The sequence below is a fragment of the Heteronotia binoei genome, chromosome 8 (assembly GCF_032191835.1).
Source record: "Heteronotia binoei isolate CCM8104 ecotype False Entrance Well chromosome 8, APGP_CSIRO_Hbin_v1, whole genome shotgun sequence".
Lineage (NCBI taxonomy): Eukaryota > Metazoa > Chordata > Lepidosauria > Squamata > Gekkonidae > Heteronotia > Heteronotia binoei.
The window spans coordinates 79,476,756-79,606,759 of NC_083230.1; the positions used below are offsets into that span (position 1 = coordinate 79,476,756).

Here is a 130,004-nt window from a genome sequence, read left to right on the forward strand (position 1 = left end):
CACATAATGAAATAAAGAAGAGCACTCTTCCTTCAAAGATTCTTTATGTTGCTTGAACTCTGAGTGCACACATTCTGGGGGATATTCCCAGCATAAGAGGGACTACTGTTTAGCAGAAAGCTCCCCTCCCATAGTCAATGGGTCAGAGGGAAGAAAGGCACTAGTGAGCCATGTTGTGTTTTTGCTGTTGTCAGTGGATGCAGCAACCCAAAGGGGATTGCTGCAATCATGGGTCTGTTAAAACATTTTGAATGCAGCTCTGAGAATGCAGAATAGCAAGGAGAATTGATACATCTTGGAAGTATAACAGCAACTTAAGCGTGGCATTTATACGTGTGACAAAAATTATTTGCATCACAATTTGAGACTCCTTTCTTTAAAATGCTGTCCCCCATATAAAGAAATCTACTACTGAATCAATTCTCAATTTTACTTTTCTCTCAACAAATGGAAACCAGATAACCCAAGCTTGTCCATCTTCCCCATACTGACACCTTGATCCTAAATGCATAATAAATCTCTCTCACTGATTTCACTGGAACTTATTTCCAAATGTCATTTTTTCCTGCTTTCACACTGAGAAGTAATTGTATAGAATAAGCCACCCAACACAACTGCATTGCAACCCAATCTCTTCCAGCCCTATGAAGCTCACATCCAAAGTATGGCTCTGTAGTTCCCGTAGTACGTTCAACATCTTTACACCAGTCTCATTTTTCCCTGGCAGACATTCCAAGTGATCCCAGAGATCAAATCACTTCCCTTCAATATTTCCCACAATCACGATGCCTAGTTGAGAGTCTTGGAATATGTGTCAACGGAAGGCTAGTGTCTGCTGTGCAAAATACAAAATTCATATAATAAAAAAGAACCAGATTGGGGGAAAGAACCATTTGGGGAAAGCTGGGAGCTGTGCCCCTGGTTCTTTCCTCATATGCACACACAAAGGATATTCCACATGCTTCAAAGAGAGGCCTGAATTCAAATCAAGGGTAAGGGTGGTGTGATGGTTATAATTCAGAGACAGCAGGTGATAGCAGACCAGATAGGTCATTCACAGGTTGCTTTCATGATTTTCTTCTATCTCTACGGTCACCGGCGGAAGCCCCCCATTGTCATTCAGTCGTTTAGCCCTGTAAGTTTCATAGTGGATGTTGTGTGTTACCTCCTTTAGGTCTTGAAGGTGGGTCCTGAATAAAACGTAAGAAAAAGAAGATGTGAAAAGAGAAAGAAGAAGGTTCACTAGGTAAGTCATGTAATGTTCAAGTAGTTTTTTGTACTAAAGGACAAGTATTAACAGAGTTTCAGCAGTGGTAGTTTGCCATTTTACAGCACTGTCATTTATTCAAATGAAGAAGAAGAAGATATTGGATTTATATCCCGCCCTCCACTCCGAAGAGTCTCAGAGCGGCTCACAATCTCCTTTATCTCCCTCCCCCACAACAGACACCCTGTGAGGTGGGTGGGGCTGGAGAGGGCTCTCACAGCAGCTGCCCTTTCAAGGACAACCTCTGCCAGAGCTATGGCTGACCCAAGGCCATGCTAGCAGGTGCAAGTGGAGGAGTGGGGAATCAAACCCGGTTCTCCCAGATAAGAGTCTGTACACTTAACCACTACACCAAACTGTATTTCTCTGAAATGTATTTCTCTGAGGGCTGCAGGTCCCCCCCCCTTTTTTTGTATCCCAACAACTGGTATTTTGAACATGGAGGTTTCATTTAGATAGCATGGCATCACCTAGCCTCCATAAATTTAACCATCTTTTAAATTTACCCAGGGCTTTCTTCATAGAAAAAGCCCAGCAGGAACTCATTTACATATTAGGCCACACCCCCTGTCATCACCATTGTTTCACGCAAGGCTTTTTTGCAGGAACTTATTTGCATATTAGGCAACAACCCCTGATGTCAAGCCAGCCAGAATTGCGTCCCTGTGCATTCTTGCTAAAAAAAAAAAAGCCCTGAATTTACCTTTTATTGTCTGTGACCATCACCGTATCATATGCTGGTGGGTTCCAGAAGCATATGCCCCAAGTAAACTCTTGCAAATGGTAAAATCAGTTTCACTGATGGACTAGCAGTGCAATCCTTAACAGATGTTATAACCTTCTAAACCCATTTACTTTATTGGATTTAGAAGGATGTAACTCTGTCTTGGAGATCACTGTAAGTTCTAATGTTACAAGGCAGGGAGAAACATCTCTCCATCCAGTTTCTCTACATGATTTATAATGTAATCAACTTTTTATGTCCCTCCCTTTAAGCTATCTTTTTTTCTAAAACTAAAGATTGTTGAATGTTTTATCCTTTCCTGATCAGGATAGTGCTCAGACTCCTTAATCATTTTAGCTGCTATTTTTAGAAACCTTTACAGCTCTATGGTATCTTTTTTTTTTTTTTTTGCTGTGCCAAATCTATACACAATATTTATGCAACTATACCATAGACTGCTGTAATAGCATAATTATACTGGTTGCTTTATTTTCAATTCTTTTTCTAATTATTAGTATGGACCTTGCCCTTTTCACTGCCATTGCACCAACAAGTTGACCATCTGCATCACAACTAATTATTACACTTATTTACCATTTCTGCCCCAATTTTTACCAAGTTTGGACAGATTGTTCACATTGAAATATGTTTGTGTTATTTACATTCTTTATTCCAAATTATTTATTAATATTAAATAGCACTAGTCCTACTAAAGATCCTTTGGGGGGGCTCACTTACTTCACTCAACAGGAAGTTCTTTTTAAAGGTAACTTTATATACATTTGTAGCAAAGTAAGCACAAAAAAGTTCTTGTTCTAATGATTTCTAGTCATTTCAGTTCTGATATTCTGATCTGTGATATTCTATTCTTGATATTCATTGTCCATAAAAGTGTTGTCTTTTGTAAATAATGATGGTTGCAACAGACTGTCTTTTGTTAGAAAGGTCACCAATTCTTTCAGTTGGATAAATGATTTCTGCAAATGTATGCTATCTGCTAAATTTACTTCTGAGGCAAATGGAAAAACAAATGTAGGATGTTGGAATTTAATTTGTATTAATATATTTTTACTGTTATTAGTAGCAGTTGTTATGGTCCATGGTCTGTCAAATGGTATGGAACTGAATAAACAGACAACCCTGGATGAAAACTACTATCACTGTAGAGTACTTGCTATCCAGTAAAACTGAGAGTAGCTTTAAATGACTTCAAAGTGCTTAAAATTCCACTTAGAGAGCAACTGTAAACAGTACTACTCAGAAATCTACTTGGTTATATTCAGTGAGGCTTACTCCCAGGAAAGTGTTCTTGGGACTGTACTGCAACTTTACTGGACCCATAGTGCAGCAGGCACTTACAATGCCATCGACTTACATCCTTCCAGGGTTTTCTTTGTAGAAAAAGCCCAGCAGGAACTCATTTGCATATTAAGCCACACCCCCTGATGTCACCATTGTTTCACACAGGGCTTTTTCGTAGAAAAAGCCCAGCAGGGACAAATCTGCACATTAGGCCACACCCTCTGACTCCAAGCCAGCCAGAACTACGTTCCTGCTAAAAAAAAAAAAGCCCTGCATCCTTCTATCTTGTTGACTTCATTTGAGTTATAAGGATGTAACTCTCTTAGGATTGTTGTAACATTAGATTGGAACACACCTCTGATGACTATCCTTAGATCTTGTCATCAGTTTTTCTTCATTTCAATAGGCAATATTCTTTACCTAGGAACAAACAGACTTACCTAATGACAAAATCACGGAGTAGGGCAAATTCACAGTGATTGAGATTTTCCACTATAAATAAAGCAAAATACATCAATCATGTTTTAATGTGGAATCAGAAGTGGAAGGAATCCATCAAGCCCAGCCCTTGTCTCAGTCAGCACTGATGAAAATAAGTAGGATATTTTTCTAGAACTCCTATATTGTCTGATTGGTATTCTCTGGTGGTTGAAATTAGGCATTGGGCAAGAAATGAATCATGATTTGTGCTCAAAATGGCTGATTTGTGGTTCGTTTCATTGCATTGTGAACGAACTGGAAAGCAAACCAGCCATTTTCCTAGGCAGTTCATTTGGTTTGTTATTGGTTCATTTTTACAGACTTCTGGCACTGATGCAATCAGTTCCTTGGCAATGCTGGAGGTGGACTTCTGGGAGCCCTAGAAACACCCATAGCAGTTGTCTATATCTTGATTGGCACTTTGGCAGTTCTGAGAACCCATCACTGAGCTTCTACTCTGCTCCGTGGGAGCAGATGTATTTATTGCCACACCCTTTTGAAACTGCTTTCACTTTACAAGCAGCTTCTGCAGGAGTTCACATTGTGTGCTTGTTGATTTGGCTGTTGCTGCATGCTAGAGTTTAGGGACTCCTTTTGTCCTTCAGCCCCACATTGTGAGACAGTTGTTCCTCTGTGGTTTAAGGGACTTTAGTTCCAAGGGGAAGCTGTTTGTGTTGGGGGGTGGTTGTTTGTTTCCCCTAAACTTATTTGTTATTTCTTGGGTTTGGTTATTCACAGAACGCTTATTGGTTTCAGGGATTGCCTCCCCCCCCTCTACTCCTTGCCCTACAGTTTTTACTTCAAATCCTAATTTGTTATTTTGGTGGACTTTGATTTCTTTTAATCACAAACAACAACTAACTTTCTTGTGCCTCTGTTGTTTTCAGGGACCTCAGCTACAGAGGTTCATCTGTGTTGCCTTCTTTTCTCCTGCTTTTTTCAAAATTTTAGTGATTCTGCTGGGGGTTGTTATTCTGCTCATACCAGTGTGGCTGTTTTGTTTGTTTGTTTGTTTGTTTTTGCTTTCAAAACCAACTTGCTGAGCCATTTTGGAAAATGTTTTCATTGACTGGGCTGTATCACCTTTATTATTAAATCATAAGCTTTTGTTTTAATGTTTGATTTCTATCAGTTTACCAAAATCAACTGGACTTGGGGCACCTGCTTTGGGAGGCTTTTACTCCCCCCCCCAAAAAAAATCCAATTCTAACCAAACTTGTACAACTGGTAGAGGAAAGTCTGCTGAAGAGTTTGCTACCAGTTTGGTGTCTCTAGCCCATTTGGGGGACATTCTACCATTTGCAAACTAACAAACCACCTAGATACACCTGCTTTGGGGGCTGTAACTTGGCCCCCTGAAATCCAATTCTCACCAAACTCGGAGACTAGGTATAAGACAGTCCGCTGAAGAGTTTTTCACAAGTTTGGCATCTCTAGCCCATACAGGGATCATTCTACCCCTTCCCAAACCAAATGAACCAACAAACCATGAATCGGTATGGCAAATCGAAAAAAACACAAATCAGCATGAACCAATGAATCAGGCAAATGAATGAACCATGAAACAAAACAAACCACCATTTTCCCAGTTCATGCCCATATCTAGTTGAATTACTTTTTTCAGAACTCCATTATGTTTTGCTTATACTTTTTAGAAATTCTGAAGTATTACCAATCTCCACATTTTTAAAGTCCCCCCTCTTGCATTTTTACCTTTCTTTACTTTAAACTGCTATTTTGCTTAACCTCAACATTTAATGTAAATTGTCCTTCTAGAACATGTAAAAACTGTCAACACATTTTTCATTTACTTTTGTGATTTGCCTTATAAATTCTTTTTTTAAACCACCAACACTCTTCTCTGTCTCTTTCCCAATTTGTGAACTGTGGTCTCCAGAAGAAAACAGCATTCCAGCCAAGATTTTGCCAGACCAGAGTAGTACTATTACTTAACAAATCTGGAAATAACAAGTCTTCTGATTATAACAGCAAACAGTATGATCTTGCTTTGCCACAAGATCTAGGAAGTCTTACTTCCTAGAATTTGTTAATTACTAAAATCCCCAAATCCTTTCAGAAGTTGTACAACCTAGCAAGGTACCATATGCCTACTGACCAAATATATGCAATTCATTCTTTCTTTTTTTGTAACATGTTATATTTCTTCAGATGATTTTCCATGTTGTAATAGAACTTACTGACAATATTTTGCCTGGGCCCTAGAGTATAAGCAATCCATTCCAACTTTGTACCATTAGTAACTCTGATAAACACATTTCTTGCTTCATTTAAGAAAGTCTTAGGAAGAAAGGGACAACAGGAAAGACTGCTTCCCAGGTATCTTACTGGTACAATTGTAACATTTGCTGCTGGCATAAATGATTTTGCCACTTTGCTATCTGCCTCTTTCTGGTATTTATAAATGGACTCAAAAATAAATGGACCATCATTTGTTTACCTTCAATGACTCCCCAGGGTGTTTTCCTGCCCAGGACCCTTTTTCCATTCACTTGATATTCTTTGTCACTGCCCACCACTGCAAATGGCATACTTTCCTGCTGAGATCAGATAAATTGAGTTTAAATTGCGTTTGCTCTTTTGTTCAACAGGAACAGACATCTGGAAAGCTTCTTTCTGTCCTATCACCACCACTCTCTCCTAGTGTATATTTCTTTGCAGAACATGCCATACAACCTGTAATAGCTGACCAAAATATGCTCGTGTTCTCTTAAGTTTTAATTATTGAGGCCTTTCATATTCCTTTAACTCATTATTGACGTATTTTCATACTCTTTCATGTGCATTATGTAGCTATCTGAAGGAACTCCCTTTGTTACAGTAATATTTATTTTATTTGGTTGGTTGCTTTCCAACTACGCACAAAATTCTCACATAAGGATTGAGTGATAAGCAAAAAGAGATCAGCTGTTTTTAACACAGAAAACTTGTTTACTTTATAGGTCTAATATGGGCTAGTTCCAAATGAAGTTGATTTTATAATGTGCAACTGGCCAAGAGTTTCCATGCTGAAAACATCTGGAAATCCATTTACAAGGCAACTGGAATTCAGTTAAAGCTGTAAAACTTTCAAAAGAGATAAATTTCCCCACAAGATGCTGTAAAATGCAAACATGTGTAGACAGAAAGTCATAAACTCTTGATTCAGCTACCAAAACATAAATGAAGTCTCATTTTCAGTTGAAGAACTACCAAAAAACCAAATGCTTAGAAGCTATGTTACTTCACCTCAGTGGCTGCAGTTTATGCAATCCATGTCCAGAACAAGCAAGGTGAAGTATGCACTTAATAGTAAAGCTTCCACCTTCTGCGGAAATGAACTCTATTCAACAGTCAATCACAATCATGAGCATCCTACCCTAATTTTGTCATTCTCTGTCTTGTCCTCAAGGTCTTCATCAAACTCTTTCTGGGGATAAAATTCAATTCCATGGACTTCTAGTTCTTTGCGGACCTGGATAGGAAAATATTTCAAAATAAAAAGATATATGCAGAGAGAATATTCCTGTTACAACACTAAAGGGTGTTTTTCCCCAAATAAGGAGACACTTACCCTCTGTTTGAACTCAATCTTCTCCTCCATAGTCATGGTGTCTGCTTTGGCAATAACTGGGATGATGTTTACTACTTTGCTCAAGTGCTTCATAAACTCTAGATCCAAGGGTCGCAAGCTATAGCCCAGGAGGAAGAATACTATCACTTCTTTAATAAAGAAGAACATATCTTCCAATCCCTAGCCTCCATAAAATCAAACCCCACCCTTAGTTTCTAGGCTGGAAAAAGGGGGGGGAATGAACAGGAATCATTCCCATCAGGGCTGTAAGACTTTTCTTATTAACTTCCTTCCACATAGCTGTTGCTCTCTCAGGCAATCAACTGGACCCCCACAATGGATAGGGGGAAAAATAAAGAAATAGGGAGACTGTAAAGTCTATTAAGTATAAGAAATAGTGTGGGAACACTGGTTTACATACTACAATACAGGAAGATCACACAAGTGTACACTTTTTGGAAATCTATATCCAGTGGCAGGTTCCCACAACGTGTACACCTAGATAAAACAGATTGTCTCTCATGACAAGGTACACAAGTCCACATGAACTCTTTCTTCCCTGAAAAAGTGTACAGTAGGGTTGCCAGGCTCAGCCAGCAACAGCTGGGAGGAACTGGAGGCATCTCACTGCTGAGGCACTGGCAGGAGGAAATGGGGGGATGGATCAAATGTTGGCATCATGCTGATGAGCTAACATCTTTTCCCATAACAACCAGAAGTGACATCATTAGACACTGTAGAATTTTTTTTTAAGTTCTATGGTTTTACCACAAAATTACTCCCAGTTTTTTACTGGAAGTGGTGTCAGCATGATGACAGCATGTATCCCACCATCACCACCCATTTTCTCCTGGCAGTGCCTCAACAGCTGAATGCAAGGAGGTCTCCTGCTATAATGGGTGGCTTTCCATCCCTAGTGTATACCCATATATGAAGAACATCATGTGTGAAATGGCCTGAACGATATGCCACCATGGCAGCTTCTTTCCATTGATGAAAGTGGGCAGGAATGAGCAGGCACTGAATACTGCCAAAAAACAACTCCAGAACACAAATTTCCCCATATTCCTCACTAAACTTAGAAGGTTTTTAGCAAGGCATGCAGTTTATTATGCTTCCCATACTTACACTGGGTCATTTTTATACTTTTTCCCCTGGCAGGCTTTGCCAGCTCTGCTGGTGCTTAGGTCCCCTGGTCTGCCATGCCAATTAATGGGCAATTTGTGTGCACTGCACATGGGTACCAAGCAGCTGGTGGGTATCATAGATGCTCAACTAGCACAGCAGAGCTACCCCCATCATATTGACATACTCTAGAACTAATGAGAGATACATACGAGTGACCTGTGGGAGAGATAAAGTAGATGCAACAGTGGACTCTCGTATCCGGGATTCGTTTCTTCCTTGCAATATTAACTTCCTCCTTCAGAAATTTCTCATATTGTTCATTGATGTATTTCTCAATGGGCTCCCAGCTAAGAGGCCAAGGAAGAAAGAAAGAGAGGAGAAAAAGAGGCAGATAAAATCTCTTTGTCTCCCACTAGGAGATCTTGCAGGGACAGTTGCACTAGTGCTGGTGTGACACTTAGGGCTGCCAGCCTCCAGGTGGGGCCTGGAGATCTCCCAGAATTACAACTGATCTCCAGACAACATAGATCAGTGTCCCTGAGGAAAACGGCTGCTTTGGTGGGTGGACTCTATGGCACTATATACCCCACTCTCCCCAGGCTCTTCCTCTCAAATCTCCAGAAATTCTCCAACCTGGAGCTGGCATCCCTAGCAGCAGAGTACGTCACTTTCAATACAAAAGCAGAAGTGATGCTATCATGCCATGCCAATACTCTAAGATTCTGCCCAATATTCCACAATATTTCCTCCAATAGTGAGGAACAATTCCAGCAGTAGTGAGGAACAATTCCAGAAACTCTCCCACTATAACCTCCCCCCACCGCACCAATTTGAGTAGTGAAGAAGAGGGAGGAGGAGGAGACTGGATTTATACCCCACCCTTCACTTGGAGTCTCAGAGTGGTTTACAATCTCCTTCCCTTCCTCTCTCTGCAACAGACAGTGAGAGCTCTTTTGAGAACTGCTCTTGAGAGAACAGCTCTGAGAGAACTTGTGACTGACCCAAGGTCACCCAGCTGGCTGCATTTGGAGGAGTGGGGAATCAAACCTGATTCTCCCAGATTAGAGTCTGCACTCTAAACCACTACACCAAACTGGCTCTACTATCTACATTTAATTTGTTCTGTTTTATAAAAAGGTAAAGGTAGTCCCCTGTGCAAGCACCAGTAGTTTCCAACTTGGGTGATGTCGCATCATGACATTTTCACGGCAGAGTTTTCACAGGGTGGTTTGCCATTGCCTTCCCCAGTCATGTACACTTTCCCCCTCCCAACAAGCTGGGTACTCATTTTACCGACCTTGGAAGGATGGAAGACTGAGTCAGCCTGGAGCCAGCTACCTGAACCCACTGCGATTGAACTCAGGTCATGAGCAGAGAGCCTGGACTGCAGTACTGCAGCCTTACCACTCTGTGCCACAGGACTCCCTGTTCTGTCCTATAGAACATGGATAATCACTCCACAGTTCATGGAGAGCCAGATTTCACAGTTACCATCAATTCAAAGAGCCATGTTTACATTCATCCCTGGCATGAGACCTTCTCTGCTTCTTTAGCAGCAGATATTTCAAGGTGAGAACCATCTGCCAAACACTGTCCCCACAATGCAAGGACCTTGACCAGTTTCCTGAAATCCAGGATGGGTGCCACATAGGGCTGTCAACCTTCAGGTGATGGCTGAAGATTTCCTGGGGTTACAACTGATCCCCAGGCAACAGAGATCAGGTCACTTGAAGAAAATGGCCACTTGAGAAGGTGGATTCTGTGTTATTTATACTCCACTGAAGTCCCTCTCCTCCCCAAATCCTGTTCTTCTCAGGCTGGAGTTGGCAATCCTATTGAAGGACTGTGTTCAGAAGTAGGATTGCCAACTCTGGGTTGGGAAATTCTTGGAGATTTGGGAGCAGAATCTGGGATTTGTGGAAAGAAGGGACCTCAGCAGGATATAATGCCGTACTGATGCAATGCTTGGTCACTCCTACGGTTCAAGTAGCCTCAACAACTGGACAGTCCCATATAGATACCGACAGTTCATTCAACAGTTAAAGTCCCTTCCACGTACACTCATGAGGTCTGAAATTAGCATCAAAGACATGAAGAAACAGACATGCCTTCCAGTTCTAGACAGGCAGTTAGTGTAGATCCATGTGCAATTTATTCCTGTGGCTCTAAATAAGAGTTCTGTGCAATGTAATATGTTGAGGAAGTAGCATTGAAACCGCCTGTTTATAACTGGAAAGCATGTCCATTTCATGCCTACCACCCCCAGCCCACACTCAAGGTGTGGATCCTCCACTAGAGGATTTGACCTATGGGGACTACTGGACTACAAGAACCCTTACTATCTACATGTGATCAAAACTCTATTTTTATATCTCACATTAACCCTTATGCACCAAACATCCTTGACCAGCTCTCAAGTTAACTGGTAATTAATGCTGCACTAACATCAACCCTGGAATGTTAAATAATTCGATTTATGGGGCATATCATGTCCTTAAATATCTTTCAACAGTGGAACCTTACAGTAAGACAATTGTAATCCCTGACTATGTTAAGCACATGCACACACATTTCTGGCAGTTGTGTTGATCATTCAGGAGACGAGGGGAAAGGACAGGTGGAACTGAGAATCAGTGAAAGAAACAAAACACTTACCAGTTTTCATTGTTGATCTGGTCACCAAATCCAGGGGTATCAATAACTGTCAACTTCATTTTGACACCCCCTTCTTCAATAACTAGGGGAGAAATGTTGCTGTTACCATTCTTTGAAACTCTCTATTTTGTAATAGTGGCATGAAGTCCTTTCCTATCATTGAACAAAACTATAAGTCCCTGTGGCTCTTCTAGAAATAATTATCTGTGTTCAGGGCAAAAATCACTTGTGTTTTATAAAGCACAGGAACTTTGAAATGCAAGTGTAAATAAAGCTTCCTGCATGACTGTCAGTCAATTTTAAAGAAACCTGATACAAGCATAGATAAAACTCTCTGTTTTTTACATGTATATACCATCTGCAGAAGGATGGCTGGAAAACACTTTAAATGGCATATGTAAACTTGGTCTAAGACTTTGTAGAATGGTAGGAGAGCACTGCAATGTCTAGATCCTTTGCAAATGTTTAGGAGCATGAAACAATTTTCATCCGTACCAAGCCCTATAAATTTATGGCACATCATTATCGCTAGATAAGTAGGCCTTTGATTTTTGGCAAATATATTATGTACTGCTTTGTATCCCCAGGTCCAGATTAATCACACTGTCCTCAAACTGGTCCACTTATTCTCAGCACTAGGAGCACACAAAGATGTAGAGTGGTGTAATATCACCTGATCTCATCAGATCTCAGAAACTGAGCAAGGTTGATACTTGGATGGAAGACCACCAGAGAAGACTTCGCAAAGGAAGGCAGTTGACTAATCACTTGCCTTGAAAACCCTAGGGGGCAGGATTGCCAGCTGTGGGTTGTGAAATACCTGGAGATTTTGGGGGTGGAGCCTGGAGAGGATTGGGTTTGGGGAGGGACCTCAGCAGGGTATAATGTCGTAGAGTTTACTCTCCAAAGGAGCCATTTTCTCCTGGGAACTGATCTTGGTCATCTGGAGTTCAACTGTAATAGCAGAAAGTCTCCAGGTGCTGCCTGGCAGTTGGCAGCCCTATGGGGTCACCATAAATCAGTTACAACTTGACACCACTTTACACAGGAGCATATTATCTCAATTTTGATCCTTACTAACCTAAGCATTACTTCCTATCATGCCCTGCATCTTTCCTTCCCTGAGAGCTTTCTGACGAGTAACTCGAGTAGATTAATTCTCTTTTTCATGGCACAGAATGACCATACAACATATAGTAAGGAAGTGGAAAATAGAATAGGAAGAAATGAAACAATTGCATAATGAAATTAAAGCCACCGTCTATAGCTTACACTTGATTATTACCTTAACAAAGCAAGAGTTGCCTTCTGGAACACAGCTATGCTGATGTGCACAATCAGAGTATTTGCCTACCACCTATCCAACGATACATGAAGTGGGAAAAGGGCCTCCAAACCAGGGGATCCCCTGCCCCCAACTGGGGATTGGCAACCCTAATCCTGACTCATGGATTCTTTATCCTTTACTTTGGCCCTAAGAAATTCCACTGCTGAAACCATCATGATCCCTCTAAAGTCTGCATACCCTAGCCTTTCTTGATACTTCTACATTTATAAAGTCATGGTGGGTTGTATGACCACTGAACAAGTGAAGGAGCCAGAAGGGAGTAGTTCAGAGAGAGAGAGATGACTGGTCCTGAGACTTGGAAGGAGAGAGAGGACACAGCTAACTCCTTCACTGTTGTCACTGCTGTGATTATAGAAAATGTGCAAGGGCAAGTATGTCAGGAGATGGCTCCAAACCCAGGACAAGATCGTTCACTGCTGCTGTGGGTAGGGTCATCTGAACTCTCCCGTTGATTTCCAGATGACCACGATCAGTTCCCCTAGATAAAATGGCTGCTTTTGGAGGGTGGGTGCTATGGCATTATACTCCAATGAGGTCCCTCCCCAAATCCCACTCTCCCCAGACTCCATCCCCAAAATCTCCAGGTGTTTTCCAATCCAAAACTGGCAATCCTTGCCATGGGAGATGCAGCTACTAGTGGTCGCACCCTCAATGACAGGGAGCCTGGGCGCCTGCCAAGCAACGGCACAGGGCCCTTACCCACACTCAGTTCCCGATGCAGTTGGAAGAACCAGCTGGGGCCTGACACTGGTGTGGCCCAGAGAAGTTGGCAGCCTCCACAGTATCAGCAGAAGCCAGGGTGGGGCTAGAGTAACCTGCATAAGAGCAAGCAAGCTCAACAGTAGCCCTGGGCTTGGGAAAGCAGGGTCAGGGACTGAGGCCTATCCCACTCAAGCCCTAGCATAATAAATAGGGCAAAATAGAGGACAGCTAGGGGGAAGGAGCCATCCAGCAGCCCAGTAAGAGGACAAGGAAGGCACAAACCATCTCCCTCTCTCAGAGAGAGGCTGGGCAAGATGAACCTTTAAAAACATGCTCCTGGGAAAGGCCAAGGAGGAGAGTGCAGCAGAGATCTAATGTGGCAAGAGGTGTGATTTTGGGGGAAAGAAGGAATAAGGTGGTGTGGCCCCCTTCCCTTCCCTAGTCTGAGGCCTGCCAGAGACACCTAGCAAGACAGCTGAGGACAAGTGAGTGGAGCTGGAGAGGGAGGAACCTCATAAAGTAGTCCACTACAAACTGCTTTCTGGAGGCATGGTATGCAGTGCTCTTTCAGGCAATTCTGGTTACCTCCTTGCCGTGAGAGTCACACCATACAGACCTCACTGCTACCCATGGACTCTGGTTAAAGTGACTAATATCATGCCCATAGGCATCGGTACACTATTTGAGGACCTAGAAGGAGATACAAAAATATGGTTTGAGAATTACTATCATAACACATACCATGTCCAATTGCCTTGATTTCTACTGTTTTGGGGATCTTCTCTTCACGGTTCCAACCTGAAGACTTGCGGCTCACTTGAGATTTGAACAGGGTGTTCACAAGTGTTGATTTTCCTAGTCCACTTTGGCCTGAAAGAGAATTGTATAGAATCTGCCACAGTCTTTCTGTGGTGAGGCAGGAGAATCATTTATACCCTGACAGCTGGAAAGACACTGAGCTCTTCAAGATTATGGCTTTCTGCATTCCTACACCAACAGCACACCTCTAGGAGTGCAAGGGGAAGAAATTTCCCTGGGATACCCTTGTCAAGTATTTCTGATAATCCAAAATGATAAAGTCCTGAGGCAGACTTGTGGGACATTGGTTTTTTTGCTTTTTTTAAAGGACAAGCTTTGGGCCAAATTTTTACTGAAATGGTAAACCAATCACTGGACTGAACTGCTTCAGACTGCAGGTGGGAGTTGATGTGACTGAACATTCCTGCACACACAACACACACAAAAATATTCCCTGTACACAAAAACACTATCCTTGTAGGGCAATGGAGAAGACAGAACCTTCCTTCCTGTCATCTAGCTTTCTGTGTGGAAGGGACATTCAGTCACATGCCTTTATTTATATGCAGACTGAAGTGATACAGCCCATACAGTTTCATCACCTCTGTGAGAATTAAGCATTTGAGTCTCAGAGCGTTTTCGCACTGACCTTATTCGGGAGCGACGTCCCTCTTCACCGCGCAGCGTCTGCACGGATTTCACACTAATTGCTCTGCAGAACCCAGAAGAGCCGCAAAGTCCCACGGCTTTTGCGTCGCAAATGTAAACTGGCCAAAAACCAGTTTACATTTGCGACACAAAATCTGAGGGACTTTGCAGCTCTTCCGGGTTCTGTGGAGCAATTAGTGCAAAATCCATGCAGACGCTGTGCAGTGAAGAGGGACGTCGCTCCCGAGTAAGGTCAGTGCGAAAACGCCCACACACAAACACATAAACCTGAAACAGAAATCTTTATATTGGTCCAGTTTCTACTCTCTACCCAGTCCTGGTATTCTGACCTTGTCAAGTATCCTGGCCAGTTTGGTGTAATGGTTAAGTGTGTGGACTCTTATCTATGAGAACTGGGTTTGATTCCCCACTCCTCCACTTGCAGCTGCTGGAATGGCCTTGTGTCAGCCACAGCTCTCACAGAGTTGTCCTTGAAAGGGCAGCTTCTGTGTAAGCTCTCTTAGCCCCACCTACCTCACAGGGTGTCTGTTGTGGGGGAGAAAGGTAAAGACGATTGTGAGCCCCTCTGAGATTTGGAGTGGAGGGCAGGATATAAATCTACTATTATTGTTATTATTCCCACACATACACACAACTCTGAAAATGGCACCAGTGTCTGACTCTGGTTTCATAGCTAAGCCTTGCTGCACAAGTCCCCTGGCCCTAACTCCTTCCTACCTACAACCATGATGTTGAAGTCAAATCCAGTTTTCATAGTCTTCTTGCGCATTTGCTCTATGATGGTATCGATCCCAATGTAGCCCAGCAGGTTAGAGTTAATACCAACAGGTTTCATTGGCACTACTGGTTTGGGCCGGGGCTCTGGCACCAGCTCAGACATGGCTGTTTCAGGCTTAATATCTGCTGGACCTGCAAGAGTAGGAGAGAAATAAACAGTTCACACCAACAGTTGAACCACAACTCTGAGCTGAAATCCTAAATCACTCTACTCCACTCAACACAATCTCTTGAAAGCTACTGGGTGCAGAACTTTCAAGAGATTGCATTGATCCATGCATAAGGTGTTATCTGTGGCTCCATTAGAAATTATTTGTATGAGAGACTGAGCAGAAGAAGAGCACCAAAGCTGCCTTAAGTTCTGGAAGAGACCAGTTCTCTTTCTCTCTTCATGTGGATCTTTGTTGACATTCCTCAAGGTGCATGGCTCCAGATCAACATTGATTAAGACGCTACTTTAGACATTGTCACTGAAATTTACAAAGGAGTAGAGCAAGAGGTCTTAAGTAGATGTTGCCTTATGAACCTTGTAATGTGGCTATTGTAATTGTTATGCAGTCATATGTGTGATACATTGTAAAAGGACTTGATACATATACATTTTTAGTGCTTTAAGATAGATTTTTTTCAGTGCATGGTCTGTTTCTGTATTACTTACACCGAAGCCTGTTTGTATTGTTTAACCTCCAGGTGGTAGCTGGAGAGCTTCTGGGATTACAACTGATCTCTAGGCAACAGCGATCAGTTCACTTGCAGAAAATGTTCTCCAGGGGAACTGATCTCAGTAGTCTCCGGAGTCCGTATGCCAGACATCATTTGACTTTAATTTACTATTGACAGTGGATGAAAGAAAAATATCAATCCCTTTTCCCCAATTCAAATGTTATTCCCATGAACTGCTTATAGGGGACTATAAGAGACAAACATTGCTTTACAGTCTTATGGCAAACCCCATCTTTCTTTACTGGAAGAAAGAATTGGCAAGCAAAGCTGAGCTCCCCTCAGTTGAGAGACTGTCTTAAACATTTCCTAAGCAGTTTGTGGTTTTGATTTTGACAGGATGTCCCATCTGTTGTCTTTTCACAGATTTCTCAATGTTGCTACTAGCCAAGAAAACTCAGCTATCTGACAAAACATGCCTAGCAACCAGCTCTTTAGTACCTCTTACTCATGCTTCCTTGTTTTCCTTTTTCAACTGTATTCTCCCCACTCCTCCACTTGCACCTGCTGGCATGGCCTTGGGTCAGCCATAGCTCTGGCAGAGGTTGTCCTTGAAAGGGAAGCTGCTGTGAGAGTCCTCTCAGCCCCACCCACCTCACAGGGTGTCTGTTGTGAGGGAGGAAGATAAAGGAGATTGTGAGCCACTCTGAGACTCTTGAGTGGAGGGCGGAATATAAATCCAATGTCGTCGTTGTCTTCTTCTTCTCCTCAGTAGCTCAATTGGGTTCTGCTTAGAAAAGCCCTGACACACAGTCATTTGCATTAAAAAATTCAGTATATGGTGATTGTGAACCATTCCTTACAAAGCATTGTGAGTGAGTTTCATCCTTCAACATACCAGTGGCCAGCATTTACTTTGTTCTCAATCTGTAATATACCTTGGATGAGTACATAACCTTTAAGCCATAGCAAGTCTTATTTGGCATAGCCATCTACAATTCTAGTTATTTTATTTCAGCCATGATTTTTAACTTTGTCTCAAGGAAACCCTGGTCAAACATCTTCCCCTTCCATAGATTCCTTCTCTTCTTATTTACACTTATTATGTAGACTCTGGTGGTTTTTTTCTAACCACTATATATAAACATTGGGACAGAAGTTATGGTGTCAGACCCCTATCAGATCGGCTTCCTGGTTCTTGGGCTGCCAAACTAGAGGCGATTCTCACAACCATTTTTTTTTAAGTGGCTCAGATTACCTGTTTCCTTCATTTCTGTGCAATGCAGCTGAGCTGTCCAGGTGTTGACCAAGTAAGCAGCCCATCATGAACCCAAGGGTTAATCTGAATGGCTTCAGAATCAGCCCCAAATCTGCAAGTAAAAGCCTTTCAGTGGCAGCTGTATTGGTGCTGCCATATGTTCAAGATCCCATATACATCATATGAGCATCAAGGACCATGGCTCAGTGGTAGAGCATTTGTTTGGTATGCAGAAGGTCTCAAGTTCAATCCCTGGCATCTCCAATTCAAGGATCATGTAGTAGGTGATGTGAATTACCTTCACTTGAGACCCTGGAGAGCCACTGCCATTCTGAATAGACAATATTGACTTTGATGGCCCAATGATCTGATTCAGTACAAGGCAGCTTCATGTATGACCCCTGTGTGAAGTCCACAGCCCTAGCACAAATATACAGGAATTCATCTCGCTCTGATTCCACACTAACCATGCTCCGTGCCAGGCTCCCATTTCTCTCTGGAGCAAACTAGCGATTTTGCACCAGCTGCTCCATGCCGCCATTTTGTGTGGGGAAAACCCACGATTTGCAGCGCCACAGTGTAAACCTGAAATAAGAGGTTTATGCTGCGGCACAGCAATTTGTGGGTTTTCCTCACGCAAAATGACAGCGTGGAACAGCTGCTGCAAAATTGCTAGCTTGCTCCAGAGAGAAACGGAAGCCTGGCATGGATGAATGGTAGTGTGGAATCAGCCTGATTCAGCACTGATGAGTAGAACAGCAGCAGGGAAGAAGAAAAACAGCTGTTTCAAGCTTGGCCATGAACGTCATGAATGTGTGGCTGGTAAAGAGTAACTAGTAACTGGTAGGCATCCTATTTTTCTGCCCTTAAGGGGTAAACCTCTACCCTCAGCCCCGATTCCCTATCCTTGAAAAATGGAGGCAAAAGAAAGGGGAAATGGCAGAAAAATGGCCTCTATATTGATACTCTAAGATTTTCCCCAGGTATCCATGGTATTTACCATAGAGATCAGGGGAAAGTATTATAGCAGGGGTGTCAAATTTATGGCCCGTGGGCCACAATCAACCTAGTCAGGTCTTTAATAAGACCTGCAGCTCTTTTCTCCCCCCTCCTCCCCCTCCTGTCCTCACACTTTGAAGTTCCAAAGTTCCCAGCTCCTTCTGCCTTGTCTTTGCCTGCTTCAGGATCAGCAGGAAGCTCTTCTGGGCTTGCAAAGCTGCAAAGAAAATGTGGGATGGATTTTCCATTAAAATCTCTGTGCCCAGATAGGCTACTCTGGGGCTGTTTCTAGTAATAGAAGCAGCATTCTGGGACTGGGATGACAGCCTTCAGAGTAGAATGAGGGCCCCTAGCAATAGAATCTTTGTCCTAGGATTGAAATGACAAGGTGCAGAATGGAATGACAGCCCCTGGGAGTAAGCAGCAGTGTTCTGGAAATGGAATTCCACTCTGGTGGCCCTCATTCCAATCCCAGAATGCTTCTGCTACTCCCAGGGACTGTCATTTCACTCTTAGGGCTGTCATTCTAGGCCCAGAGTAGTCTGCCTGGACCCAGAGACCTTAATGGAAAATCCATTCCACATTTTCTGTGCTGCAATGGATTTCAATGGATTGCTTCTTGGCCTTTTGGATAAGATCCTGGGTAGTATTTCAACGGAGTGAAGCTCAAGTACTTTCACTTTCCAGTATTTGTATTGCCTGTTGAAGCTGTTGCTTGCTGGAGTTGTCTCCTTGCAAATAAAGGGTTGATGCTTTGAGCCAGCTTGTCTATGCTGAATGGACCTGAGAACTGGTGTCTAGTGACTACTCTAACCTGGAAACCCACAGCCAAAGAGGGATATTATACATGAGAGCCATGCCAAACTGAGTAGACTGGGGGAGGGGGAGAAAAGGTTGTAATGCCAAGCCATTTTATGTTTTCCTAGGTTCAGAGCATTTTATATTTTTAGTTTCTGCTGTGATTCTTATGCTTTTTCTTGATGTTTTATTTTTAAAATTGCACTGCCAAATCCCACTATTCCCCCACTTTTCCATTTTAAACAAAACATTGCAAGAGTTTTAAGCATATTTGCATTTTAAGTAAAAAATAATATATTTAATTGTGTTTTTCTGTGTCCTTTATAAAGTTTATATCTCCACTACCTGGCATTACATTTTATGGTATGCCCGGCCTGGCCCCACATTTCTGTCAGATCTGGCCCTCATAACAAATGAGTTTGATGCCCCTGTCCTAGAGCATCGCCCATCAGTATTATCACCTCCTCCCCAAACTCCACTCTCTCCTGGCCCCACACGCTCAAAATCTCATGGCATTTGCCAAGGCAGTGCTGGCAGACCTAGTAATTGAAGTTTTTAATTGAAGGTTTTCTCTGCTCAGCTGCTTTTGCTTCAGCTAGGGTAGTTGGCAGTAATTCTAGTTGGATCTCTATTGTTGTAACAGAAGTACAGTGAGGAATTGTTAGAGTTTTCTTTCCGGCTCAGTTTGGCACAGGGATTTTTCCCAACATGGAATGCAGGCATTTCCAGGGCTTTCTCCTTTAATCCCATCCCCCCCCCCCCAAGTTTAAAGAGGGGACTTCGGGGTGGCTGGAGTTGGATTTCCATCTAGATCAGGGGTGGCCAGACTTGCTTAATATAAAAACCACATAGAATAAATGTTAGATGTTTAGGAAGGAAGGAAGACAAATGGAGGGAGAGGTGGAAAGGAATCAACTTTAACTTTAAATGCATTCTCCAAGCCACTGGTTGGCTTGGAGAAGTGACTTAAAGAGAGAAAAACCATTTCCAAGTTGGCCAACAGGGTGGAGGGGGCTTCAAGAGCCAACCAATATGTGTAAAAGACCATGTGTGGCTCCCAAGCCACAGTTTGGCCACCCCTGATCTAGACTCTTCACTCATAACCACGAGAACAGAGCTAATCTCTACTTGCAAAAGGGTGTATGGCAGCTCACTGCCACATTCCATGCCTTCTTCCTTTTCAGCCTGTTAAAGAGCAATTTCCCCACCGCCCTGTCAAGCTACTGTAGCATTACAGTATGACTTGGTAGATAAAGAAAAAGTGAGGGGAGTAGGGGAGTTCAGGGCTGGGGAAATGTGTGTGGCAAGACTGCCTTCACCACTGCTTTTGTACAGATGTCATGTAGAAAGGTGAGGAATGGCGATCGGAGTGGTGGATTGGGCTGTGTAAGAATAGGGGCTGAAGAGGCCATGCCTGCCTGCTTGTTTGGTGCCAGTTTGGTGTAGTGGTTAAGTGTGCGGACTCTTATCTGGGAGAACCGGGTTTGATTCCCCACTCCTCCACTTGCACCTGCTAGAATGGCCTTGGGTCAGCCATAGCTCTGGCAGAGGTTGTCCTTGAAAGGGCAGCTGCTGTGAGAGCCCTCTCCAGCCCCACCCACCTCACAGGGTGTCTGTTGTGGGGGAGGAAGGTAAAGGAGATTGTGAGCCGCTCTGAGACTCTTCAGAGTGGAGGGCGGGATATAAATCCAATATCTTCTTCTTCTTCTTCTTCTTCTTCTTCTTGTTGCTGCTACCACTGTGGGTCACATTTTCAACACCCTTCTGGAAGCAGACTTTAGCAAAGCTTAGTATGAGATGCAGGAGGAGGCTACAGTGACTTTCCTCCAAGAAAACCTAAAGTAGGGCCTGCCAAGGAGGCCAACTCAACCATCTGGCAACAAATGACTGAGTTGAAAGTTTTATGAACTGTATTTGTGCCTTGGCATAATTCCAAATATAAATCAGGGGAATGCTGGCCCTACTATTAGACAGAGTGAAGCCTCCTGCCTCAAGGGGTATATTTGAGGTAAAAAGTCAATTTGATTACATTTCCAAGAACTAAACAAGAGGAGTCTTCAGATATTGCCAAATGTTAGAGAGGTTAGGAAAAACTAGGGAGTGAATCTTCACTCCTGCTGTTGTAAATGGTCCCTGTGAATGGTCCCTGTTGATTACATTTGAATTTTAGATAATTAATGCTTACCTGTATTTCTTGTGCTACATGCCTCTTTGACCCACACTATTTACGTTTTTTCTTTCATAACCACGTGTGTGTGTGTGTGTGCACCAAGAAAAGACCTACCTCACACATCTGACAAAGTGAGCTCTAGTCTACAGCAACATATGCTAGAATAAAAATGTGTAAGCCTTTAAGATGCCACAAGATTCCTGTTTATTTTTTGCTGCAACAGAGTTGCACAGGTACCCCTGAGGAATCATCAGGCATTTCATTTACTATTATGCCTTTGCCTGCCATCACCTGAACATGTCAAGCTGTCTTCTACTGAGTCACGCCATCAGTCAGTCAAGGTCAGTATTGTTTACTGTGACTGGCAGTAGCTGTCCAGTGTCTCAGGTGGATGTTTCAGTGAATGGCTATGTTGGTCTGCAGTAGAACAGCTAGATTCAAGCCTGGAGCAGCTTAGAGCTCAACAAGATTTGGGGGGTATAAGCTTTTGAGAGTCAAAGATCTCTTCATCAGATACCATCAACAACTGACTGGAGTGGACACCACCCCAGATAATTTGGCTGTGGGATTGGAGGCAGTGGTTAGATGGTTGAAACAAAACAGTCTGAAATGGAGCCCATTGAAGATGGAGGTCCTGTGGCTAGGTCGAGGGGATGCTGAAGTGGGAGGCCAACTCCCAGCACTTGGCAGCTTGCCTTCAACAACAAAGCCAAGCTGTCAAGAGCTTGTGCATTATCTTAGATGCCAAGCTGGCATTTTCTTACCTACTCCAGACTAGGTTACTAGCTCCTTACCTGTCTTGCCAAGACCTAGGTACAACGATCCATGCAACAGTCACCTCCAGGCTAGATTACTGTAACTCATTTACTGTAATGCTTTACATGTGGCTTCCCTTAAGGCTAACTGGGAAATTGCAGCTGGTCCAGAATCCAACAGCATGGGTCCTCACAGGTCCTCTGTTGAGGGCACACATTCAAGCAGTGTTCCACCAGCTGCACTGGCTCCAAGTTGAGTACCAGATCAGGTTTAAGGTCTTGACCTTTAAAACCCTAAACAGTGTGGGGCTAGCATATCTGTGGGACCGCCTCTCCAAGCATGTCCCCCAAATAGCTCTACATTCAGCCAATAACCAGTTGTTAATCCCCAGTCCAAAAGTGATCTGGCTATCCTTGACCAGGGCCAGAGCCAAAAAGGCCCCACCTGGTGAAACTCTCTGTCTCGTGATACCAGAGCCCTGCAAGACCTGAAACAATTTCATAGAACCTGCAAGACAGAGATGTTCCACCAGGCATATGGTCGAGAGTAGCAACAGTTAGATCAGGAATAGCCAAACTGCAGCTTGGGAGCCACATGTTGCTCTTTCACACATATTGTGTGACTCTCAAAGACTCCATTGTCCTGTCAGCTGGCTTGGAGAAAGGCATTTCTCTCTTAAATCACTTCTCCAAGCCAAGCCAGCCAGAGGCTTGGCAAATACAGCTAAAGTTGCTTTCTTTCTACCTCTTCCACTCCTCCATCTATTTTCCTTCCTTCCTTTCCTCCCTCCCTCGCTCCCTCTCTCTGTCTTGTATCTCTCAAATATCTGATGTTCATATCTTGTGGCTCTCAATCCTCTGATGTTTATTCTATGTGGCTCTTACATTAAGCAAGTTTGGCCACCCCTGAGTTAGATGAATACTGACCCCAACCTAGAGTTTTAGTCCCCTCTCAGATATCCCTTACTGATAGTCACCAATCATAATGCATTGATTTTATCATGTGCCATTGTTAATTAAATGTGATAGTTTTTTATTACTGCAAAGCTATAATTTTAGCTATTTTATTATGCTGTAACCTGCCCTGACCACTGCTATGCAAGAAGGGCAAAATAGAAGTAAAAACTATAAACAAACAAACAAAGAGACATTTGACTCTCAAAAGCTTATATCCCCAAAATCTTGTTGATCTTTAAGGTGATTCTGGACTTGAGTCTAGCTGTTCAGGAAGATGCCTTTCATATCACTACTACCTGTTCCTTTTAAACTGGAGACACTGAGGACTGAACCTGGTGCCTCCAGTATACAAAGCATATTATCTAGGAGCTGAGCCACAGTCCTCTCCCAGCCTGGGAGAAGGTCACCATTTGGATTTTCTGACATATATATAGCAGTCAGCACCCAAATAATCTTTTTCTGAAATAGTCACCTTCTTTTATGAACCAAGCTGCAGCCTGTGGATGAAAATTGCCCTCTGAATGCTAAATTAGTTGTTATAATTGCATTTGATAGATGAGATTTATTTTCCTTCTGCTTTGCCACAATGTGTTTTTAGCACACCCAGCCATATTATATATATTTGCTGCAGCTTCTTAAACCTTCAGCCAGAAACCAACCTAGAGCCAGATTAAATTCAGTATTCCATCTTATTTACCTGTTTGTTTTCACATTTATAGATTGACATAAAGGGCTCTTTTTCTCCTTGCCTTCCATTTCTTTGTCTGAATAGCATCATGGAGCGGGGGGGGGGGGGGGGATGAATGAGTGAGGCTGAAACATTTAACCATGCAGACGCCTCCCTTTGTTCACAAACTAATAATCATAATGTAATAGGTAAGCAGGCAATTCTCATTCAATATTTCTGTAGTCTTGCTGGATGCTTTCTGCCATTCAGTCAAATACGATCCCATTTTAAACTTGAACTCATGCTCTCATGAAGCTAGTATCTCAAAATAAAATACATTGAACATAAAACCACAAGAGTCATGCTGTTGTTATTAAAATAGTTTCCAGGTATTTTTTAAACCATCATTTTAGGAAAACAAAGTACAGGTGCCACTTCTAAAGCTGGGAGCTGGGGATCACCTTTGCTCCAGTACAGACTTATAATGTAACACTGCATTACACAGAAGTTAGGTGTTTCACAAACAGCATATATATCTTTATTTATTCAAGTTTTACTTTAATTTGAGCCAAAACTCCCCAGGCCCCAGCCTGCAAATTAGACTTGAATACTAAGCCTCCATTTTGCAATTTGTGGAGACATAATAAAGAAATGCTTCTGAGCATGTGCAGTGTCTTGCCTTCAGGGAAAAATCACAGTCAGCAACCACATTTCTGGGATTTGATATTAGAATATGACTTCCAAGCAAATTTAAATCCAAACTCCAAGGAAGGATGGACAGATGGTTGGACTTATGGGGTTATTGCAGGCCACCCCTAGCCCAATTTGGGGCAACTTGCTGGGGGGGAAAGGTGTAGATGACTGGGGAAGGCAATGGCAAACCACCCCATAAAAAGTCTGCCGTGAAAACGTTGTGAAAGCAACGTCACCCCAGAGTCGGAAACGACTAGTGCTTGCACAGGGGACTACCTTTACCCTTATATAGCAGACAGATCTATTTCAACATCTTCCCCAACCCTGGTGAAATTAATCTCCCCTAGGGTGCATTCACATTCAAAGCGAAATTGGAATGCTTCATCTGAGAAGTGGGATGATGAATGTGGTTTAACTTCCTATAACCAATGAAGAAACCAATGTGGTTTCTTGCAATTTTTCTTTCAAATAACAATCCAGCAAAAATACTGGCATTTAACATATATCAGTTGTATGCCCTATTCCAACAGTTCTCCCCCACCCCAATAACACATCTCCCTTGTACTGCATCCATTCATTCCATCCACCCATTCTGCCCCCTTTTCAGTTCATTGCCCTTCTGTGCCTGCTACCCATCCCCCCCCCATCACACCCCTTCTTCTCCTTTAACCTACATGAAACCAGACAAAAAGTCTGTACACCATCACAATAAAACCTCCCATTGTCTGAGGCCCACCGACAATGGCAACTACTCCTGCCTGTTCAGGATTCCCTATCACTGCCCCACGATCCCTATCTCCAGTGCTCATGGATTCCAATGTGACACATTCATGTCACCAAAAGAGAGCAGCCTCCGGTCAGCGGCGGCCGAGCCAGTTGCAAAGCAGCTCACGCCCCTGGGCCAAGCAGCTGGGATTCATTCTCTCCTTTCACAAAAGCCTTAGTGTTCAGCAGCAGCCCCACAACTGCCTGGCTGCCTCCTTGACACCAGATGGGGAAGAGGGGAGGGAAACGCCTCTTCCCTCGACAGTCAGCAGGCTTTCTCTGCAAGGCTCAAGCAGCTACCGGTCTCCATTCCAGATGTTCATGTCAATGAATGGGGTGCCGAGCCCAGAATGCGCGCTTTATCTCGGCTTCCTCCTTGCGTCGCTGAGCCCAGTGCAGCCCCTAAGGGTGTGCAACCATCCGCATGGACCACTTACCTTTGAACATGAATATTTCTTTGTCTCTGGGTGTGATTTTTCGAGGTGGGGTTCCTCCTTACTCTGCTCTGCCCAAAAGGTTGTCTAACGAGATTCTAATTCTCTCTGCCTCTCTCTCTCTCTCTCTCTGTCTTCTTTTTCTTCTTCAATGGATATTTCAGATAAGCAGGGATGCTGCTGCTACTGCCGCTGCCATGGTCACATGACCTGAATATTAAACATCCCTGCAAAATCTCCCCCACTCTGCTTCTCTCTTTCTCTCTTCCTAGGATTCAGGGCTATACCATTCGAGCATCTGGGAGACCTTGGTAGGATTGGTGGGTGTGAAAATGTACCCTGCCTACTGGAGGGAGGTGTTGTGATAAATAGGATAGATAAGATGGAGCCAGGAAATGTCCCCTCCCCACCATACAGACACAGTCTTTCCCCCTTGTCTCTCTGTCCTCCTTTCCTCGCTGTTCCCAGGCAGCTTTCATATGCTACTGTCTGCTGAGCATCTCTAGAGACAGCAGCCACTCATTAATGCAAAAGTAATTTTAACCCTTTCATCAGCCACATTTACTAATACAGAAGGAAAGCCTGTGTCTGCAGGTAGCTGTTCTAGAATTTGGCCTTGATACCTCCTTTCAATCTTATTTGCACTGGTGAATCTGAGGTCCTGATCTATTAAAACCCATATAAACTTTGTGTATGTGACAGTGGCTTCAACAAATTTCCACTCCATTTAAAATCTTCATTCTGACTTTTTAAAAACAGCAGGAAGCAGTAAAGCATTGTATGGAAAAGCCTCAGAGAGTCTGCAAGCAGTGGTGTGCATGGAGGCCCAGGCAAAGAGAAATCTGCCTTTGTGTCAGTGTGCATAGTGTATGGGGTTTCCTCCATGTGCCTGTAGGCATCTACATCTGTATGTGTCTTTCCACATTTGTCAAGGCAAGTGCACATGCCTTGAAGAAGTGGAGAACTAGAGGTGTGTCTCCTTTGGAAGAGTTTGCCTTAACTAATGTGCAGAGACAGACTGGGGCCAAGATGTAAGTTGAAAGCTAAAGCATAAAAACCACGTATAGACTGCAAATGCATCAGTCACATACAAGTGAATTGCTCTATAAGTACGCTTGTGCAGTCTTCACATGTGATGAGTTACACATGAGCTGTATCAGGGCTTTTTTTGAGCAGGAATGCAGTTCCGGCTGGCTTGGCATCAGGGGGTGTGGCCTAATATGCAAATGAGTTTCCACTGTGCCTTTTCTATTAAAAAGCCCTATATGAAACAATGGTGATGTCAGGTGTAGCCTAATAATTCAAATGAGATCCTGCTGGGCTTTTTCTACAAAAAACACCTTGAGCTGTACAATATATGCTTAAGAGTACTGCTTTCCAAATGCAAAATGGATATCATTTGAAGGACTAGGGCTACAATAAAGATCCCCAAAGCAGTCTTACTCTAACATTGAACAGACTGTGTACAATTAATTGTGGCAGTAGAGCACCACAAACTTTGTGCATAGAATCTCTGTATGCAAGCGGCATGCACATAGACTGTTCATAAGGAGAGAGCTTCAGTGTCTACATGTGGAGGCAATGTGAACAGGTGCAAAGAGCTCAAGGGCAAGGCTGGCAGGCCTGCTCCCCTCCCCGAGACAAACATACATATCGATAGTACCCAGGAGTCATTGGCACCACCCTAAAGAAGAGGTTGCACAGGACTGTTGTACAATGACCCATAGTTTGGACTATGCCATGAAAGTTGAACCTATTATTCCCTGGTTTGTCTTTTGGACAGCAGACAATACTGGGCTAGAAGGGCCAAATGTCTGACTCTATCTTGATATAGTTCACTAGACTTTTTCTATGTAGTCCTGTTTACATGATAGGTTGCAGGTAAATAAACAAGTATGAATAGACTTTAACTGACTTTAAATTTTGGCAGCGATTTGGACAGAGTTACATTTACTAAGTGAAAGAACATGCAAATTAATTAATTATCATATGGCAGTGTGGGTAGACTGTATAGTCAGGAGATCCTGACAACCAGAAGTTCTAGCTCTTTTAGCATTATGCATCACTAGGTGGTGAGCTAGCTTTGTTTTCAAGGCAAGAGATGTTTCAGAGATGATTAGCAATTGTCTGCCTTTGAATCAACACCTCTGGTATTCCTTGGAGGTCGCCCATCCAAATACCAGCCAGGGACAACCCTACTTAGCTTCCAAGATCTGCTGAGATTGGGTTAGCCTGCTCTATCTAAGCCAGGGCAAAAAACATGCAGTCAGAGTGTTACCTCATGAAGCATGAAATCTCAGGCCATCTCCTGCATGTTGCTCCACATTATTCAAAAGAGAACCCCAACCCTGCACACAAAACCCACAGCAAATACTTTCGTTTTTGAACTTACTTTCAAACCTAGTTGTATTTTTCACAGGCGACATCATGGAATCTGGCTTGAAAGAATGGCCCAGGTCAAGACACTCCTGTGGAAAGTAAAGTAACAGCTTCCTAGCTTCAGCCAAGTCCTCCTCAGGTATGTGAATGGCTTTTGGAATGCTGCATCTGTCATTGGAAGCTGGGTCCTCCTTAACAGCAGTCTTCATGGATGAATTCATGGGATCTTTTTCTATAATTAGGGAATGTGGATGAGGAGGTGGTGATGGAGAACTAGCAGGGGCCAAATTTTTCTTAGAATCTGGCATATCTGTATCTGAGATATGATTTTCACCCTCGTGGCAGGAAATGGCTGGTGTACCTATGCAACTCTCAGCTACATTTTGAGACAAGGTTTGTAATCCAGATGGTGATAGAGTGCTTGGTAAAAGCCTGTATCCTCCCCTCCCCTGCACTTCTTTTTTTAGGGGCACTTTCTGGAATTCTCTCCTTGTCATAGAGTATGAGAGGAGCTGCCGACCAGATGCAGAGCTATTATTGTTCCGGCGGAGAGTAAACGAGAGTGAGCTTAGGTTCCGTGGTGCCAGGCCATTGACTGTTGTCCACTGAAGAGACTGAGATGTAGAAGGGAGAGGACATGATGTGAGAAGTTCATGTCTATGTGTCTCTTTAGGGGGCCCAAGTCTGGAATTAGGTCTGGGAATTCCTCTGGTCCTTGACAAAGGTTTGGTTGAGTCCTGCATGAAAGAGTCAAGACAGGCTTCTTTTTTCAAGATGGGGCTGAGAGCCGCCAGCCCACCAGCTCCAAGAGAGTGAGCTGAGAGTCCTGGGATTCGGCTAGAGTTAGAAGAGGCCCCCAAGGTTGGAATGCATCTTCTGCTCCTGTTTGGAGAAGGAGCAGAACCCTTATCCATCATGGACTCTTGGTGACTCAGAGTTTCTCCTAAAATAACAAAACCAATGGGAAATTAATGCAAGCTAGTAACTATCACTCAGTTCCGATGATATTGGTTCCAGATATTCTGTCCACACAGTCCTAGTTTCCATTTCTTATGAGGAACAGCACACAAAAGGACACTATATTTCCTCCATATATTATGAAGGCCAATAATGGTACTTTAAAATGATGAAATACACCAAATCCCATCTATAAAATAGCCAGTACTCTTCATGAGCTTAGGCTGGCCAAAGATGCTATAACAACAAAAAGGGGTTCTTTTCTTATGTTCAGAGTAAGAAAAAGAGCAAGGACATGGTAGGCCCATTGTGAGGGCAAGAAAGTGAAATTCTAACAGGTAATAAAGAGAGGGCAGAACTGCTCAATTCCTACTTTTCCTCAGTCTTCTCTTATGAGGGAAATGGTGCTCAACATGGCAAAAACAGAACATATAAGGAGGGTATGAAGTTCCAACCTAGGATCAGCATAGGGGTAGTACATAAACACCTAGTTTCTTTAAATGAAACTAAGTCCTCAAGGTCAGATGAATTGCATCCAAGGGTTCTAAAAGAGCTTGTGGATGTAATTTCTGAGCCTCTGGCTAAAATTTTTGAGAATACTTGGAGTACAGGAGAGTTGCCGGAAGACTGGAGGTGGGTGAATGTTGTCCCCATCTTCAAGAAGGGGAAAAAAGACAATCCGGGTAACTACCGACCTGTCAGTTTGATGTTTATACCTGGAAAAGTTTTAGAACAAATCATCAAACAGTCAGTCCTGCAACATTTAGAAAGGATGGATGTGATTACTAAGAGCCAGCATGGGTTTCTCAAGAACAAGTAATGTCAGACTAACCTTTCTTTTTTTGAGAAAGTGACTATCTTGCTGGATCAAGGGAATGCTGTAGACATCGTTTATCTTGATAAGGCTTTTGATAAGGTTCCACATACTGTCCTTGTTGACAAGTTGGTAAAATGTGGTTTGGATCCTGTTACCATTAGGTGGATCTGTAACTGGTTGACAGATCGCACCCAAAGAGTGCTTGTGAATGGTTCCTCATCCTCTTGAAGAGGAGTGACAAGTGGAGTGCCTCAAGGATCTGTCCTGGGACCTGTTTTGTTCAACATCTTTATCAATGATTTGGAGAAGGAATAGAGGGAATGCTTATTAAATTTGCCAATGATACTAAATTGGGAGGGGTTGCAAATATAGTAGAAGACAGAAACAGGATACAGGATGACCTTGACAGGCTGGAAAACTGGGCTAAACCCAATAAAATTAATTTTAACAGGGATAAATGTAAAGTTCTCCATTTAGGTGGAAAAATCCAATGCATGGTTATAGGATGGGGGAGACTTGTCTTAGCGAAAAGGATCTAGGGGTCTTAGTGGATCATATGCCAAACATAAGTCAACAGTGTGATGCAGTGACTAAAAAGGCAAATGCAATTTTGGGCTGTAGTAACAGAAGTATAGTGTCCAGATCACGTGATGTGATGGTATCGCTTTGCTCTGCTCTGGTAAGACCTCACTTGGAGTATTGTGCTCAGTTTTGGGCACCACATTTTAAGAAGAATATAGACAAGCTGGAATGGGTCCAGAGGAGCGCAACAAAGATGGTGAGGGGTCTGGAGACCAAATCCTATGAGGAAAGGTTGAAGGAGCTGGGGACGTTTAGCCTGGAGAGGAGGCGGCTGAGAGGTGATATGATCACCATCTTGAAGGGCTGTCATATAGAGGATGGTGTGGAATTGTTTTCTGTGGCCCCAGAAGGTAGGACCAGAACCAATGAGTTGAAATTAAATTAAAAGAGTTTCCAGTTCAACATGAGGAAGAACTTTCTGACCATTAGAGCGATTCCTCAGTGGAACAGGTTTCCTCGGGAGGTGGTGGGCTCTCCTTCCTTGGAGGTTTTTAAACAGAGGCTAGATGGCCATCTGACAGCAATTAAGATCTTGTGGATTTAGGGGGAGGTATTTGTGAGTTTCCTGCATTGTGCAGGGGGTTGGACTAGATGACCCTGGAGGTCCCTTCCAACTGTATGATTCTATCCTAATGGAAAGACACACACGTGCTCCTGAGGACATGTATATTTTAAAAAAATGAATTACAAGCTAGAAATTCCCCCATGCTGGTCTGAACCATTTAAAGAACTGTACAGGCTGAGAAGGAATACTATATTCACATTGTTGGATATAATATATTAAACTCGCTGTTTATTTGAAGGAGAGAATGTGTGTGTATTGCCAGAGACCAACAATAGGTTATTTTTAAAAGCTGAAAATGGTTTGAAAGAGGAATAATTTATTTGTGTACACTAATCCTACTTTTACTTCTAGTTAAAAGATTGGGAGGTTATTTGTAGAGCTTCAAAAATCTGCAAAGACTATTTTGCCAAAGGCAACTGTGGGACTCCGTGAGGACACCATAAGAAGGAAATACTTCTTTACTCAGAGAGTGATTAAAATATGGAATCTGCTGACAGAGGATGTAGTGACAGCCACAGGAACAGATCACTTTGAATGGGGTTAGATTGATTCATGGAGGATCAGTCTATTAGTGGCTGCTAGGCATGGTGACTGAGGGGAACCTCCACATTCAGAGGCACTGAATCCCAGAGTCAGAAAGCAACATCAGGGGAAGATCTCGGCTTCTATATGCCTTGTTGTTGTCCCTCCAGAGGAACTAGTAGGCCCCTGTGTGAGACAGGATGCTGAACTAGATGGGCCACTGCAAGATCTGATCCAACAGGGCTCTTCTAATGTTTTTATATTCCTAAGAAATTTCTCTCTCAAACCATTTTTACCTTTCCTTACAAAACTATTGTCTGTCTCTGGCTGACAGTGCTTCAAGGAAGAATTTGTTAATCAAGGCTTTGCTTTTTCTGATTGTTTGACTTTTCCTTTTTTACAGCAAATTGCAAGAGAGAATTAAGCGCTTACCTGGAAGAATTCAAGCATGGAGTAGTCAAGTGTCTGCTGTGAACAAGCCTTTGAAGACCCAAAGCCTGTGGCTGCTGAACATTCCAGATCTTTCCAAGGGCAGCCAGACCCCACCACCACCACTCTCCTAGACTGCAGTGTATCAAGCCAAAAGTTTCATCTCCACTTAGGAAGAATATCAACCATCAGATGACATCCAGACCTCTCAGAGCTCATGGTGAATGGGTCAGATCCCTTAATCCTCTACCCATTCTCTTTAGGTCCATGATGTTTCCCCATCCTGCTCAAGAGATGAAGTGGGAGAGAGTGTTTGGGAGAACTTGAAACTGAACACAGCTGGATGAAGACACAAAGAAGGAGTGGGTAGAGATTGAATAGGAGCACTCATACAGTGCTCTGATCAGGAAATGGAAAACAAGGGCAAGTGGATCCAAATTCCAAAAGTTCTCAGTGCATAAGTGAATAGCAACAACTGAAACATTGTACAACATTTTCCCTTCCTAAGCACTTTACAGATGGCAAATACCAAGGGCTGTAGAGCAACCTTATTATGGGTGAAGAGTGCTCAGGACACAGACACAGGCAGAAAGAGAAATGGTTATGATAAGAACCATCCCTAAGCCTATCAGACAGAGCAGCTGTTAACAGGATCAAGCTATAGTCCAATATGCCACTTCCTTCCTATGTCATTAAGTCTGCTTGGTGCCACTGGACAAGTTCCAAGAATGATTATTCTGTTCCCAAAGGAAATCATCACAATCAGCCCTTATGATGGGATTTAATGATTTATAATGAGCCAGAACACATAAATAAAACTTGAAATACAATTTGAGAGCAATCTCAAGCTTTTTATTCAAACAAATAAAAAGTTTATTGTGTTGTATGAGGTTTGCTTCTGAGCTGCCTCTCAGCACTGGGACTGGAGGGCACTATGCTACACTGGTCTGAACTGGGGGGTGGTCTCAGAAGGTGGTGCAGGGGGATTCCTGCTCTTCCCCATGACTACTCACCTGTAGAGTTCCTCTGAGTTCAGTCTTATCCCCCATGCTTTTAAATATCTACATGAAGCTGATGGGGGAGAGCATCAGAAGGTATGGGTTGTGGTGTCACCAATATGTAGATGATACCCAGCTCTAACTTTCTTTCCCATCTAATTTCAAAGATACTGTTGGTGTTCTGAACTGGAGTCAGTAATGTGCTGGATGAGACTGACCAAGCTGAAACTTAGTTCTGACAAGACAGAGGTTGTCTGGGTTAGCAGACAGGCAGACCAAGGAACTGAGATCTCTCCAGTCTTGAATGTGCTACACTCCCCTTGAAAAACCAGGTTTACTGTTTGGGAGTGGTTCAAAACCCATGTAGCTGTGGTGGTTTGGAGTGCTTTTGCCCAGCTTCAGCTGGTGCAATTGCACCCATTCCTGGGTCAGTCATTTCTAGCCACAGTGATCCATGTCATAGTTACATCTAGACTAGACTATTGCAAGGTGATTTACTTGGGGCTACCCATGAAGAGTGTTCAGAGGCTACAAGTATTCCAGAACTCTGCAGGTAGGCTACTAGTCAAGGCCAGCTATAAGGGGCATGTGACCCCAATACTATAGCAATTACACTAGCTATTGATCAACTCCTGAGCCCAATTCAAGGAGTTCCTCTTGACATTTAAAGCCCTACATGACTTGGGACTAGCATATCTGAAGGACCATCTTCTCTCTTATGTTCCTGCTCAGGAATTAACATCACAGGGAGGCCCCCCTGACTGTTCCATCAATCAAAAAAGCTCATTTGATGGGGGCACGAGAGAGGGTCTCTTTGGTGCGAGTAGGGTTGCCAATCCCCAGTTGAGGGCAGGGGATCCCCTGGTTTAAAGGCCCTCCTCCCACTTCAGGGTTAGCAGAAAGTGGGGAGAGGGAAAGGCACTCCATTATACCCTATGGAGACTAATTCCCATAGGGTATAATAGAGAATTGATCGGGGGGGGGGCTATTTTTGGAGGTAGAGGCACCAAATTTTCAGCATAGCATTAGGTGCCTCTCCTCAAAACACACACCCCAAATTCAAAAAGATTGGACCAGGGGGTCCAATTCTATGAGCCCTTAAAGAAGGTGCCCTTATCCTTCATTATTTTCAAAAGGGGAAAGGCATTTAAAAGGCATGTTGTCCCTTTAAATGTGATTGCCAGAACTCCCTTTGGAGTTCAATTGTGCTTGTCACATCCTTGATCCACCCCCAAAGTCTCAAGATATTTCTTGAGCAACCCTACTTCAGATCTTGGAAGCTAAGCACAGTCAGTACATGGAAGCATAGTCAGTACATGAACCAGCAAAAAAGACTGTGCAGAGGAAAGCAACAACAAACCACCTCTGCTTCTCCCTTGCCTTGGAACCCCTCGCAGGGGTCATCATAAGTTGGCTGTGACTTGAAGGCACTTTACTCACCAAACACACGCACACACATTTTATGTGTTTTATCTATGTTGTAAGCCACACTGAGTTCTGTAAGGAAAAAGGGCCACTAATAAATGGTTTAAATCAGGGGTGTCAAACATGTGGCCCATGGGACAGATCAGGCCCTCTGGGGGCTCCTATCAGGCCCACAAGCAACTCACTGCTGCCTGCTTCCTTCTGCCAGGCTTGCTCAATCAAGCTACAGAGCAAAGCCTCTATTTTCTCAAATGGCTGACCAGCACATGAAGCAACTTATGTACAAAAACTCACAATGCCCAGCCATTTCATATTTTCCTCTGGGTCTTAGGCTTAAAGCATGGACCATGAAGTTTCTGTAATGAATGTCAGTAAATCAAAAGTCAGTTTACCACTTACAGATACACACCTGAACAGCATACTCAAGACTGCAACAGCATGGACATTGTCTCCAGATTTTGATGCAAAATTCACAGCAAGAGGTGTCAGTTATCAGAGATAAATAAACAAATGAGTTTGACATCCCTGGTTTAAATAAATAAGAATGGAAGAAAGGTCTGAAACAGCTGTTCTAAGAGAAAGAAAAGTCCATTTAGTAAGGCCATGCCTGCTTCCTGGCCAGTCCAGTAAGAGAGACCACAAACAGGATGTCCTAACAAGACTTTTCTGGGACTGAACCTCAATGAACAAAATGGGAATTATTTCTGAGCTGGCCTGCCTCAAATTGCTCCTTTTGTCATTGGAATAGCTCTTTATTTTTTTTTAAGTATGCAGATGATCTAGAAGAAGGTCAGCTACCTCCATCTTGGCACTTCTATTTGCCAGCCTCTTTCTGAATTAATTTATACCTCCCCAAAAAATTGCTCTCATGCAAATGTTAAAACTACTGATATACTAGTGTTGTAGTGTAATTCGGACATTGAAGTTTCTGGAATTTGCTGTTGGCTTGTGCAGGAAATCATATTGAACTTAATATATTTTCAAAAATCTTAAGTGAACCACTTAAGTAGTACAGGCTCTTTCTATCAGTTCTGGTGGCATGCCTGACTGATGAACTGGATGAGTTATCATTAGAAAAATACACCTTTCCCTACATCGAGGAAATCATATTGTTACTTCAACATAATTTCTCACTTCCAAATAACTACAGTTGGATAAACATAATGTTAACAGCATATCCAATACATGCTACAAAAACAGAGATCTCTCTGTTAACAGTCAAATAGATTCTGTTCTACCAGTCCATTAGCTAAGTATTAGTATTCATTAAAAGTTCAATTCACCCCAATATCTAGTATCAAGTAAAAACAAATAGGGACTATGCTTATCAAAAATTATGTGAAGTGTTAAGAAGAGCAGATTAGATTGGTCATAGACATGATAGAATATGTCTGATGTTTCCAAATGCATTTATGTATATGTGTATATAATAACGGGGGTGGGGGGTGGGCTCCCTCCGGGTGTCCTGTCCCCCCAGGGAAAGTGCACATGCAATACATCGCCTCTCCTTTCCCGGTGTAGTGAACGCTGCGTGATCACTGTCTGGCTATGCCTGGCAGATGGTCACTGCAATGGCCTCTCCTACATTACTGCATCCGTGGCAACACCTTCTCGCTGGTCCCCCCCCCCCCCCCGTTTTCACAGAGTTTGCCACGTCGTGGTGCGACCGTATGTCCGGCGGTATAACTGGATGGGCTGGATGGGCTCACCAACCTCGCCAGCCAAGAGAAGGAAAACTCTAACATCAAGCCCGGGCAGACAGAGCTCGTTAATGTAACACCTACCACCTGGAGGACTCGCTGCCGGCGTCCCGGCTTACTGGGCCATGGCAGATGACCCCATGGTGAAAGGGTGGAGCCAGTACTGCGCACACTGCGCTTCACCTAAAAATTCCTCTGCGCAGGCCTGAAGGGTATCCACATCCACAACCCACAACATACCAAGTCCTGCAGCGATGGGCAAGGGGCGAAACGGCAGGTGGAAGATGCCACTGGAAGCCGCAGTCCCGATTAATGTTTATGTATATAATAATTGTTTAGATTTTTAACTATAAATTATGAAATGTTAATTTAATGTTTAATTTTATATTTTATGTTAGTTTTACATTTTGTAAGTCGCCCTGAGCCACCTAGTGGGAAGGGCGGGATATAAATCTCAGATAAATAAATAAATAAAAATAAAAAGATCCTGCATGTAGGCGGTTCAGGGTATTGGTCGCCTGATGCTGACCCGGAGACGAAAGCATTTTTCGGCAGCACCCTGAATGACCAAGCAGCCTTATTTAGGGATAGCACTGCTTGCTCCGTATGGAGAGGGGCCTAGAAAAGGTGGCCTAAATAAAGCTCATCTCCTCCCTCCCCCCCCCCCCCCCCCACAGTTGGCTAGCCGCGGTCAAGGGGCATCCTTACTTGCGGTCGAAAAATAACAAAAGGAGATTGAGGAAGAATCGTACTGCTACAGCACCAACCCCAAATCAGACTTTTCCCTGCAGCCACTGTGGCCGGACCTGCCTGTCCCGCATTGGTCTTGTCAGCCACCAGCGAGCCTGCAGCAGACATGGACTATTGCACCTTTCTTAAATCTTCGTTCGCGAAGTCAAGCCGAGATATAGTAACATGCAGTTACTCAGAGGAGCAGACTGTACAAGTCAACTAACCACTAGCACAATAGGAAAAACAGTATCAATCTCCCCTCTGATATTCTCAGAACTCAAAGTACCTACTTCCTGTTGTGGACCTCGGCTTTAATATTTTAGTTCCTTTCTTGATATTTTTAATGCAGTTTCTCATTTTAAGTACACATCTAGTTTTGAAGCATCATTGGAATGCTTTGGATTATCCAAAGTCTCTGACCTACTTAAACTTATAGAGAGAGAGAACAGAACCATCCAGTCATCATGCTTTCCCCCACCCTCATGTAGTGTTTGTTTACAGGGCACAAGAGCGGAAGGGGGTGGAACAATAGGCTTTCTGTCAAAGCTCTGAGGGGACTGGAATCCTAACATTATATCCATTCCAGCCCTTTGACCATACCACATTCTTGCCAGTCTAACCCTGTCTGTCCTGGACAATACTGAGCTAACTCAACATCCATAGAGCAATCCATGAGATATTCTGCCTCTTGTGGATTGCATTAGCAATCCGTGAGATATTTTGCACAGACAACTCCTTGGCTGACCTCAGCACAGGAGGTCTCAGCAAGCTGGGCCGAGGTTGCCCCTCCATTGCCACACAGATCCAGGCTGACACAGATTTCCAGTGGGCCTTTATCCAGTGACCAAGTAGCATAGTTTACGATACAAGGAATCCAGCCCCTCCTCCACCGGTAACACCCACATGTACCTAATCACAGTTTTTAAGCCACAGCCTAACAATTGCCCCCCACACCTCATTCCCATTCCCTGGCCAGTTCAATTTGGCCTACATGTCCAACAGCACCCCTCACCTGCCAGGGATGACAAGGATGTGATCTACCCCCACTTCACAGTATGCATGTTAGACCAGATTCAGCCTCTGGTCCCCACCAACCCTGACTCCTGTTGGGCCAGTCTGTTGCCAGCCAGCCAAATTCTACTGGGATCCAACCTGTCCCACCGTCACATATATAGAATCATAGAGTTGGAAGGGAGCTCCAGGGCCATCCAGTCCAACCCCTTGCACAATGCAGGAAACTCACAATTACCTGCCCATTAAGTTCATACCTCCCCCCTAAATTCTGCCTAAGTTCATAGAATCAGTATTGCTGTCAGATGGCTATCTAGCCTCTGTTTAAAAACCTCCAAGGAAGGAAAGCCCACCACTTCCCAAGGAAGCCTGTTCCACCAAGGAACCACTCTCAAGTGTCAGGAAGTTCTTCCTAACATTTAGTTTTTTTTTAAAAAAACACCTCTTTGGATTTAATTTCAGCCAGTTGGTTCTTGTCCAACCTTTTGGGGCCATAGAAAACAACTCTGCAGTGCACCATCCTCTATATGACAGCCCTTCAAGTACTTGAAGATGGTGATCATATCACCTCTCAGTCTTCTTTTCTTGAGACTAAACATTATTATAGGTGAAATTTCAGAAGCATCTTTATATCCATCTACTGTAACAATGGCGAGAATGCAAAGCAATACTGAAATTTGTTTACTTACACAGCATTACTCAGCATTACAAAAATAACTTTATCTTAAACATATAATACAAAGCTTAAGACAAGGATCACAAAATATCTTTTGCTTGCAGGAAAGAACAAATGGTTTTAAAGTAGCATTACTGAAGATTTGCATGCCCTCCAATTTTTTTACAATGGAACATGGGTGTGTTTAAGATAAGCGAGCAAAGAGGGTTGGTACAGTAATGAACAAGTCATCTCCTAAACATCATTTCTTTGGGCCTGGAATAAGCCTGGAGCAAGATTGCCTCCCTTTCTGATGTAAATATAATCTCACAAATATAAAAGAAATATTCCTATATCATTTTGAAATGTCATAACTAGATCCTGCTACAGCAATGGTACAGTGATGGGAACTTCTCTACAGTCCTGAATGGTAAGTGTATTCATTCTTCTCACCCCTCTCGCTAGGGCTCTCATCATATTCCATGGGGCAATTACTGTCACAGATCATTTCCAATAATAATAATTTCAAAATGTACATTTTCATACACCAAAACAAAACATTTTTACATGCAGGCATCATATCTGTGTATATTTTTATGCAGGGGTTGTTTTGTAGAAAAATAGGTGGTGGAGCTCATTAGCATATGCTACTCTCTCCCAGCCAAAAGCAACCCAATACAAGAAAGGAGAGCCCGAGTGAGCGAGGCCTGCTTGGGCTGGCTTGATCTCTAGCCAGCCCAAGCAGGCCTTACTCACCTGGGGTTCTCCTTCGCTGCCCCTCCCCAATCAAAAGGCCAGCAAGCCACCTGTTGCACGAAATCACATAAGAAGTGGAGAAAGGGTGACATGGGCTTCTCCAGGGGTTAATGAGGGCTGCTGGGGGCATGGCAAAGCCCCTGGTGGCTGGGTGGCTGCCTGCTCTCCTAATCCAGGGATTGTTATTGTCAAGCATGGAAGTTTCAAAAGAACCAAGCGATGATTTGGATACAAAGTCTTAGTTTATTGATAATCCATTGTGCTCATGGAACAGGTTGAAAGTGATACAGTTTAACGTATAGCAGCTGGCTTTAAGAGATACATCAAAGAGACAGTGAAGATAACTAGGAATTCTAACACAGGTGTGTGAAAGACTACAATTATGTGTTTGGCTATCTTTTGCGGTTAGCAACATCCTGAGTCCCAGGCTTAGACTTGGGAACTGTCCCGGGAGGCACTATCTTCAAAGCAGGCATTCCTGCATTTGTTACAAGAGCTGAGAACTAAGGAATGGGTTACATAGCTTTGATATGCACCAGCGAAATAACAGACTAAATAATACAACTTTATATTGGGAATAACTTGTATACTTGACAGTTATGCAGCTGCACCTACTATTCAATGGACAAGGTAGGTGGAGAGGAGGAGGGGGAACCCTCAGAAAGGTTCAAGAGCTGTGCTCCTGTGAGCTCCTGCTGAATCTGAGGCCTGTTTTTATGTATTATGTATTTTATGTATTAACTTTTTTAGATTTTCAAAATGTGCATTAGAAAAAATAAGAAAATAAGAGAAGCCATGTTAGATCAGGCCAATGGCCCATTCAGTCCAACACTCTGTGTCACACAGTGGCAAAAATTTATATATATACACACATATATATATATATACACACACACACACACACACACACACACACACACTGTGGTTAATAGCCACTGATGGACCTCTGCTCCATATTTTTATCTAAACCCCTCTTGAAGCTGGCTATGCTTGTGGCCGCCACCACCTCCTGTGGCAGTGAATTCCATATGTTAATCACCCTTTGGGTGAAGAAGTACTTCCTTTTATCCATTTTAACCTGTTTGCTCAGCAATTTCATCGAATGCCCACGAGTTCTTGTATTGTATTAGAGATTGGATTTTTTAAAAGTTCTGCTGGCTTGGTTTCCACATGTCGTATAGATTCTGAGATCTCCTTTCCACACTAATATGTAAGCACTCAGAAAAGTCATGGAGCCCTGTGGAACAGACTTCAGTGCAACAGCCCTGGTAAGAAGAGGAAATCTAGAAGTATGTGGCTATCTGCATAACAATGTCTTTGGTTGGTTGTCTTAAGTAAAGCATTTCAAAACCACTCCCTGAAAACTAAAGCCAAATCATTCCGCGTATCATGCTCTTGCTATGTAAGAAACAGCAGGACAAAATTAATTGGCCAAAATTCACAATATAGAAAATAAAACTAAATATTTTGTAGCAGATTTAGTACTTCTGGGTGATTTTTTCAGTATCCAAGATGCATATTTTCATATCACAAACAGTTCTGAACATCGGAAATTGCAGTTGATTAGTTAAATCACATGTCAAAAATAACCAGGCTGGGTTTCTTTCTTGGGATCCTAAAATGATGAGCTCAGAAAGCCCTATTAGATAATCTTCATCAGTACTTCCAGAGTTTTGGCTGAAATGTAAATTATAACTCTCATATATAAACAATCTATCCCCCCTTTTCCATAATTTAATTTAATTTAGGATAATTATAGCACTACAAGAGATATAGGGGATATAGTCATCATTTCAGAGCTTACTGAATAAATTGGATTAGTGGCAGCTACAACAAAAATACAAGACATACCCTCATTCCCCTCTCATTGCTATGCTGAACAACTTTGCAGATCTCCTGCATGCTGTGCAGTGGGTGACAGATGTGTGGGTCATCCAGTTTATCGTACTATAGTAATTTCCCTAGATTGCCATAATGTACTGAATGACTTGCAGTAGCGTTTTAATACTGGTCAAGAAATCAGTCATTGGTCTCCCACATTATATAATTTTGTCACCAGCAAATTAATAAGTGACAAATGTGTACGTAGCAGCAGTGCCATCCTTATCTCATTTTAGGTCTTTCTTAGTCCACTGAACTCATAGAATATCTCTATAGAATTTGTCATGAGTGGCTTTTGTGGGCACATGAATGTGGGGCAAACCAAATGGAGAAGTTTATCTTTCTATTGTGAAAAGCAATAGTATCAGGCAGGCATTTAGGTTTTGTCATACACCACTAATTTGTAAAGTCTTGAATGTTCTTCATGGTGTATTAGGGAGTTGTCCCTGCTCCATCAGTTTCTTAGCCTCATAACAGCGTAGCAGGTTATGGAAGCCAGCTCATAGCACTGGCAGAAATCTCCCAGATCAGCACATGATGTCTGTGCAGTGTTGCAGGTTTTAAAGACTAGCTGCACCCATATCAACCATCAGAGGTTGTGTTTTACATTTCCTTATCATCAGAGGTAGACTGGACCTTCTCAACAATGACGCTAAAACAATGAAATTCCCTTTCAAGGGGCTTGGTTTGGCCCCAAACCTGTTTAAGTTAGGCATCAAATAAATGTGTTACTCTTTCGAAGAGCATTTGAGGCCATTGATACCTAGTGTCATGAGCCCTGACGAGGAGGAGCTGGAAGGGTTAACAGACCTGGAAAAGTTGCCAGCCAGTTCCTCAGCTGAACAAACAGCAGCTGGCCCATCAATCACTCTCCAGGCACCAGTGTCAGCTGTTGACAATCAATCTCCTCCAAGCTCTCCTCCTCCCATCTCAAGAGTTCGAAGCAGGCTCCAGAAAGAACTTTCAGAGCAAAGACATGAGGCACACCAATGCTTCAGATCTCTCAGCTCTGAGTTTTAGCAGAGTCACTGCCACTCAGGGAGCATGCTGATTGAGATTCCCATATAGCTCCCACCCAGGACCTGGTAACCTTGTGGAAGCAACAAGTCTATTCTCTGGCTTGCATCCACGCTCCTTCCTGATCCTGACCTGCTTGATTTCCTTGGCACCCTGACCTTTTGATTTTTGGACATTGACTTCTGATTCCGGTTTGTGATTCTGCATTGGTGACCTGACTCCTGCTGGACTTCCTGGACTTTGACCTTGGACTGGCTTTGGACTCCTGCCTGCCTGCACCCTGAGAACGTGACACCTAGTTACTATACTGTACTATGTTGCTGGGGGAGGGTTATTTTAAACAAATAAATATTGCATTGTAATATTATTTATTATTTTAAATAAGAACATAAGAGAAGCCATGTTGGATCAGGCCAATGGCCCATCCAGTCCAACACTGTGTCACACAGTGGTCAAAAAGACCAGACGACATCAGGAGGTCCATCAGTGAGGCCAGGACACTAGAAGCCCTCCCACTGTGCCCCTTCAAGCACCAAGAATAAATAAATTTTGCATTGTTGTAATCAGTCATGTCAAATGGGCCCACCTCATATTTCAATATTTATATGTATTATTACAAATTTTGTCAATTCAGGAAAATATTTTATATAACATTTAAATGTGTGTGTGTGGTTGTGAGTTTTTATGCCATCTTGTCACCTGTCCTTATTCTTATGAATATATTACCATGTGGGTTTGAACACTTTCCCTCTTGACAGATTCCTATTGGAATTTTTAATGATTTGTATATGTTTGTATTAAATTGTGCATTTGTTTATACTGTCTGAAGCTAATCAATGCAACATATTGGCAACTGGGAGCCTTCTATTAATTAACTCTGTCATTTGTTTCATGTATGTGATTTGTGCAACACAGACCACATGGACAAACCAGTTATGTGGAAAAAAAATTAACCTAGCTGAGTTTGCCATTCTACTTGTGACCAGTCATGCAATGGAAATTCATGCCATTCATTCAGGACATGAAAATCCCACACAAACATAGACAAAACAAAACCCCAACAGCAATTACATGAATTACCTCTTAGAAACATAATCTCCAGCACAATAACACACAAGGAAACTTAGTTTGCACTAATATTTTTATCAATTTTGGATCTATTTATGAGAAAGCAGTAAATAACAATAGACATGGATTTTTTTTTAAAAAAAATCAGGAACAGTAGCATCTACGACTGATCAGAGCAAAATATATGCCAACAACATACTCTGAAAAACATCACATGAGGTTGGGGTTACTATTCATTTTTCCTTAGCTCCTAGGACAGATAAGTTAAATGCACCACACTAGACTGGCAGACAAATGGCAGAAAGAGGGAGCCATTTGTGAAGGAAACTAAGGTCACAGCTTATTCACCCCTCTGTCTATGTAAATATGTCCCCTACAACATATACTACAATGTTTTGTCCAGTCTAATACCTTAGTTGCTCAATATCAAAAGAGTTCTGAGTAGATCCTTTCAAGAAGGTGATGTGCCACTAAAGTGACAGAGGAGAGAGAAGGCATTCCATTTGGGATGAAGAACACATACACATTGTTTTCAAAAATGAGGTGAGCATTTACCCCCAAGCCACTAACAGCAGTCTGTATGGATATATTTCCCATTCTAGCAAAGTCCAACAGCCTGCTCTCCCTTTCCCCTGCCTTGATTTATCCTAGAGCTATGAAAGACTTTGCTTTGCAGAAAGCCCCAACTGGTTATGCAGCTCTCCGTGGTGCTGCAGTTTTCTGGACTAGGGTGGGGGAGGACCAGTATGTGCATATAAGCCTTACAAGCAGCCTCATGGACCCTAGCAGAATTGATCTGGTTTCAGGTTTCTTGAATCTGCCAGAGAATAAGATTGGTGTTCTACAAAATCACAGAATAAATGTATTCAGAATGAGGAAAATGTAATGGCCCCAATGCAAAGGATTGTGAGCAAAAGTCAAGTCACACCTAGCCTTCTGTGGTATTCACAGGTTTCACACATCCATCAAGTCTGAAGTGTAAGCCCTGTTCACAGCTTCACAAACACAAAGTGGCTGTTGGGGAAAAAGGCGCCAGGTTTCACTGAGCATTCCACTCTCACCATCAGCATTGTGTGGTCTCTTGGTTTCAAAGTCTTCTCCAAAAATGAAAAAGCAAGAGTTAGAATATGCAACTTCCACCAACTTCAAAACTGAGTAGCTCAAAAATTTCACAATATCAGATACTAAAAGACACTTTTGACTGTTACATTTGAAATATCAACAGTTTACATTTCTAAATTTTGAGCAGATTTAAGATTTTGACATTTGTTTCATATTAGTCATATTCTAAGTCAACTGTAAAAGAAACATTGTCTTGCAAAAGCCTGATGACATAAAGTAAGCAGCCTGAGATTTCGGTCAGCTCCATGTGGGTGAAAAGCTACAACTGGAGCCTAACATTCTGATGTGAGATTCTCGTGACAATTGCATCATAATGATTTCAGAAGCAATCCACAACAAACTGTAAAATGACACAGTTCTGTTATGAGGTTATCTTGTATGCAAATCACGCACACATAAAAAATTTTTGTCAGTTGCAGGTAATAAGGACTGAGATACATAGGATGGGGTAGATAAAAATGTCTGAGAGCACACACAACAGCATCAGCAAGGAAAAGGGACCAGGCTAGTGTTAACATTAATCCCTATGTGTAGATGAATTAATCTCAATATTTAATTCTTTTTTAAAAACTCCAGCTAACCACTGAAGAATGGGATTCATGTGATTTCTGTCAGAGCAAAGTCAAACTCAAATACAGGATTAGCTTCTTTTCATTATATGCCTCTCCACTATAAAACAGTTTTGGCACACAAGTCACTTATTTATTGTTTTGTCTTATTTGTTTCATAAAACTGCTTTATGCTGGTGATATAGAAAATAATGTGCCATTTCATGCTGATGGTATGTGCAGAGATTAGATTCTCCTTTCCCTCATGATAGAAACAGAAAAGTGCAAGCTTCCTTAACAGAACTATTACGCAAGGCTTTTTTTGTAGCAGGAACTCCTTCGCATATTAGGCCACATGCCCCTAATGTAGCCAATCCTCCAAGAGCTTACAGTAGGCCCTGTAAGAAGAGTCCTGTAAGCTCTTGAAGGATTGGCTACATAAGAGGGGTGTGGCCTAATATGCAAATGAGTTCTTGCTACAAAAAAGCCCTGCCTTACTGAGTAATTGCCAATATCAATCAATTCTAGACTGAAAAAAACCATGAGATGCCTTTGTGGGTGGACCTAATTTTGAATGTTCCTCTCAAAATTATTAGACATATGAATTTGGATGGCTGATCTCACTGCCAATCATTTTTAGACAGCAAGTTAAGAACAGTATTTCTTTATCGTGTATACCAGTATTAAGGATGTTACTCAGTGACAGATCATATCCATTTAAATCAATGCACCTACAGAAAGCAAAAGTGGCCACTGAATCATTCCCCAGTAGTCTCTCTTAATTCAGAGCACTTTGTAAAAAGGACATGTGCAGCATGCTCACAAAAAGGACACATGGTGGAATACTACAAATGCATATTTTTGTGTGTCCATGAAGCAGCCTGAGAATAGAAGAAGAAGAAGAAGATATTGGATTTATATCCCGCCCTCCACTCCAAAGAGTCTCAGAGCGGCTCACAATCTCCTTTACCTTCCTCCCCCACAACAGACACCCTGTGAGGTGGGTGGGGCTGGAGAGGGCTCTCACAGCAGCTGCCCTTTCAAGGACAACTTCTGCCAGAGCTATGGCTGACCCAAGGCCATGCTAGCAGGTGCAAGTGGAGGAGTGGGGAATCAAACCCGGTTCTCCCAGATAAGAGTCCGCACACTTAACCACTACACCAAACTGAATAGAGAGCTGGGCCAGGACAAAGTTCATGTGAGTTTGTGCAAAATAAATTTTATAAGGATACACACACACACAACACGCCCCCCCCCCCAACATAGTGCATTAGCAGTAAGGAAATAATGTAGGCTGTGCCTAGAGCTCCTGACTTATAACAGGATTTTTATTGCTGCCCCATTGCTCAGCCTGGGGTCCATTCATTTGCATTGGTAACCTAGCCTTCACAAAGAGAATCAAGACCCAGAAAACAGGTCTCCAAAGGACTATAGCTTGGAGACTATGGCTATACTAGTAGCAATAACTCATTGGTCATGGATATAAGAAGGTGGCCATTTCTTTACATTCATGTTGAAGATCAGAATGGTATCTTAGGAACTCATGGCACTGCCTTTTGACAGCCCCATTTCCACAAACCAACAGCTCATTGCTCTGATCCAGCAAAAGCTATCTATCTACAGTAGTATGCTTGTATGTGCAGATTTTTCTTCTGGAATAGTCCATGTATCCCCAAAAAGGATACTACAAAGAATTTAAAAAAACAAACAAATCCTGCAGTACTACTCAAGGCTGCATGCACTGATATATTACTGGATCAGAACCATATAAACATGGTTAAATTGATCAGCTCCACTTGTTTGGCGAGATGGTTCTGCCCACAGAAGCCTACTACTCAAAGCCACCCAAGACATTTTGATGCCTGAGAAGAAATCCAACATGCATACTCAGACAGTATATCTAATTTGCCATCCTTTAATGGCATCCAAAATATGCTAACTCAGCTAGCTCATTCTGCCTCATGCAGTCTGTTGTAGCACGTAAGGATTTCTACAATTGAGTGGAGCCACTCAGTAGACTGGCTAATTGTAAGCATAAAGTAGTGAAAGTCTTTGTTTGCTCAGCAAGATATTCAGTAGTACTATTCCTACACAGAGAAAGAATCACAGAATTCACAAATGTGAGCAACCCTTGAGATGCCTAAAACTAGATATTCCATCAGTCAAAATCCTTGGTGGAATATGCATGACTCCACACCAGGATGCCATTTTGCTATTTTTTTCAACCTCAAAAAATGGACAGTGTCTTACTGATTTTGCATATTTCAAGTAAGACAAGTTCCACAGAAATTTTTGTGCAGGTGATGAGAATTGTTATGTCTTTACATCTGCATGGCTGAAGGACTTGATAAGAGTTCCAGACATTTGTACAAAACTCATTTTACGCCCTCTGCGCTAAAAACTATCATCACTAGCATTAAGAGTGTCCTCAGACAGCAGCCGATTTAAAAAAAAAACCCAAAACCCCACAACCATTCATTTTCAGATGTGATTCAACACTGAGTATGTGTTTTCATGCCAGAGACAATTTGCTAAGAACCTCTTCAAAAGCCACGATGTACCATGGTCCAGGTTCCTGCTATGCTAGACAGTTGTCATGCATCATGGTACTGTATAATACAATGGAAGCCATGGAATGTATTGAAATATGTATGAAAAGGCATATGAGGCATGGAATGGAGAGAACTATGCATCGTAAACTGACAGAAAATGTGTTCTAATGAAGCATGGAATGTATAGGCATGTTGTAGAAGACTGCTTGGGGCATGGTATGACATGGAAAGCAGAGAACTGTATGATAACAATAAGAAGAGGAGTTAGTTTTTATACCCTGCTTTCACTATCCAAAGAGGTCTCAGAGTGGCTTACAATCACCTTCCCTTCCTCTCCCCACAACAGACACCCTGTGAGGTAGGTGAAGCTGAGAAGGATCTGAGAAAGCTGTGACTAAACTAAGGTCACCCAGCTGGCATCATGTAAAGGAGCGGGGAATCAAATCCAGTTCTCCAGATTAGATTCCACCACTCTTAACCACTACACCACACTGCAGAAAACAGTGGCTGAGCAACCTTAATGTGGAATGTACACATATGACCACAGTGCAGAAGTAGCATCATATGTCCCTAGCATGGAATGTAAAAATGTGGAACTGATGGATCATAAGACGGGAGCTTCACAATTGCATAACAATAGCAATATGCTTGCACAGAACGTGAGAAATAACACTGTGCAAACAAAGGTATAAAACCACCTCTGCCCCAATGAAATGTAGAGAAGATGAAGCACGAAGTATGGGAATTGTCATTATACCATTAGTGCTAGATCCTGCTAATATTATTCATGTGCAATCAGCACACTACTAGCATTGAAGCAGAGATTGCTAAAAATCCCATGTTCCCATGCAGTAACATTTTCATTCAGTACTTTGGTAACAAATCAGCCCTAGGGGAAGCACAGACCAAAGTGCAAACCATTCTTTATGTATAGAGAGTATCTCTATTGCACACCCACATGCAGTGGAGTGCCTGAAGAAAGCCCAGTCATTGGATCTGCAGGATCATAGTCTGTTCAGCTCAGTGGCTTTTACTAAGGATGCAGGAAAGTAGAACTGTGAAGGGATTTCACAGTTTGACCAGCATCACTAGATAGGGCAGTCTGAATAGGCCCACTTCAAAGGACAGCAGCAGCACACAACTGAAAATGTGTGATTCCTCTTATCACAAGGGATTTGGAATCCCAGATGTGCTGAAAATCCTACCCCTAGTGACAAATTCTCCAATCCTGGAAAAGCAAAAGACATTATTTCTCAGCAATTAATCTGCATGGACTTTTAAAAATGAAATTCTGTTGAGTACATTTACGGTTAGACAGATGCTTATCAGTATTGAATCCATTTGAAGTCCCATTTGTGCTACTTGGGGATCTCAAAATATGTCCTTCAGTGTATGTAAGCTTGGCATTGGATGTAAGAAGGAACTCAGTCTGTGCAATCCATTTGATTTTCTGCCTCAGCAGAGACTCTAAACAAAGTAACTCAATGATCTCATCAGAAAACTTTTCAAGAAGGTCACTTGTCCAAGAGGTCCAAGAGGACCAGATTTTCAGATCACGTTTGTAGTCAAAAATTTTATGTCATTAAGAATCCGAACTCTACAGTCATACTCTTGTAAAAGCCTAAAGCTCGTGTACAGGTATAGATTCTCAGAAGGCTATTGAAGATCTCAGTGAATCTCAGCTGCCAAACGATGAAGAGATGCCTAGGTCTTAGAATCAGGAGCTCTGAGCTGACAGCCTTGCACAAACTTTAGAAACAGAGAGGACAACAGAGACCCTTCTTCTCAAAGATGAAATTATGGATCAATCATGTTACTTGCAGCCAGAAACTGATCTAGGCAAATCACAGAGTATTTTGTTACTTCAACCAGAAAAATGACTTTGTTGTAGGTACTTTCACAGGTCTGAGTGAGCAGAGCACTAGACTTCAGGGACCCCAAATGCAAGGTTATCTCGTATCATCAAGGTTTTCCGAAGATCTCGATCCATGATTGGCCTCTGGGTCCGCCATTTGTGTGCCTCCTGTAGCCCTGGCTCAAAGTAGTATATGCAAGCTCCAAAGCCCACCAAGATGAGAATGGAGATCATCAGATACACTGGTACAAACCAGTCCAAGAAATGAGGCATGTCTGCTGTGCAAAGAAAAAGAAAAACAAAGAGTTTGTATGGATTGAAAAGAAAAATCACAAACAAGCTTCTAAAATTACTAAAATTAGCTACAGGCAGTTAAGAATCAAGTTGGAAATCTTAGGGTTGGATCCAATTGGCTTTTTCACTGTCTCGCCCAATTCCCCTCCTTATTAGAGTTTTCATTCCACATGGTTTTCGTACATACAGGTTCCATAATCCCCATAATAGACAGTAGAAGTTGTAAGAGAGGACCTTCTTTTTTCTTTCACAATAACAGAAAAGTTGGTCTGATCTAACCCCTAAGTTTTTTCTAGTTTATAACCAAATCTTGCTAAATTATAGTCACTTAGTGCTGCACCCCTCTTTACGTTTATTTATTAACTTCGTTTGTAACCTGTCTTTCTTCCCAATGGGGTCCCAATAGTCTAGCCCACACCAACCCTGTGAGGTGGGCTAGACTAAGGCTGGCATTTTCCAGACTGCATCTGCCTTACATCTTTTCTTTGTTTTTTTCTTTTCCCCATTGGTGTTCCATCTGTTCACATTCATATTGTGAATTGTTTTTTTTAAAAAAGGGGGCGGGGTGTTTCACTTGTGCTGAAGTGTTGCAGCACTTCAGCAGCCTCAAGGGGCTGAAAAAAACCCTTATGCATTCATTCCACCATACCACACTTGAGAGTTGTACTTGGTGTACATATCTCACTCCCTTTTTGTTGCCTCCCCCCCCCCGCATTTGAGTGTTCTCTCTCATTAGTTCAACCCCCCCCCCCCCCCAAATTTTTAATTCCTTTCCCTGACTTGGATCAGTACACAATTCACAGTATCTTATTTCCTTTGACTGTATGTTTTCAGGTAGCTGCACACACTGCAAAATGTATTTGAAAATGGTGCCCAGGGATGTGCTACAATCTGCTCTTGAGTGTGAGTGAAGGAATGGTAAGGAAGGCAATGATTGCATGCAGGTGCTGGGCCTCCCAATGGGACTGAACTTTTATGTCTATGCAGGTGCCCTGCAGTGCTGAAACACTGGCATGCAAATTTTAAATAAATCACAACCCAAACCCACCTTTTCTGGATAGGTTTGGGCAGCAGTCCCCAAAGCAGAAAAAACCTGTTCACATTTTGATCAAGAGGCTATATTGCAAATTCATTTTGCAATGGGGGAAAAAGTACAGGAAAAACTAGGTTAGGAAAGAATGAGGGGTGGGGAATGAGGAAAAATCAAGATAGCATAGGAATATTAATGAAGTTGTCTGGACACACACACACAGAAAAGACAGTAACATAAGAGAATTAAAATGGAACATTAGGGCAACCTGGATTTAAATATCTCTTTACATATCTGGGAAACCTGTTTGAGCCAGGTCCTCTAGGGGAAGGAGGCAAGGCAAGCCACCTGGGGGACAATCCTATCCCTCTAACAGAAGCTTAAAGAGATGCTATTTACCATGTGATGCCATTTGCCTCCATGCCACAAAAACCTTCACCTGCTGATTTCTACATATTCAGCCTCTATTAAAAGGACAGGACATTTTTTCCAGTTCTATTGGCAACTCTACCTCAGACACAGGTAGATGTATGTTTAATGATGTGAATATATGGCCCATACTTTGTTATTTGCTGCAGGGAACACTGGTGTATGCACACAGCAGACATATTTGTTGTGCTAAGGGTGAAGCTGTCCATATTTGGAAGATCTCTTGTGCCTTTAATTATCATGCTGTGATAACCCTATGCATCCATTATTATAGTGGTTAAAATAAATGTGCATAGAAGAAGGAATTACAGAATTTACAAACTAGAGACATTCCTTTAATTTAATAATGTTAAGGCGTATACAGTTTGTAGACCGACCTTGCTTGAGTTTAGTTTGTTAGAGCAAAACATAGAAACCATTGTAGAAGATGTGCTAGTCAGTGTTCATATGAAACTGTAGTCATTTCTCATTCTATTAGTCTGTCTGTGGACCTAATCTAATAAAACAGTGTCCGAAATAGATATGGGGGACTGCACTAGATTAATCTGTAAGCAAACTGTTCGCTAGAATCAGAAGATGAGGAAGGTGTGTGAGCCACACCCAAAGAAAGGTTGTGTAAGTACTAGCGGTGAACAGAAGGAACATAAGTAAACCTTTTCGCACTCACCTTAATCAGCAGCGACGACCCTCTTCACCGCGCAGGATCTGCGCGGATTTCGCACTAATTGCCGCGGAGCACCCAGAAGAGCCGGAAAGTCCCGGCGCTTTTGCGGCGCAAACGGAAACTGGTTTTTGGCGGTTTCCATTTGCGCCGCAAAAGTGCCGGGACTTTCCGGCTCTTCTGGGTGCTCCGCGGCAATTAGTGCGAAATCCGCGCAGATCCTGCGCGGTGAAGAGGGTCGTCACTGCTGATTAAGGTGAGTGCGAAAACGACCCTGGATATGTTATATAAGAAAACCTCAAGCCTGTAGTTATCAGGTGATATTGCAGATATGTGGAGGGAAATAAGCAGAGCTTTGAACTCTACTTGGCAGTTATAAGGATCAGAGTGTTAAGGAATTGGTAATTTGTAAACTTTGTGCCATAAGATCATATTATCTTAGTTTGCTATAGAACATCTTACAACATATTAGTTGCTTGTTATATCAAAATTATTTTAGCCCCTTCCTCATCAAGTTAGTCTTTGTCTGTGGACCCAGAAAGGGGCTCCGATTATGTCTGCTGGCACTCTTTGTGCTCTAGAAGCTGACTGAATTTTCAGTGTGCATACAATGATGCTACATCTGTACATTTCTCATATATTATAGTTTGTATATGTGCAGGCTCTATGCAAAGTCCTCTATCCCATTCATTCATTTGTAACCACTTGTTAACAGCCTACACAGAGTTTTTGCATTTAACGTTTCTTAGTTTTGTTTATCACCAGTTTCTTTCCTCTTTATCTTGGCCTTTCTGATCTTCCAGCAATCAAAGATAACAGCTGTCTGAAGAAAGGAACAAAGAATTACATTTATGGTTGACGGCTTTGCTGTTGAATTGTTCTTATTGATTTATTCATAGCTGTAACTTCTGATTTTGACTCTTTCCCTTCCCACTTTAATCTATATGTTTCTATTTTAAGAGCTTTTATCCATTGAAATATATGTATTTTTAATTGTGCTAAGGCTATCAAAAATAATCTCTAGCTATTACTTTCTAGCAATGGCTTACCTTTAACAATTGATCTTTTTGTCTCTTGGACTGTGTATTACAGACTTCTTTTTCAAGTTACTATATATTCCTAGAAGGAAAAATATTTTTAAAAGTCAGACTTTACAGCAGAATAAATAGAACAAATGTGCATATTTTCCCTTTATCTAATTTGAAGATTGTTTTATTTTGAATATTATGCCAGCTCAGACTTTCAGCAGTTCCTCATTTCTTCTTTTCTCTGGAGAGCCAGTTTGGTGTAGTGGTTAAGAGTGCGGACTCTTATCTGGGAGAACCGGGTTTGATTCCCCACTCCTCCACTTGCAGCTGCTGGAATGGCCTTGGGTCAGCCATAGCTCTGGCCGAGGTTGTCCCTGAAAGGGCAGCTACTGTGAGAGCCCTCTCCAGCCCCACCCACCTCACAGGGTGTCTGTTGTGGGGGAGGAAGGTAAAGGAGATTGTGATCCGCTCTGAGACTCTTTGGAGTGGAGAGCGGGATATAAATCCAATATCATCATCTTCTTCTTTTCCTCTCCCCCCAAACTCCTGCCGTGTCTCTGGAATTATAGAATAAAGTTTCATAGTACTTTGGTTGTAGGGATGACAGACTCCATGTGGAACCTGGCATTCCCACGGAATTACACCTCATCTTCAGACTTCAGGGATCACTTCCCTTGGAGAAAATGGATGCTTTGGAGGGTGGACTCTACAGCACTATGCCCCACTGTGATCCCTGTCCTCCCCAGACTCCACATCCAACTCTTCAGGTGTTTCCCATTCGGAATCTGGCCACTCTACCACCCCATTCCCCACTGGTGGCCGTGGGGACCTGGCAACCCTACAAGGTCAGGAAATTCCTGGGGTTTTGAAGTGCAACCTGATTTTTGGAAGGGACCTTAGCAGGATACAATGCCACCCTCCAAAGCAGCCATTCCCTCCAAGCGAACTGATCTCTGTAATCCGGAGATCAAGTGTAATTCCAGGAGCTCTTCAGGCCCACCCTGGAGATTGGCAAGTCTACATTAGACCCACTGAAAATAAATATGTTTCCTTTCCTTGTTCTATTTTTCAGTTCCAGATCTGACTCAGGCTGCTTCCACACAGAAGATTTGCTCAGCCTTAGTTCTCAAACTGGAATGGTGGGGTGGTTGTTGGTTTTTTAGTAGCCACATAATGTCATATCTCAGTTATTCACCTTACATTATTTCCCCTTTTCTACCATGAAGTTTCCCAAATCTGCTTTGTCCCTATCTTTCTGGGAAGTTCAAAGACAAAATGGGTTTGCCCCCTATGTGAACAGGAAGGTGCAGATTTCCAAAATTCCCTGCCGGCATCTGGCACATTTTTCATCCATATCCCCTTGCATCTACCACACTCCCCTGTCCTACTGGTGATCTTTCAAAACAAATCAGTAGTAATATACCTGCTGTCATTTTTTTAAAGCTAGTGGTAGTGGGGAGAAGAGAGAACAGCAGGCATGGAGAACACCCCTATGTTGACATCTACTGCCACTGTGAATTCCTCTGCATCTTCCATACACAACCAAAAATGATTCCCATAAGCAGCAGCCTTAACTGTATTCAGACAGTTGCATCCTTCATGAGTGAGGGACTAATGCTGTTGTGCTACACAATACCCACAAAGACAGAGTACTCCTTCTGCAGTCACTCTTTTAGACTATGCCAACCATGCAGCTCTTGTTAGAATCTTCCATCTAGACTAGAAGCAACCAAGAAGTCCATGTGTGGCTTGAGAATGATGGATATGCCACATCAGCACTTCTAGTACTCAAAAACTCCAGAAGCACTCTGAAGGCTCTTTGAAGAATCTTTTAGTCTAGTATCAATGAGAAACTGGAGATAATGGGAAATGGGCATACTTTATGGATGTATTTATTGATCTCATTTCTGATTGTGTTCTTTCTTACCTTAACCTCAGAGCCAATGGCAACAAGCCCTAAAATATAGCCCTTTGTTAAGCTAGCAGTTCACAATGTTTCATCAATGGGAACTAATGGCTAAGTAATAGTTGCCTAATAGGTGCAGAATTTCTGGGTAATTTACACATCACAGCTGTGGAAGGTGACACTCCAGCTGGAAGAAGGGGACAGATAGATAGGGGTGTGTGTTTGTGCATGTGTGACTGACACACACACAGACAGAGAGTGTAGAAATTTGGAAGGAACAAAAAAAAGGTTTAAAGAGTTCAGAGAGAGATACTAAAATGTCCTCAAGTGCAGAAATTTACTTTTCCTTGTAAGAAAGAAAGATCATTAGAAGGGCTTGCAAGGAATCCACAGGGAAACAATTTGGTACTCCATTAACTTCAGCCCCCAAATTCTCTAAGCTCTTACAGTCTTGAGAAGCCTGGGTTAAGTCACATTATTCTGCATATCTGGGGAGTTTCTTGAATATGTAGAGCAAGTTGCCCCATTGTGTGGTTTTTGTCATCACCACAGAGGCCAGCTAACTGACTGTTAAACACAGCAATGATAACAACGCAATTATATAGGGAAAAGAAAAGGCATATCTTCAAGGATATCACTAGAGTAGGAGCAAAATTCCAGCCTGGAGAAATAAACAGATTTTCCACCCCTCAACTGATTCCATACTGCAGCCTATTTAATTTGTCCCAGTTTGCACAATGGGAGTGTGACGGAATCAAAGGGTTAATGGAGAAGCTGAGGACTCAGAGAGCCCTGAGTAATGTGACCCGAAGGTGGGGGCCAGGGGTGCTCAGAACTCTCAAGTCCTGAGTGACAGCTAATGGCTCAGAGGTTAACTGTCAGAGAAAACAACGGTCAGAAAGAGGGAGTTGGACTCAGAGTGTGGTGAGAGAGGCTTGGTGTGAAGTGGAAGCTCTATCTACACTCTGTGAAATCAGTCAGGTGGCTGAGCGTGAGGCATATCTCTAGGTCACGAGTGCCCTTTAAGGAAGAGGAAGGTGACAGAGAGTGTCTAAGTGGAAGACCTTAGTGGTCACAGACATATCATACACTGCTCCTAGGAGTTTATAAGGTGGCTGAGGGAGAGCCATGGGTCTGAGGGAGTCAGGGGAGCTGGGGCTTGTCAAACCAGACGACTCGAGGGACCAGGCACTCAAAGTCCAAGAGGCCAGCCTGATTAAAGTCTAGGAGAGTGGATTAAAAGAACAACTGTGTACGCTGAAATACCTCAGAGCCTTGCTAGAGGGTCTAGCCAACATACTGTATAGGAAATGTTATTCCGACAAGATACAAACTAGCCTCTGTATATACATCCCATCCCCCAGTTAAAACCTATTTTGTAAATAAAGAACTATAGTTTGCTGTTCGGTTCTCTGGTGGTGCCTGTGTGATTAGGAAAGACTTCAAATCTGAAGTGGTCCCCTGCTCATCTACCATATCAGACCCCCAAAGAGACTACCGTATATTTAGCTGCCCTCACTGAGGCAGGAGGCAATAGGCTGGCGTCGCCATAGCAGAGGGTGTGATAGGGAGCTTCTCAAAACTGAACTGATTTTTGTTATTTGGCTGCATTGCCCCACCTTTTGGGGGGTTTGGTCACTCTAGTACCACAGAATGTTGGGAACTGACCAGACAACCACCAGGGTTACTATCTCCAGGTAGGGAAATTCCTGGAAATTTGGGGTTGGGTCCTGGGAAGGGAAGAGTTTGGAGAGTGGAGGGACCCTAGTGGAGTACAATGCCATAAAGTCCACTCTCCAAAGCAGCCATTTCCTCCAGGGGAACTGATCTCTATCATCTGGAGATCAACTGTAATTCTGCGAGATCTCCAGATCCCACCTGGAGGCTGGTATCCTTGAGGCATAAAAATATGATGCCAAAATTACATGCTAGTTTATAATCTAAAATAAAGATTATTTCACAATTTTCTTAGTTAAAAGGTAAACCAGAGGTAATCCTGGCATTATTTTTTCAGATGTTCCTCCACAACAAAGTGATCTGTTTCTGAACTCTGTATTTAAAAACTGCTTCTAAAAATTAGCTGACAGCCAGTATATTTGTGGGTCATATGGAAATTTAATCTTTTGACCTTGAACAAAAATAAAGCCAAGGTATGCAGGAAAGAAAGAAGGCATCCCATGTAAGAGGAAGCGAAGCTCAGTCTGAAATCTGAAGGATGGCACAGTACCACTCTTGCTGAGGATTTTGTCACATGGTCTGTGAGGACTGCCATGTCAAGAGTACCCTGAGTTTTTCAAAGTCAGTTTCCAAGTTCTTCAGATGAAGTAATAACTCCCCATGGCTGTCTTAGATCAGGCAAATCTCAAACATTCCCTGCCTTTGTACTATGGCCCTGATCCAAACTAGGACTCTGCATTGCTTGGTTAAGTGACTTTAAAACATAAAGCCTCTGACATAAAAATCCCAGGGTATTCTTTGTTTAACACCTCAGATTCACTCAGTGTCCAGCTGTATCACACCTCTTTGTTTAGTAAGGTTAACCACAAAAGTGGAATTCCTTACCCAACTGGGGCACCAAAAAGGTCCTCTATATTCCAGCCAGTTACTGAGATTGCAGAGGCCACTGCCTTCAATCAACAGCTTAAGTCTCAAGGGATATCACAGAAATACTGGCAAAGGATATACAAGAAGCTACAAAAACTGGGACCGATTTCCCACTCACCTTACGCCCTTCTCACGTTCGTGGGGCTTCCTTCCGATTTCACACTATCTGCCCCGGAGCTGCAGCAATTTTCGCTCAGCAAACAAAAACCACTAAAAACCAGTTTCTGTTTGCTGTGTGAAAACACTTGCTGCAGCCCCAGGACAGATAGTGTGAAATTGGAAGGAAGCCCCGCTGAGAAGATGAACGTGAGAGTGGCATAAAATGAGCGGGAAATCCGTTAGGTATTCCAAACAGACCAGACATAGAAGGAAACGTCCAAATTCCTTCAGCTGACACACCCAGGACTAGTAGAGAAGAGATGTTGCATATCTAGAACTGCCCCTCCCCCCTCATCCTTCATTGTCACTGGTGTCTTGCATTCTATTTTATCTGGCCTTCCCTTTGTGCCTGCAGGAAGTACAAACAGCAGCTTTGTTTCTCTCTCCTGCAGACACATCAGGGTTGCCAACAGCCCCAAAGAATAATGTCCTGTCCCTTTAATCAATGTTTAATGTGTGGAAATTAGCTGCTGATGGGGTTCCCAGGAACTGGCAGGAGATGGGCAGAATTTCCTGGAGAAAGAGAAAGGCCCAGGTGTCATTGCTGGTGTCACATATGAAGAAGAAGAGCTGGATTTATACCCTGCCCTTTGCTCAAAGTCTCGTTGTGATTTACAGTCTCCTTTCCCTTTCTCTCCCCACCACAATAGAGGTGAGGTTGGTAGGGCTGAGAGAGCTCTGAGAGAACTGCTCTTGAGAGAACAGCTCTCACAGAACTGTGACTGACCCAAGGTCACCCCGTTGGCTGAATGTGGAGGAGTGGGGAATCAAACCTGGTTCTCCAGATTAGAGTCTGCCACTCTTAACCACTACACCAAACTGGTTCTCTGATATCAATCACACCAGTTACATCCATGTGACGCTCTGGTACTTGGGCAAAATCTTTATGGTAAAACCAAATTTTACCATAGCATTTTTGCCCAAATACCAGAGCATTGCCTTGACATTCCTGATGTGATGATGTCACTTCCTGTGTGATGCAGGCCATGAAGCCTGGGCCTTTCTCTTTCTCCAGGTAAATCCCCCTGCTGGCCAGCTTATCAGTGGTTGTGGGGACAGAGACTGCTTAAGGGGCAGTTCCATCTCTACTGGGGAGGTCTGGCAACACTAGCAGCGGAAGTATTTTGTGGCATAACATTCCCATTAAACCTCTATTCAAGTGAGAGAGAGAGGGGGGGATGCTAAGTGCTGTCAAATTGTTTCTGACTTATGGCGACCCTATGAATTAATGACCTTCAAAATATCCTATTATTGACAGCTTTGCTCAACTTTTGAAAACTGATGGCCATGATTCCTTGATTGAGTCAAGCCATCTCATGGTGGGACTTCCTCTTTTCTTGCTGTCTTCAACTTTTTCCACCATTATGGTCTTTTCCAATGACTCTTGTCTTCTCATAATGTGACTAAAAGAATAATAACCTTAGTTTTCATTTTGATTTCTAGGGAGAGTTCAGGCATGATTTGATCTAGAACCCATTTGTTTGTCTTTTTGGTAGTCTGAGGTACCCATAAAACTCTCCTCCCACCGCATTTCAAATGAATCAACTTGCTTCCCAGCTTTCCTCATTGTCCAGCTTTCACACCCCTGCATAGATCCAAGTAGTCAGCCATGTGGGTCTGAAGTAGTAGAACGAAATAGGAGTCAAGTTGCACCTTTAAGACCAACTTAGTTTTATTCAGAACGTAAGCTTTCGTGTGCTCTCTAAGCACACTTCGGCAGATGAGGAACCCCTGCATAGTAAAGGAGAATACTACAGTAAGAAATATCTTGATCACTAGCGACATATCCTTACACTTAAGGATCTTGCACTTTACATACCAGAAGTAGCAGCTGAAATGTATCAAAAAGAATATTTGCCACCTGTGCACATTCCAGAGTCTCAGAGCGGCTTACAAATCTCCTTTCCCTTCCCCTCCCCATAGTCCAGAAGCCCTTTAAGCTGCAAAACTGCAATATTAGATAAACTCAGGGGTGGTCTGGCCATTTAATTTACAGGGAAATTTCCCACTGGATTGCTACCCTGGAGGGCCATGGGCTGCAAGAAGAAGACAGAGCCAAGCTTCAGCTACCTGGATCCTTCAGCAGCAGCAACTATCATCACCAAGGCTTTTTTGTTAGAAAAAGCCCAGCAGGAACTCATCTGCATCTTAGGTCATACCCCCTGATGTCACCATTGTTTTGCACAAGGGGTTTTTTTTTGTAGAAAAGTCTTGGATGAGCTCATTTGCATATTAGGCCACATACTCTGACACCAAGCCAGCAGGAACTGTTCCTGTGCATTCCTGCTCAAAAAAAGCCCTGATCATCACCATCAGCTCACCTACTACCTCCTGCACTGCTGACAGTTTGCAGAAGGAGGCAATGGATGAGCCAATGCCTACCATTGGTGCTGCAGCACTGGCTTGTATTGCCACAGAGGCCACTTCACTTGTCTTTCTCCAAGGCTATTTTCACTTCTCTGTCCACCCCAGGATGAACTGGTATATCATAAAAAACAGAAACTAATTTCCCTAAGATTTCTCATCAGCAGGGCTTTTTTTGAGCATAAGAACATAAGAGAAGCCATGTTGGATCAGGCCAATGGCCCATCTAGTCCAACACTCTGTGTCACACAGTGGCCAAAATACATACACACACACACACACACACTGTGGCTAATAGCCACTGATGGACCTCTGCTCCATATTTTTATCCAATCCCCTCTTGAGGCTGGCTATGCTTGTAGCCGCCACCACCTCCTGTGGCAGTGAATTCCACATGTTAATCACCCTTTGGGTGAAGAAGTACTTCCTTTTATCCATTCTAACCTGACTGCTCAGCAATTTCATTGAATGCCCATGAGTTCTTGTATTGTGAGAAAGGGAGAAAGGGACTTCTTTCTCTACTTTCTCCATCCCATGCATTATCTTGTAAACCTCTATCATGTCACCCTGCAGTCGACATTTCTCCAAGCTAAAGAGCCTCAAGCGCTTTAACCTTTCTTCATAGGGAAATTGTTCCAAACCTTTAATCATTCTAGTTACCCTTCTCTGCACTTTTTCCCATGTTATAATATCCTTTTTGAGGTGCGGTGACTAGAATTGCACACAGTACTCCAAATGAGACCGCACCATCGATTTATGCAGGGGCATTATGATACTTTCTGATTTGTTTTCAATTCCCTTCCTAATAATTCCCAGCATGGCGTTGGCCTTATTTATTGCAATTGCACACTGTCTTGACATTTTCAGTAAGTTATCTACCATGACCCCAAGATCTCTCTCTTGGTCAGTCTCTGCCAGTTCACACCCCATCAACTTGTATTTGTAGCTGGGATTCTTGGCCCCAATGTGCATTACTTTGCACTTGGCCACATTGAACCTCATCTGCCACGTTGACGCCCACTCACCCAGCCTCAACAGATCCCTTTGGAGTTCTTCACAATCCTCTCTGGTTCTCACCACCCTGAACAATTTAGTGTCATCTGCAAACTTGGCCACTTCACTGCTTACTCCCAACTCCAGATCATTAATGAACAAGTTAAAGAGCATGGGACCCAGTACTGAGCCCTGTGGCACCCCACTGCTTACCGTCTTCCACTGCGAAGACTGCCCATTTATACTCACTCTCTGCTTCCTATTCATTAGCCAGTTTTTGATCCACAAGAGGACCTGTCCTTTTACTTCACGACTCTCGAGCTTACTAAGGAGCCTTTGATGAGGAACTTTATCAAAAGCTTTCTGGAAGTCAAGGTAAACAACATCTACTGGGTCCCCTTTGTCTACATGCTTGTTCACCCCCTCAAAGAAATGTAACAGGTTAGTGAGGCAAGATCTTCCCTTACAGAACCCATGCTGAGTCTTCCTCAATAACTCATGTTCATCAATGTGCCTACTCATTCTGTCCTTGATAATGATTTCTACCAACTTTCCTGGTATTGAAGTCAGACTGACTGGCCTGTAATTTCCCGGATCTCTTCTGAAACCCTTTTTAAAGATGAGGGTGACATTTGCTACCTTCCAGTCCTCAGGAACAGAGGCAGATTTCAATGAAAGATTACATATTTTTGTCAGGAGATCCACAAGTTCACTTTTGAGTTCTTTCAGAACTCTTGGATGTATGCCATCCGGACCTGGTGACTTATTAGTTTTTAATTCATCAATCAGTTGTAGGACCTCCTCTCTTGTCACCTCATTCTGACTCAGGTCTTTCAACACCCCTTCGAAAATTAGTGGTTCTGGAGCGGGCAAACACTGCTCATCTTCCACAGTGAAGACGGAGGCAAAAAATGCATTCAGCTTCTCAGCCATTTCCGTATCCTCCTTCCGTAATCCTTTGACCCCTTGGTCATCCAAGGGCCCCACTGCCTCTCTGGCTGGTTTCCTGCTTTTAACATATTTGAAGAAATTTTTATTGTTGGTCTTTATGTTTTTTGCAGGAATGCACAGGAACGCAGTTCTGGCTGGGTGGTGTTAGGGGTGTAGTCTAATATGCAAATTAGTTCCTACTGGGCTTTTTGTGCAAAACACTGGTTATGTCGGGGTGTGTGGCCTAATATGCAAATGAGTTCCTACACTGGTTATGTCAGGGTGTGTGGCCTAATATGCAAATGAGTTTCTTCTGGGCTTTTTCTACAAAGAAGAAGAGAAGAGATTGGCTTTATACCCCACCCTTCGCTAGTCAAAGGAGTCTCAGAGCAGCTTACAAATCTTTCCCTTCCCCTCCCCACAACAGACACCCTGTGGGGTAGGTAGGGCTGAGAGAACTCTTCCAGAACTGCTTTTGAGCAAAACATCCTTGAGAAAACTTGTGGCTGATCCAAGGTCACATCAGCAGGTGTATGTGGAGGAGTGGGGAATCAAACCCAGAGTCTGTTACCACTACACCAAAAAATCCCCCCTGCTTATCAGTATCAATTCCATCCTCTCTAGACGCATTTTTAGTCTGTTACACTGGACTATGTTGGTTTCCAGACATTGATGTAGGATTGATGTAGCTTGAATTAGCAGCATCTTTAGTCTGTTACACTCGACTACGTTGGTCTCCAGACATTGATGTAGGACTGAATTAGCATAGAACTGGGCTTCATTGGCATATTAATGGCACCACTCCAAAGGTCTGGACCATCTCCCTGCATTAGATCCATACAGGTGGGGGATCTACAAAGACTTGTATGGGGCCTGTCATTTTCCTCTCCCCCACTATTTCCTTTTTCCCTTCACTGAAAGCCCCCATTGTCTCTTCCCTTTCCCCACTCCCTCCTCCCCTTCCCATCCACCAACCCACCTTTTATCCACCTATCATCTACAGCTATATTTACTTCAGTTATACCATGCCTTTCTCCACAATGGGACCCAAAGTGGCTTGCATCATTGTCCTCTTCTCCATTTTGTTCTCCCAACAAGCCTGTGAGGTAGGTAGGTTATTCTGAGATCGTGTAACTGGCCATGCTCCTCACCCAGTGAGTTGCCACATCCAGAATGGGGTTTGTAACTCACATCTCCCATATCATAAGATGAAACTCTAACCACTGCATCAGACTGGCCGTCATGAGGTGGCTGCTGTTGAACAGCAGCAAACAGCCATCTTTGGTGAGTCCTGCAAGTCACGTTGTATCAAGTCACCAGGTGGTTACTGCCTGGCCCAGCCCCAATGAATTCTCCCTCAGATGTCAAAACAGCCTCAGAAATGGGCCTGTGCACTCCCAATTCATTTTATCAACAGAAACCAAGGTTGAAGGCTGGCGTTACTATGGTTGCTGCCTGGGAATCCTCACAACTACCACTGAAAGAGAAGTTGTTTCTTAAAGCTACAGGTGCTGCTTCTATTATTGGGGGGGGGGGGTTAACCTCCCATGTATTTTTTTAGGATTTCAGTTTGCAGACCTGAGGCTTTTTTCAAGTTTGTAGGAAGATCATTCCTATATCTCTGGATTTAAGTACCCACAGATTTAGCTATGTTAAAAATTAGGTATATTGATAAATGTTAAACAGTGTAGGTGATAATACTGATGCCAGCAGAACACCTCATGATAGTATCTGTGGTCCTGAGGCCCAGCATCTCCTAAATTAACTCTGTAGCTGGGCTCAAAAAAGAAAGATTGTACCACAAATGCAAACCAAATTTGTTATCCGCTGCAATAGAATCCACAATGATAAATGCCTCTGAAAGATTTTTAAAAGCTGTTCTTCCTTTTTCAGTTTCCAGCTGAAGATCTGGAAGAATTCAGCCCAGCCCCCAATAGTTGAATTTACAAGTTAACCCCAATGCACAAGTCAGGGCTCATAAAGGTCAAGTTTTCATGAGGTAGCCCTTGGCATCCTCAAGGAGCAGTCTGAAAGCAACCTAAGCTTAAAAAACAGAAACATATTCTTTTTGTTACAATTCAGGACAGAGCAGAATATCAGATACAGATAATTATGTCTGTATCTCCCACAAAGGCAGCATAAACACTGCTGTGAAAAAACCTGCACAACCCCTTCTGTTGCTTGGAGATATTTAACATTATCACACACACACCGAAAAGGGGCTATGTCATTTTGAGCATCCAGGGGCTTCCCACTTCTTTAAAAAGGAAAAAAACAACATTTATCTCTAGTCTCCAAATTATATTTGGAGTCTATCCAGATGTCCGTATTAGTACTGTGAATCCTTTTAGGCTGGCTGGGTCCCATCTGAGGGGTGGGTTCCCAGCTACAGTCTGCAAAAGAGGACCAGGACCTTCAAGGGATACCTAACGTGAGATACAGCTGCAAAGCAACACTATGAAGGATGCCTCACCTACCTTGATCCACACCTGTGCTTCATGCAGACTGCTGTTGCTAGACACTCAGTTGTGGCCCAGGTTGGATTTTTGGGACTCCAGTGTCTTTCCACTCTTATGGTGATGCTGCCTGCGGTATGTTTGGCAGGCAGCCCGAGGGCACCAAAGTGCTCAATGAGACAGGAGCAGAGCGATGTAGCAAAGCGTCCCCGTTCGCTCTGCCTGGAAGCGGGCTCATGTAGGCAGTCATCAGAGGCACGCAATCAGGCTTGATGCCTCAGCAGCCCCCCACCCCCGGGGATCCTCTTTAGCGTCTCTCCTCCTGCTCTCGCTCTAGCACCCCCCCCCCCAATTTGTCACCCTCAGTAAAGAGGCGAGACCTTCCCTGGCCAATCAGATGCCACAGCGGATGAGGACTATCAGCGGTTGTCATAGCAACAAGCCCAAAGAGCTCTTCAATGCACGTGGTGCAAAAAAGAGCAAGAGGAAGCAGCGGTGGGGGGGGGGGGGGGCTGGGACTCTCTCAACACTAGAAGTCCGTTTTCATTTGGATGACAATGACTGTAATGGCTTGTTACAAGCATTGATGAAATATTAACATACACATTCCTGAATTGGAAGGTGGCCACGTTTGGCTCAAGGTTTTGTCAGAATCCATAAACAGGTTTCTAGGTGCATATCAGATGTCTACCCGTATGTGCAAGGCAAGATGTATCTATGCATGCCCTCTAGCTGCACTTTCTTTCTTTCCAATATAGGATGGACATTCCAATGTGCATCTAGTCACAGTCCACTTTCTGGTACTAGTAATCATGCATGAATGCCTTTTAAAAGTGTTACAGGACAGACCCAAAAAAGTCAACAAAACACCACTAGTGGTCACACACAACTCTCAACTGAAAACAGCTCAACCTATCATCAATGACTTACAACCTTTATTGGACAGTGACAGCTCTCTTACAACAGTACTGGGGGGTAAACCTTTGGTGGCCAAAATATATGAGCTTCAGTTTCAGCATCTGACCTTCCAGGGAACAGTCTGGGTTGATTTCCCTTAAGACTGATTGATTTGATCTTCTTGCAATCCAGGGGACTCTCAAGAGTCTTCTCCAGCACCACGTCTCAAAAGCATCTATTCTTCTGCGCTCAGCCTTCCTTATGGTCCAGCTTTCACAGTCATACTGGGAATACCATCGCTTTGACTATGCCGACTTTTGTTGGCAGGGTGATGTCTCTACTTTTTATTATACTGCCCAGGATTGCCATAGCTGTCCTCCCAAGGAGCAAACGTCTTTTAATTTCATAGCTACAGTCACCATCTGCAGTGATCTTGGATCCCAGAAATGTGAAGTCTGTCACTACTTCCATGTCTTCCCCTTCTATTTGCCAAGGTGTGATGAGGCCAGATGCCATTATCTTAATTTTTTTGATGTTGAGTTTCAAGCTCACTTTTGTGCTCTCCTCTTTCACCCTCAACAAGAGGTTCTTTAGGTGCTCCTCACTTTCTGCCATCAGAGTGGTGTCATCTGCATATCTGAGGTTGTTGATGTTTTTCCCGGCAATCTTAATTTTGGTTTGTGCTTCATCCAGGCCAGCATCCCGCATGATGTACTCTGCATATAAATTAAATAAGCAGGGTGACAATATACATCCTTGTCAAACTCCTTTTCCTATTCTAAACCAATCAGTTGTTCCATATTCCGTTCTGACAGTTGCTTCTTGACCCTTATATAGCTTTCTCAGGAGACATGTGAGGTGGTCTGGTACTCCCATCTCTTTGAGGACTCGTCACAGTTTGTTGTGATCCACACAATCAAAGGCTTTAGCGTAGTCAATGAAGCAGAAATAGACGTTTTTCTGATACTCCTGTGCTTTCTCCATAATCCAGCGAATGTTGGCAATTTGATCTCTAGTTCCTCTACCTCTCCGAAACCCAGCTTGAACTTCTGGTAGTTCCCGATCTACGTACTGCTGAAGCCTAGCTTGAAGGATCTTTAACATGACCTTGCTGGCATGTGAAATGAGTGCAATGGTGTGATAGTTTGAACATTCCTTGGCATTACCCTTCTTTGGGATTGGAATATAAACTGATCTTTTCCAATCCTGTGGCCACTGTTGTGTTTTCCAAATTTGCTGAAATAATGTGTGCATCACTTTAACAGCATAGTCTTTTAGGACTTTGAATAGCTCAACTGGGATAGCCAGATCTCCACTCCCTTTGTTGTTAGTAATGCTTTCTAAAGCCCATTTGACTTCACACTCCAGGATATCTGGCTCAAGGTCATCGATTTCACTGTCATGGTGGTCCAGGACATTGAGATCCTTCTTGTATAATTCTCCTGTGTATTCTTGCCACCTCTTCCTGATCTCTTCTGCTTCTGTTAGGTCCCCAACCTTTTTTTCCCTTTATCATGGCTATCTTGCACAAAATGTTCCCTTGATTTCTCCAATTTTCTTGAAGAGAGCTGTTGTCCTTCCCATTCTGTTATTTTCCTTTATTGCTTTGCATTGTTCCTTCAGGAAGGCCTCCTTATCTCTCCTTGCTATTCTCTGGAAATCTGCATTCAGTTGGGTGAATTTTTTCTTTTCACCTTTGCCTTTCGCTTTCCTTCTTTCCTCAGCTATTTGTAAAGCCTCATCAGACAGCCACTTTGCTTTCTTGCATTTCTTTTTCTTTGGGATGGTGCTGATTGCTGCCTTCTGTACAATGTCACGAACCTCGGTCCATAGTTCTTCAGGCACTCTGTCTACCAACTCTAGTTCCTGAAACCTATTCTTCATCTCTACTTATATTCATAAGGGATGTGAACAAGGTCAAACCTGAATGGCCTAATGGCTTCCCCAGTTTTTTTTTTTTTTTTCAGTTTAAGCCTTAATTTTGCGATGAGTAGCTCATGATCTGAGCCGCAGTCAGCTCCAGGTCTTGTTTTTGCTGACTGTAAGGAGCTTCTCCATCTTTGACTGCAGAGTATATAATCAATCTGATTTCTGTGTTGCCCATCGGGTGATGTCCACATCACATCATGATGTCCTTTTAGGTTGTTGGAAGAGGGTGTTCGCTGTGACCAGTTTGTTCTCTTGACAAACCTCTATTAGCCTTTGCCCAGCTTCATTTTGTTGTCCAAGGCCAAACTTGTCATTTGTTCCGGTTACCTTTTGACTTCCCACTTTGGCATTCCAGTCCCCTATGATGAAGAGGACATCTTTTTTGGTGTTAATTCTAGAAGGTGTTGTAGATCTTCATAGAACTGGTCCACTTCACAAACAAGGAATATTGGCTGTTTATCTTATTATATATACTAAACCCATCTTCCACTATATTTTAATGTATTTTTTTCTTTTTTGTGTGTAAACCAAATTTTATTATTTTTGCAATATATTGAAAGATATATTTCTATTAAAACCCAAAAATAATCAGCCAATACATTACAAATTTTCCTCCCTCCCCTCACCTCTAATTGATGACTTCCGCTGGTATCTAAAACAAATTTAAAACATTCTAAAGGTAAAATTCACAATTATAGAAACTTCACTAATAATTACCATTATCTTAACTCAAATATAGTTACTATGCTTTATTTCTTATTCAGCTAAATTACATATTAAATCAAATATCAATAATCACAGTTCTTCATTTCTCTTTAAAGCCTCAATTAATCCATTGTATCTCCACATAGTTTTGAAACTTCTCCCAATTTTCTTTGAATTTCTCCAAATTACTATCTTTTAAGATTCTAGTAAGTTTGTCCATTTCACTCCAGTTTAGTACCTTTAAGATGCAGTCCCATTTTTCAGGTATTTTGTCTTGCTTCCACATTTGCTCATACAATATCCTCGCAGCCGAAAGCAAATACCACAACAATGTCCTATCTCGCTTTGGAAAGCTTTCCATTTGTAATCCCACCAGAAAGACATCTGGTGTTTTCTTAATATTATATCCCAAGATTTTCGAAATCTCTTGTTAAATCATAAACCAAAACTGTTTCGCCTTTTCGCAAGTCCACCGCATATGGTAGAAGGAACCTTCATGCTTTTTACATTTCCAACACCTATCTGAAGCTTTTGTTCATTTTTGCTAGTTTTTTAGGTGTCATAAACCACCTATACAGCATTTTAAAACAGTTTTCTTTTAATATTATAGCACGATATTTTCATAGAGTTCTTCCATAGGTGTTCCCACGTCTCCATTTGCATTTCCTTATTAAAATTTATTGCCCATTTAATCATTTGAGGTTTCACCACCTCCTCTTCTGTAGACCATTTCAATAACGGCTTATAAATCCTTGAAATCAGATTTTCACTTCATCAACAGCATTTTTTTCCATTTCTGTTTGTTCATGTCTTATACCTGTACTCCTGATATCCTTCTCTACCAAGCTTTTAATTTGTTGCAATTGAAACCAATTAAACTTATCATGCCGATTTCATTTCTACTTTACCTCCATGAATCTTTAGCAGTTGTTTATATGATACACATTTTCCTTCCTGTGGACTTGAAGACAACTTTATAACCTCTGAGTAATAGGAAGCAGAGAGTGAGTATAAATGGGCAGTCTTCGCAGTGGAGGACGGTAAGCAGTGGGGTGCCGCAGGGCTCGGTACTCGGTCCCATGCTTTTTAACTTGTTCATAAATGATTTAGAGTTCGGAGTGAGCAGTGAAGTGGCCAAGTTTGCGGATGACACTAAATTGTTCAGGGTGGTGAGAACCAGAGAGGATTGTGAGGAACTCCAAAGGGATCTGTTGAGGCTGGGTGAGTGGGCGTCAACGTGGCAGATGCGGTTCAATGTGGCCAAGTGCAAAGTAATGCACATTGGGGCTAAGAATCCCAGCTACAAATACAAGTTGATGGGGTGTGAACTGGCAGAGACTGATCAAGAGAGAGATCTTGGGGTCATGATAGATAACTCACTGAAAGTGTCAAGACAGTGTGCGTTTGCAATAAAAAAGGCCAATGCCATGCTGGGAATTATTAGGAAGGGAATTGAAAACAAATCAGCCAGTATCATAATGCCCCTGTATAAATCGATGGTGCGGTCTCATTTGGAGTACTGTGTGCAGTTCTGGTCGCCGCACCTCAAAAAGGATATTATAGCTTTAGAGAAGGTGCAGAGAAGGGCAACTAGAATGATTAAAGGGCTGGAGCACTTTCCCTATGAAGAAAGGTTGAAACGCTTGGGACTCTTTAGCTTGGAGAAACGTCGACTGCGGGGTGACATGATAGAGGTTTACAAGATAATGCATGGAATGGAGAAAGTAGAGAAAGAAGTACTTTTCTCCCTTTCTCACAATACAAGAACTCGTGGGCATTCGATGAAATTGCTGAGCAGACAGGTTAAGACGGATAAAAGGAAGTACTTCTTCACCCAAAGGGTGATTAACATGTGGAATTCACTGCCACAGGAGGTGGTGGCGGCCACAAGTATAGCCACCTTCAAGAGGGGTTTAGATAAAAATATGGAGCACAGGTCCATCAGTGGCTATTAGCCACAGTGTATGGAGCACAGGTCCACCAGTGGCTATTAGCCACAGTGTATGTGTGTATATAACATTTTTTGCCACTGTGTGACACAGAGTGTTGGACTTGATGGGCCGTTGGCCTGATCCAACATGGCTTCTCTTATGTTCTTATGTTCTCTGTTGGCACAATCCAAAGTGGTTTTCTCTCATCTCCATATTTACTATATTTTTTCCAAGTATTCAACAAGTTTCTCCTTATATAATGGTGTGAGAAAAATCCATCCATCTTCTCCTTCCCATAATACATGTACGCATGCCAACCAAAAATGTTTCCATGACTTTCTAATGCCAATGATTTCCTGTTAAGCAAAGTTATCCAGTCCTTAATCCATACCAAACAAACTGCATCATGGTATAACTTTAAATCAGGTAGTTGGAAGCTATTTTAATGTATTTTTTTCTAATGGGAATCTAGAATGATGTATATATTTATGTTACATGTTAAAAGGTAAATTAGTTGGACAGGAAAAACATCTGGGAAAGAAAAGCCCTCATTGCCCACATTAGCAATAAAATAATTAACAGACATTCTCACATTCTGACATGTTGCTGTTTTATTGGTTTCCCACACTAATTCAACCCAGGTCAAAGGTTTTCTGAATTTGTTAATTTTACTATTCTGCTATTGGATTTTAACTTTGTATCACTTTGCATTCTAAACCCCACAAGCTATATGCAGCTCTGCTTACTGTACCGCATTCTTTGTCTGAAGAAGTGTGCATACACATGAAAGCTTGCATTCTGAATAAAAGTTTGTTGGTCTTAAAGGTACTACTTGACTCCTGCTTTGTTTTAAAAGTGTGATTAGAGTGAGCTGGGACAAACAAAAACCATTATATGTCAAGACAGTGTGCGTTTGCAATAAAAAAGGCCAATGCCATGCTGGGAATTATTAGGAAGGGAATTGAAAACAAATCAGCCAGTATCATAATGCCCCTGTATAAATCGATGGTGCGGTCTCATTTGGAGTACTGTGTGCAGTTCTGGTCGCCGCACCTCAAAAAGGATATTATAGCATTGGAGAAAGTCCAGAGAAGGGCAACTAGAATGATTAAAGGGCTGGAGCACTTTCCCTATGAAGAAAGGCTGAAACGCTTGGGACTCTTTAGCTTGGAGAAACGTCGACTGCGGGGTAACATGATAGAGGTTTACAAGATGATTCATGGGATAGAGAAAGTAGAGAAAGAAGTACTTTTCTCCCTTTCTCACAATACAAGAACTCGTGGGCATTCGATGAAATTGCTGAGCAGACAGGTTAAAACGGATAAAAGGAAGTACTTCTTCACCCAAAGGGTGATTAACATGTGGAATTCACTGCCACAGGAGGTGGTGGCGGCCACAAGTATAGCCACCTTCAAGAAGGGTTTAGATAAAAATATGGAGCACAGGTGACAGGTCCATCAGTGGCTGTTAGCCACAGTGTATGTGTGTATATAAAATTTTTTGCCACTGTGTGATACAGAGTGTTGGAATTGATGGGCCGTTGGCCTGATCCAACATGGCTTCTCTTATGTTCTTATGTTCTTACTAGATCTATGCACTCCTCCAGGAGAGACAGAAGGAATGGAAATATGGGGATATAGGGGAGAAGGCTGGAAAGGAAAGGGTTGGCTAGATCTGGAAAATTCCTCCTCCTCCTTGACTGATGTCAGGCATGAAGTTCAAGTGCAGAGATGAGATGTGTGGGAATAAGAGGTTGTTTTGTAGAAAAAAAGGTGCAGGAGCTCAGTAGCATATCTCATTTGCATATGTCCCAGGAATCTATGTGCAGCAGAGAGAACTCCTCACTGCTTTCAGACTCTGGCTGGAGGTTCAGGAGCTGTGCACCTGTGAGCTCCTGCTGAATTCAAGCCCTGGTGGGCATGAAGTCTGGGGTGAGCAGCCACTGGGCAAAGCAGAGAAGAGAAGAGTGAATGTGTTCTGATATTGCCCACCATGGTCAACATACACAGTTTTGGATTATCTTCCCCATTCTAGCTTGACAATAGGGTTGCAAAATCTGACTCAAGAAATACCTGGAAACTTTGGGGGTAGAGCCAGAAGCAAGGTTGTGACAGGCAGGACTGAACTCCGAAGGGAGTTCTGGCCATCACATTTAAAGGAACCACACTCCTTTAAATGCCTTCCCTCAATTTGGAATAATGAAGGATGGGGCACTTATTTTGAGGCTCATATAATTGGACCCCACAGTCCAATCTTTTTGAAACTGGAGGGGGGCATTTGAAGAGAGTCACCAGATGCTATGCTGAAAATTTGGTGCTTCTACCTCAAAAAACAGACCCCCCCCCAAGCCCCAGACACCTATGGATAAATTTTCCATTATGCCTATTGGAATTGGTCTCCATGGGGAATAATGGAGTGCCCAGCAGTCCTTTCCCTCCCACCCCCTGCCTTCTGATGACCCTGAAGTGGGGGGAGGGCCTCCAAACCAGGAGATCCCCTGCCCCCACTTGGGGATTGGCAGCCCTACTTGACAACCACCAGTGTCAGGATGGTTTCTCCCTCTGGGTTGTCATTCAAAAACATTTGTATTCCCCCTTCATGTCATTTCCTATTTTGAACATGTCTCTGTCTCAAAGTTTTAAAAGGAAGAAAATAAATATATCAGAACTGGAGATTGATGGGCAGATGTGTGTATTTCTCTGGTCTGGGAACAGGGGAGATAACTCTACACAGCCAATTACCCCACTTCAAAGAAGAAGATGCTGTAAGGTTGCCTCCATGCTTGAAAGGAGATGGAAGGAATGTAATGGCAGGTCTCAGTTAATTACTCTCAACACTCCACAATTAGGCTACAGAGCAAAGCCTTTATTTTCTCCATTGGTTGGCCAGGACATGAATCTCCAACTCTGACATATTTATTTCCTTTACTATGTTTTCCCCTCAGAATTAAACCCAAACAAGTGGTAACCATATAAACTGAGCTTGTTCCTGTTTGATCCTTGAATCTGCTAAACATCTTCATTATGCTGTAGGCTAATTTACTGCCCCCCTCTACCTATATGTGTATGGACTGGTAATTTCCATTTCATTGTACCTGAAGAAGTGTGTGTGTGCATACAAAAGTTTTATAACTTGACTGAAACTGGACTCAAACTTTGTTCTGCAGCTCCAGACCAACATGGCTACCCACCTGAATTTAAAGACAGCACAGTTGCTGTTTCCTGATGTTTTGTGTCTGTCCATCAATCAAATTTGCTCTCTAACACTGACAGATTTTTGAATGAGGATTAATTACAGGGAAGAATGTTTGCGAGCACATTCTTGAAAAAACTTCTTTAAGATCTTTTTGGGTATTCTCAGAGGTTGTGAATGTGCTTGATACCTGAAAAGTCATAAGGCTCAAACTAGATGAGATGCTTTTATTATGATCATCTCACAGTCAACCCTCACCTGCGGGAAACAAAGTTCCCAAACACTCCAGGGCCCAATTCAGATTGGGGCTTCAGCCTTAGTTGTTAGGACGTACAAGCAAAACTGTGAAACTTATCCCATGTTGTACAGAACTGCACATACAGATCCCAATCCTCTTTTCACTTTCCTGATAAGGAGGTCTAGTACACTGCTGAAATTAAAAAAACAATCAGTATGCTGTTTGGGTCAAGAGCTATATGGAAAGTCAAAATGAAGAGATATAATAATCGTTTGAAAGGAGTGGGTATGTTTCTCTTAGAAAAGGGCAATGAATGATGAATCCAGCAAACCCTGACAAATATTTAGATGGCAGTTGTGAATGAAATAGGTTTTAACTGTTCCCTTTAGCCACTGAAGATTAGATACTATGCAACTATGTTTAAGCTGAAGGAAGAGTTAAATGTGTGTTAAATAGAGGGAAGAATATTTGGGAAGGGGGTAGAAGGGGAGTACAGTTAGGCAATAAATGATACCATGGTCATTCCCACTCAGATCACTTCCACATTAGATTGCTGCAATGCACTCTGGGCCATCTCTGATGACAGTTGGGAAAATTCAGCAGAAACAAAATCCAGTGATTTCCGTCTACCACAAACATTTGGGAACTTATCTTGCCAGTCTTAAAAGAAATGAACTGACTGCCATTTTGTTTGGGGGCTCACTTCAAATTATTGATGACTGTTGATAACTAGTCCCAGACAGATCCAAGTGGGCAGCCGTGTTGGTCCAGTAGAACAAAGTAGGAGTCAAGTTTCACCTTTAAGACCAACAAAGTTTTATTCAGAATGTAAGCTTTCATATGCATGCATACTTCTTCAGATGAGGGGATAGGGTACAGTGGGCTGAAATACATGTAGTTGGTGGGTTAAGAGTGTAAACTGATACAAAGTTAGGATCAATTGGGGTAGGTATTTGTGGGTTTCCTACATTGTGCAGGGGGTTGGACTAGATGACCCTGGAGGTCCCTTCCAACTCTATGATTCTATGAATTGTCAAAATAGTGTAATAAATTGGAAGACAATTTGGTCTTGATAGCAATAAAAGGTAATAAAAGTTGCCTGTTAATTGCTGTTGCTGAAAGTCTAGGTAAAATAAAAGGACATGTATTTCCTAGTTCTTATCCACCTAATTTATTTTTAATATCATTCTATACATTATAAACATCATTCTAGTTTGCCATTAGAAAAAAGAATACATAAAATAAAGATGGGTTAAATATATGGAATGGGATAAACAGCCAATATCCCTTATTTGAGTATGTCAATACAAAATTTATTCTGATACACTATTATTAAAGAGAAATACATTGGAATACTGTGGATGTATAGCTATACTCAGTGAGAGTAGGTTTAGCCTATGTAATGAGATTTTTAAAAGTCAATATTCCTGTTCAGTCCTAGGGAGGTGTTTGAAGTTTCATAATAATTTGTAATTCAGCAGTTTCTTGGCTGGTCCCAGATAGTTTATGACTTAAACACTGCAGTCCTAAGCAGAGTAATACCCTTCTATATTAATTGAAGTTAACACAGGAGCACTTCTTGCTAACATCTGTTAAACTGTTTAGACTTCCCATAAGGAGCTTCTAAAATAACAATGGGTGGGCAACCAATATACAAGAATGTGATGTGCAAAAAGAGGTCATCCAGTCATCACTTTCCCAGATATAAAAATTTGTTTCTGACAGCTCAGGTAGAACATATTTGGTTGATGGGATGGATTTTTAGTCCTGTAATTCATCCAGGAAAGCAGATAGATCTGTGAGACATTCTTGCTTCCCAGGTTTGTTGATGGGGGTGAGCCTCACTTGGCAACTATGAGGAAATCATGCTGCTTCAATCTTCTTGGGTGCTTCATGTGAAAAAGAAACACATATCATTTAGAAATGTGGTCAAGTGACAGATGAGTTTTTTGTATTTGTTACTCATGTTTCTGAAAATGGTTTCAGAAGGTAGTTTGCTCCACTGTGTAGCATAAAGAGAACACAGAGGTGAGCAATAGGAGCCTAAAAATGGGAGAAAGGATTTCCTTTCCTGTTATTGGCATGGTTGTGTTATCATTTCATATGTTTTCACATCTCCAAAATATTTGTAACAGCTTCTCACTCCAATTTTCACATAGCAGTCTCTCTAACCATTTTAACACTATTTTTCATTCTCATATCCTCAGTACATGCTTATTTTGGATTCAGTTCCACAAGTGCTGACTGTGTCTGATAGAAGGCATAATGATTTCTAGATTTCTTCCGCTTCAGCTGCAATTTGGTCATGAACAGAGCTGTCTCCCTTTGTTAGGATCAAAGCATAAGGAATGATGTCAGACTATATTAACACACACCTCTCCATGCATTGCTCATGCTTTATAGCGCTTGGAAGGAAGAAAACACAGGAAGCAGCAAGCAAACAGTTACTGCCCACAGTACTGTCCATATTTTGTGTTAAACCATGACATCATCCCGGAGTCTTCTCTTTCTCCCCTCTGTGTAACCAACTATTATTAACAAAAACACATTCGAGCCCAGAAAGAATAATCTGATCACAAGATTAAAACTGCTGTTACATTGAGCTTTGCAATCAGGCAGAACTAGATTTGCCTGTCCTTGAAGCCACAGAAGGTTGATTGGCTCTTGAAGGCATTTCTCCTCAGCTTTAGTGCTTATTAGCTCATAACTTTTGCTGCTACATAAACATTTATATTAATAATAAAACCAATTAAAGCACATCAGCTCAGGTACAAGGCAAAGAGAAGGCCTCCAAAGGGAGGATGCTGCAGGAAAAGAAAAGAATCAGAAATTACAAGTTTTCATTTTAAAAGTTGCTTTTAAATGTTCATACTTGTTGTATGGGCAACTTTAAACCATCTAGGAGTAGATCCTAATATCTTTAAGTAGATTACCTGGTTTTATCAACAACCTGAGACTCAAATCCTAAGTAAGGAACAGGTATTGGATAAATTTGAATTATTTAGAGGGGTTAGAAAAGGATGTCCCTGTCAGACAGACAGACAGATGATAGATAGATAGATAGATAGATAGATAGATAGATAGATAGATAGATAGATAGATAGATAGATAGATAGATAGATAGATAGATAGATAGATAGATAGATAGAAAGAATTTTTGCTGGGATATTAAGAGAGGAAACTTCTATTCTGGTATAAGAAGACAAGAGGTTGAGGCCAGGCAGGCAGGCAGGCAGGCAGGCAGACAGACAGACAAGATAGATAGATAGATAGATAGATAGATAGATAGATAGATAGATAGATAGATAGATAGATAGATAGATAGATAGATAGATAGATAGATAGATAGATAGATAGATAGATAGATAGATAGATAGATAGATAGATAGATAGATAGATAGATAGATAGAATTTTTGCTGGGATATTAAGAGAGGAAACTTCTATTCTGGTATAAGAGGACAAGAGGTTGAGGCCAGGCCTTTTTTTGAACTGGAACACACGGGAACGCAGTTTTGACTGGCTTGGCGTCAGGGGCAATATTCCCTCTAAGCTATGGAAACTTGTGAGCAAAAATTCTGCATTGTGAGCTACTGGCATTAATGAGTTACTGCATAAATTAGTTTGTTCTGCGCCATTTTTCCTGAACTAAGACAAAAATGTATGAGCTGGAGGCAAAAACTGTGAGTTAGCTCACACTAACTCAGCTTAGAGGGGACACTGGTCAGGGGTGTGGCCTAATATGCAAATAGGCTCCTACTGGGCTTTTTCTACAAAGAAGTTCTGGGTGAAGCAATGGTGACATCAGGTGGTGTGGCCTAATATGCAAAGAGGTTCCTACTGGGCTTTTTCGGTGGGGGGGAGCTCTGGCTGAAGCTAAGATTCTGCTTTAAGAAGATTGTGCTGTTTTTACAGTATAAATACAAAATCCACAAATATATTTAGTAACATTAAATAAAATCTTGGAAATGTACAGCCAGGGATTCAGTTTTAAAATAAATAAATCCAAATCTAAGTTGCTAGGTTTCAATCTGGAAGAAAAAGATAAATATCCTTAGCACAAAATACAGTTTCTAAGTGGTTGGATATTTAGGTACAGAGGCTTTAGATAATCTCAGTTATTTTTTAAGATAATCTGAAAAATATAATTAATAAAACTGAATCAGATTTAAAGAGATGAACAAAGTAGAAGATCTCATAGCAAGACAGGATTGCAATTTTTAAAATAAAAATCTTAGGCTCACCTTTCTGTTTGGACTTATACCCTCTGCAGTTCCCACATCTATACTAAGTAAAATCCAAAGATTATTTGATAGATTTATATCGGGACAAACCTAGAGTGAGAACGTATAAGGCTCCAGTGGATAAAAGTAGTTTAGCTGCCACAAATTTACAAAATTATTATATGGCCTCTCATTTTAAATGTATATTAGAATGGTTTGAAATAAGGAAAATAGGATGGCTTGACATATAGAGAATAATGGGATGGAAATTTGTTTTAGAGTCCTGGATTTGTAAACCAAGAAGATCAGAGAGGCCAAGTCTAAGCGCAGAATGTTGTTGGCGCTCAGTAATGTTTGGGGAAAACTTTGCTGAAACTTTATCAGAAATTTCTTGCCACTGATGCCTGTTATTCATAACAAGCTTTTTTTTGAACAGTCAGTCTTCTGACTTTTAAGATTTTTGTGAAAATTGTGAAATCAAAACCTGAAACAAAGTGGATAAGATAGTAAGTTTTGAAGTTACAAGAAAATTCCAGTATTTGCAGTTAACAAATTTTATTAAGTACAGGGGTCGTTTTGTAGAAAAATAGGTGGTGGAGTTCATCCAGGGATTGCTATGCAGCTGCATCTACTATTCAGTGGGCGAGGTGGGGAGGAGGAGGGGGAACCCTCAGAAAGGTTCAGGAGCTGTGCTCCTGTGATCTCCTGTTGAATCTGAGGCCTGATTAGGTATATGAAAAGAGGGAAGGAAGATGGCATGGTATAGCCTGATCTAGGAAGCTAAGCAGGGTCAGTAGCTGGAAGGAGAACCAGTACTTGGAAGAAGAAATGACCTTTGTTTCTCGCTTGCCTTGAAAGCCCCTTGCTGGGGCCACCATAAGTTGGCTGCAATTTGGTTACATTTTACACACACAAACACATGAAAAGATCGTACAGTATATTTAGACCTTTATATAATTTAGAAATTTTGGTACATGAACCAGACCAACAAGCATCAATATGCAAACTATATATGATCCAGGAAAGGGAAATACGCCACCTTTTACTGACAGAAACTAACTTGTGAATGCTAGTGATACTACTGTGGTTGCTTAGCAGCTGTAACTCAGGGCATCTCTTTCCTTAAGCTACAGGTGCTCTTTTTATCATTTTGGGAAGTGTTTAAACATATTTTTAAGATTTAAGATTTTTCTGCAAACTTGTGGCTCTTCTCAGGTTCGTTGAAAGGTCTAGCTTGTCTTTCCATGGACACAGTCTCCATATTTAACTATCCACAGATAGGTCCATGTTGAGAATTAAATATGCATGATTGACACCTTTAATGTATATGTTTGGTTACAGTAGGTTAAGAAGCCTAAAGGGCTTTATTACTTAGCAAAACAAAGTAACCTGAATGCTTCAGGAGCAGCAATGGAAGCAACAATTGCAAAGTATAAATGCTTGGTTGCTTAAAACTTTGTATGTCATGTCAATATACAATATATCAATTCTGAAGCAAAATTACCTTTAAAACTTTTTAATCTGTGGTGAACATTATTTATTCAGTATTGGAACAGGAAATCTCCAAAAGATGTAAAAGTAGTAGTCTTGAATGATTTAACGTGGGACCCCACTCCCTATATATATGTGAGTATATATATATATATATATATATATATATATATATATATATTTGTAATTCAGTAATTTAGTAACATATTAGTAATTCCTATTTAGTAGTTAGGAAAATAAGATCTGTGTATTTTGATCTGGTGTATAAAATCTGATGTATTTTGTAATTCCTTTTGAAAATAAAAAGGGGGAAATACTAATACTTGTACCTTTACTTGTGTGCTTTCCTCGAGTCTTTACAATACTAGTTAGCAGATGTCAAACTTTTATTTATAAAGAAGATACAACTGAGAGATTAAGTGACATGTTCTTAGTTTTCTAAAAAAGCAACATGCGGCCATAGAGTTAAACTACTCATGCTACCTTCCAGGACTTTTTTTGAGCAGGAATGCACAGGAACACAATTCCCACCAGCTTGGTGTCAGGGGACATGGCCCAATATGCAAATGAGATCCTGCTGGGCTTTTTCTACAAAAAAAGCCCTGCTACCTTCTGTGCTATTTTTTGCACAATCCTAACTAGACTGGTTTCCCTCTCATGGATTGCTGCCTTGACGTGGCGAGAGGGCTTGAGCAGTTCAGTGAGGCTGTGGGCTATGCCATGCAGGGCCACCCAAGATGGACAGGCCACAGCTGAGAACCCAGACAAAATGCGATCCACTGGAGAAGGAAATGGCAACCCGCTCCAGTATCTTTGCCAAGAAAACCCCATGGACGGTAACAAAAGGCTAAAAGATATGGCACTGGAAGATGAACCCCTCAAGTCCGAAGGTGCCCAATATGCTACTGGGGAAGAGCGGAGGACAAGTCCAAGTAACCACAGAAAGAGTGAAGCGGCTAGGCCAAAGCCAAAAGAACTCTCAGCTGCGGATGTGTCTGAAGGTGAAAGGAAAGTCCAATGCTGCAAAGAACAACACTGTATTAGAACGTGGTATGTAAGATCTATGAATCAAGGTAAGCTGGATGTAGTCAAACAAGAGATGGCAAGACTGAACATCGACATCTTGGGAATCAGCGAACTAAAATGGACAGGAATGGGTGAATTTAACTCAGAATTTGCCTATTACTGTAGGCAAGAGTCCCGTAGAAGAAATGGTGTGGCATTTATAGTTAACAAGTGTGAGAAAAATACCCCTAATTCCAGAACATCGTAGTCACCCGTTTGGTTGCCAGGGTGCCTAGAGACTCAACTCACACACATCTGGAGGACGTGAGTTTTGTCTACCAAACTGGAAGGGACTTATGAGTACTAACAGCCACAACGTTGCAGCAGCACTCCGTGTCTCTCTAGGAGGGCTAACCGGGAGAACAGATGGTTTCCAGTCGCTCTATGCGATCCCCATCTTGGCCGTTGTAGCGGAAGAAGGTGCGCCACCAGGAACTGTCCAGGCAAGCGGTTTCCAGCCTCAACCATAGAATCCATCTTGGGAGGCTAACACCACCAGCAGCTATCTTCCTGCAGTGCCAGACTCCATAACAGCAAAGCGGGAGGCTCACGTACTCGACAGATGTCACCTATGCATAAAGCTATCAAGCTTATCTTAGGTGTGGATCCTGCCAGACCGCCTAAGCCTTTGTCCAACGGAACCCAAGACAAAGACTGGTGCCCACAGAAGATCAAAGAGGAGGAAGAACATCTTCACCCAGAGCCAAGTTTCTTTGTATAGACCGGGTGTTACCTAGGTAGAAATTTGGCCATCTGTTGTCACCTTTTTATATAAGTTTGATAGACTTAAGTACCCCCCCCACACCTTAATAATTTTTCCCATTCTTTCCCTTAATGATTGTCCTGGAGCCTCCCCCTTGGCCCATTGTTACCTGGAAGTCCAGTCAGGTAACTAAAGCCAAGTCTGTTCATTGGCTAGCTATGAGCATCCAATCAGGGACCGCCAATTAACTGGCTATTGGCTACTGCATAAGTCCAGTCCTTATGGTCATTGCAGAGCCTCCCCTTTTTCTGAGGTCATGTACCAGCGGACCACCTGTCATCCGCCCCTGTACCTCCCATCCCCTAAGGGCTCAAGGTAGTCCTTATAACCTGTGACCCAGCTCCGCACAGGTGTGCATCTAGCAGAACCCGATTTCCGCTGTCTAGATACATCCCTGATTCCAGATCAGTTAAGGGTGCCCTCCCCCTATTCTTCGTTCGTCGACATTGGAGCCTTCCTTGAAGACTATGATCAGTAATTATCACCCTGTTTGTCCACCCTTGTGTTGTCTCTGCAGCTCTCTATATATTTGTTAGGACTGTATGTATGTTTTATGACTTTATTATCTTGTATGTGTGTTCTATATTTTTCTACAATAAATTTTAATTGTTTTTACTTAATTAGTGTCCTTGGCAATTTTAAGCAATAATTTCTGGACATGTATCCTGTATACATAGATTCAAGATCCTTTTTAAGCCAGGTGTCCACCTGTCAATTCCTCAACCTCGTTTAAGGGCATTTTGGCTTACAGAAGGGCGTGAGGAAACCGTAATGGGAAACAATCTCAAAAATGACAGAATGCCGTATCCAAGGAAAACCATTCAACATCACAGTAATCCAAGTCTATGCCCCAACCACTGACACAGAAGAGGCTGAAGAAGACCAGTTCTATGATCATCTACAACACCTTCTAGAATTAACACCAAAAAAAGATGTCCTCCTCATCATAGGGGACTGGAATGCCAAAGTAGGAAGTCAAAAGGTAACCAGAACAACTGACAAGTTTGGCCTTGGACAATAAATTGAAGCTGGGCAAAGGCTAATAGAGTTTTGTCAGGAGAACAAGATGGTCATAGCAACACCCTCTTCCAACAACCTAAAAGGCAACTCTACACATGGACATCACCCGATGGGCAACACAGAAATCAGATTGATTATATACTCTGCAGTCAAAAATGGAGAAGCTCCTTACAGTCAGCAAAAACAAGACCTGGAGCTGACTGCGGCTCAGATCATGAGCTACTCATCGCAAAATTAAGGCTTAAACTGAAAAAAACTGGGGAAACCATTAGGCCATTCAGGTTTGACCTTGATCACATCCCTTATGAATATACAGTGGAGATGAAGAATAGGTTTAAGGAACTAGAGTTGATAGAGTGCCTTGGTCTATGGACCAAGGTTCGCGACACTGTACAGAAGGCAGCAATCAGCACCATCCCAAAGAAAAAGAAATGCAAGAAAGCAAAGTGGCTGTCTGATGAGGCTTTACAAATAGCTGAGGAGAGAAAGAAAGTAAAAGGCAAAGGTGAAAAAGAAAAATTCACCCAACAGAATGCAGATTTCCAGAGAATAGCAAAGAGAGATAAGGAGGCCTTCCTGAAGGAACAATGCAAAGCAATAGAGGAAAATAACAGAATGGGAAGGACAACAGCTCTCTTCAAGAAAATTGGAGAAATCAAGGGAACATTTTGTGCAAGATAGCCATGATAAAGGGGAAAAAAGGTTGGGGACCTAACAGAAGCAGAAGAGATCAGGAAGAGGTGGCAAGAATACACAGGAGAATTATACAAGAAGGATCTCAACCATGACAGTGAAATCGATGACCTTGAGCCAGATATCCTGGAGTGTGAAGTCAAATGGGCTTTAGAAAGCATTACTAACAACAAAGGGAGCGGAGATCTGGCTATCCCAGTTGAGCTACTCAAAGTCCTAAAAGACTATGCTGTTAAAGTGATGCACACATTATTTCAGCAAATTTGGAAAACACAACAGTGGCCACAGGATTGGAAAAGGTCAGTTTATATTCCAATCCCAAAGAAAGGTAATGCCAAGGAATGTTCAAACTATTGCACCATTGCACTCATTTCACATGCCAGCAAGGTCATGTTAAAGATCCTACAAGCTAGGCTTCAGCAGTACATAGATCAGGAACTACCAGAAGTTCAAGCTGGGTTTCGGAGAGGTAGAGGAACTAGAGATCAAATTGCCAACATTCGCTGGATTATGGAGAAAGCACGGGGGTACCAAAAAGACATTTATTTCTGGTTCATTGACTACGTTAAAGTCTTTGATTGTGTGGATCACAACAAACTGTGGCAGGTCCTTAAAGAGATGGGAGTACCAGACCACCTCACATGTCTCCTGAGAAACCTGCATAAGGGTCAAGAAGCAACTGTCAGAACGGAATATGGAAAAGCTGATTGGTTTAGAATAGGAAAAGGAGTTTGACAAGGATTATATTGCCACCCTGCTTATTTAATTTATATGTAGAGCACATCATGTGGAATGCTGGCCTGGATGAAGCAGAAACCGGAATTAAGATTGCCAGGAAAAAACAGCAACAACCTCAGATATGCAGATGACAACCACTCTAATGGCAGAAAGGGAAGAGGACCTAAAGAACTTCTTGTTAAGGGTGAAAGAGGAGAGCGCAAAAGTAGGCTTGAAACTCAATATAAAAAATGGCATCCGGACCCATCACACCTTGGCAAACAGAAGGGGAAGACATGGAAGTAGTGACAGAATTCACCTTTCTGGGATCCAAGATCACTGCAGATGGTGACTGTAGCCATGAAATTAAAAGATGTTTACTCCTTGGGAGGGACAGCTATGGCGAACCTGGGCAGTATAATAAAAAGTAGAGACATCACCCTGCCAACAAAAGTCCATATAGTCAAAGCTATGGTATTCCCAGTAGTAATATATGGCTGTGAGAGTTGGACCATAAGTAAGGTTGAGAACAAAAGAATAGATGCTTTCAAGCTGTGGTGCTGAAGAAGAATCTTGAGAGTCCCTGGGATTGCAAGAAGATCAAATCAATCAGTCCTAAGGGAAATCAACCCTGACTGTTCCCTAGAAGGTCAGATGCTGAAGATGAAACTCAAATACTTTGGCCACCAAATGAGAAGGGAGCATTCACTGGAGAAGATCTTGATGCTGGGAAAGACAGAAGGCAAAAGAAGGGGACAGCAAAAGACGAGATGGCTGGACAGCGTTACTGATATAACTAACACGAATTTGAGCAGACTTCAGAAGATGGTAGAAGACAGGAGGGCTTTGTCCATGGGGTCACAAAGAGTCGGACTCAACTGTGAAACTGAACAACTAGATTGGTTTACTGAGAAATAGATAACCTTAAATAAGTTTGCCTAGGGTTTCAATTGTTATTGCCTCTGTCAATACCTAAAACTGGCAACCTTAACTAGAAATGAGATAGCTGTGTAACACATTTTCTCCATGATTAACTGTGGTTCCTTTTAGTGACTCACAATTGTGAAACTGCTATATTTCAACACACCGTATCTGGACAGCACATGTTCATAATATGCAGTTTCTACAAATATGCAGTATAAGGTGTCCAAGACAAGAGGTTCTTCAGCCATAACATTGTTAGAAGTTGCATCTATGGATACCCTTACCCCAACAAATATTTAATCTTCTCTTACAGGAAGAAGGAAAGACAAAAAGGTGACTTAGAAAAAATGTTTTTCCATCATGTTAAATTGTGGAAACCAGTTTGCAGTTTGGGTAAAGGGTGTCAATTAATGTGTATTCTCAAATATGAACCTGGCTGAGGGAAAATTATGACAAAATAATGTCACATTCTCCTGTGTATACAGAACAGTCTCATGGCTATATGTCACTAAATTCTTCTGTAATTTTGGAAATCTAGGCCAATATCTTTGCTAGGTATATTTTTTGTGTGGGTATTTATAACCCATAGTAGAAACAGTCATTTCCCCATCTTTCAGCCCAGTTCCCCCCCCCCCCTGATTTTATATCTGTGTTTCTCAGATAAGAACGTTCCTTGTTTCTTTTAATCCTGTTCTGAATTTCCTCTTGAGAAACAAATATAGGCATAGCAGTTTCTGTGGCCACGAACACCTCTAGCCCCTTCCTAACGCGTAGGCAGCAGATTCGATGTATTAAACAGGATAATAAAGCGACTTCTGTGGCTGATTTAATATTGCTTCAAGGTGCTAAACGCCTATGAATGAGCCCAGTCCTTCGGAAACTGGGTTATGGCCATGATGAGCAGTCGGGAGGGATTTTATTCGTAGAAGTCATCTTCCCACTCTGGAGCGCGCGCGCGCGCACACACATCTCCTTCCCCAAATGGAGCAGTGATATCACATAGCGAACAGCTGCCTTTACCCGTGTCCTGCTGCTACACGTACACACGCCGCATCAGAAAGAAATGGCAACTGCCTGCGCAACTGTTTTTTGGGTTTTTTTAAGAAACTGACAGAAGGTTATGACCATAGAAATAAGCAAGCACAATCGACGTAATTATTGCTGCACCATAAATTAACTTTCCGCAGCACCAGGTTTCGTGAGCGTCAACAAAAAGGACATTCCCTCAGGCGGTCTGTCCTATATATAAAAATAGTATCTCTGCAGCAGCGTGCCTGCGCGCAAAATCCTGCCCCCTCGCCCCAATCTCAAAATCCGCATGCGCAATAGGAACCATAGTAACGGGCGCTCCCGGGACTTTAGAGGCCACGCCTCTCATGTGACGTACAAGTGACGAGCCGTATGAGAGACGGCAGTTTGAATCTGAGAGCGCGGTTTCCGAGGTCTTCGAGATGTCGACGTTGACGGCCTTTGGCAAGCTCCCGACCCTGAACTGTGCTACCATTTTGGTATGTATTGGCAGGCGAGTGGCGCCAGTGGTTCTCTCCTTTGAGCTTCTTGCCCATGTTCCCCGCTTCTTTTCGGGTTTTGCTCTGGTATCGTGCTCAAGCAAAGTGGGTGTCGTCTTGACCAATCAACACGGCACTAGGCATATAGCCCGCCTTCCGACCGCTCTGATTGGTAGCTTCGTTCCATCATTGCTTTGCCATGTAGGATCGTACTTGCTAGATATTCGGTACAACAAAGTTTTGAGTGTTGTAGCATCTTTAAAACTAATCAAAGTTTATTCAAGGTATGAGCTTTCGCGTGTGTACGCACATTTCTTCAGATACAACACGTGCTTGCACACGAAAGCTGATACCTTGAATAAAATTTTGTTGGTCTCACTGGACTCGGCTTTGCCCATTAGATATTCGGTGTAACACTTTGTCAGGCTTCTCTGCTGGGAGTAGGGTTGCTAGGTCTGTGTTGGAAAATACCTGGAGACTTTGGGGGTGGATCTGGGAGAGGGTGGGGTTTGGGGAGGGGCCTCAGCATGGTACAATGCCGTAGAGTCCACCCTTCAAAGTAGCCATTTTCTCCAGGGGAGCTGATCTCTGCCAGCTAGAGATTAGATGTAAAAGCAGGAGACCTCCAGGCCCCACCTGGAGGCTGGCAACCCTAGGAGGACTGGGGTTCTCTCCTGAACATATGAAATAAATATGCACCTTTAAGCTTACCTTTTGTTCCTTAGCAATTTAGCACTTGTTCTTCAGCCATAATACTGTTACAGGTTGCATCTATGGATACCCTTACCGCAACAAATATTCAATTTATAAGCCCTGCTTAATGTGAAGTTGGGTAGCTTTAGGCAGACCAGACAGAGATGCAGATAGGAGCTGAGTTCACTAAAGGAGAAAGGGTAGAGGGATTAGCTAACAGTAAAAGTGGGGTTCTGAAAACGTATTAGTGTAACTCATCATCATCATCTCCCCTAATTCCTTGTAGCAATTGGCCTAATTTGTTGTTATTTTTAATTAATAGTTGGTGGGAACAAATGAAATCTTCCAGCAGCAACTTGCAGAGACAATCCTGGAGGAAACACAAGATTTAAAAATAAACATGTAAGTAAAGGAGACAGCATCCTTCCTTTTCTCAGTTTATATCTGAAAACTGACTGAAATAATCAGCTGTAGTTTTCTTGTCTCTTTTCTTCAGTGTTTTAACGTAATGACCATTTAAATTTTTTAAAAATTATTTTTAATATTTAAAATAAGAATACAGAATAAAAAAGGGGTAAAGGGAGTAAATAGAAAAGAAGATAAACAAACTTTTAACACATATCAAGCATAAATCATTAATATGAAAATATGAAACATTAAAAATTGTAACAAATCACTATAACAATGTAAGCAGCCTATATTACTATTTCCATATAACATAGAACTCAAAGTTGTACTTGTGGATCTCCTGACAAAAATATGTAATCTTTCATTGAAATCTGCCTCCGTTCCTGAGGACTGGAAGGTAGCAAATGTCACCTCCATCTTTAAAAAGGGTTCCAGAGGAGATCCGGGAAATTACAGGCCAGTCAGTCTGACTTCAATACCGGGAAAGTTGGTAGAAACCATTATCAAGGACAGAATGAGTAGGCACATTGAGGAACATGAGTTATTGAGGAAGACTCAGCATGAGTTCTGTAAGGAAAGATCTTGCCTCACTAACCTGTTACATTTCTTTGAGGGGGTGAACAAACATGTGGACAAAGGAGACCCAATAGATGTTGTTTACCTTGACTTCCAGAAAGCTTTTGATAAAGTTCCTCATCAAAGGCTCCTTAGTAAGCTCGAAACTCATGAAGTAAAAGGACAGGTCCTCTTGTGGATCAAAAACTGGCTAATGAATAGGAAGCAGAGAGTGAGTATAAATGGGCAGACTTTGCAGTGGAGGACAGTAAGCAGTGGGCTGCCGCAGGGCTCAGTACTGGGTCCCATGCTCTTTAACTTGTTCATAAATAATTTGGAGTTGGGAGTAAGCAGTGAAGTGGCCAAGTTTGCAGATGACACTAAATTGTTCAGGGTGGTGAGAACCAGAGAGGATTGTGAGGTGAGAACCAGAGAGGACTGTTGAGGCTGGGTGAGTGGGCATCATCGTTGCAGATGAGTTTCAGTGTGGCCAGGTACAAAGTAATGCACATTGGGGCCAAGAATCCCAGCTACAAATACAAGTTGATGGGGTGTGAACTTGCAGAGACTGACCAAGAGAGAGATCTTGGGGTCGTGGTAGATAACTCACTGAAAATGTCAAGACAGTGTGCGATTGCAATAAAAAAGGCCAACACCATGCTGTGAATTATTAGGAAGGGAATTGGAAACAAATCAGAAAGTATCATAATGCCCCTGCATATATCGATGGTGCGGTCTCATTTGGAATACTGTGTACAATTGTGGTCACCACACTTCAGAAAGGATATTATAGCATTGGAAAAAGTGCGGAGAAGGGCAACTAGAATGATTAAAGGTTGGAACACTTTCCCTATGAAGAAAGGTTAAAATGCTTGGGGCTCTTTAGCTTGGAGAAACGTTGACTGCGGGGTGACATGATAGAGGTTTACAAGATTATGCATGGGATGGAGAAAGTAGAGAAAGAAGTCCTTTTATCCCTTTCTCACAATACAAGAACTTGTGGACATTCAGTGAAATTGCTGAGCAGTCAGGTTAAAACGGATAAAAGGAAGTACTTCTTCACCCAAAGGGTGATTAACATGTGGAATTCACTGCCATAGGAGGTGGTGGCGGCTACAAGCATAGCCAGCTTCAGGAGGGGGTTAGATAAAAATATGGAGCAGACGTCCATCAGTGGCTATTAGCCACTGTGTGTGTGTATTGACCACTGTGTGACACAGAGTGTTGGACTGGATCCAACATGGCTTCTCTTATGTTCTTATTTTCATTATTTCCTGTCTATAAGGCTGTGACAAAAAACAGATGGTCAAGAACAAAACTTTGTAAATACTTTTAAAGTAACAGCACCATTTTAATTTTATAAGACTGTTTCATTCTGGGATAAAGGGCAAAACAAGGAACATGCTACAAGGCATACTCATGGCTTCATATATTCTAGTTTTATTTTAATTTATGTTATTTATAGTCTGCCTTTCTCACTGAGCCTCAAGGCAGATTACTAGAAAAAGTAAGTACAGTCAACAGAGTGGTACATCCAAAAGGCGATACAATAGGCATTTTACTTGTAGAGATTTGGAAGATCAACCAGAGGTGAAACAAAGAATAATATTAACATTACATGTTTTTTAAAACAAAAGTTACATAGTAGGAGTCTGCCTACAGCAACAGCCAGTACGAGCTGTACACAATGATATAGTCCACAGTTCCCCTGACCTTCCTGAGCCACATCATATAGTGTAGCCCTATTACATGCCCCAAAAGCACTCTTGAGTAATTCAGCCTTGCATAGTTCATGGAAAGCCACAAAAGGTAAACCCTTTTACTTGGTAATTTTCCTTGTAAAATGTCAGTTTTGATAGGGCTGCTTTGGCTATAGTTTTCTTACAAGAAAGCAGTGGAGCAATTATATAAGCATAGATGTGACCGTGCAGAGGGGTCTTGGCTCAGTTGTAGAGTATATTATTTGCATGGAAAAAGTTCCAGGTTCAATCCATGGCATCTCCAGTTAAAAGGATCCAAATGGGAGGTAATGTGAAGGACCTTGGAGAGCCACTGCCAGTCTGAGTAGATAGTACTGACTTTGATAGACCAACTGCGTGAGTCAGTTTAAGGCAGCTTCATATATATGTTTAGTAGCAGTGCACTGGCCATGTTCTACCAGTGTAGAACATGCATTCATAGATGTAGTCAGCTAAAACTTAAACATGAAGTTCCTCATTCCCTGTCTTCAAACTGATAATTCTTATTTTAATTTAATTTAATTTGCGGTTTATATCCTGCCCTATCCGACAAAGTAGGATAATTTGTTACAACATTCCTGCTTGGAATGTTTAGAAATAATCAATGGTAGTATCTTCAATTGCTGTCACCTTTGCTAGTTTTTGAGCCTTGAGAAAACATGTGTCTTGATTTGTCTTTCAGTCACTTGGCAGACTCTCTCCCTTTACCTCCAGAAAGAGATCACATCCGGCCTCGGATTGACCTGATTGTTTTTATGGTTAACGTGCAAAGCAAGCACAGGTAAATGCTGGAAGTAACTGTCTATAGTGATAATAAATAAATTACATTCATACCAATATAGCAATGTTGGATTAAAATTTGAAAAATATTTAACAGCCATCTGAGCTGCAGCCTTTGATAAGATAGATCATGCTATCCTACTGAGGCATTTGGAGGCAGAAGTATCAGAGGGCTTGATGCTTCATTAAACCCATTTACTTTGAGATCTCTGGACTCAAACTAGGATTAACTGCAATTTAATTAATTATACTTTCCTAATCAGAATTTAGAAATGAGTCTTCAGGCACAACTACTTCACCATTGAATTAGTGAATGTGCAGCTCTAATTTTAAAGAATATTTGTTGACATAAGCAGTATTAGAATTTTTGATATGCCTTTTGATAGATTGTGGAGCAGTTACAACAATTACATAACTCCCAGCCCATTCTAACTAAACTGTATTTTCTTTCTGTTTTGCTAGTTACAATAACATTGAAGCCTCTCTGGTCCATGTAGATGCCAACTTTTTCCTTGGGAAAGTGTGCTTTCTGGCTACAGGTGGTATGTAGTAGGCATGTGCTCCTTCCAGTATTTTTTATTAGTTACCATATGCTTTAATTATGACCATTGACTTGAGATGCAGCATGGTATTAGAGTGTTGCATTACGGTTGGTAGACCCAAGTTCAAATGCCCCCACTCTGACATCAGAACTTGCTGAGTGACCTAAACCAGTCACACAAATTTGCTTAACCTTCCTCACAGGGTTGTTATGAGGGTAAAATGAAGAGTAGAACAATGTTGTAAGCTTCTTTAGGGAGAAAAATGGGGTATAAATATCCAAATAAATAAAAACAGTAAGTGCTTTACTTAAATGTAGCTGGATTCTACTACTGGAGTCTGTTGTATTCAATAGTTCTTCCTTAGTTCTCCAGTTGTGTCCTTGTTTCACTTTAGGATTGACCTATAACATTTGTTCCTTCTACAACCAAACTGTTTTAATCCCAGTTACTGTTGTACTAGATGTCAGATGAGAAATTCTGTGTTGGTTTATTGTCTGCTAAAGATGGTTGGTGAATGAAGGCCATAGAACAGGGGTGGACATTGGTAGCTCTCTTTTTTTTTGCCTACAACTCTGATCATCCCCAGCCATTGGCCATGCTGGCTGGGGCTGATGGGAGTTGTAGGCAAAAAACATCTGGAGAGCTACCGTTGGCCACCCCTGCCATAGAAGATGTTGCTGCATTTATGTATTGTCATTTGCTTATGAGATAGATAAGTGGGTGCCAGAATGTTCACTGATAATGTAACTTAAACAAAAGAAACACTCTCATTTTGCAGAGAATCATTTAAAGAGTTGAAAATTGCTTCTGATCTTTTCTGCTTTGTTTTTTTTATAGCTGGTAGGCTAAATCAAGTCAGTGTGGAAGTGAATGCTGTTTTGAAGCTGGCAGATCATTACTGCAGCCCTGTTTTGTTCTGCGAGTTGGAAGTAAGTGTCTCAGCTTTTTAATGGAACATAGCCTAGGATCAGTACATCCCCTTTGCCCCTGCATCAATAATGCAAGAGCTCAGTACAGCTGATGTCTTGGCACTGGTGTGTTCAGATTACTAAGGCAGAATCTTATCTAGATTTTTATGCTATGGGGCTTTAAAAAGTGAGGGGATTGTGATGGGCTCACAACAACTTGAAACTTATGCAAGCATGGATCGTGAGTGCTCTCGATGTTGGCTACCTGAGCAGTAGGTTTAAAAGCCAATTGTTTCATTCTTCTTCTTTCTCCAGATTATATAATTGCCCCTTAAATACTCAGCATGGTACTCAGCATTTGCAGGTGTGAATTCATGGCTCCAGTCTGCTTTCTCTATGCTAGCAAGTAGAATGCAAGAACATTGTAAAGGAGATTTGGTACAGTGATTGAGAGCTTGTTTAGTATGTGTGATTTCCAAGGCTTCAGTCCTTGACATCTCCAGTTAAATAGTCTTTAGTAGTATATGTCACCTTTGAAAGCTGCTAGTCAGTGAGGACAGTAGTGAGCTAGACAGATCAATTCCCTGAGTTGGTACAGGGCAGCTTCATGGATACATTCTCTGTAGGTACATAACAGTTCATGTGCTTTCTGTTTGCGGTACATCATGGTCTGTATTGCATTAGCTAGGGTACAGACAGTATTTCTGCCTTAGATAAAGGTCTACGTGATTTTTGGTTCCTGTAATGGCATCAGCTAGCCTTCTTGAGCCCCTTCTTTAATCCTAATAGAACTTTTGCACTCCTCTTCCAGTGCAAGAAGATCAGGATTGCCACAGCTCAGCGACTGCTCCGGATGCTACAAATATGTGCTGGTCATATGTCAGGGGTTTCTGCCCTCTCCTTCAGTTCCTTAATGAAAAACTCCATGGATGACTCCAGCTTCCTGGCATAGAAACTTTCCCTTCTTAAGTTTTGTGGTCAGTGGTTTGGGGGGGGGGGAGGTGAGGTGAGAGCTTAGCTTTCTACAAAGATGCAGCATCACCTTTCAGAAGTGTATGCTTCATTTCCAAGAGAATGAACAAATGACTCAAAAAAGCTGTGTTCATTATTATAACAAAAAATGAACAGAAATGTCATTTGTTTCCCTAGGAGCTTGGTTTACAGATTTCAAGGAGGACGGGGGAGTGGCCTTTGCAGTCTCTAAAGCCAGCACTGCCACTCCATCCATCCTGCCTTGCCAGCTCCTTTCCTGGTGCTCCCAACTCTGAAATGCCAGCCACAGCCTGCTGTGCCTTGCTACTTGTCATCTTGGAGGTGCAACCATAATATCTGTATTGGTGTCTCCTCTGCTGAAAATGCTGTTCACTAGATGGAAAAAATGAAGTGAAGGCCAGTTCTGTCTTTCCCATGGAAAGAAGAGTGAGCATGATAAAAATGGACATGTGTAATGACTATAATAAAAACAAGTTTTTGAAATTAACACAAAAGTCGGGGAAAGTTCATATCTCTAGCATGTAATGGTACTGCCTTTCCACTTTGTGTGTGAAAATGCAGTTTAAATAATGTTTTTACAAGAAGCATTAGGATTAATTACTTCAAAATATTGTAATTGGTCTCAGATCTTTAGCAGTTATTTCTTGGCTTTTGAGGTGAGTTCCTTCTGGCCGTATGTGGTTGACAATAATGGGAGGCCTCCTGTGTTCTGAAGTGAAAGCCTCTGCTATACAGTAAGAATTCAGATGACCACTAGGTATTCAAAGTAAAGGCAGGTAAATGCAAAGTTATGCAGTTGCTCAAATTACTTGCCCAATTAATCTCAGAACAGAGCTGCTACTACATGTTTACAATCTAAGGTTTTGTAGTAATAACAAACAGTGGAAAGTCTCCCCACCCAATTCTATAATTAAGGCTTTGTTGAATAAAGCAGAGCTTTCTATCAAGCCAGGCAAAGAGAAAGCAGATAATTAGACCAGAGAAGATTGTTCATAGCCTGTTCAGTGGATAGAGGCAAACACCCCAAGAAGGCTTTCAGCTGTTAATGACATTTATTATTTGTGCTAGTTAAAAATGTGTGTACAGAATTGAGCACAGTCAGCAAAGGAACACAAACTGCCTCTAGAATCAAAAGCCTGAGACTCAGGAGATGTGTTTTAAACTGGACAAAAAAGTAGACAGCTGCCATGGTCCACAGACCAAATCTACAGACAAAAGCCATTTAATAGTTTTGAGTAAGACCAATCAAATTGATGCCATTTAGATTGGAAACTTTCGAGTTCTCAATAACTCTTCATCAGGCTGTATGCTAAAAATCAAAAAGAAGTGGAGGGGGAAATGTTCTCTCAGACCATACAATCATTATCTAAGAGAGTGCTTTCTCTCCCCCCCCCCCCTCAACCTCCCACCAGACATGGAGTGATTTGAAAGAGGCTGCAAACAGCATGGAAACTTTTTAAAGGAGAATTATATGTTGTGAAAGAAATACCGTCTGCAGGTTTTCTTCTTTTTGCACCCAAAGGGCCTAATCTTCCCACCTGATGAAGTCTTGGGGGGTGCTGAATCTTGAAACTATCAATAAAGCTGCATGTTGCTTTGCTTGTGATGATAGATAGAAATTTTGTTCTTAAGAGCAAGGTGTTATAACTTGCAGCATATCATTACAGTCTTGATATCTTTATTTGAAAACTAAGCAGCAGGCATGCTACTTCAAATGTGATTTCTCCCTCATCCCCCCATGCACACATAAAAAGACAGTGCTTTTTATGCAGGAAATAGCTAATGCATGGTGCATCCCCTAGAGCTGTTTCACACACTGCAGTAGAAGTGGGTAACTGTTTTTAGGATCTGCCTTGGAGGTTGATAACCAGCCGTCCACATGCCCAATCTGTATATGAGGGACTTGGACAGTGCTACTAGCAATGTTCTTCACATTTCTCTCACTTTGCATTACAATTCAGAGGTGACCACTTCTACATAGGTTTTCTGGTTGCTTCCAAAGGCATTCAACTGGAAAAGAAAGACTGGGAAATAGCTTTATGGTTGGAGAGTTGACCACTGTCAACAAACAGGGCAGCTACACAAGCATCCTAGGATATATTTGCAGTGCTCACTAGCAGCCATGTGTGTGATCATCTAGTCTAGCCAGCTATGTCTCAGCTATTCCTGCTCTGCTTTAATTTACAGTTTTCCTGTAAGCAACCTTATGGGTATACCTTAGCATCAAAGGATGGAGGGGGCACATAAACTACTAGCCAGAGTACTTGTGAGCCAAACTTCTACACACTAACTTAGGAGTGTTGAACACATTTGTTATGAGGGCTGGATCTGACATAAATGAGACCTTGTTGGGCTGGGCCATGTGTGTCATAAGATGCAATGCCTTGTAGCAGATATATAAACTTTATAAAGGGCACAAACACAATTAAAGATTTTTTTAACTTAAAATAGAACATGCTTAAAACATTAGCACACTTGCAATATTTTGTTTAGCAGTCTCAGATAACTGACACCTCTTGCTCCAAGAATTATTGCATCAAAAACTGGAGACAATTCCTGTGCTGTAGCAATCTTAAGTATGCTGTTCAGGTGTTGTTAGGTGTGCATCTGTAAGTTGCAAATCTACTTCTGATTTACTGAAATTTATTTCAGAAATTTCATGGTCAATGCTTTGAGCCTAAGACCTGGGGGAAACATGAAATGGCTGGGCATTGTGAGCTTTTGTACATAAATTGTTTCATGTACTTGGCAAGAACACGTGAAGGCACCATGATACAGACTGAGGGCTATGTGTTTGTCTACAAAATTAGTCTTCCCCAGAAAAATAACTACAGATCTTATGTGGCAGTACAAGAATAGAGAGACAACCATATATAGTGGTCAGTATCAGCCTACTCTCTGGAAAGTCTAAGTTCCAAATCCCCAATCAATCAAAGGAAAATATGAAATGTGAAAGAAAAATAAAAGGAAATGTGCTGGATGAACTTGGTCTGGACACAATCTCAGCCTAATCCTGGTTGTTATTCCTCTTCTGTATCATGAAGGCATAAATACAGTGAAAAGGGGGAGGCAAATCCAGTTGCATATAGGAAAGCCCTGGTATAATGAGCTGACAAAACACTGTGTGTGTGTATGTAGCAAAGCAAAAAGCTCATTGTTGGTCTTAAAAGTGCTTTCTTTGTATCTCTCCCATGCGATTGTTGGAGGAAAATGAGTAAAGGAAGTTCTAGCTGTTTCCCTCCCCCATCCCAGAGTATGAGGAGCGGGGAGGAGCCTTAGCCAACAGAAGGAAGAGTGCCTTGGCTCAGTAGCTGCAGTGTGATTGAGAGATCACCCAGATGCTTTCAAAAACACAGCAGAGCTACAGAGCCAAGCTGCTCCACTGGCTGAGGCTCCTCTTCCCTTTGAGAAGAAGGAAGGAGTGAAAGGCTGCTTTGCTTGGCTGCCTCATCACAGGGGAGAAATAAAAAATGGTGACTGAAGGAAGCAGGCAATGGCCAGTTTCTGGTGGGCCTGATTGGAGCCCTCTGGGGGCCAGCTTAGGCTCGCAGACCAAATATTTGACACCCCTGCACTAACTGCTGCAGCAGCATACCCATTCTCCTCCATCCTTATGTGCACGCTGCTCGAAAACCTGTAGTATTTTGGGTTGCACTATACCCTAGCACATGACCTGAATGTAGTCAATGCCTGTGTGTCTTTTTTATTTTGTTATTTTTTATTTAGAAAATATGTAGGCTGTTTCTGCAAAGACTTGCTTGCTGTGGCTGACAAAATAAGTAAATACAATAAAATCATAGCAACAGTGATCACTGTTACCACAAGATGGTGCTAGTGCTTGTATTTTTGCATGTATCTGCAGTCTTTTGTATTGCAGTTGTTGTTGAATCCACAAGATGGTGGCAACACCTTTAGAAAATCTTGGTCATTATTTGGTATTTGTGAATTTCCTGCATTGTGTGGGGTGGATTAGATGATCCTGGAGGTCTCTTCAACTCTGTGATTCTATTTGAGGCCTCAGTTGTGGCTTTCTAATACTATTCATATGAATGGCATAACTGATCCAGGAAATGCCAGCCAGATTTACAGTAAAATAGCAATTCTAACAGCATATTTTTGGGGGCAAAGTAGGGGCTTAAAGTAGCAACTTCCTTTTTGATCTGTCTTTATTTAAGAGGCCCCCTGGAGATGAGGAGCAACAGCAGCTAGCTGAGACGAATTGACTTATAATTTTGTCCAAATTTGCAGAAACACGAGGAATGATGCACTAGCCAGAGATCTGAGGATCACTGTAAAGCTACACCTCTCCCTCCCAGGAGGAGAATGGCAGCACAGGGGAGACCAGCTTGGATGCAACTGGATATCCATGCTCACTTTGTTCTGACAATGTCACTGATATCACTCCATCCCCTTCCTTTGTGCAGCTTGCCTTTAAGTTTATAGGCCTGAATCTTTCTGTTGATGTGACTTTAGGAGACAAATTTCCAGAAAGTAGGAAATAAATACATATCAGTGTGCATGTTTATAGCTATAGTTCTTGCTGTCTACCCCAAAAATATCCTTCTGAACTCTTTCAAAGTGGTAGAGAGTGATGGTTGCTGCTGTCAATCAAATGGAACGCAGGAAGAAAAAAACAAGTTTATTCTCATCCAAGTTTATTCTTAGGCGGGCGAGGCAGTTGGCCCCCTTCCTGGAACGTGACGACCTGGCAACAGTGATTCATGCTACGGTCACCTCGAGGCTGGACTACTGTAATGCCCTCTACATGGGGCTACCCTTGTGCCGGACCCGGAAACTGCAGTTAGTGCAGAACGCTGCTGCCCGGCTGTTATTAGGGCTCCCAAGACGGGAGCACATTCGGCCGGGGCTCCAGGGTCTGCACTGGCTGCCAGTAATATTCCGAGTCCGGTACAAGGTGTTGGTCATTACCTTTAAAGCCCTATATGGCCTAGGACCTGCCTACCTTAGGGACCGTCTCTCCCCACACGTCCCCCAGAGAGTACTACGCTCAGGTTCACAAAACCTGTTGGTAGTCCCCGGGCCAAAGGAGGCCCGTCTAAAATCCACCAGGGATCGGGCCTTCTCAATAACGGCACCTTATTGGTGGAACCAGCTGCCGGAAGAGGTGCGGGCCCTGCGGGATCTAGGGCAATTCCGCAGGGCCTGTAAGACAGCCCTCTTCCGGCAGGCCTATGACATTAACTGACAATGAAAAATATCTTGGATGGAACAAAATGTATCTATAGGCTGCCGGTTTTATTCTATCTTGTTTTTATTAATTTATGGTTTAATTGTATTTTTAAATGTTTTAAACTGAAGTGTTTGAATTATTATGTTGTAAGCCGCCCTGAGACACTTAGGTGAGAAGGGCTGGGTATAAATCTTAATATAAATAAATAAATCCAAGGTGCTGCTTTGTTTACAGCTGGTTTTTTGGGGGGTGGAGTTTCTGAAAGAAAATAAATCCAGGTTGGCAGCCATGTTGGTAAGAAACTGATGGAGTTTTGTGGCCTGCTTTGGTTCTGCTGAGGTCTTCGCATGGAAATCTCAGCATCAGACTTAAAAGTCTACCACACCAGGTGACATTCCACCTGAAACAAGGCCCATTTCCCAGTCTCACTGCTAGGATACAGCAGCCACTGTCTGCATGCTCTACTGTGGGCTCAGTACCAAAGAATTTGCTCTATATGCAGAATGTAACTGATTTCAATCCCTAGCATTGCCACTTGAAGAGAATTGAGTAGTAGATGATGTGAAAGACCTTGACCTGAGATCCTGGAGAGTTGCTGCCAGTCAAAATACAAGATGCTGGCCTTGGCTGACAAATGGTCTGACTCAGTATAAGGCAGCTTCATGTGTTCATAGAGTAGCTGTCAGCATAGCTGATCCAACGCTGTTGGTTCCCCATCATGGTGAGAGCCAGTTTGGTGTAGTGGTTAAGTGTCCGGACTCTTATCTGGGAGAACCAGGTTTGATTCCCCACTCCTCCACTTGCATCTGCTGGCATGGCCTTGGGTCAGCCATAGCTCTGGCAGAGGTTGTCCTTGAAAGGGCAGCTGCTGTGAGAGCCCTCTCAGCCCCACCCACCTCACAGGGTGTTTGTTGTGGGGGAGGAAGGTAAAGGAGATTGTGAGCCGCTCTGAGACTCTTCGGAGTGGAGGGCGGGATATAATCCAATATCTTCTTCTTCTGTGCTGAAAGAGGGGTTTATTTAGGATGGCAAGGGTTCTTTAGCTGATAGCAAGGATGTAGTGAGAGTCACTTGGGCAGGAGACTAGCGTTACAAATATATTATTCTGAGTTAGTTTTCATTTCAGAATTGCTGTTTGCAATTGCACTGGACTGCCAGTTCCTAAACTCTAATCCCATAGGTGTTGTTTCTGTGTCAACTGACCAAGCTTTTAGTTTTAACATCTATATTTTGTTGGCTTTATTCCTGAATACTATAGTCTTTGCAATCTAAGTCATTGGTATTGTATTGTGGGTTTTTTTTCATTGTTTGGCATAATTACTGCTTTTAAATAATAAAGCTGAAAGAATTATCATTTGTGCCTGGGTGTTTTCTGGCTCTAAGCATTGCTTAGGCTGGGTTTATATGAATCTAAGTTTTCTTTAAATTCATAAAGTGGTATAAACTATGGAGTAGACACAGTGGAGGTGCTATGGTCAAGCCAGAGGAGTCAATTTCCCCTGCAGAATTTATGTTTGTGCTTTCTGGCTAGTTTGGTATAGAAGTGATGCATTGATGATCAATGTACTAATCCTAATTAGGTTTACTCAGAAGTCAGTCACTCCATATAGGGTATCTTAGTAAAGCTTCCCTACTATACTTGCCACTGGCATTTAATTCTAATACACATTTGGACTGTAAATTTTTCATGTTCCATAGAGATTCATAGTGCTACCTCTGTTTATTCTGTACAGTGATGCCGTGGATATGTTCTTGGAACTGTGTGGGACAGCTTTATGGGAACAGTGTTCTAATGTTCTGCCTCACATTCTGTGAAACTAAAGTTTGCATACTTCTTCTGCACCAATGTAGCTTCAAAAAAAATGGTTACCATCCACATTTTAAAATCTTTGGAGCTAATATAGTAAGAACCCTTTTCGGGAAGAAAAAGATGATGATAATATTGGATTAATGGCCCACCCTTCACTCTGAATCTCCTTTACCTTGCTCCCCCACAGCAGACACCCTGTGAGGTAGGTGGGGCTGAGAGAGCTCTCCCAGAAGCTGCCCTTTCAAGGATAGCTCTGTAGTAGTGTAGTTCTTTATTCACGGTCATCCGACCAGCTTAATACAAACAAAAACAAAATCATAAAAATAAACCCATCACCTCTTACACAAAATTCCTGACTCCTATTACACATATTGTTAAAACTCATAACCAAGATTTACACTCTCAATTTCCCTCCTTTCCAACTGAGCAGCATAACAGAAATGGGCAATCTTAGATGAAACATCAGAATGAGCGTCAGACAGGAGGAAGGCAATTTGCTCATCCTCCTGCCTGCCCGCCAAGGACCCAAGAATCGGAGAGATTAATCTTGCCCTCAAGTCATTGTAATTAGGGCAGTGCAAAACGATGTGGAGAGTTGTTTCAACCTCATTGCAATTGCAGGGGCACAATCTTTCCAGATATGGGTACCCAGCGTAACGTCCCAAAAGCACCGAAGAGAAAAGTGCATTGAGTCGTGCTTTTGAGAACGCTATCCAGTATTTTGGGATAGTGATGTTGAAAAGATACCTGGCTGGGGACAGTACTTCGGCTTGCTTCCCTAAGAAAATGTGTGCAGAAAGACTAGCTCTAGTAGATCTCAGTTCAAGCTCCACCAACCTCAGGCGCAGAAGTTCTTTCGCATCCCTCAGTTCCATCATTCCTAGGGACTCAGGGGAGAGATCACAGAGTCTAAATGATCTAGACACCTTTTCTCCCAAGTTCCCACAAAAGAGTAAAAAAAAATCAGATGGGGGAGGCCACCTGGCTTTGAGAGAACCTTCAAGAAGTAACAAAGGGTGTTTAACCACATAGACGTCTCGATGCTTGGGACGCCAGATTCCAACCTGATGGCAGTGTTTGGCACACAACTGGGAACAAACAGAAGCTTGCACAGGAGTTTAGTTTGTACTATCTCCAACGTCTTGGTGGTTAAATAAGGGGCAATTTCAGCGCCATAGAGCAACTGGACCCTGGTCTTTGCAGTATGCAACCTTAATGCTGCAGGCAAGAATTTGGCCCCTTTGGAGGTATAAAAACGATGGATGGCATCAGCTGTTCTTTGCGCAGATTGTGCAACATAGTTCTTATGTGCCAAACGCTTACCCTGATAATGAAAAATCACCCCCAGGTATTTAATAATTTTTACTTGCTCAATGGGTTTACCATTTAGAAACCAGCAATGAGCCTTGAAACGTTTGGCGAAAACTAAAACCTTGGTTTTATCTAGATTAATTTCCAACTTTTCCTGCAGACTGGTCTGGGTTAGATGGCGAAGGGCCCTTCACATACCAATCTGCGTCCTGGATAGTATAAGCACGTCATCAGCATACGCAAGAACTGGAATATGCCGATCTGCGAGTTTGGGAGGTTGTAAAGCCAAATCATTAAAGGAGATTAGAAGCGAATTTATGTACAAATTGAAAAGCAAGGGGGCGAGCACACAACCCTGTCTGACACCCTTGTTCACTAAAATTGGTTGGGTTAAATGGCCTTGAGATGAGCATCTTATCCTGATGCCCGAGTTACTATAAAGGCTAACCATTAGCAACAACAGCCGTCTGTCAATAGACGAAGCTGCAAGCTTGTCCCATAACCTGGATCTGGGTATCAGATCAAAGGCAGCCTTAAAGTCGACAAAGGCTGCAAAGAGTCTGGAGCCCTTTGTGGCCAAATATTTATCAACCAGAAATTGCAGCACCAAAGTCTGATCAAGGTGGGATCTTCCAGGGCAGAAGGCAGCCTGAACATCGGCAATAATGCCTTGAGAATCCATCCAAGCCGTAAGTTTGTCCCTCAGATGTAAGGCATACAGTTTGCTAATAGCACTTAGCAAACTAATTGGCCTAAAGTTCGAGGTGAGATCATGACCCCCTCTTTTGTAAATGGGCACAATAATCGCCCAGCCCCAATCGGCTGGCATGTTTGCTGTCTCATCGATATATGAGAAAAGGGAAGCCAACGTTGGAGCCCACCAATCCCGATGCTCTTTGAGTAGGTCAGACCTAATGTAATCCCCCCCCAGGGGCTTTCCCACTTTTCACCCTCCCTAAAAGGGAGTTCACTTCCTCGCAGGTGACAGGATCCCAGGATGGAATGTCCTCTGTTAGCCACTTCGCTCGTAGAGTGGGGCAAGAGGGCTCTTCAGAGGCATATATCCTCTGAAAGTGTTCCACCCACTCTGCAGCAGTAATATGATTTGAAGCTCCTGAGGGGAAAACTTTCAATAGTGGGTTAATTGTATGCCAAAAAAGCGATGAATTGTTTGATTTTGCTGCATTAATCAGGGCCGGATAGCTCTTTGAGGCCATTCCAGCAGCTGCAAGTAGAGGAGTGGTGAATCAAACCCAGTTCTCCCAGATAAGAGTCCACACACTTAACCGTGACACCAAACTGGAATGGGTGAGCTTCCATTTCCTTTGGCATGAATCCTTTTTTTTTAACCAAGCTTCCTCCTTGAACTCAGAGAAATGGCAGAAACTAGCTTATATGCAGCACTCATGGCCCTGCCTCTCTTTCATCCACAGTACCCCCTGTCCTTGCTTTCTAAAGGAAAGGACACTGTTTCCAGGAGGGGAAGGCTTCTTCAGTCTTAGCTCTCATTCTCTCTAGCTAAGCTGCTGAAGATAGTGAATTATATCATGGGGGGGGGGGGGAGTATTGGAACATCATACAGTTTGACTGGAGAAAATCCAGCCCCTGAAGTTGAAGGAGATCAAAATATCAGCTCCGAAGTGAACAACTGAATGTTCAGGTTAGCAGCAGGTAGAATTCCTCTCACCAAATGATATTGGCAGGTGGGGAAGGGGGAAATATCTTTATTTGAGCTGAGTAGTTTTAAAGCTGTTCAAAACTGGACTTGACAGAGCCCTGGAGAACAAATCTGTAGAGAATAATTTTGCACATTAGCTGGAGGCAATTGCACATGGGTAAAATAAGATGTGACCTACTCAGCTAGACTGTGATTCTCCCCTCTATTAATCCCTTTGATTTTTTTAAAAAAATGCTGCTTGATATCATTGCACAGGGTACTTAGTCACCTCCTTCCCAAGGGTGCAAGAGGAGATTAATTAGCTAGTGTCTGTGTAGTGCTTTGAAGATGAAAAATGTTAGGCACTAGCAATGCTGTGTGACTCAAACTTGCTAGAGGATGGAAATCTGTTCTGTTCTTTCAGATTTTGCATGCTGAATTTTAAAAGTGAAATAGTAAAATAACTGGGGGCTAGAAGGGGTTCCAGAAAATGAATTGGATCCTAGGGTTCCGTTCTACTACCAGTAGTGATTTCCTCTGGCAAATGAACCTTCCAGCATTGCCAGAGGGTCTTCTGCCTCCAGTGGTAGCAGAAGCCATTGTTAGAAAAGATCCATGGGATTCAGGCTATGATTGGCATTTTGTCAAATTCCGTGTGGGATGAGTAGAAGGAATAATCTCAATCAGGGGAGTTTCATTTGTGATACAGAAACAGATGCTGACATATATAATCAATGCTGGATGAAACATAACATTAGAGTAGTCGAGGGCACAATCTACACAAGATGCAGTTCTTCTCATGCCAACTAACTGGCAGAGGATTTAATAGAATCCTCTGCATATCTTCCTTCCCAGCTTGCCCTTAGAGGTTCACATGCTTCAGGGTGCCAACCTTTGCTCAAAATAACCAGTGTTTTTATATAGCCATTTAGGTCTGCCTTTTCTCCTCTGGGTTCTGGCTCATAGTCTGAGGGCCAAGGAAGAAGAAAGATGGCTGGCTGGATATACAGGAGGTGCACAAGGACCTCTGATTGTGAGTAATGGCTGGGACGTGTGTCCAAAGAAGGGCAGTAAGGAGAGGGAAGGAAGAAACTCCACCGGATCCTGTACCAATCCCCTCCCACATGCACAGCTGTGACCGGTAGTTGGATTGTGCAAGAACTTTTTTAAAAATGGCAAAAGGAAAACAGGTCCTTTTTATTCTTGAGCTCAACGTATAGGAGGGCTTTCATGGTAGGAAAATGAGAACACTGAGAAACAGAAACAATGTTTTTTGACAGTTAGCATGTACCCTTTTAGTGTTCTATAAGAAAACAAAATTTAAAATGCTAGCCTATTTACATTGCCTGCCGAAAGAGCCCCTGATGAGACGGGTGAAAAATAGCTGCTTTTAAAGAAAAGCAAAATGGGGTCAGTGACAGGACTCGCCTCTCAGTTTAGGTCAGGTTTTGTTATCCTAAAATGAACTCCAGACAAATGAAAGTCCCATTCCTATAACCTTTATTTATTTATTAAACATTTATTAGCTGCCCCTTTTCCATATGGAGCCCAAGGCAGTTTACAGTGTAGATAAAATACATAAAATATAAAAAATATTTTAAAAGCAGAACTTAAAATCATCATTTAGGACTGCTAGTAAATTAATCAAATGCAGTCCTAAATGAAACCAGCTGTCTGTTAAAGAATGAAAATGAGGGGGCCTAGCACACCTCCCTTGGGAGATTGTTCCATAATCGTGGGGCTGCCACGCACCAAAAGAGCATCTTTGATGGGTGGGACAGTCCGGAAATCCTCTCCCTATGATCTTAGTTCCCAAGCAGGATTATATGGCAGAAGATATCCTTCAGAGATCCTGGTGCCACACCATATGGGGGTTTAAAGACAAAAACCCACACCTCAAATTAGGTTGGGGATTAGATCAGTAGCCAGTGTAATTGCTGTAATATCAGGTCATGTGATCCCAATAGCTGGTTCTGACCAGCAATCTAGTCACAGCATTCTGCACTAGTTGCAGCTTCTGAACACTCTTCAAGGTTGCCCCAAATAGAGTGCATTGCAATAGTCCAGTCTAGATGTAACAAAGGCATGGCTCACTTTAGCTGGATCTGACTTAAACAGAAATGGTGAATACATGGACCGTCCTCATCCCAAACGAACTAAACTCTGAATATCAGGGAATTGCTTTAGACTTGACACTGGCAGTCACCAGATGCATGTGCTTTTTGATTGGTGATGCTACATGCAAAGCTAGAGATCACTTTGAGGAGCTGAAATCTTGCACTTTTCATGAATCTTCCTAATGGGCAATGGACAGCAATGTGTGATTGTCAGAGAACAAAGAATTCAGGCAGTGCTCAGGCATAATGTATGTTTATCCATATGGGAAGTAGTGGTCATGCATATTGTCTGCTTTTGATGTAAGCCTATTGCAGAGAGGCATAACTGGAATTTTAGAATGATTAGATGCATTATCAGCCTTTGTGCTAAGGGTACACACAAGTGGTGCAAGTAGTTCAAGGTTCTGAATGTGTGCCTCAGAACAAAAAAGGCCACCTATAGAACCAATGGGAAATTATATTTTTAAAAGCAATGCGGAAGCATGCCTGAGAGACAGTTCTGTTTTAGGAGTAGGATTGTTCACTAAGGTTTATTGTGACTTTTATTCCAGGTTCAGATATCAGATCTTAGCTGCAGTAATCATGCAGTTAAGGAATTAATGGGTGGTATGCTAAAACAAGGTGAAAGCTAAGCCAGGGTTCTTGATAAATTGTCACCTTTTGATTTTGCAAAAGTAATATTAAAACAATGTTATATGGCAGTTATCTTGGGCATGTAAAAGGTTGTGGTGCTTGGAATGAAATGCAAGCTGTTGGAACTCTTATCTACAAAGTAGGGCAAATTATCTGGTGGAGGTGCTGGGAAGCAGGGTAATGGTTCATGTACTTCTCCAAAAGAACCTCTGATAGTATTGAAACCTCTTTTGGCTGGCAGATCTCTCCTTGTTCTAAGGTAGCCAAGCCAGTGACATAACCAATGATCTCTGTCATTTTGAGAAGAGAACAGAAGTGAGAGCCAGGGGGGAAAACCCAAGATATATGTACATGCAGTTTAAAAATTAAAGCATATCTCATGTTTTGGGCAAAGTATGGCTCTATATCTGAGAAAACCAAAGACAATTGATATAAGAAAATAATCAAGTAAAAGACAGTTGTAAAAAAAGGTCCAAGAACAGGGAGCATTGCTTTTTTGCATGAAGATGGGTTTTCTTGTTGTGCATTTTCTACCTTCCCCTTAGAGCACTTTCTCCTGTGACATGAGTCACCAAGAGCTGTGTCATTTGGAAACAACAGATGTCCCTGCCAACTAACACTTATACAAATAGTTGATTGCTTGCTCACTTGTTGTCTCCTGCAAACACACTCCACTGCTCTGAAGAGTCCTGAAATGACCAGGAGGGGATCTCCCAGGAAAGGGAGTAGCCTTTTTTTGTTTCTTCCTTTACTGTAAGGTTAAGAGTATGAGTAACGTTTGAAACTGGAGAGAGCTCAGTCTCTAGCTAGCCCAGTTAGCATCATAATTCATTCAACCAGAGATAAGGTATCTTGAATAATGGGAATTTCAGGCAATAATGCAAATTTACATAAGGGCATACTAACTTGTGGAGTGGGGGGCTAATTAACAATGGGCGTTTTCGCACTGACCTTCAAGTGGCGCGACCACCCTCTTCACACCGGAGGATCTGCGCGGATTTCGCACAAGAAGCACCGGAGCACCCAAAAGAGCCGGCGACTTCCGTCACGAAACCCGCTCAAACGGAAGCCGCCAAGAAGCAGGAAAACGTTTGAGCGGCTTTTGCGACGGAAGTTGCCGGCTCTTTTGGGTGCTCCGGTGCTTCTTGTGCGAAATCCGCGCAGATCCTCCGGTGTGAAGAGGGTGGTCGCGCCACTTGAAGGTCAGTGCGAAAACGCCCAATGTATACAATCAAGAGTCTGTTGCAATGAAATAACTTATCAGTGTAGCGCATCTTCCAAGTATGAGACTTACTGTCTTAAGGGATGGCCAGCAGTTGCTGTCAGCCAAAGATTGTGTTGGGCAGCATAATGGGTTGTAGGCTGGGCGGGGGGTGTGGGGAGAGGCTTTGTGTGCTGTGGAAAAGGGATGCGGGAGTGGCAGTTGTTGTGGAATGGTAGTCTAAGTGGATGGTGCTGCATGGTGTTTGTTGCCTTTGGCACTCCTTCCAAGATTAATCCCCCGTGATGGAAGTCAAAGGTTTCTGCAGACCATACACAAAGTCAGAACTGCAATACTGATTCTGCAGCTGCTCAGAGGCACTCTGCTCTTGGTAATGAAAGACACTAGGGCAGTAACAAACACCATGCATTAGTTGAACCTAAAGTAACAAAAATCATCAAGTCTGTCATTGTATACACATAAGTGCAAGGCTTCATTCATGTCTCCCTATCACTGCTGCCACAAATGCAGATGCATTTGTACTGGTAACTGAGCATACGTAAGAGAGGTTTTGTGCATATTTGTCCATGAGCACCATTTTCACTGCATTTTTCCCATGCCACTTGGCTTGTTTGAAACATTAGTAATCGTGTTATAGCACTGTGACAATCTACTGCCATGACCTATTGGTTCCTTTGAATTCCCAACATTGATTTAAAACAAAACTAAGTGTCTATCTCTTTTCATTACAAACATATAAGGGAAAAGGGCTCAAGATGAGATGCCAGAAGCTTTGTGAATGGAGTTCCTAGTGGTGGTGGGTTTTTCCCTTTTAAAATCCATTGGGCCTGCAGATAAAGTAATCTTGAAGCTTCTCCCCCATGCTGTTTCTCCAGCCAGAAACTGGACCAGTGAGCTGCCATTTGCCCCACCGTATTCCATAATTCTTAGCAGCCAGAGCATTAAGCAAAACAAAATAAACAGAGAAAAAAGATGATGTTCGGCATGATGGGAAAGTAGGTCTACATGCAGATAGAGCACATGAAGTGTTATGCAGACTTAATTAGGTCAAGTCATGGTAGGTACACGAAAGCGCTTGCATTGCCACTGGGACAGAGTTGCAGTGGCAACTCTCTCTTTGAAAATATAAAAGCCAGGGAGAATGAAGATCTCACTCCAGCACTAATAAGAACATATAACGTTGGATAACAATCTGCAGCCCAGAGGGGTTTTTTTGCTTTACTTTCACTCTGATCAAGAGTTCTAGTGAACTAGAAAGCTTTCTTCTACTTTGCGGGATTTCAGCAGGTCCTAAATGTAAAATTGTGTTTGGATTTTCCCCCCCAATAGGTAATACAGAACCCTGTAACACTGCTTATCTGATTGTAAGCAAACGTAATTACTTACACAATTGTATCTTATAATAATAATAAATTTTATTTGTATCCCGCCCTCCCCACCTAGGCAGGCTCAGGGCGGCTAACAGCATTTCATAAAACATACAATAATAAATAAAACCTTTAAATTTAACAATATAAAACTTTAAGTTTAACAACATTAAAAACAAGTCAATACAATTAAAATAACTTGGTCTGACAGTGCCGATGGTGTTTGATGCTAGTTCTGTCAGTTTATACAGTCTATACAGTTTACACAGCGGTATAAATCTTTAATTAGAACCGCATTAGCGGATCCTTAGTTAACAGCCTTCTTCAGCAGTCCGAATATGCAAGTTTAAAGAGGGTAGTCTTGCAGGCCCTGCGGAACTGATCTTAGATGCATGGTTCATTCTTCAGTTCAGACTAGGGTTGCTGAGTCTCCTGTGTTCTATTGTACCATAGAGTTTTCCCTCCCAAATGGCTAGAGTGTCCAGGAAAATCATAGAGTTTCCCCAGAAATGCCTAGAGTGGCCACCGAGCACCATTGCCCACATGATGACATCACTTCCGGGTGATATCATCGCACCGGTGACTTGGGGGAGGTTAACCGCACTGGGCCAATGTGGGCTGGCAGGTTGGGTACCTCCTGGGCGGGGAAATCCCCGCCCGGACCGGGGGCTTGGCAGCCCTAGTTCAGACACCTTCACAATTTTTTTGTCTTCAGATCACACTGCTGGATGCTCCCCAGCTCCCTAGTTGGTGAGAAACTACTGGGGAGTTCTTTTATATAAGAAACCACTAGAGTCTTATAGTGAGGTGGCTATGTTTAATTCTTTGCAGCCGAACCAGACAGGATACTTGTGGCACCTTCAACATTAACAGGTTTTTGTGGGATACGCTGGATCCCACTCCACCAGATACACAAAGTGAGTTCTCAGCCAGCACAGATATAAATGAACAGAGAAGAAGAAACTGTACAGAGTGTGTTCAAAGGTAGACAAAAATCAAGGGGTGTAGTTTGTGATGTTTCTACGCAAAACTCAAAAGTGCATGACATAAGCAGAGAAACCATTCACAACCTCTGTAACTGATGACTGCCAGTATTCCTTAATATAATGAGGAAGGCTGTGACTAACCAACTTGCTGACTGAGAATTCACTTAGTGTATCTGACAAATATATAGTTTAATTTGCCCCACTTTTCTCCTGCTCCATGGGACTCAAAGCACAGTAAATTAGAAAAGTCAACAAATACAATTTACTACAGAGGTACACAGAAATACATCAAACTTCATAAAATCAGCCCCTCTAATTACTCTACAGCATAATTATCTCATAGTCCAGAATCATCAAAAGCATATTTAAACTGTTCACTTTGCATAATTTTCAGAACCTGTGAAGGGTGGGTGTTTTTTTTACCGCCAGAGAGGCCTTTCCACAGTATAGGAGTGGCCCCTAAAGACACTAAAACAGTCCTGGATTGAGCTATAAGCAGAGCCCACAGCAGAGTTACCAAATGGGTAGAGATGGTTCTTCAGATGTGAGAGCCTCAGGTTGTGAAGCACTTTAAAAGTTAATACTGGTCCTTGAATACTGAATGCATAAACAAATTGACACCAAGTGTAAATACTTTTATTATGTCATGTGTTTTAATGAGTTAGAGTCCACTTCATAAAGTGTTTAACCCCTGTTAAGAAGCAGACTGCCACATTCTGTTCCAATGGCAGCCTTCTGCATCAACTGTTGTCTTCAAGGGCTGTGCTGCACAGAGCACGCTACAGTAGTCCAGTCTTGAGGATACAATAACATTGATAAACAAAGCCAGATTAATTATGGCTTTAAAAGGGAGCATTTTCCATAACAAATGATGAAGTGATCTGAAAACTATCAGGAATCTTGTGGTACTTAAAAGATCCTTGTCGTTTTAAAAAGGGGATAGGAAGAGAAGAAAGAGGAACTGAATTGCCTTGTAAGCTCTAGTTCCTGCTGTAGAGTGCCAGTAGGCAAAATGAATCAGTTGCTTTTTAAAAGTGAGGGAATCTCTCCAGAGTTTTGGGAGCCAATTTATCCAAATCCTGTGACAAGAGCACCAAAGCAGGTTCAGGCTAGCAAATCTACCATTTTTTCAACTTGTTCTCTACCTTACAAAGGATCTGCATGTTTTGATTAGTACTGGAGATAAATGCATAAGACACTTTCCAAAGGGATGGCACCCTTTGTTGCAACCACTTTGACCTACCCTGAATTTGTATAACTCTTCTTCCATTAAATTTTAATACTACTACAAACTATAACAAATAAAACTGGACATATGCCATCATATTGAGAAATCTTTCTTTCTCCCCACCCTTGGTTTTGTTTAACATCCAGCCTGAAAACAGGGTTACCAGTATTGGGGTGGGGGTGGAGATCTCATAGAATTACAACTGATCTCCAGACCCGAGAGATTAGTTCCCCTGGAGGAAATGGCTGCTTTAGAGGGTGGATGTTATGGCATTTACCTCATTGAGCTCCCTGTCCTCCCCAGCATCTACCCCCATATCTTCAGGAATTTCCCAACTGGAGTTGGCAACCCAATAAGTTTTTTGGGAACTTGACATCTTGCTTGCTATTTTGTGACATTTTAATAAGATGGTCCTAGTAAAAGCATGGTCTTCCCATTCTTTTTCATGTCCCTTGCCATAAAGTATTTCTTAGTCTGTTCTGATCATGCTTAGCACACACACCTACATAGATTTTAGAATTTTTCATACTGCTGAGTTTTAAATCCGACATGTAGGTTGAACTTTCTGTTGTTGTTGTTGTGCCTGGGATGTATTACAAAGCTGATCTTGCATACATTGGAACAGCCTGGAGAGCAATGAGGGGCTGGTATGAAGCTCTGACTTGATCCAGCAGCTTTGTTATTGCAAAGAGATCCTAACAAAGAACATTTGACAAAGCATGTTCCAGCCCACAGATAATACATTTGTGAAGTTTTAAGATGCCACGTGACTCTGTGGTTTTTGAAGATTTAGTTGCTCATTATAATTGCCAGTTGACATAAATTATACCCTGAGCAAGCAGCCCAATCATGATGGTGGAAGTGGATAGACTTTACTGGAATCCAGCTGTAGTATCCACTACCATGATATGATCTCCTCATGTCATTTCAGAAATGCTTCATTCCTGACTTATGAGAGTATTTGTATAAAGTGAGATCATATGGGCAAGGCATGGTAGAAAGTTTATACAACCTAAAGCCTAAAAGCATTATCCTTTAATGCTGCTTACACTGTCTCATATTGAATATTATCAATTGTTTGAATTCTTGGTTTCTAAAAATGTCTTTGTATGTGTAGGAAGCTAACCAGGGTCCGCCCTGTATAGTATTTGGATGCTTTGCGGATGCAGGCAATGGCCAACCACCTCTGAATGTCTCTTGCCTCAAAAACTATGGCAGGGGTGGCCAACGGTAGCTCTCCAGATATTTTTTGCCTACAACTCGCATCAGCCCAGCCATTGGGGTTGCTATAAGTTGGCTGTAACTTGATGGCACTTTTCACCATCATTTTAGCTCTGGTTCTAATTGTTTTGATGACATGTCTTGTTGATTTTAATTGTTTTTAGGATGTGGTTGTATTATGCATGTTTTTAATTTGTTAGCTGCCAAATGGGGCATACAATTTGTAAAATAAATAACCACCAAAGTGCACTTTAAGTTGATTGGCCCAGTCTGTAGCAGGCAGAAATGAAGCTGTGGAAGTTTTCAGCTGCTCACCCTCTCACCTGCTAAATTTCTGCATGCTAGGCAGCTACTGAAGGCATGGGAGAAAGACCACCACACAGCTGACAGTCCTCACAGCAGCTTCTGCTTCCCCTTCAAACGCTCACCTGCTCAATCTTAGTTCTACCCCAGAAGAAGGCTGCTTTAACAGTCATGAGTCTAGAACTAGAGTATGCTCCTTGGACCAGCCTCTTCTGCTGCTAAAGATCTATAATGCAAGACTGGATTGGGGTGAAAGTCCCACAGGGGATTTCCATGTGTGGAAGGAGGTGGGAAATCTTCACTGATCCCCTTCTGTGGACCTCCCTCATGTGCCCCAGTAGGTGTTCAGGAAATTAGAGATGTTGGAGGTGAGGTATGTGTGCGTGTGCACTGGCTGCCAATAAATGCATTAAGTTTGTCTGAAACAAAGTTAGGAGATATTAAGGTCTGTACATACTGCTATAGAAGGTGGTTGAAGAAGATGATATTGGATTTATATCCCGCCCTATACTCTGAATCTCAGAGTCTCAGAGCAGTCATAATCTCCTTTACCTCCCTCCCACACACACAAAATACACGCTGTAAGGTAAGTGGGGCTGAGAGAGCTCTTACAGCAGCTGCCATTTCAAGGACAACTATGAGAGCTATGGCTAACCCAAGGCCATTCCAGCAGCTGCAAGTGGAGGAGTGGGGAATCAAAACTGGTTCTCCCAGATAAGAGTCTGCACACTTAACCACTACACCAAACTAGCTAAATGTCTTTTGAAAAGCTGATGTAGGCCCTGGATTCAAGGATGATCAGTTGATATTTCCTCAGTGGGAGCTAGGAACTTGGATCCCACGGGATTTCCATGTGTGGAAGGTGGTGGGAAATCTTCACTGATCCCCTTCTGTGGACCTCCCTCTCTCCCACAATTCTAAGGATTTGTCTATTTTAGGGGGCATTTCAGAATGCTGCAGGATAGAAACTGAAAAAGTAGCCACACTCCATGGACAGAAATTCCTTCTGTTCATGTAAGATTTCCATGAGATCCCACCTAAAGATTGAAGATAGCTAGAAAACTATCGCCTTTAGTTAGTGCTTGGAGAAAATGTCAGTGTTCCAGCCAAAGGGAGAAGGCAGAGAAAAGGTTAGACATATTTTGGTGCTTGAGTTTAGGGGAGAGAGCGCATACACTCAGGTAGCTATTCATTGCCTGCAGGTAAAGCACCATGCTGCGTACAGTAGGAGAGCCTACTTGCTATTTCTATGTTCTGCTTGGATATTAAAAAAAAAAAAGCGCAGACGCTCTAATTGTCCAGTATTCTCTCATCAAAAGGAAACATCCTGCTTCCCAAAGTTCAGAGGGAAGGACTGTGACTCATTCATAGAGCATGTGCTTGGCATGCAAAAGGTCTTAGGTTCAATCCCTGGCATCTCCAGTTAAAAGGACCACACAATAGATTATGTGTAATATCTCTGTCTGAGACGGTAGATGACATGCAAGACCTCACTGAGACTCTGAAGAGCCACTGCCAGTCTGAGTAGACAATGCTGACTTTGATGGACCTATGGTCTGATTCAGTATGAGGCAGCTTCATGTGTTCATGTGTGTGTGTTCCAAGATCACAATGAGTTTTAAGCAGGGGTGTCAAACATGCAGTTCGGGGGCTGAATCAGGCCCGCAGAGGGCTCCTGTCAGGCCCCTGAGCAGCTGGCTGCCATCTGCTTCCTTCTCCCTCTCTCGTGCTTCCTTCTGCATAACAGCTTGCTTTGCAAGGCTTGCTCAGTTGCACAGGAGCTACAGAGCAAAACCTCTATTCTCTCCGCCCCCCCCCCCCAGTCCCCTGGGGAAGGGAAAGAGCCACAGCTTTGTTTGCCCAGTTCCCTGGATCCCATGGGAGGAATACAAAGAAAGCATCTTTAAGACCAATGAGTGCTAATGTTTTAAGCATATTTTAAGTTTTAAAAATATATTTGTGTTTGTGTTCTTTATAAAATTTGTATCTCTGCTATCTAATCTTAAATAGGTACACACATGGCGCAGCCCAACAAGGTCTCTGTTATGTCAGATCCGGCCCTCATAACAAATGAGCTCGACACCCCTGCTTTACATGCTACTTTTCCTTTGGGGGAGAGAGCACTGGAGGTTTATATTTTCAGGAGAGTAGCAGATCTTTTGTTTTCCAAAAGATCTGCAGCAGAAGGCCTAAATTCAAATTCAGTGGCACCTTAGAGCCAACAAGATAGTCAGGGTATAGGCTTTCAAGAGTCAAAGCCCCCTTCACCAGTGTTTTTGTAAAAATCAGCATACTTACATTACAAAATAAAAGATTTAAACAAGCACATAGGCTTCCATATCAGTTCAGCTCAGCAACATCCTAAACGAGCATTCCATCCAGGGCTTAAGGATGCTGTTTTCTGTTCTTGCACACATTCTCCTGGACAAAATTGTTTTCAAATCCCTCCAGAACTATAGTCGGATATGAGTCAAAATTTCAATAGAGCTTTAGACAAAGGGTGCTTAATTGTTCTGTATCTGCCTCAAGCTGGTGTAAAATTTACTGAGAGAGAGTAATCTCTCTACCTCACATAAGAGAATGGCATAACTCACAACGGTCCTTTCCTTTCATAGTGAGGTGAGTGTGTGTAACTAGAAGCTGTTTTTCCTAAATTAGCAAAACTACAAGCATAACAGGGAAAGATACCCTGTCCTTATTTGTTTACATTATTTATAGTCCACCTTTTAAACTGAGAAGCCAGGCAGATTGCAGATTCAGCATCACTCCTTGTCTGGGTTCAGTTTCAATTTATTTGCTGGCATCCATTTGACCACAGCAGGCAGGCAGTAGCTCAAGACTGCTTCTGCATCACTGGGGATTTGGACATAGGGATGTAGAGCTGGAGGTCCCCTACATATTGATGTCATCCAGTTCAGGGCCAGCCCGCGGGTGTCTGGTGCCCTAGGCAGGTGCCCGCCCCCCATGCCCTGCCAAGGCGCGGCGCCCCCCACCTCCTCCCTCCCCTACCTACCGGTTTACCTCCTACGGCTGCCGCTAGCCCCCTCCAGCCCGCTGACGCGCCCGTCCCCTCTGACTCTGCTTGCTCTCCCCCCGCCCCACTCACCATCTGGCCCACCGCTGCTGAGCTCTGCTCACTCTTCCCCCCCCCCTTGCCCACTCGCCACGCTCTCCGCAAGAAAAACAAAGGGCTTCCGGCTCCTTGCAACCCATGCCTGTGTGTTTTGTTAAGAGTCGAAATGTGCAGGCACGGGCTGCAAGGAGCTGGCAGCCCTTTGTTTTACTTGTGGCAAGCGGGCGAGGGGGGGAGAACAAGCTGAGCTCGGTACCGGTCCAGATGGCACGGGGGCGGTGAGCCGGACAGAGCTAGTGGCGGCGGCAGCCGCAGCGGTGGCCACAGCAGTGTGGGGGGCAGTGAAAGGAAGGCAAACGAAGTGCTTCCCTGAGGCACCGGGGGGAGCCCAATTTGCCGCCCCCTGCCTCCTGGTGCCCTAGGCAACCGCCTCGTTTGCCTAGTGGGTGAGCCGGCCCTGATCCAGTTCCAAAGCTACAAATAACTTCTCCTAAAGACATTACACAGTAGTAGATAACAAAACAGCTCCCAAACTGAAGAGAACTGATCTCCAATGGCAACCCATTGAGTCTGATCCATGAGAAATGATTTAAACCAGTTCAAGGCACCTCCCTTATACCTACTTCTACCTCCTAGCACCTCAATAGGATGGCACAATCTAATGTATCATAGGCTGTAAACAAATCTAGTTGGAAGAACATTCAGGTGGAGATTATCAATTAGAGCCAGAGCCATCTCTATCCCCACTGCCCAGTCTGAAACCAGCCTGAAAAGGGCCTGTGTGTTATCCAGGAAGACTCAAAATATGTCTGGACTAGTTTTCTAGTCACTTTGCCTAGAAAAGAGAGTGGCTGATAAATTAACCACATCATCTTTTCTAGGGATCATTTCTAAAGTAGTAGACAAACAGCTTCCGGTTTGAGTGGTTGAGGGAAAGTGCCCTGGCTGATTTATGACAGTCATCAAGGGCTCATTTATGTGGTCCTTAACATGATCCATAAACAGGCCAGACAATATAGTCAACATTTCTTCTGCCAGGCCTGTCTGACAGGTGGCATCTGGGTCAGAGCGTATTCATCTTATTTATCATTTTTAAAAAATCTGCAAAGGTATGACAGCTAATTATCAGTTATTGAGATTGTAAGGGTTCAGATTTAGGAATCTGCAGATAATGATATACTATAATTTTTTGGGAGAGCTGTGAGCTAGCTAATGCAATTATTACAGAGAAATAACATTGCTGCTATTACTACCACTTCATAAGTATAGCTGCTCTGTAGTCAGATTCAGTGCGAGTTCTCTGCTAGCATCTTTCCAGATGTCTTCCACTCTCCCAGCTCCATAGGGGCTGGCTTTCTCTCCAAATGATCAAGGAGGAGCTTCACATTCTAAGCTCCCACCACAACTTCAACAGGGTAAGTGTTTGTCATGCTAATAATTGATTCCTATGTTTCCAAAAAGAAAGCTTCCAATAACCTGAATAGACAAAAATAAATTCCAGTGATATACTGCAGTCAGAGCCCTCTGCTCATGACCTGAGTTCGATCCCAGCGGAAGCTGGTTCAGGTCCGGCTCCAGGTTGACTCAGCCTTCCATCCTTCCGAGGTCGGTAATATGAGTACCCAGCTTGCTGGAGGGAAAGTGTAGATGACCAAGGAAGGCAATGGCAAACCACCCCATAAAAAGTCTGCCATGAAAACTTTGTGAAAGCGTCACCCCAGAGTCGAAAATGACTGGTGCTTGCACAGCGGACTACCTTTACCTTTTTTTATAAATTGGCACCTCTCTTCTGTTAAATGAAAACTTACAGAAATGGTGACTTGTGAAGCTGAAATACTCGCTTTCCCCCTATCAAGTAGATGGGAGAAGGAAGCAACAATGAACAGAATCAGTGAGCCTTAGGATTGCTAGCCTCCAGGTGGGGCCTGGAAATCTGCCTTTACAACTAAGCTCCAGCTGGCAGAGATCCACTCCCCTGGATAAAATGGCTGCTCTGAAGGGTGGGCTCTATGGCATTGTATCATGCTGAGACTCCTCTCCAAATTTTTTCCTCTCCCCCACCCACCCACAAAGTCTCCAGGTATTTTCCAACCCAGACTTGGCAACCCTATCAATGAATGTACAGAGAAAACTAGGAAGAACTCTTAAGGATACAAAGTAAACCAGTCATCAGTCCTCACTGCTGAATTTTCCAGGATGACTTTTTACTTTTGAGGCAAAATTACTGAGGCCAGGAAAATGGCTTCTGATTCACTAGGTGAGGGAAACCTTTTATTCTGTTCCAGCTGATATATGGCTGAAAAGAGAAAACAAATTCATTCAGGGATTTTTCACAGCAAAGCTGATTAAGCATTCAACCAGGTCATCAAAGGCTTCTTTAATTGAAGTAGTTGTTCCAGAGGGGTAGCCATGTCCATTAGTTGCAGCAAAATTAAACAGAAGTCCATAAAGGCTTCAACAAATGTTACAGCATAACAAAATGGAATCTTGTCATCATGAAACAGAATATACAAGCAGGGGAGCCACAAAGAATAATAGGATAAGTGAACAGTCTGGAAATTCACGCAGTCCACAGTAATCTTCCTTCCAGGATTCTATAAACTCAGTCATTTAACTACAGTAGCTAAATTGTCTCCCTCTATTTTTCCCCAATTGCTCTCAACATCCCCTGCTTCCTGGATTATTTTCAATCCTGTATACCATTTTTTCCCTGTGGTCAATTTATAAAGTGTTTGTTTGAATACCTGGGGAATCCCTCCCATACACACACAACTGTGTGTGGGTAGCCTGGTTTTACTGCATCCTCAGATGCGATTGAGGAGTTCCAGAGCGATAATATATGCTTCATTTACAAATACCCAAATGAGGGAAACAGACATATTGCAAGGCAAGAGATCTGCTAATTCAGATCAAATCTCCAGAGAAGGAGAAAGATTGGTTTAGGGAATTGGATTTATATTCAGTTAATTCCCAGATCATCTGTGTGCTTATCTCTCTGTCTGTTCTAAATAGCCAGCCGTGGTTGCTTTGTACCCACTAGCCCCCATCTCCTCAGCCTGGAGGAGTGACACTTTCTCCAGGCACTAACAGTTCTTGTATGAGATACTTATCAAAAGATCAACAATTAACACGCATTCTGAAAACATCCACAGCCATTAAAGAACACTCAAATTGTTGTGTCAGTGGCCCTGAGTCCCATCAGTTGTCACTTTAGACAAACCATAGTACCATACTGTGCTCCCCATACTACACCATAGTAGGAGATCTAGTCATAGTGACCAGTCAGCAAATCCACAACAATATGTTAGATATTATGGATTCTAGAATAGCTGGTCAAAATCCAGTATAGACAGAGTTATTCAGGTGGTAATGATGATGCATGATAAATATGATTTGCTGATGCTGTTCAGTGGGACTGACTTAATTCAGCTGAATTATGTCCATAATGCTGAATATGCAAACCATTCTGCATTCCACCATGCTGTAAAATAAATGACTAAATAAGGGGTTGATTAAATCCACTGTTTGAAGAAGTATAATGGTAGAAAAAATAAAGCTGAGAGGAAGGGAAGTGAGAAGGAATGAAAGATGTCAGATATGTCTCTTGGGGAGCTGGGGGTCTACAAAGGGATGTTGCCATGTTCTCAGATTTACTCATTATTCAAAATAATTCAGACAAATTCCCTGAGCTGTGGGGAAATATTCACAGCCTACCTATCCAAAATCAAAGGGGGAAATCCTAAATCAATATGCCCATTCACTAATAAATCCTCAATTCATCCACAGGTATTAACTGAAAACATTTTATTAGCTTTATTTATATTTCAGCTTTCCCACCAATGGGAACCCCAAGTGGCTTACGTTGTTCTCCTCTCCTCCATTTTTTATCCTCACAACAACCCTGTGAGGTAGGTTAGGCTGAGAATGTACGAGTGGCCCAGGGCAGAGTAAGGATTTGAACCTGCATCTCCCAGATCCTAATTCAACACTTCACCACAGTGGCTCTCAGTGCATGACAGCAGTATCCAGCTTTGTGTTGTACTAATTATGAGTATGACCAATTGAACACAACTAAGGGCAAAACAAAAGTTTAGCAAGCACAGTGGTGAGTTCTTTGAAGTGTATAGCATGTGGCACCTGAAATTCCCAAGTGGTTTTGTCAGATATGGAACATGGATTCCATATTTAAAACTGGTTATTAATAGATTAACGGGAAATGTTGTCCAGATACAGCCGATTTATGGCAGCCCTGTAGGGTTTTTAAGGAAAGAGACAAACAGAGGTGGTTTCCCAATGCCTGCCTTTGCATAGTAACATTGGTCTTCCATCCAGGTACTAACCAGTGTCAGGGACAGCTGCTGTTGCAGGGTTTTGGTCTTGCAGATCAGGCTAGCCATGGACATCCAGATCAGGACACTAATAGATTACACTTCTTTGAATGTTCACGTGCCTTATTTTAAGCCTGCAAGGCCAAAACCCTACATCAGCAGCTGCCCCTGACACCTGCTGTATATTCATCAATTTTAGCCTAAAATTTCCCAAGCCATGTTTAGAGATAAAGAATGCTTGCAAGTACATGTGGGAAATGTATATGCGTGTACAACCTATGTAACATCTAGGCCCTGGAACAGATTGCTGCATTCTGATATGGCACATGCGAAGTTCTGGAACCTCTCCATACACACCATACTTCTCCTTAATGCCCTTCCCAGCTGGTATTGCTAGATAAGGGGAAGCTATGCTGAAACAGGAGTGAGATAAAAAGAGCCGGAGAGATGATTGAAGCTGATGAGCCTGGCAAAAGGGCAGCAAAGATGTCAACAAGGACCAAATGGAAACTGGGTGCACCAATATTTTGGAGAATAAGGAGGGGAAGGCAAAAGGGGTAAAGGAAGAGCAGAAAAGGGCAAGCGACACCGTGGCCCTTTCTGCTTTTGTATTTACTACGGCTCTCACCTCCTACCTCCGTAGCTTAAAAAACCTGCTTCCATATTCACTCGCACACTCACCTCACTCTCCCATCAGATTTTTAAATTCCTTCCACATCCTTTCCTCAGCATTTTGCTGTCACTCCGCTGTATCTCCATAGTTTCCAAGAGTAGTTTTTCAGAGGAATATCCCCCCCCCCCCATTCCTCTTAATTTGCTTCCAAGCCTTTAAAAGCAGAAAAATTTCCTCAGACTTTTCCCCTCCCTCTCCTGGCAGGCTGATTGGTTTGTTCTTATTGGTCAGTTTCACACTATGCATGTCTTTTGAAATAGGAGATTAGGAAAATAACTGCCTTTGTCTGATTCATTTGAGGGAACATCAAGTTAGCTTGGTTGGTTAAGATGTTGGGCTATTGCATGCAAAGTTTTTGAGTTTGAGAGGAATTGGGCAATTTTGTATTTGAAAAAAAAAGTTTCGTTTTAAATTGACTCTGACTACAAACATTTAAAATGTGAGAATAATGCTGTGGAACCTACTTTGTGGCAGCAGCAGCCTGGTTTTTTTTTAAAGTCTGGTCCATCTCAACATCTCGTCTTCCCTTTTTGTCTTCGCATTTCTAAATAACAGTAGGGGGTGGGACTCAGGCTGCAAAGCACTACCTGGGTTTTCTCATTGGTAAACAGAATATATACACTGCTAGAAATTGGAGAGAGAGAGAAAGATGCAGAATGCAGGCACAGCATTCGAAGTAAATCCCAACCAACTTGACTTCAGTGAAAATCAGCTGTGTTTGCAGAATGGACCTGTGATTTTCATCAGCCCCACAGAGTAGTATTGCCAGCCTCCAGGTGGTTGAAAGGAAAAGCAAACAGCTGCTGTGTCAACAAAGCCTCAACCATGAAGTAAACAAAATTACACACTCTATTTTACAACTTATTCAGAATTATTCACAAAATATATCCATGGGGATGCATTACATATACCAAAATTGTGCGAACAGGGACCAAATCTTAATTGTATAGAGAACAGCAGAGAATCCAACAGTCTCCACACAGTTAATTCTTTCATGGTTACACCAAATCAACTTTCTTTAGGATGGCTATCTTCTATTCCAAAAAATTTAATGTAGAGGAATCCAAAGTAGAAAAAGTCCACCAGGATTGGTTTCAGTTTAATGCAGTTTCAGCCTCAACTACAGGCAAACCAGTATTCCACACCTGATTTCGCCAGGGCTTTTTCCAAGCACAGCTTTCTAGAGCTTTCTATACACAGGAGTAGGGTAAAGTTAAATATTTACTGTGAGTAAATATGTGGTAGGAGATATCCAGGGGGTACTAGAGGAATGCCCTCATCTGGATAGCCCAAGCTAGCTTAATTTCATCAGATCTTGGAGGCTAAGCAGGGTCAGCCCTGGCCAGCATTTGGATGGGAGACCTCCAAGGAATACCAGGGGTGTGACACAGAGCCAGGCAATGGAAAACCACTTCTGAATGTCTCTTGCCTTGAAAACCCCATTAGTGGTCGCCATAAGTCTGCTGTGACTTGATGGCACTTACCACCACCACCACTACTAGAGGAATACCTCAAGTGAAACTGAGATAGTTCAGGTCATATTAAAGATCTTGATCTTAAGGAAAGGTGGCAAAGCTGTTGGGAGCATAAATGTTTTGACCTAATCCAGCAGGACAGAACATATGCTTTAATCCCTGATCCAAGCAACACAGCTTCCGAAGCACAAACCTGGGAAGCTGAGCAACGGTAGCCAGGCAGCACATGTGCTCTGAGGCACAGGAGCCACAACACCATTGTGGCACTCACCCTCACCAGGTAGGGGTAGGAAGGCTGCAGGGGGGGGGGGGCAGGGCCTCGTCTCAGGCACCAGATGCCCTGAAGCCAGCCCTGAGCAGCAGCCCTTTCGAGAGCCTAATCCAAAGGGATTGCCATTTAGACACCAATGCAGCAAAATCTGGGTTTTGTTTATTCAAGCAAAAACGCAAGGAAATTATTTTTAGGCATTTCTGCAGCCTCAGCAATAAAACATATTTTTAATTGCTGCTTTCATATTCTTGCTGTTAGATTTGCATAATAAAGTCCAATTGGTTAAGTAAGACACCCCCTCCCAAGAGCTTCCAAGGTTTCTGTTTTCTCATAAACAAGACGAGAAATGATACTTTCCTTTCCAAAATTCTGAATATATTGTTTTCATCATGCTAATACTTGTCTCTTAAGTAACAGTTTTTCATTTTCAAATATTCCCTAGGCTGACATTACTTGTTTAAAATGGGACGATGGTTCCTTTTTGTAGATGTAGATGGGTATCCTCCTTTGCCCCTGTTGGAATGCTGGGCCAGTTAGATTGATCTGCTCCTAGAAATTATATCAGAATTCAGGGATTTCTCTGATGGCTTGGACCAAAGGGCCAAATAAACCTGCATTCTGTCTCCACTAGTGGCCATTAGATACAGAAAGGAAAGCTCACAAACAGTGCATAATTTATGCCATCCTTGAACTCCCAAGTCCTACCTTTTGCAGTCCAAGCTAGCTTATTAAAGCTGACTTTCAGATGTCTATGGACCAGGGTCCTTCTGACAAGAGAGACTTGTCTATAGCACAGTTCCGCCAATGATGGATGTGTCAAGCTACAGAAACCTTCCAGGTGTTGGATCGCTGTGTGAACCTGCTCTGGGTCACCTTTAGACCACTGTGATTACTTTGCCACCTGTATTACAGACAGAATCGTTTTATTGGGACCTAGGACAATTTTTATTTATTTAGTTTTGTAGTTTGCTTTGAGCCACAGAAAGAAAGGCAGACTATAAAATAAATAAACATATGACTCTTGGTGTCATTGGTGTAATACTGGTAGTTTCTGCAGCAAACATCTGATGGTTGGTTGTCATACACATGCATCTTTAGATAGCTATGCCCATACATCTGAAAACCATACCAGGAACGGTGTGCATGTTTATGATATTCACGCACATGTTTTCTGTGGGGAACACTGGTATAACCCTGGTATATTGTATTTGGCACTGCCTTGAGGTGGTTTTCATGGCATGTCAAAAAGCACTTTCCAGCTTCTCTTGTTCAAATTATGCCACGTTGCTAATATGCAATAATGTACATAAGCTGATCAAACATGCATTCTAGCCACTGTAGACTTTATATTTGCATTATAGGTCAAGCTAAGCCAAAACCACGTGTGAAAATGTTCTTGAGGAGTCAGAGATTCAGAGCCTTTTCACTCGTGAGGCTGAAATTGCCTTTGAGCTTTTCTCTTGTTATTTATATTAATGTCTGATGACTGCTGGTGTGGAAGAGAACGCAGAGGAAAGGTATTTGTAATGCAAATGAGCATCCTAGCTAATGTAGGCTTTACGTTCAACATTACAGTCCTGACTGAAGCAAGGACCCTTCAAGCTTCATGTGTGAAAAGATGCTCAGTCTCCTGCCCTATTGTCCTCCCTTTCAGATTAGTTTCTCTTGACATCTTCAAACAATGTGCACTGATGCTTGAGAGTGTATGCAAGCAACCCTTTGTTAGTTAGATACTTTCTTATCCTCATAGTCAACGACAGCATTGAGAAGCTGGATCCTTTGAAATGGCAGAGTATCACATACACAGAAATTGTGATTATTCAATTCTCTATTCAAAAGGACAATTTTTCACATTATCTTTCCTCCTTAATCCAGACAGTTGTTTCATTTCTGAAGTTTTTTGAACAGAATTTCCCATTTCAGGCAATATTTCTATATGGGGAACTTGAAGCAACTAAGGATCCTTGTAGGTATCTGCAGGACTTCTGCTGAGTAGTCACATGGCCGTCCCCAGGAATGTTGAGGCCACCTTGTCATCTTCATGAGCCTTTACCTACCAGGAATATTTAAAATGTTGTTTAGAAACAAAAACTGAAGTGGAAGAGAAACAACATACAAGAAAGGGTAAAGAAAAGGCTTTGAAAACAAAAAAATTGCAGTAACCCTTGAGGAAAGAGACGACATGTGAAATCTGTGTGAAGTAATGAAAACTGGCTGTCCGCCACCCTATGGCATATACATTTTCAGAAAGCTGTTCTGTGAAAAGCATTGTAGCCGATCATTATATGAGGGGTGCTGCCTGCTGATCTGACTCATGATAACATTCCAAACAACAAGTGCCTCAGGAGTACAATGACTAAGGAACAGTATGTACTAAGTGGCATCACCTCTAAAATGGCAGCAATAGTCGTGGATCAGGCCAAAGTACTGTCTTGGCTCCTGCCTTCAAGGAGGGTAAGGGGACAGTTTGGTTAGTGGGACTGGAAAGAACAGATTACAAGAGACAGCTGGAGAGAAAATGGAAGGCAGCCGACCTGGTTGGCTCCATCCTCTGGAACAGCAAGTTACCAAGGCTGGACTGTTATTAGCAGTATTCATTTTCAAAAACGGTTCCAGCAGAAGCTTTGTTTTTTGACTGGAAGCTACTGAGCAAACAGAAAATGTGCCAGTTGTTCCTCTTTCTTCCGTTTGCTATCAGCTGTGCTTTGCGCTGGCACTGGTACATTCTTGTGCAGGTACTTCATCTCCTCAGTAAACTGTGTTATTAACCTCCACCACCACCACCCCCAAAAAAACCCTGGAATTAAAGCAAGGAGGTGGGTATATGAAGTAGGCCTCTGTTCCAGTAATGTTCCCACATAATGCTCCAGATTAGGGCCATTTCCACCCCTTCCTTGCAGAATGATAGAGCATTTTCTCCCTAATGCACACAGCAGAGAATTCTAATGACTTTAATAAGCGTTATTCTTCCTGTACAGTAGGGTTATAGTTTGGCATTTTACCTATAAGGGATTCAAAAGTAAGGCCTATGCACAGAGAAATACCTAACACTGTTGGCCTATATTCATGTCCTTGCACCAAGACTTCCACATCAGATAAAGTGGATGGGAAAAGGAAAAAAAACTAAAGGGATTGATCACAACAGGGGGGAAAAACACCCAGAACTCTTATACCAGTGGTATCACACACAGAAAAAAATGAGCAAAAAGGATTAAATATTTAACACAATGGTTCATAAATATCAACACATAGCTGCAAAAATGGTTAAGGACAAAATGCAATATATAGGGAAAAATATGACAATGTTTTCAGTCAATTATGTGAAGACTGCCCATGAATGCACATGAAGCTGCCTTATACTGAATCAGAACACCAGTCCATCAAGGTCATGATAGTCTACTCAGGCTGACAGTGGTTCTCCAGGGTCTCAGGTAGAGGCCTGGTGTGCTGCAGTTTGGGTTGCCAACACTGGGTTGGGAAATTCCTGGAGACTTGGGGGTGGAGCCTGGAGATGGTTGGGTTTAGGGATGGGAGGGACATCAGCAGGGTGTAATGTCACAGAGTCTACCCTCCAAAGTAGCCATTTTCTCCAGAGGAACTGATCCCTGTCATCTGAAGATCAGTTATAATTCCAAGAGATCTCCAGGCCCTACCTGGTTCATGTTGGAATAGACCTGCGAAAAACTTGGGTTTAAATCCCCAAGCTGTCATGAAAATCACAAGCAACAAATGAAAATGACAGTACAAGTACATAGCAATGCTGTCTGCACTTTGGAGTGTGTCAGATTTGCTGGGACATGAGACAGCAGACCAGCATACTATTATTTTTTCTTCTATTCTGGCCCTATCTAAACTTAGAAATTCAATTTTGAGGCAGGGGAGAGAAAACAGAATTTATAGGAGGCGATCATACAGTTCCTCTTCTGAAAACCCCAGGTGTGCCACCATAATTTATGAAATATAACTGAGGCATATGGCTGGTGTGGAAAGCAAAACCAATCTAGATAAGATCTAGGAATGAGAGAAAGAGAGTGGGATATGACAAAAATCTCCCACAAAACCTCACTAGAGTAATAAAGCCTGTCCATATAACTATGGCCTTTTCAAGTATTACATTATAATCAATGTTTACAGACAGAGGAGTTATACACAGGGAGTTACATAAAAGTATCTTCAAAGAGTTTACAGTTGAATTAAAATTTGAACCCATGTCTCAGATTTATTCCCAATGCTCCATTCAGTGGTTCAGACTGGCCCACTAGAAAAGAAAAAAAGTTATGATCTCTATTTTACAGATGGGATAGTGGGTAAGGTGTGTGTTCTTCTCCAAAACTCCCAGCAAATAAATCTCGCAAAGTCCAAATATCTGCTTTCTTTGCTCAGAATGCCAATCCATGTTTCCTTTCAGCAACATTAAGCTTAAATGATTGATTGTACAGCAGAAAGAGAAACAGGAGGCAATGGGACAGCACTGTGGAAAGAGGGCAGAACATTATCACACAAGGAATATCAAGATATGATTCAGCACCAAACTGTCTTAAAAGACAGCAATTTAGACTTCCTGTACAACATAATTTAGCAGAGTAGGTGGTGGAAATCTGAATTATAAGAACAAATAATTTGATCTAGGTGGATGGACCCTAAATTTCCTATCCAGTCAATAGGACATCCAGGCTAACTGATTCTACTTGACCAAGTTCTAGTACTAAAGAAAAGTCACAGCTTCTAACATAATCACAATGATTTACAGCAAATCAAAATCCAGAATTCTACCACTAGTAAGGTCAACTTCTACAGTCTCACAGTAAGCAAAATAAATTACACAAGTCAATTTTTTTTAGTTATATTTGATCTAACAAATCAAACATATAACTGTTTATAGGCCATAAAAACAATGGAACAGTCAAACTTTCTGAGTGGTTACACTGGTTCTGAAAAAAATTATAACAAGTGGTAACAAGTAGGGCTGTCAGGGATTAAGTATTAACAGGATTAATCATCCTGTTTATGAAAATTACTTGACTATTAATTGACCATATTTGCATAAATTAGTATAAATTCAGCAAGTTGGAAAGAAAGAATACATCTTTTACTACTGCAGTCAAAATAAGACTAAATTTTATTGTTTCAATTTCTATCCTGCCCTCCCTACTAGCAGACTCAGGGTGGGTCACAACTGTTACATCTAGGCGGAGTCCTCTTCCTTCCAAACAAAGGGCTTCCAAACCACAGAGGCTCAAAAGAGTCGGTTTGTAGATCTCTTTATTGGTTTTTTTTCACATTAACATGGGAAGGAGAAAACAAACCCTTCACCCCCTCCTCCGTTCTCCTTTGAAATTCTTCCCCATAGTCACAACATCTTATACCTTCCTGTAAACAAAGGCCAACTTACAGATTGGCTACACTGTCCAGGGTTTTGACATTTTGATTACAGTACATTCATTGATCAAATAAACATCCCATGTCCCAACTTAGAAGTGAAAGATGAATTGATATCATCTGGATACCTGGGTCCCTAATCAGAACCTCCACGTAGCATATCTGCGGTTTTCTTCCTTTCCCTGTTTGACTCCAGTGTAGGCTTCTGGCCCAGCTTCAGAATGTGCAATAACAGTGATTCTGCTGTAGCAAGGGAAGCTGACCTTCTCCGAGAGATAGGCTCCTGGAGGTAGGAAAGATATCTTACTCTCCACCGAAAGATGTTTACAGAACAAAATGAAGATAACAAGTTTCTGCTAAAGAAGAGACTTCCTCTCATATCTAATATGCTTAGCAAAGATTCTAATAGAGGCCTATTGTCCTTTGTTAGGACTTTGGAACCAAAATCATAGAAAAGGCACTATATACTTTAAGGCAAGTTCTGCAAATATAATGTATTGAGTGTATTGGTAGTAATGGTAGTGATAATACTGGGAATATAATGTTAAGGCAGGTTAGTGCAAATAAGTGCTATGATCAGGATTAGTGCAATTCTATCTGGCACTCTGTCCATGCTCTAATGGAAATCTGAATCTATGTCCTACACAACCACCATTTACAACCAGTAAATGATGGTGCACCAAGCGCAAGTCTTTCTGAGGCACATATGGGGAGAGGCAGTCCCTTAGATACGTTGGTCCTAGGCCTCATTGGGCTTTAAAGGTAAATGCCAATGCCTGAAAGTGACTACTTGCATGAGTCACTGTAGCCAAGTTTTGGGGAAAGAGATAGGGAACAAGTTGCCTGATCTAACAGAAGCAATAAAAGGTTGACCTGTAACTGTGGTGACCTGGGCCTCCATAGAAAGTGAGGCATCCAGAGTCACCCCTAGGTTACTCACCTTCTAGGTCAGCACCAGCAGTGTTCCATTCAGGGTAAGGAGCCTGATTCCCAAATTAACCCTTTCCCTTTGGCTCAAGTACAGGACCTCCATCTTTGTTGGATTTAGTTTTAACAGACTCTGCTGTAGCCACCCAGCCATGGCCTCCAAAGCCATCCAAGCTCTCTACGGTGGAGTCCAGGTGGCCATCCAACAACAGATAGAGCTTGGTGTCATCAGCATTCTGGTGGCAATCCACCTGAAAATCCTGGACCAACTAGGCAAGGGGCTGCATGTAGATGTTAAACAACATTGACAAGAGGATTGCCCCCTGCAGCACTCCACATTCTAGTGGGTATCACAAGGAGACTCTCGCCAAGCGCCACCCTCTGTCCCCGACCATGGAGAAAGGAGGAAAATTATTGTAAGGTTTCTGTACCCTGAATATGTCCATTTGCAAATTTCATATAAATTGAGCTCTTTTTTGTATTTGTCATGGAACTGGCATTCTGTCTGCAAGATTTCAAGCCTATGAACATTTTCAGAGATGGGGCAGCATTGACCAGTACTGTGGCTTCCATTGCAGGAAGTCCTTCCAAGGTCCAAATGCCAGAGGTTTTGCTTGTAGGTCCCATCAGTTAATCTGGAGGCAACTATTAACCCATGGTCAAGAATTAAATGATTAATCACACCCATTGATTAGAAGTTTGTTCCAGAAGGCCACCAATGTTAAGATAATTTATCTATACTAATGCAACAGTTGGATAGCAAGGAGGATAAGACTGGCAAGAAACCAGAAAGCAGGGAGTAATAAAGGGGATCTTGGTGTTTTCCATCTAGTTTCTCACTATGAACACTGAATATGAGCAAATGCATTCCTGCTTGCTTGTATCACTCCTTAGTTGGGGTAACACAGGTTAATCTGTATGGAAGTGTAAAGTGTGAGTGAAGACAGACAGCAGAATGCCCTCCTGGCCTTCGAGGACATAAAACATTGCAAATGGTATGCAGAGTCAGTTGTGGAGCATCAGCCATGGCTGCCAGATGAATTTCTCATGCCATCTTCAACAGCAATTGTTTATCTAAACAATCCATACAGCAGGATCCTACTGTATGATGATGGTTGTGAGAGGGGACAGTCTTGCTAGTTCCAAATAAAAAAATCATCACACTGTATTTAGTCTGTACATAATATATAAGCAAGGTCCCCTTGCTGCAGTGAAGGATAGCCTTGATGCACAGTGGGGGAAACAACATTATAGCAATCTTTTTTAAAACACCTGGATGCCATTCAAGCTCATAAAGCTTCAAAGAGGCGGTTAAATTGATCTTGAGAGACAGTGTGGTAAACACATTTTAAAGAAAGGTAAAGGTAGTCCCCTGTGCAAGCACCAGCCATTTCCGACTCTGGGGTGACGTTGCTTTCACAACGTTTTCACAGCAGACTTTTTATGGGGTAGTTTGCCATTGCCTTCCCCAGTCATCTACACTTTCCCCCCAGCAAGCTGGGTACTCATATTACCGACCTCGGAAGGATGGAAGGCTGAGTCAACCTGGAGCTGGCTACCTGAACCAGCTTCCACTGGGATCGAACTCAGGTCATGAGCAGAGGGCTCCGACTGCAGTACTACAGCTTTACAACTCTGTGCCATGGGGGTAAACACATACTTTTCAGTAAATTTGGTTGTAGTCCAAAGGCAAGACTTACAGCTGGGGTGCAAGGCAAGGTGTTTTGCCATGCTTGAAAAGCTATTCCATATCAGCTCCATTTGGCACCAGAAAGGCATTTGATCAACTGCTGGTCTTTGTGTTTTCAATTGAGTGGCATTATTTTTGCTTTTCCTTCCCAGAAGGCCAAGGGTGCAACTTTGCAACCTGATACCAGCCCTACCCTGTACCTAGTGGAGTCATCAGAACATTCCATCCAGGTTACAGGCAAGAGGCCTTCTAATCCTGCTGTAGAAAATTTTCTCCTCCCTAGTGTCTATTTTGATAAAGTGTTCTGGAGAATTTGAAAGCCTGCACACTTTGTGGTGTTATTGTGGTTGCTCTTAACAAAAGATGTTACACAGCATCTGTTTTTGAACACAGAAAGGGGAAAGGAAGGAGTTGTTTCATTACTGGCACTGTCCTATAGTGAGCTGTAACTCTTGTGCAACTGCATTTAGTCAGCCACACTGTTAGCCAGGTAAAAGAACTGTTTTTCTCTGCAATACTGCATTGCTGTTTGAGTACAGGAGAAATTTGATTGCATTGCATACATTCTTCCTTGAGGGAAAATACCTGGTTCTTATAAAGTAAAGGAGCAACAACTGTGCATCTGTTGTGAAAAAAAAGGTAAAGGTGTTACTGACCTATGGGGTGACATCATATTTGATGTTAAGATTTTAAGGTTTTTAGGTTTTAAATGTTCTGACTTTTTAAAATGTTTATATATGTAAATGTCAATTTAAATTCTGTTTTATCGTTTGTTGTGAGCCGCCCTGAGCCATTTTTATGGGAAGGGAGGGATACAAGTCATAGAATAAAATAAATAAATAAATAAATCATATCATGACATTTTCTTGGCAGACTTTTTTTTAAAACGGGGTGGTTTGTCATTGCCTTCCCCAGTCATCTACACTTTATCCCCAGCAAGCTGGGTACTCATTTTACTGACCTCAGAAGGATGGAAAGTTGAATCAATCTTGAGCTGTCTACCTGAATCCAGCTTCCTGCCGGGATTGAACTCAGGTTGTGAGCAGAGCTTGGACTGCAGTACTGCAACTTACCACTCTGTGCCACAGGGCTCCTGCATCTTGTTGTAGTTTACAATAAATGTATGGAAAGATATGCACTATCCTAATACTGCTGCCATCTCTGAGAATGCTTTTATTATCAGTGACTTCCTTCTTAGGAACTTGTAGCTGCCAGGAGCAGCACACTG

At 42.4% G+C, this 130,004-nt stretch overlaps 3 protein-coding genes across 5 annotated transcripts; 1 reads left to right on the top strand and 2 right to left on the bottom strand.

Moving 5' to 3' along the window:
• Positions 1-516: 516 nt before the first annotated feature.
• On the bottom strand, positions 517-26,032 carry SEPTIN3 (septin 3). Of its 2 annotated transcripts, XM_060245351.1 has the most exons (10): positions 25,581-26,032; positions 15,362-15,553; positions 13,919-14,047; positions 11,128-11,209; positions 8,682-8,819; positions 7,345-7,462; positions 7,150-7,245; positions 6,232-6,331; positions 3,734-3,785; positions 517-1,190 (listed from the first exon to the last, which is right to left on the bottom strand). In XM_060245351.1, the coding sequence occupies exons 1-10, from the start codon at positions 25,588-25,590 to the stop codon at positions 1,055-1,057; spliced, it is 1,053 nt and encodes a 350-aa protein (XP_060101334.1). In that variant the 5' UTR covers positions 25,591-26,032; the 3' UTR covers positions 517-1,054. The 2 variants fall into 2 exon arrangements, with proteins under 2 accessions (XP_060101334.1, XP_060101333.1); XM_060245350.1 differs by lacking the exon at positions 25,581-26,032 and having other exon boundaries at positions 6,232-6,328.
• A 23,034-nt stretch (positions 26,033-49,066) lies between these two features.
• Positions 49,067-64,154, bottom strand: SMIM45 (small integral membrane protein 45). Of its 2 annotated transcripts, XM_060244580.1 has the most exons (3): positions 64,024-64,154; positions 52,612-52,681; positions 49,067-49,426 (listed from the first exon to the last, which is right to left on the bottom strand). In XM_060244580.1, exon 3 carries the CDS (start codon positions 49,419-49,421, stop codon positions 49,215-49,217), a length of 207 nt encoding a protein of 68 aa, XP_060100563.1. In that variant the 5' UTR covers positions 49,422-49,426; positions 52,612-52,681; positions 64,024-64,154; the 3' UTR covers positions 49,067-49,214. The 2 variants fall into 2 exon arrangements, with proteins under 2 accessions (XP_060100563.1, XP_060100564.1); XM_060244581.1 differs by lacking the exon at positions 52,612-52,681 and having other exon boundaries at positions 64,024-64,070.
• A 20,965-nt stretch (positions 64,155-85,119) lies between these two features.
• Positions 85,120-92,408, top strand: CENPM (centromere protein M). Its single transcript, XM_060245353.1, has 6 exons — positions 85,120-85,296; positions 86,312-86,391; positions 89,374-89,472; positions 89,934-90,013; positions 90,851-90,942; positions 91,733-92,408. Exons 1-6 carry the CDS (start codon positions 85,240-85,242, stop codon positions 91,871-91,873), a joined length of 549 nt encoding a protein of 182 aa, XP_060101336.1. The 5' UTR covers positions 85,120-85,239; the 3' UTR covers positions 91,874-92,408.
• Positions 92,409-130,004: the final 37,596 nt, after the last annotated feature.

Coding starts and splice junctions, on each gene's coding strand:
- SMIM45 (XM_060244580.1), bottom strand. CDS start 49,421: ATGCCTCATTTCTTGGACTGGTTTGTACCAGTGTATCTGATGATCTCC.
- CENPM (XM_060245353.1), top strand. CDS start 85,240: ATGTCGACGTTGACGGCCTTTGGCAAGCTCCCGACCCTGAACTGTGCT. Junction 86,392..89,373: donor CAAGATTTAAAAATAAACAT/GTAAGTAAAGGA, acceptor TTTGTCTTTCAG/TCACTTGGCAGACTCTCTCC. Junction 90,943..91,732: donor TTTTGTTCTGCGAGTTGGAA/GTAAGTGTCTCA, acceptor CTCCTCTTCCAG/TGCAAGAAGATCAGGATTGC.
- SEPTIN3 (XM_060245351.1), bottom strand. Junction 7,463..8,681: donor ATCTCTCCCACAGGTCACTC/GTATGTATCTCT, acceptor CCTGGGCTATAG/CTTGCGACCCTTGGATCTAG. Junction 1,191..3,733: donor CTCCGTGATTTTGTCATTAG/GTAAGTCTGTTT, acceptor CGTTTTATTCAG/GACCCACCTTCAAGACCTAA.